Consider the following 120,870-nt stretch of genomic DNA (forward strand, 5'->3'; position numbering starts at 1 on the left):
AAGTTGGTCCAATAAAAGATATTACCTCACCCACCTTGACAATCTAATAAGAAACTCACATTACCAAGCTCTCGTCTTTTGTGATGCAAGCCAGGTTTCCGAACACATCATGTTAACTCTGAAAGTTCTGTCCCTCCTACCCAAACCTCCCAAAGTAAAATAGCATTATTTTTGAGGAACCATAGTATTTCAATCTCTGTCTTATCATGGTCAAACAAAATAACCACACATAACCCTCACATACCTACAAACACATACATATATGCTGCAACCCACAGGCTACTATAAGGGAGAGAAATGTATCGGTGAGAAGGAGAAGAAAGATCAGAGTTATTCACATTGCAAGAAAACAGATATGGGTCCCATTTGCTAGCGTGTTGGCTATGTTAGCATGCTGTAATATTAGTGTGTGTCAGAATAGTATATCATAATATTTTAAGAAAAACATCCATATTAGCAGCTTTTCCCTGGGGGTTGGGGGTGGAGGGATATTCACTTCAAGTGTTCCTGTGTCCAAACAAGCCCCAAGCAATTCCCCATTCATTTTGCTCTTCTGGCTTATCTTTTCACTGCTTTGGAGTGTATTCTTCCTTATCTTGGAAACAAATGGCCTCCATGGAGTGCTCCAAACAGCAAAGCTATTTATCTGTTTGACGTGTTTCCCTGTTTGGCTCCCCAGCCTTGAGACAACCAGCTCAAGTTCTGACAATCTTTAGCTGTGTCCATGGTGGAGAGCTATGTGCCCCACTCACTCCAGGGGTGTGAATCAATTTCTTTGCCACATTTATCATTTACTGCAGTAAATCAAGTCTAATCAATGCTTCCCTCACTTGGTATGGGATGAAGTCTATGTAGACTTTCAGAAAAACAGGCTGGAAAGTAAAAGGAAAATAAACCAACCCAACAATTAAAAAAATCAGTTATTTAATTTGAATAGTTTCAGACACCCTTTTTTGTTGGGAGCTGGGCAGGGGGCAACAGATAGGGTGAAATCTTGGTTGTATTGAAGTCAATAGAAAAACTCCCATTGACTTCAATGGGCCCAGGATTTCTCCCATTGTTGTTAATACTGAAGTGCAGTTCTACTCTAAAAAGCGAGTAGGTAAAAAGACACCATGCTCTGTAAGGCACGTGATCTCCCTATTCATTCAGCATCACATCGACTGACTTTAGAAACAAAACCAAATTTTCCCACTCCTCTTAGCCCTGGAGAGCCACCACAGGCAAGACTTGGAGAGCTGGACTGTATTCCCTCTAGACATCACCAGCAACAATTCCCAGTTACAGAGCAGTGGGCCTGGCACAGGTGTCACCAAGAGCATAATTTGACCTGCAGATTCCCTCTGTCTAGCTTTAGCAGGAAGCAGCACTCCAAGCAGTAGCAAAGCGGGCGGGAGGCCTCACTACGCTTTGAGCAAGAATGCTGGCAGTCAGGAACTGCCACCCGCACACCTAACCTCTGGAAACATGGGCCGTTAGTGGTGACAGCCTTTGGAAATGATGCAGGTTGTAACAATTGTGCCAAGAACTGGGGGCAGGAAGTGGGACCTAGCCGGGCTTTCCCCTGGAGCAACATAAGAATGGTGCCTCCAAGGGAACCAAACCCAAATGACCACGGGGTTTCCCTGACAGAGGAAGCAGCAGTAAGGAAGGGAAGGGGAAAGGGATGGCTCAGCTGGGGCCCCTTATCCCTAGGATAACCAGGGATCCCCTCTTGGACTCCAGGCCCCATCCAGCTGGATGGCTGCAAATAACCCTGAGTAGCCACTGGCAGCTGCGGATTGAGGTCAGCTTCCGCCATGCCCCCTGAGGCTGCAATCAGGAGACAGAGGTTGGGTAGAAATCATCACGCTGGCCCTATGCCTTCTGAAGAGCCTCCTGCACTGGTGTGATCTTCCCATGGTTGGCTACACTGGCTTTGCACCAGCAGCACAACACAAAGTGGCTGGAACATGAACCATAGTGTTTAAATACTCCAAATCATTCGTTATGTAAGTTAGCACAGACCGGCTTGCTCCACTGTCACCAGGCAAATTGCACCTAGTCTCTCTGAGTGCACCCCCTCTCTTGGGGTGAAATCAGGTGATTGCAACCCAGGGCCCGGTCTGAGAATCTCCCGTGTATCAACCATGACTTACCTCAGCAGGTCTGATTTAGGCCAGTCTCTGCAATTCTGTTCTCTTCAGGACAATGACAGTAATAATCAGTGAGCAGACAGCCTCAATAAAGCCAAGTATTATTTATTTAGAACACAAACATTTCAGAGAAAGCATACCTTAAAGGCAATAAATCAGACTCTCCGCATCTCTAACTTACCAGGTGATTAACCATCTTCCACATGGGATATCTGGAAGGACTAATTTCCTGTAGACTCTTTGGCAGACCCTTTCTCTGTGTCAGCCTGTTAGGGCTCATTGACAATGCCCCGGACAGCCCAGGCAACTCACTCCCCTTTGCAGGAATCAACTTCCTTTTTAACTGTTTATTGCTCTTTGATCTGAGGACTCCCAGCTCTGGCAAAATGGGTCTGCAACTCATGGGAGACGGGAGCCTTGAAGCTAACAGCTTGCCCCACTGTCTTTGCTCGGTCCTATCTGGGAAGCTATTGTGCCGCCTTCATGTACAGACCCCATGGAATTTGAGCATTCTAGGCATATAACAGACATTCCACTACCTCCAATATAAATTAGATCAAGATAGTCACATAGGAAATTGTAACATCTCAATATACAACTACTTCTCCCTGACCTGGTAACCCACAGTGCTCACAACATTGTTACATCTCTGCATTCCTAACATTACTACATAGCAGCACTATGGCTGTCCCACCAAGCTTGGCAAGGAGGCAGGAGTGGATGTCAGCAATGGACTGAAAAGGAGAGCATTCTGAGGAGGAATTTGGAGGGGGGAGGAGCGGGATGGCATGGTCCAAAGAATCAGAGAGGAGACTCCTGGCATGGAGAATGGTGCTGGGAGAGCGTGGGGTCGGGGTAAGAAGGCATGGAGGTGCGAGAGGCAATTTGGCAGAACATCGGGTGAGAGTCAGGGTACTGGGTTTTATGAGACGTAGACAGGGCAGAGCTATGCTCGGCCTTGACGTTGAGTGTGATGACCTCTTAATATGAAAGTGTGACCCTAAGAGCATCCCAGTGCCAGAGGGTAAGGGGCTCCCTGGTATCAAGCAGTGACAGCTGGCCTGACCAGCTCAGTGCACTCAACTCACTGCTGTCATAATTACAGGTTTCAGAGTAGCAGCCGTGTTAGTCTGTATTCGCAAAAAGAAAAGGAGGACTTGCGGCACCTCAGAGACTAACCAATTTATTTGAGCATAAGCTTTCGTGAAGTGAGCTGTAGCTCACGAAAGCTCATGCTCAAATAAATTGGTTAGTCTCTAAGGTGCCGCAAGTCCTCCTTTTCTTTTTGCTGTCATAATTTTAATCTAAAGGGGGTCATGTAAGGAATCATATCTGAACTGGTAATGTGCTGGTCATAAGCGTTATTGTGTGGTGTCTGTACAGGTGATATATGAAAAATTATAAACATGGGCTGGCAATATGTTCTTAACATGTGTTTGGCAGAGAGGGCTTAGGGCTCCCCCAGCCTCCCGCCCCAGGACAAAGAAATGTGGTTCTGCCAGCTTGAATGTCTCCAGTGTAAACTGAGCAAGGAGAGACCATGGAAGTGTGTTTACATAAAAGGTAAACAAAGCCATCAAACTAGCCAGCGGGGGAGATGGCCACTTAACTATCATGAGGAGACAGAGAGGGAGATAAATTATCATGAGGGGTGGGGAGAGGAGATAAATTAATGTGGTGTCAGCTCCCTACCTGCCACAGCAAGCTGAGTCACAAGGGAAGAGAAACTCAGAGAAAGCCATTTTGGCATTCTTCACCTGAGGAGACAAAGAAACAAAGCACTTGGGGCTCTGTGTGGGATCCTGGTTTAAGGACTCGCCAGCCATGCTGGAAGAATGACTGTGGTGAGAAAGCTATTCCAAACAAGAGACACTAGTTTGTTAAGATAGGTTTCAGTCTTCAAAGCATATGTTTCCTTTTGTTTGTAACCACTTCTATCCCAATTCCTTCTACTCGGAATCACTTACACATCTGTTCCTTGGTAATAAATTTAATAATCTCGTTTTACTACACAGCCACCTCAGTCCTGCTGTGTTTCAAACTAACCTGTAAAATCCTCAGCCACACTAACAGGTTGATGCTGTGTTCTGTCTCTTTAGAGAAGCAGCGAATGCGTTAAGGTTTTGAGAGGGAAACAGTGAGAGGGTCTGAGCACTCAAAGGAGAAGGTTTTTGGGGAAACTTGAACTGGACAGGTTGTTTCATCACCCTGCAGGGAGTAACCAGGCTAGTGGAAGCCAGGGTGAGGTCACTGAGCTGCAAACAGGGTGATGGTATCAGGGCTCTGAGCCAAAGCCGCACTGCACAGTAGCACCCAAGGTTAACAGGGAGGAAGTGACACAGCCCCTTACTGGTCTGGGTGAAACCCCAAAGTGTCCCAGAAAGTTACTATGTTCTATGTATTTCTATCCATACGGAATTTGCTACAATGTCACTTTGAGGAGACACTGCAGGTATTTCACTCCAGAAAGGTTCCCTGAGGAGTAGTGGGAAAAGGTCAAGCTCTCGTGTGCCTGGACAAAGGCAGATTGGTGTAATGTCCTTAGCCACCAGGAGGGTTAATCCTTTGGAACAAAGAGATTTATTTCACTATAAAAGAGGTAGCCAGGTCCGAGAGGGAAACAAACCGGTTTGGAGAACAGGCAAACCAGCTCTCCTTGGCAGCCTGCCACAAAATGAGGGAGAGAGAAAACAAAAAATGAAAGCAGCAGATATGGACTCTGACATGTCCCTTTAACTTTTGCAACCTGCATTTCCCAACCCATACTTAGTTCAGCTTTCTGCAGCTTGTTTCTAGCAAGTTTCAACATTCACCCTTTATTTCTACCTGTTTTCTCTCTGTCATTCTCGAATGCATCTTACTTATATCAGCTATAGTTTGGATTTAATTGTTAGTAGGGAGAGAAAGAAATGCTCACTTAATTGTAAGATGAGGAAGGTTCCACCCTCACAGGAAGAGGAGAAAACAAGTGGCGGTGAAGTGACTCCCAGGTACCTAGGATTATAAATTCAGTATCAGTAGCGTGAGGACTGCAGTTCCTACCAACAGAGGTGAAACAGGAGCATGTGCTGGCACAGAGCAAGCCTGCTGATTTTAGAGGTGCTGGGACAATAGCAACAAGGGTGAAGAATTTAATGTTTTTAAATTGTGATTTCCTATATGCTTTTGTAATTGTAAGGTCAAAAAGAAAGTGTGGGAAGACTAAATTTGAGATGTGCTGGAGTTTCACAGTTCCCATGAGAGCACATAAATCCTTGAGTTCCTCATCACAAATCTGTTACCCTGTTCCAATGACAGCACAGCACCATCCGCTATGCAATAACCATCCCTTTTCAAGAACTGTCACTTACCAATGACAAACTACCAGAAACTCTGCCACATTCAAATTTGTTTTTTCACTGCCAAAAAATTGGATTTTAATATTAGTAAGACACACCCACACCACACACATGAAAGCAAGAGACCATTCAAGCTAGCTTTCATCCTGAAGCAACCTTTTATGGGTAAATCATACCTGCCTGGAAATATGGCATTTCATTTGTAAGACATTAGACTTTTCACTATTACCATGAGCATATTAATTGATATTCTCACAACATCACTGTGAGATAGGCAAGTATTATTCATATTTTACTGATGGAGAAAATGAGGCGTAGGGAGGTTAAATGACTTTTTCAAAGACACAGTGGCAGAGCTGGGACTAGAAATTATGAGTTCCTGGCTTTCATTCTTGGGCTCAGAGCAGTAGACCACATTGTCTCGCCACCTCAGTGGGGCCAGCAACAGCCCTGGAATAGTAACACGAAGCAAGATTTTTTCATTTTTGAAAGGGAAACAACATCTACACCTAGAAACATTTCAAAAAATGGACGGCACAGTAAAGTAAACAAATGCTGAAAGTGGTAAAGAACAATTTATAACAGGACTGTAGACATAGAAGATTATACATAGCATTGCCTGGACCTCACAATAAAGAAACTCCCTTTATTTTGTACTAACAAAAAAGTGAGGAACACTTATTTGGATCTACAAACACAAACTGCCAGTGCTGCTTGGATTTTTATGACATTCATCATTCTTTTTAAAGTAGAAATTAGAAATAAAATATTCACAATCCAACAATGTAGTAAAATGTCATTATAAAAGTCACGAACGTACAGGTCTATTTATCAAGATGATGTCATCAGTTGAGTCAGTTAACTGATGGTACAACTATTTTCAGTTATATTTCATTCTCTCTCTTCACTCCATTACTAACCTTAATGAAAACCGTTCCTGAAAGTATTTACTGAAGTTATAGATTCCTGCATTTGGGGATCAAAATTTTACTTTCTGATGAATCACTGGTGTACAAAATATATCTAATTGTGAGGGTTTGAGAAAGTCTTGTTGATTCCCTTCAAAGGACTCTTGTGTTTAACAACTGTCAACAAGGTGAAAAAAAAAAGAGAGGAAAAATATGACCTCCTTTTTGCACACATTAGATGTAGGAACAATATTACATTATAGCAATGAGCTGTATTATGTAAAGGGTCAGAGTTTTTCCTAACACGCTTGTTTAGTCTTCATCTTCATTTGTTCTGCCAACAAACAGCAGTAGGTTTTCCTTTGGGGAAACCTCCAAGAAATTTTCTTTTCCACCTGGATCCTCTGAAAGTCTTTGGGGTTCAACTGCATAATTTGCTCCTTTCTCTTGCAAAACTGTGTAGCTTGCAGTAGCCAATCCTTCAGTCTGTTCTGAAAGCCTAATTGCAGTCTGCATTTTCTTTCCTAATTCCTCTATCAGTTTTCCAGAAACAGATGTAGATTGTAAAGAAGCCTTTGATTTTTCATTACTAACATCTAATGTCAAAGTGTCTGTGTCTCGTCCTAATCCACTGCAGTCAATAAGTGGGGCTGTCCTCTCCTCTTGGAGTGTCCCTTGTAGAGAATTTATTTTCCCATCTTCACTGGTTGAGGACTCTTGTTCATCTGAATCAGAGCTTTCTGTCTCAGATGATGAAGTACTGCTTGATTCTTCAGAGTCACTCGTCTCCAATTCAGAGGAACGCAGTTGTTGCTTGGAAACAGCACTGACAGCTTTTAACTCACTTTCTTCCTCTTGTACCAGACGTGCAGCTGATTCCAGCTCTTCTAGTTCAAACCCTAAATGGGCCTTAGTTAGCTTGGCTTTCTGTAAGGATTCAGCAAGTGCTGCCAACTTTTTTGACCTTTAAAAAAGAACAAAACACATTGTTAAATGCTAGAAACAAAATATTTCCCATTTGATAATAAGTAGCAGGGAGCTAAACATTTTTGTTATTCATTTTATTTGTAAACAACTTCTTTCTTCAGTTACAGAATGGTAACAGAAAAGGTACAGGAAACAGAGATAAAAATGATCCCTTATTCACTTGAACTTATTCACTCCCACAAGGCTAGAAAAGCAGCTACATAAATCATCACCTCAGCAAACTTACAGTGAATTTTTCAGAAGAAAGCACACACTTCTTTACAAGCTTTGGAGATACATTGTAATGAGAAACACCAACTGCAACTATGATGATGAAGCAACAGGAAATCTCTGCAGAGAGATTATCTATTTTTAATGTTGTAAAACTTCAGCATTTGGCTAGCCAAGGGGCTGTCATTAGCTGGTTTGAAGCAGCTTGGTAAGGCATGAATCCAGAGGGGACTAAGTCAGTTGGCTTTGTCGTACCCCAAATGTAAATAAGGTATGACAATTTTCTCTCAGTATTACCCAAAATACAGTATATTTACAGAATATATTTTATCAGGCTCTTCTCATTAGGCTACTTGCACTATTTTTAAACTCCTATTTTTCCCCTTTAATGCCCCTTAGTTATCTGATGCCTTCAGAATTATATTACATATTTACCAACCTCTTATTACCATTTCATTCTTATCCTAATGGATACAAATTACTGTTGACTAACATACTTCCCTAGTAAATGAGCACCTCCAAAACAGCAATGTTAACAAACCTGGGAAAGGTGGTACTGGACTTGGTTTTGTTCAACTGAATGATGTAATTTGTGAAGACAAAGTAATTGTATTAAATTTAATCCACTTAAATGCACAGAAAATGGGAAAAATAAAAAAAGAATGAAATCAGGACACAGGTTTTATGGCTAAGAGAAATCTCCTACATCTCCTCTGTGCAAGTCTCACCACTTTACTCTACACATTATTCACCCTAGGTTCATTCAGTCCTGAATACAAATAATTTCATATACTGCATTCTCAATGCTTCCTTTCTACCGTCATTCTTCTAATCCCTCCTTTCCCCTTCCCTCTCCAATTTCTTAAAACCCACCTCTTTAAGAAGACAAATCTTCCTGTCTTATCTTTAGTGAGTCCTACACCTTCCCTCAGCTGAACTGCTGATACATGCCAAATAAATATTTATGTTAGGAGTAAGAAAATATGTTGCATTAAAAAAACAAGGCTAACTGATATGAAATCCTAAAGTGGTAAGGTTTAGACCAGTTTTTTTTTTTTTTTAGATGGTAGGTTAAAAATACAATCTTTGGGGAAATATTTGCCTATTGGTCTATTTTGAGCCACACATTTAGCAAATAAATTTTCATTAAGCCAAAAATAATTCATTTTACTTTAAAAAAGCAACAATGCCAAAAATTTAGATTTAAGAACTGATCAACCGACAATTATCTCACACTAAGTTTTCCAAAAATTATCTTTCCTGTTATGTAAAGTTTAAAAGAAAAACATGCTGCAATCATGTAACTTCTTATGGGCCCTATTTCATATATGTGTTCTCTCTCCTACCACAGCAGCACATGTGCACCTGTTTTAGAACGTGTTGCAGAATAAATCAGTTCTAGATTTATTTTAAATTTATTTAGTATTGTACCTAAGAATGAACTAAACAAAGGTTTCAGAGCAGCAGCCATGTTAGTCCGTATCCGCAACAAAGAACAGGAGTACTTGTGGCACCTTAGAGACTAACAAATTTAGTTGAGCATAAGCTTTCATGGGCTACAGCCCACTTCATCGAATGCATAGAATGGAACACATAGTAAGAAGACATATATATATATATATATATACACACACACACACACACACACACACATATATACACATATACATACAGAGAACATGAAAAGGTGGAAGTAGCCATACCAACTGTAAGAGGCTAATTAAGATGAGCTATTATCAGCAGGAGAAAAAAAACTTCTGTAGTGAACAAAAGAACTGCTATACCCCTTTCTGTAAGGCCTACAATAGGGGACAACAGACATGGTAGGTCAACTTTCAGGCTTAGCAAGCTCATTTAGTACAGCTGTAGCCATAAAAATTTCTTCAAGTATTTGAAATTCAGCATATGCTTTAACAGAAAACTGTGCCATAAATTTATAAACAGAGAGAACAAAAAGCAAGAGAATGTCTTGAAATGTGGGAAAAAAGAAAACCAGGTATAAATAGCAAACATACATCCTGTTTCTTACTGTAGAGTTTTGCCTCAGACTATCAATCAACTTTTCACCACTTCCTGCAACAGCAGGTCTACTATAAATCCTGCAAGTAACTGACTGGGTTTCATTTCCTCTGCCAAAACCTGCTAACCTGCAAGGCATGACACACTGACACTGGAGCAAGCAGCTGATAATGTAATACATAACTCCTGCGAGGCAAAAGTTAAAGCGCTTGTTCTCTCAGTTGAATGACTTTAAAGATCTTTATATTCTGCTTCCCAGGGGGGATAATTACTCAGTATAACATAGACTGTGCAATTTTTTTCTCCTAAAGGAATTTTATTTAAAAGGTGGAGGAAGGGAAATTTAATGCAGCTTCTTACACTTTCTTACAAAGACAGTGTAGCATTTAAAAACAAATCTTGGATTGAAACAGATTATTTGTTAACTTTCTCCATTCAAACCAAAGAACTCAGAAATTCATGTTTATGAAGAGTAATCAAAACCACATAAAAGTTTAAAAACAATAAAAAGCACGTACAGAAGCTCACAGATAAGCCACACACTTCTCTATGTAATGCCTGATACACATCCAAAATTTTCATAAACTATTTAATATACTAATTTACTTCATTAAATAACCCCAGTGATGTTCAGTCATAACATTTCCCCCAAATCATCTTCAGCAACTTGCATTTTCCTTAAAAGTACAAAGTTACGCAGGATCATAGGAACTGCCAAAGTGGATCAGATCCAAGGTCCATCTATCCTGCAAAACCCCCTGCAAGTAGACTGTAATGGAATAACCTGCCCACTCAGTTTATTTCCTGACCCCACTATTGAGAGGTTGGTTTATGCCCTGAAGAATGAGGTTTTATATCCCTTCCAGATCTCCATTTTTTTTTAAACTCTACATATGCGTGGTAACCATATAAAAATGCAATCTTTTTTCGAATGTTACTAAACTCTTGGCTTCAAAGAGTGCACAGACTAAATGTATATTGTGCAAAAAGTCCCCTTTATAACTTTCAAATATGCTGTCTTTTGATTTCACAGTAAACCAAGACTGATGCGAAAAGGAGGAATGTTTTTCTCTCTGCTGACTGTTGTTCAACTCCAGGCACGACAGCCCCTCATTCCTCTCTTACTGCATAAAATTCAAGACAGCTGTTGTCACATGTAATCCCCTATATAATCTTATCCCCATATTTCTCTTCTCTCATTTCTTCAAGCTCTTCTTCCCAATACTCTTTGTACTTCCTCTCATCTTCCCTTTCTTCACTTTCTGGTTTCTATCATCCAAATTTTTCCCTATCAAGTGCACCTCCTCCACAGCCCCTTCAAATCACTCCTTAAACCCTCCTAGCCAAACAATCCTACCTCCCTCCTTCCTTTTAATATTCTCCACACCCTCCCTCTTCTCAACTCCCAAAACTGCTAGCTCTTTATGGATGAAATATGTCGTATTTCAGTTTGTAGAAGTCCACATAAATTTACAACACTCCATAAATTTTATTATTAATACATAATAATTATCTGTGCCCCAGAGTATCTAAAGCTTAGAGTTCAAGAAGAAAATATACGGTAATATGTTTTGGCTCCTTCATTTGCATTATGCTACTTAACAAAAATGTAATACTATGGCTATATAGAAAGAGCTTATCTCTTTGAAGCAGCAAATACTTGTCCCCGCCACTCTTTATGCAAGTACAAGTACATACTAAACAGTGAGTCCACTTATGAAAGAGTTGGTGTCTAACAGGGGCAAATCAGGAAGGAATAAATACTCTCCTGCCGGATAGGTACAAGACTGCAACAGAAAATATACTCAATCTCTGAAAGCTTTGGTTTACTTCCTATGATTTGATCTACTTCAATAGTAATTTAATGATCTTAACTGATTTCCATTGCACAGCTGTTGCTAAAAGATCCACACTAACCCTTCACATTGAAAGTTTTACCAAAGTTGCTGAGAGATGACGTATTCTCTACCTGTATCAAGTGCTACAGGGGAAAGGAGATAAAAATGACATAAGAGACCCCACTACTTTCTATAAAAATAAATAACGCAGTTATGAGTACTCTGACTTGATTAGTAAATGCTCTCCAAAGACCAACAATTCCCCTCCTGAACTCTGCAGTTGACTTTCTGTAACTCTTTATGTGCATGGTTCTGTGGAGCCGTTGGCATGCTTACAGCAGATAAACACAAGGGCTCAGTTCCTGAGCTGTGGTCAAGAAGTTCTTGGTGCAGCTCACAACAAGGTGGAAGCATGTGCAGACTTTAAGCTACTGTTGCACTCCCCTAATCCCGAGTCCATTTGCCGCAGCCTAGAGGCTGTTCTAAATTATGTTGACTGCCAGCAACCCCAAAGGACTCTTATGGCAGGCAGGGATCATGAGGGTGCAGGGACACCTTGGCTTCAGTAAGGGGATAGTAGCATCTGCACGATGGAGGCTCTTTGACACTTAGTGATCCCCATACATAGAGGGATCCTAGAGTGGCAGTAATGTTAGCATTGTTAGGACAGCTTTGTGCTGGTGGAGCACGGCAAAACTGCCCAGACGTACCTGAGGAATAGCCCAAGGAATAACATTTTGTTCTTGTTGGTCTACATCCATTTCAGAACCCCATATCTATTAATGTGCATGATGTATATATCACATAAAAGCAAGGAAATTCAGAATTCATATTGGCATCCTATTCTTATTCTGCTAAGTGCAACAGCCCACAAGATTAAACAACACTGGAGATGTTTAAGACAATCCAGGAAGTTTTTGGAAAGCGTAGGGGACAATTTCCTGGCGCAAGTGCTAGAGGAGCCAACTAGGGGGGCCGCTTTTCTTGACCTGCTGCTCACAAACCAGGTAGAATTAGTGGGGGAAGCAAAAGTGGATGGGAATCTGGGAGGCAGTGACCATGAGTTGGTTGAGTTCAGGATCCTGACGCAGGGAAGAAAGGTAAGCAGCAGGATACGGACCCTGGACTTCAGGAAAGCAGACTTCGACTCCCTCAGGGAACGGATGGCCAGGATCCCCTAGGGGACTAACTTGAAGGGGAAAGGAGTCCAGGAGAGCTGGCTGTATTTCAAGGAATCCCTGTTGAGGTTACAGGGACAAACCATCCTGATGAGTCGAAAGAATAGTAAATATGGCAGGTGACCAGCTTGGCTTAATAGTGAAATCCTAGCGGATCTTAAACATAAAAAAGAAGCTTACAAGAAGTGTAAGGTTGGACATATGACCAGAGAAGAGTATAAAAATATTGCTCGGGCATGTAGGAATGATATCAGGAGGGCCAAATCGCACCTGGAGCTGCAGCTAGCAAGAGATGTCAAGAGTAACAAGAAGGGTTTCTTCAGGTATGTTGGCAACATGAAGAAAGCCAAGGAAAGTGTGGGCCCCTTACTGAATGAGGGAGGCAACCTAGTGACAGAGGATGTGGAAAAAGCTAATGTACTCAATGCTTTTTTTGCCTCTGTCTTCACTAACAAGGTCAGCTCCCAGACTGCTGCGCTGGGCATCACAAAATGGGGAAGAGATGGCCAACCCTCTGTGGAGATAGAGGTGGTTAGGGACTATTTAGAAAAGCTGGACGTGCACAAGTCCATGGGGCCGGACGAGCTGCATCCGAGAGTGCTGAAGGAATTGGCGGCTGTGATTGCAGAGCCATTGGCCATTATCTTTGAAAACTCGTGGCGAACCGGGGAAGTCCCGGATGACTGGAAAAAGGCTAATGTAGTGCCAATCTTTAAAAAAGGGAAGAAGGAGGATCCTGGGAACTACAGGCCAGTCAGCCTCACCTCAGTCCCTGGAAAAATCATGGAGCAGGTCCTCAAAGAATCAATCCTGATGCACTTGCATGAGAGGAAAGTGATCAGGAACAGCCAGCATGGATTCACCAAGGGAAGGTCATGCCTGACTAATCTAATCGCCTTTTATGATGAGATTAGTGATTCTGTGGATGAAGGGAAAGCAGTGGATGTATTGTTTCTTGACTTTAGCAAAGCTTTTGACATGGTCTCCCACAGTATTCTTGTCAGCAAGTTAAGGAAGTATGGGCTGGATGAATGCACTGTAAGGTGGGTAGAAAGCTGGCTAGATTGTCGGGCTCAACGGGTAGTGATCAATGGCTCCATGTCTAGTTGGCAGCCGGTATCAAGTGGAGTGCCCCAAGGGTCGGTCCTGGGGCCGGTTTTGTTCAATATCTTCATAAATGATCTGGAGGATGGTGTGGATTGCACTCTCAGCAAATTTGCGGATGATACTAAACTGGGAGGAGTGGTAGATACGCTGGAGGGGAGGGATAGGATACAGAAGGACCTAGACAAATTGGAGGATTGGGCCAAAAGAAATCTGATGAGGTTCAATAAGGATAAATGCAGGGTCCTGCACTTAGGATGGAAGAATCCAATGCACCGCTACAGACTAGGGACCGAATGGCTAGGCAGCAGTTCTGCGGAAAAGGACCTAGGGGTGACAGTGGACGAGAAGCTGGATATGACTCAGCAGTGTGCCCTTGTTACCAAGAAGGCCAATGGCATTTTGGGATGTATAAGTAGGGGCATAGCGAGCAGATCGAGGGACGTGATTGTTCCCCTCTATTCGACATTGGTGAGGCCTCATCTGGAGTACTGTGTCCAGTTTTGGGCCCCACACTACAAGAAGGATGTGGATAAATTGGAGAGAGTCCAGCGAAGGGCAACAAAAATGATTAGGGGTCTAGAACACATGACTTATGAGGAGAGGCTGAGGGAGCTGGGATTGTTTAGCCTGCAGAAGAGAAGAATGAGGGGGGATTTGATAGCTGCTTTCAACTACCTGAAAGGGGGTTCCAAAGAGGATGGCTCTAGACTGTTCTCAATGGTAGCAGATGACAGAACGAGGAGTAATGATCTCAAGTTGCAGTGGGGGAGGTTTAGATTGGATATTAGGAAAAACTTTTTCACTAAGAGGGTGGTGAAACACTGGAATGCGTTACCTAGGGAGGTGGTAGAATCTCCTTCCTTGGAGGTTTTTAAGGTCAGGCTTGACAAAGCCCTGGCTGGGATGATTTAACTGGGAATTGGTCCTGCTTCAAGCAGGGGGTTGGACTAGATGACCTTCAGGGGTCCCTTCCAACCCTGATATTCTATGATTCTATGATTCTATGTATCTAAGAGCCCTGTAGTACAAATGTAAGTCGGATGACTGTATCAGCTTTGCCACAGCACAGCCTGCAAATGAAAAAATGGGTTTGTGCCTTTCCCTCCACTTCTTTATATAACGTACAAAGAAGGGCTTTTCCCCTGCTTGTCTTGTCTTCCCCTTTTTTCTGGAAGATGGCTTGAGAACTGGAATAGGAGTTTGTTTAGTCCTCACTTAAGGACTAAAAGAATATTTCTCAAAGATCTTTTCCTGCCAACTGTGTCAGATATTTGAGTTCAATAGATTTTCAACAGTCTGAAAAATCCCTCTTCCTTTCAGTTACTCAGATTTCATTTTTTTGGTGCATATAATATCTTACTCCTAGGAGTGGTCCAGTCATCCATAGTCTCTTTCAGGAAAACTGGAGTGTACAAAGCTGATGTTTCTAATTGTAAAAAACAAGCAGAAACCACTCCCCACTGTCAGGCCTTTTTATATCATAAAGCAGCATAAAAAAGCACAATGGCTATTTTTTCTGTGCCGGTTCAGTTTAAATCTTCCCTGCAATTGATTGATTATGCTGCAATGTTAGCATTATTTAAACTTGATTTTTTTGTATGCTATTCTCTTTGTTTTATGAATGCTAGATTAAAACAGAACAATGAACAGAAGCAGTACAGAAACACCTGATGACAATGCACCTGAATCAGGAATAGGCTAACTTCATCAGCTGCATGCTTGATATTTGAGATAGGTTGGAAAGGAGATATCAAGAAAAACAAGAACTTCCTATATTTTTAAGAAGCAGATTCTATAAATGTTATTTGGGGAGTTTCTCAGCTCTGTATTTTTTGAATTGTTGTATAAACTGCAAAAACGCTTTTGTCTATACTGTATTTAAGGACTCTAGGACATTTTTAACAAGCACACTTTCTTAGCTATTATCGCATAAAAACATGCTAACTTTCTGATAAAATGTTTGGGTTTTTTAAAATAATTTTCATCTTTTAAAGTCCTTTTGCTAAAGCAATTATGTAATCACTTTCCCTGATCTGAAGAATCCCAGGCTCAAAACATAAAGAACAATGTGAATAGAAGATTTTCTACAGCTGACAACTAGTTAGATTCTGGACTTGTGATAGAAAGGGTGCCTTTTGGGGGAAGAAGAGGAGAAAGAGAGAAAGAGAATGACTCCTGATAATATGGAAAGGAAATAATGTAACTCCTCGGCCAACAAAGACAAACCCAATCTACATGTAAAGTCTGTAAAATAAAGTAGGTCTCATCTATCTAAGAATACTTTCTTTTTTCTGGATATTCTGAGCATAGCTGAAGAATCCAGAAACAAATCACCTGCTAAAATAATATTGGATATACATTCTTTGAATTGTAGAAGAATGAAGGCAAGTAAAAATCTGATGGTCTGTTATGCAGCTGCCATCAGGGAAAAAAGTTTCTCTCCTCTATTTAAGAGATAAATAGAACTAAATAGTTGTTGGCACACACCTGCCAATTGGGAACTGCCAGTTCATTTTATTTTTAAGGAAACAATCCACTAGCAAGGAGAATTGAATCTCAGGAATCCAGCTAGAGAGAGAGTGTACCAGAAACCTGACTCAGTGGAAGACAGCTAAACCACACTGCAGAAATCACAGCATAGAACACTTTCCCAAGCGAGACTGTGGGTTTAGTTTGATAAATTGTACAGGTTAAAACAATAGTTCAGGGAACAGAAGTGACCCTATGTCATGAACAGAATGGGGGATATAGTGCAGCGTTTAGGGACCAGGTAAACATGCCCTGCTGTTTCCAAGACCTCTAGAATAGTATTTAAGATTAAAGTAACTCTTTCTAGTAAAGTTAATTCTTCAGTAATGATTAATGAAATCTCATGATTACTTGAAGATATGCTCATTCAGTATGCACATTTGTGGTAATATCATCTTATTATTATGGTAATAGTGATCCTACATAAACATGCATAATAGGTATTTAAAGCATTGCACATAGTAATTATTAGTTGTCAAGATGCCAATTGCACTGGGAAAATGCTTTTAACTGCAGGTTAAATTGATAATAGGCACGTTTTATTTAATGTACAGCTTTAATAAATAGACAGCAAAGACCTCACACGTCTTGTTCATACACCTGACGTAATTACTGGAAGACAATGCTGCAGTATTATCATCATTAGATTACAACAGATCTTTGGTGTGCTAGGTGCTTTCCAAATATGTATGAAGAGAGTGTCTCTGCCCCCCACAGCTTATCTGCTAAAAAGACAAAAACAGATGAGTGTGGGGGAAATTGAAACAGCACACAAGTAAAGAAGTAGGAAAAGGAAGAGAATGGTGAGAGGAGAGAGAGAAGGGTTTGGGGAGCAGGGTGAGTGAGGCCAACAGCAGAGGGCAATAATAGAGGGGGAAGAAGGAGCCTGAAGCAAAGCTCCAATCAGCAGACAGAAACAAAATGTCTCAATGTTCCAATTAAGGTCCTGTCTGCTGATATCACTGGAGTACAGGGGACTTAAAGATACCCTTTGCCTCTCCGCAGCTGATAGTGCTCCCAGAGCTTCTGTTCTGTCTCTTGCAGTCAATGTGGCTTGTGGAGTTAAAGGGCACTTGGAACCTGGTGCCCCATACAGTTGTCCTCTTTAGCCACATCCAGGGGAGTGAGCTGCCCAGGTCTCCTCCCCCAAAGCTGCTAGCAAAGCACCCTCCTGTTTTATGGAGATTATTTTTGTCATATTTTTGGAGGGGGAATGATCTGGAGAGTTATAGTTGCTGAAGAGGGGAGGGATAGCTCAATGGTTTGAGCATTGGCCTGCTAAACCCAGGGTTGTGAGTTAAATCTTGAGGGGGCCATTTAGGGATCTGGAGCAAAAATTGGGGATGGGTCCTGCTTTGAGCAGGGGGTTGGACTAGATGACCTCCTGAGGTCCCTTCCAACCCTGATATTCTATGATTCTAAGGTAAGTTCTGTAGGGAGCCAGGGAGAAGACAATTCTTACAAAGACAATTCTTACAAAGTGAATTCAATTCTTAAAAAGAATACATGCATAATTTGAGGCATCCATCCTGCCTTGGAATCCCTTGTTTGTAGTTTTTCCTAGATATTAATCTGTAGCAAAATAAAAGTAAAATGATGCACAACCTGCCTTTCTGAATAACATACCCATCAACCAGAAACAACACTACGTAAGAAAAACTAAAAACACAGGAACTACTGGAGCAGGCCTTTCAGTCCTTGTGGTAGATTGCCCTGTGTAGCAACACTCTTGGTTTAGGGATTTAGCCCAACTAGCAAAACTACCTGAAAGAGTTAAAAATCAGTTAGCAATAAATATTCTATATAACGCAAGAACATTTAACCATGCAACTTACATCATCACCGTGGGAGTTACCCAGCTAAATTACTGTGTGGAATATTTACACCTTTTTGTATAAACACAGCGGCCAGGTTGGTACATCAGGCTTTGAATGCATAGCTCAGTGACATTTTGCTACTAAAAGAAACAGAATAAAACTTCTTCATGTGCAGATAAAAGCGCCACCTTAATGGTTTAAAAAAACCCACAATAAAAAGATTATTCTAATGCATCATAAGTTCGGCACGACATTTTACAGATCTATAAAAAGAGTTCACTACCCTGAGAAGTTTACATTGTAAATTAGACATAACAGCATGGGATGGCACAATACATGCATAAAGCAACAGTGCTTTTTTTATAGCTATTAATTTATTGAGGTAGTTTTAACAGATTTACAAATCCATGTCATCCAAATATCAGGGACAAAACAGTAACCATTACAACAGTGAGTGTTTGTTAGAGAAACATTATACAGTAATACAATCTTCAGATCTCTCTATTTAACAGGGTGCTACCATATTACAGGTAAGCGCAACAGTGCATTCTTACTACCTATGCTTGCTAAGTCACACTGAGTTGCTGTGTGATGCGTGGATGCTGCCATGCTGGATCGCACAAATCACATAGCTAATCTGATTTTACATCTATGTTTCCTGATAGTCTGGACAAATTCTATAACATTTGTCCGATTCTGCTACCACTTCCCACTTTTTTCTGCTTTCATTGGAGAAAGAGCCTAACTACATTACAAAAACAACCAAGCCAGGGGATCGAGTTGCAACAATGTTATCCCCAATCCCGGGTGCAGCATAGTTCAAACCTGTTGTGTGGACAGGACCTGACTAGGCTTTAACAAAGGTTTAATAATCAGACTAAAGCCTTGGCTATATTTCATTATGTGGTACCGTTACAAATAATGCAGTCAGGTTGAATCTATACAACAGATTTTAATTGGGTTGTGCCTGGAGTAGGGGGACAACCTTGCTGGTAAACCCCTAACTCAGTTGGTTTTGTAGGGCAGACGAGCCCTATTTTAAATTAAACCCTAAATTTAAACCTGCATTTTAAATGTTTAAAGAAAAGGCAGGCAAGCCTCACAGATGTGGCAGACTGTCCCTGGATAGAGTCTTCTTCATATAGTTTCCGGAGGTTCTACCATATGGGAAAATGAGTTTGTTACATTGCTAAGCAGCTATCCCCCATGGGAAGCCTGCAATGCCTCAATGTGCATTCAAATAGAAAATGACATCACACTGTGCCAATCAGTATAGCTGACTGATTTACCAAGAGCAGTTATTTAACTTATCTCCACTCTACAGGGATCTGGACTCACGAGATTCACCTTAGTGTGAAGCAGCTGCATTATCAAGCTAAAGGCGTTGTGCATGCTGGATTGCAGGGCATTTCCAATCACGCAAGTTTTACATGATCATCGTACAAGTTACTGAGCTTTAGTGAAAAACGGGGTGAAGACAAATCGCTGCTCTTGGTAAAGGCCCGTTACAGTTCAGACTTCCATGCACTACGGCACTGAGCACACCATATATGCTTCAATATATAGATAAAAGAGTCCATGGCAGATTAGTGAGCTTGTCAGGGGAGTATACCCACCTGAAATCAGTTCAGAATCATACCAAGCTGCGTTGCTCACCACTGCCCCATTATTCCGTGACTAGATGCATCATACATCTTAAGCCTCCTCCAGTCTTAATATTGTTCTCCAAGTGGTTCCAGTCATGTTTTTAGTGATACGTTTGTCCCCATAACATAAGGAAGGTGAAATGAGTGTGTGTGAATTTAGTGTTTGGGAAAGATGATGAAATAGCAAATCAGCCTATAAAGGACAATGAAATTATTTGCTTAGCCACCACACAGGTAGAACATAGACAGCAGTAGGATTATTTATGTTTCTACATGAATCCTCAATGATGAACAGAAGTCATACAGATTTCAACGCATTTGGGAAGGGTCAGCCCCTTTGCACTATTATTTCCTGTTCCCAAGAACCTGGCTCTCTCAGGAGCCAGCCTGCCATTGTCTTCCAGCCCAAGCCACACTAGGTTTATACTCCTAGGGAGAATGAGATAATGTTGACATTAATTTCGCACAGGCACTTTGATGAAAATTAATTTGCAAATGGCAAGACGTCTAATAGCTGGGCTCCTTTGAAACAGAAGGCTCAAGCAAAGTTATAGTTGACCATGTTATCATGGGAGGAAAGAACCAGAAGGGAATTTGATCCTTGAATGAAACAGATGGCAAAATAGCCATAGGTATTTGAAAGGAAAATAAATTAGTTGTCAATCTAAAATTTGGATGACACCTTTCATCAAGTATGACATAGGTGCTTCAGCAGCCAAACCTGTGATTGGAAGATATCATACTGTTCTTCTGGGAACATCCCTTGAAGCTGATAATGAAAAGCTGGCCCCCTAAGGCAATACTATAAGTTACTACAATGGCATATTTTGACATCTAGAAAGTAGTACTCAAATCACTCCAACACTACTGAAAAAAGAGAGGGGACAATAGATTAACGATAGCATACTGTCCTTAGAAATTAAACTGAAACAGTAAAAGTTCCCTCCAAATCTTGAAAAACAGTTCCAAGCTGCTAGAAAGGAAAATCAACATTGATTTAATTACTGAGATACGGAATTGAAAGACAGCGAAAGAGCTCAATTAGATTTCAATAAAATACAGACATAAAAAAGATAGTAAAAAGAGCAGGCTTGATCAGGTACTATTAAAATGAAATAGAAGTGTTAATGATGATGACGTAGAATGCAAAAGTAGACCCTTTGTTAATATGGACTAAAAAGCATAAATAGCCCAACAATCGAGATTATTGTAGGGTAATTTTTCAGAAAAAGATCCTTACAAATGAACATTTAACTATAACAATAAACATCAACCTACAGACACCATCCATTTGCTGATCTCACTCTTTATAAAGCACTGGGTTACAAAAAATAAAAAACTTCAAAATATGGTTAGAGATAAATCTTTGACTCAGTTATACCTTTTGGCATATGCATTTTACATAAGAGGCCATATTTCCATGCTGCTATTTACAATTTCAAATTAGTCCTTCAAGAAAGGCTACGTCTACACTAGAAACTTCAAAGCGCTGCTGCAGGAGTGCTTTGAAATGTGAGTGTGGTCACGTGCGAGCGCTGGGAGACAGCTCTCCCAGCACTCCTGGTAATCCACCTCCACGAGGGGAATAGCTCTGAGCACTTGAAGCGTGGCTCCAAGCACTCGGAGCCTGTCTACACTAGCGCTTTAAAGTGCTCAAACTTGCTGCGCTCAGAGGGGTGATTTTTCACACCCCTGAGTCAGCAAGTTAGAGTGCTATAAAATGTAAGTGTAGACAAGCCCTTATAAGCTACTCACCCACTGGCACTCTAATCAAATGGTTTAAAAAGAGTAAGCAGAGCATTTAGCCAACAAATATGCCTTGTATTGCTTATTAGGACCTAAAAATTCTGTATATTTAGCTTGTTTGCTCTGAAATACAAAAGTCACGTTAGACAGCCTGTGGATTTGTAGTGGAAATGTTTATAGACAATCTGAATCAACCACATGGCTATACGTTATTGATATTGTGATCATATGATATGATCTTACATTTATACAGTTCTTTTCATCCCAAAGTATTCTACAAAACAAAATGATATAGCAGCACAAACTATACATAGGTTTCATTTTAATCCATTGCTGGGAATATAGCCACCTCTAGCGTGAAACTTGTCTACTATTTAACAGAGCACAACAGTACACAAATGGAGGCCGAAGAACCCCCAAAACAGCCAACTGAAACCGGAGTTGAAACTTTTAAGTAGGCAGAATGTAATCATTGAGTTGGAATGTTCCAAAGACACAATGATTATCACCACTAGCTTACAAAGAATAACAGTTCTTTAATGAACGCAGGGGGGCAGGATCTGTTTTCCGTCCTCCCTGAAACATAGGATCTGTTTTACGTCCTCCCTGAAATGCCATCTAGCACACCAAACAAATAGTGACAAAGAGAAAATGGTAGCATTTACTGAAACACCAACACTGCTTCCAGCAGTTCTTACTAAATCTGTTCCCTAGAGATTTCCCACCCAAGTAGAGACCTACTATGAGTCTACCTTAGCTTGTGAGATCTGACAGGCTCACAGAATGGGGTGATATGGCTAAAGGCTGATATTATAAACACAAATAATATATGTTTTACATATTTATTTTATTACACATTTTCACAATAAGTCAGTGAATAACTGTAAATTATATTACGATAAATATAATTTTTATTGACCATTAAAAAACATTAAATAATATTTGTATTGACCATTAAAAAAAAACCCAAACCAAAACATCCCACCCAAATGAAAAAACTCAAACCAAAACATCCTACTAAATCTGATCAGTGAGCTCCAGAGAAAAAGTAGGGTTTTTTAGGATTATAAAACTGTAGCTGAAATGAAAACTGAACTAAAGTTTACACTACTTACTACATTATCTGCAGTAGAAGAAAAAGACAGAAAAGTTTAAACATGACATAAATACTGCAATATTTGTTCATATGAACTAGGGTTAAACCACCTTTATGGGCAGGTAGTAATTCATTCCCAGTAATGGGAGTTTTGAGCTTCCTCTGGTAGTATCAGCTGTTAGAATAACATGGGCCTAGCCAATATAAATTTCCTGTGACTGCAGGGAGCAGAGACTGGTAAACTTTCATCCTTCCCATCATCTCCAATGAATGGGGCTTGTGTTTTTTAATTGTTTCCTTGAGAGTAGCCCTTAGAGATAGAGGAGAGTATGCTTCAACCCAACTCTTCTGCTATAAAACTAGGAGATCAAAAAGAGAAACAATATAAACTGGAGCATCGTGTTCAAGAAGACACCTTGAGGATTAAGTTCTCTCCCTGTACATGGAGGGCTGTGCTCCATAAGTTTAGATTAAGTTTAGATTAAAGGAGATTCCTTTTCAAAGCAAGAACCAATCATCTGGCTTTAGAAAATGGAAACTGAACTTGCCCCTTTTAATATGAAACACTGACTAAAGTGGAAGAATCCACAGACCCCGAGTGGCACAAGACCTGTCTTCCGTTTTGAAAGTTTAGTTTCCAAGGGAGCATACACTGGTTCTAAAATTAAGAGGGCGATGACAGGAAGGCAGAGAAAAGGAAGTGTACTTGTTACAGTCTAACTGGCAATACTGTAAACAAACTGGTGGCTCAGAGCACCGCACTTCAGGAAACAAAATCTGAAATGCTTCTATTTAGTAGCGCTGTTTCATGTTCAAGAGTTTGCCTGGTTGTCTCAAATGATTGTTTTCTCTCTCAACGGTAATTCTGAAATTCTACAGTGCTCCTTTCACACCGACTCTAAAGACTAATCTTTAGCCAATGCACGTTTATAAATATTAAGAAAGGATAAAGCTTTAAGATGTAACATCTTAGTTTCATTACTTGGATTTTCCCATAAGGGGAAATAAAATGTATTAGGTATAAGTACAGCAGGCAGCAACCCACAATCCCTTCTACATCTCTTGAGCCATCTTTATACAGGCTTTGGTCTCCATCTTGTGTCTCTGGTATTCTTTTTTATGACATAGCACTCCTAACACAGTATGGTATGCAATGTGGGTGCTGTACCAGGAGACCAAAGGCATCCAAAGGCAGTATACATTTTAGTCCCAGAAAAATGCTAGTGAAGTTATGACTAACAGATCTGCCAGATTGCTACTACTACCTTTAATCCTGACAAAGGAAAAAAGCCTCCATCCTTCCCAACCTGTTACCCTGGATTCTTCAGTAAAATGCACATCTAAAATGGAGGTGTGCCAAACTTGACCAGTTTACCAATCCCTGGCAGAAGGGAGGAGTCCATCCATTGCCATCTCAGAACAGCCTAAACAACATAGCTAGCTACAGTATTTTTGATCTGTATTTGTACAGCACCTAGGACAATGGTCCAAGACTAGGGCGCCTAGGTGCTACAGTAATACGAATAATCATCATCATACTCTTTTGCACCTAAAATGGTTGATGGTCTTGTTCCCTTGCTGGCTGACTCTAACAGGGGAATTTACTAGCCATTTCGTGTTTACACCTAGAGCTGCTGGCCCACACTTGATGCAGCTGACCTAGAGCAGTAATTGTTGAGAGAGGGAGTCCCCAGGGAATAGTGGCTAATAGGCGTTAGGCCACAAACTGTAAATCATCATCTCAGCACATTATTAATCGAGAACTTTCACCCTTTTCCTCCGCTCACTCCATCCTCGTTCACACTTGTGGTTTATGGTGGAATCACTGACAAGGGGAGAGACCAAGCCAGCTACTGACAAAGTTGAAAACAGAAGAGGAAGATGTTATCTGCCTGGAGAACAGCTTCCCCCTTTGATCACAGCTGCACACTCCACCTGCTTAAAAAGGCAACAACTACACAGGCTCATCATTCCTGTAGTCAAACAGGAGAGTCAGCAGAGATGTGCTGACTGAAAAGACACGACCCAAATCGCTGAGCCGTCTGAAGGCAAACAGGAACTGCCTCCTCGCAACTTCGGAAAATCAAAGCCCAAGCCTGAGGGGAGAGAAGTCGGCTTTTTTCTTCCCCTCTTTTACCCATAGCAAGGTGATTCCGACACTGCCTGGAGGAATACGAGCTAGAGAAAAGCGACGGAATAAAGAAAAAACAACAGAGATGAGAAAGGAAAAACATCAAAGGAAACTGCAGCCAGCAGCTGGGAAGAGAGATTAAATCCCTTATTAAAAAGCAATGTTTTACAGGGTTTGCTAAAACATGTATAAGAGGAGTTTCTGGTATTATATCCAACTATTTGTCACTTTTACAAGCCTGCAGGGCAAACAGGTTGTTACTTGAAGCCTCGACTCTAGTCAGTATTTTATATTACATGGGTAGTATTATTTATAAAGAGCCCTAGATGTACTTACTGTGACAGGTGTGGGTTTTAAAGAGGATACAATCTACATGAAAAGTATGGTATTTCAAGATTACATTAAAAAAGGGAAAACATATGAAAAGACAAGCATTGCAACAATAACAGATGAGACATAAGCTTATGGAAAAAGAAAAGGAGTACTTGTGGCACCTTAGAGACTAACCAATTTATTGGAGCATAAGCTTTCGTGAGCTACAGCTCACTTCATCGGATGCATACTGTGGAAAGTTTAGAAGATCTTATTATATGCACACAAAGCATGAAAAAATACCTCCTCCCACCCCACTCTCCTGCTGGTAATAGCTTATCTAAAGTGGGGTGGGAGGAGGTATTTTTTCATGCTTTGTGTGCATATAATAAGATCTTCTAAACTTTCCACAGTATGCATCCGATGAAGTGAGCTGTGGCTCACGAAAGCTTATGCTCAAATAAACTGGTTAGTCTCTAAGGTGCCACAAAGTCCTTTTCTTTTTGCGAATACAGACTAACACGGCTGTTACTCTGAAGCTTATGGAAGTGCACACAACTTGTTATCTACTGTTTTTAAATCAGGGACCCATGATCTAGTAGTTAAGTCATAGCAATTTGAGTCAAAAGACCAGGTCCTATTCCCAATATAGGCACTAGCTTTCAGTGGGACCTCTGACAAGTCACTTATCCGCTCTCTGTCTATGTTTTCTCCTCCGGAGAAAGTGATAACACTTTCAGAGGTTTTTAAGGCCAGAGGGGACCTAGGGATAAATGATTATCTAGTCTGACCTCCTGGATAACACAAGCCAAAGGACCTCACCCCAATAATTTCTACATCAAGCCCATAACCTCTGTTTGAGCTACAGCATATTTTTTAGAAAGATATTTGGTCTTGACTTATAGCCTACAAATGATGGAGAATTTACCATGTCCCTAGGTAGACTACTCCAGTAGTTGATTACCCTCACTGTCAGACCACTGGATCTTGTTGTGCCTTTTTCAACTATATTGAACTATATCTACTATCAGAAACCTCTTTTGATTGTAAGTACTTGCAGAACATGACCAAGTCACCTCTAACCTTCTCTTCCAGAAACAACTGAACCTTTTTAATTCACATATTTTCCAGACCTCTAATCATTCTTGTAGTTTTTTCCTGACTCTCTTCCAATTTTTTAACATCCTTTTTGAATTGTAGACACCAGGACTAGAACAGTATTTCAATCATGGTTTCAATAATGCTACATACAGATGTAATACCACCTTCCTATCCTTACCTGATGTTCCCCTGCTTACCTACCCAACTAGTGCATTCACCCTCTACAGCATCACAATAAGAGCGCCTGTTCAGCAGGTTATCTACCATGACCCCAAAGCCCTTTTTAGAGTCATGGTTTTCCAGGATATGGTCCCAAATCTTAAAATGTGACCTCACAGAAGGAGACAATACAACCATGAACCCACTTGGAGAGTTTTTGGATAGAAACAGAGACCCCCTTTAATTCTGCCTGTGGAAAAAAGGGGGCCTAAAGGGCTTAGTCCTGTCTAAGTAAAAAGCAACACCACCATGATTGATATGAAAGTCTTAGGTCACCTTCACAAAAACCATGAATTTGGCCAGAGACATATCTTTTCTTTATAGAAAACTGTGTAGGGGAGATCGGCCATTAAGGCTCCTAGCTCACCAGTTCTCCCAGAAGAAGTGATAGCGTCGAAAAATAAAATCTTTACAGAAAAGTGCAGAAAGCAATACTTAGCTAGTGGCTCAAAGGGAGGCTTCCACAGAAAATGGAGAACCAAATTCAAGTCCTATGAAGGAGTGGGTTTCCCGACTTTGGAAAAAAGGTTAACTAGCCCTTCGATGAAACTGGAAATGGTGGGGATAACAAACACTGAAAACCCTTCAACAGGGGAATGGAAAGCTGTGGTAGCTGCTAAATGAACTTTAAAAGAGCTCAGAGTGAGACCCAAAATTGTTAAACCAAATAGGTAATCTAAAATGTCCGAAAGGGAAGGATCGAATGGGGACAAGTGCCACTGGCTACATCAATGGTGGAATCTCTTCCATTTCTGCAGAGAGGTTTTTTCTAGTTAACGCTTTTCTGATATTAAACAAAACCTCTTGAATCTCTCTCCTACAGGAGACCTCTATGATGGTTCCTGGGAGTACCCAGGGTTGTGAGGCACCTCGCTACCACCTGCCCTTAACACAAGGCAGCCTTGTCTGCACCTGATGTGGGTCAGTTCCCCAACTTCACTGGCCACAGGCAACCCAAGCACTCCCCTCAAGGCTTCACAGGCCCCGCTGTCACTGTACAGCAGAGGTCCCCAAACCCCCCTGTGGAGGGCACAGAGGAACATTCAGGGTGGCACGGCCACCTAGCCCCACCTGCCCCCAGCTCTGCTCCAGCCCCGCCCCAACCCCATCCCTGCACCTGGCCCCATTCCCAGCCTCGGCGTGGTTCTGCATCTGTCTGCGGGCCCGACTGCAGCTCCGATCCTGTCCCCGTCCCCATCCCCATCCCCCTCCCCAGCCCCAGCTCCATTCCTGGCCCAGGGCCGAGTCTGGGGCAAGGGCCAGGAGCAGAGCCTCACCCAGCCACAAGCCAGGCTGCCAGCGGCTCCATTCCCAGCGCAGGGCCGAGGCTGGAGGCAGGGCCAGGAGCAGAGCTACCCCCAGCCCTGGGCCTGGCTTCTGGCGCCCACTGCAGCCCGGATGTGGCTCTGCTCCCACCCCGACCCCAGCCCCGGGCCATGGCTCTGTTCTCAGCCCTGGCCCCACTCTTGGCCTCAGACTCACCCCCAGCTGCAGCCCCCTTACTCCTGTCCGCGTCCGACCCCTCGCCCTGGGAGCCGCAGCCCCGCTCCTGGCTGGGCTGGGGGGAAATCATAGACTACCAGGGTTGGAAGGGACCTCAGGAGGTCATCTAGTCCAACCCCCTGCTCAAAGCAGGACCAATCCCCAACTAAATCATCCCAGCCAGGGCTTTGTCAAGCCTGACCTTAAAAACCTCCAAGGAAGGAGATTCTACCACCTCCCTAGGTAACACATTCCAATGCTTAACCACCCTCCTAGTGAACAAGTTTTTCCTAATATCCAGCCTAAACCTCCCCCACTGCAACTTGAGACCATTACTCCTTGTTCTGCCATCTGGTACCAGTGAGAACAGTCTAGATCCGTCCTCTTTGGAACCCCCTTTCAGGTAGTTGAAAGCAGCTATCAAATCCCCCCCCCCCCATTCTTCTCTTTTGCAGACTAAATAATCCCAGGTCCCTCAGCCTCTCCTCATAAATCATGTGCTCCAGCCCCCTAATCAGAAGACAGGGACTGGGGTGCAGACAGGGATAAGAGAGGTATGACCCTTAAAAGTTTGGGGACCACTGCTCTACAGGTTAGTGATAGGCACACTGGAACCCTCGAGCCGTCCGAGAATCTCCCTGAAACATCTAACCTCTGACCCACTGGACACTCTTAAGCATTCACCAATCTGCTGCTTTCAAAGAAGCAGTACACAGCAGCATACCAGTTTCACCCCAGATCACCCCTTCACTTAACTCACAGGACTTAAATTTGTGTATGGTGAAATCAAGTATAGGTTTTTTTAAGAAACCATAGAGATTCAAGTAGTAGCAAGTAAAACTATTGGAAACAAATGGTTACATATAAAATAAAATCATAACAAGCATTCTAGAGCCTAGACTTAATTAACAAGTTACTCTCATGTCTTGTATAGTATTCCTCACCCAAAATCCTTACAGCACTTTTCAACCAGGTTGTGACCTTCCTTTCATGAGACAAGCACATTGTCAGTTTCCCTCCTAGGTGAAGGATTCACTGTGTCTTTTTGCACTGAGCGATACCACACCAATCCTTTGTCTTTATTCATCAATGGGACATCCCCCTGCTGTTAGTTTTCTCCTGTATATTTCCTGTCTTGTCGATTTCGCAATCCCTCAATTCACACTTGGCTTAGTATGTAAATAGGTATACAGTACACAAATGAGCGATTCTAGAACCTGATGAGGATCAACACTCATTTGTTCAGACTGAATTTGCTGGAGGTGTAAACAGTTCTCAACCATCCTTAGAAGCAGCACAGTTGCAACCTGTGAAGTGCAACAAAGGTGCAGGATGCCATGTGACCTGGGAGCAGCAAACAAGTCCTGGCTATTGTCTGTGGGCTTATTTGAACCTGTGAAATCAGGTTAATTAGCATCATAAATCTGTCTATTGGTAGCTAAATTCTGGATGTTGTGGCACCTAATGTGGCTCCTATAAACTGTATTTGCTGAAGAAGGGTCAAAGTAAACTTTTCTCTGTTGAACTGAAGTCCTAGCTTGTAAATCAGCATCACAGCTTTCCCTACTGCAGAATGAACTTTGTTGTGGGAGCACAAGAGCAGACAATTACTCCCAACTGACGCAGTTGAGTGGCTACCACTGCCAGAACTTTCATAAAGACTCTGGGGGCAGAAGAGAGTATGAAGGGAAACACTTGACATTGACAGTGCTCCTGGCCAATCACAAAACACAGAAACCTCTTGGGAGATGGACACATCACAAAGATGAAAGATCTCTCTTGTAGGCCAAGGGCTGCAAACCAGTCCCCCAGATCCAGAGACGGTGTTATAGCTGTGAGCATCACCATCCTGAACTTCTGTGTTTTGGTGAAAGCATTCAACAACCTGAGGTCTAAGATCGGTCTCCACCCAACCTTCTTCTTGGGAACCAGAAAGTACTTGGAATAGAACCCCTTCCCTCTGTATTGGGCAGGTACTGATTCTATGACTCCTATGCGAAAAAAGGATAGGAATTCTTGTCTCAGCAGATGTTCATGAGATGTGCTCCGAAAAGGGGAAGGGAGAGGATATTGATGGAATAGCTCTGTGTTATAACCTCCAAAACTCAACTGCTGAAAGTAATCTGCTCCCATACAGTCAAAAATGGAAGAGACTATCTCCAAAGGGTGGGGGTAAGGGAGTGATGAGAGATGCAGCAGGATAATGCAGCTTTAGATCCAGAAGATGGGACAGTTCTTGCCTCTCAACCAAAGCATCAAAACTGACACGTAGATGACAAAGGTGGCTGAGGAGCTGTCATTGTGATGGCAGATGCTTTTTTCTTCTGGAACCCAGATCTCCTATGTGATTCCTAAGGTCTATGGTAGGCTGGAAATTGGGCTGGGCAGGAACTCTGTACCATCTGTTATCTGCTGAATCTCCTTTTATTCACATGCATGTAGATATCCATGGGAGTGGATAGTAGCCACCTTCAAACCATTGAGAATGAAAGGACTCATTGTGGGGACTCACTGAAGAGACTGAGCCTATCAAAAAAATAGTCCTCAACAGTATTCTGGACCTCTTTCAGCGTTCCTGATGATTGCAGCCAGGAGGCACGGGGTATGACAATCACTGTAGATCTAGAGTGAGCTGCAGTGACAGTCACATCCAGGGAGGCCTTAACAAAGTCCTTGCTAATAAATGACCCTCTGAGATGATCTCATGGAATTGTACTCCATGTTCTTGAAGCAGATAGTCAAAAGAAGAGTTACACTTCCTGTAGTTGGTATGGTTATAGTTTGTGATCAGAGCTTGATAGCTGGTGATTTTAATCAGCAATGGCACTGATGAGTAACTTTGGAGATCAAGGAGATCTTGGTGTTTTTGGTTTTTATCATGCAAGGTGGCCTTAGAATGGCATTGCCAACTATGCTCGTGCATAGCATTGACGACCAAGGAATTAGGTGCTGGGTGTGTGAACATAAATTCGGAATTTTAGCAGGAACATAATACTTTTTATCTGTTCTTTTACAAGTTGAAGGTCTGGTAGCTGGGGTTTACCAGATTCTTTGGCAGGTTCAAGTAAAGTCTCATTTATGGGCAAGGCTACCTGACCTGAAGTGGCAATATGGAGAATGCCCAAAAGTTTATGTTGGGTCTCATGGTTCTCCTCCTCCAAAGTGATCCTCTTCATAAGTTCCTGGAACTGCTTAAAACCATCCACATATGAGAGAGGAAGAGACATCACAATCTCACCAGGTGAGGAGATGTTAGTTTGTGGTGTAGCTTCCTCATCAGCCCTTTTCTACTGTTGCTCAGAAGATCACTCCTGAGGTGGAGACAGATGCGGAGGAACAGAAGGAGTAGGTGATTGCTGCCTCTGGCACTCTCCAGGGGTGTAGCTGGGTGCTCTGGAGAACTTTAGCTGATGAGCTGCCCACGGCTGCCAATATGGCCACTGGGTGGGGCCATAAGGAAAAGGAGGGGAGGCACCAAGATTGGTCATACCAGGAGGAATGCACAGTGACACAAGTCTGCTTGCATCTTGGACTCTCTTTCTCAGAAAAGATGTCAGGAGAGGTAACTCTTAAAGAAGTCCCCCGCAAACAAAAATTACAAAAACTACTATAACTAGTAGAAACTAAAAGGGCTAAATAAAACCTCAGCAACAAATGTTAAGTTAGAAAGCTATTCCCTAAGGGAAAACAGCTACAAAGTGGGCACCACAAGATGCTCCATCTCAGGTCAAGGCATTTGAGAAGGAATTGAGGGCGGTTTATCAGACATTGTGCCCTACAGGGCATGTCAGGGCATGAGGCTAGCTAGGGTGAATGTGCGGACTCAATGGACACTGCTACAAACAGTCTCTGATCACAGGCACATGTGCACCTGAAGTGGAGCACTCACAGTCAATCCTCACTGCTGAATCCAACAGGCTAATAGCTGTGAAAATCTGCACATTCATAAATAATTTGAGAATCCTAAAAAGAACAAATTAATTAAATTTTAAAAATAAATTAATAAATTATTTTATTTCACACATGTAGACACAGGCACAACCTGGTAACACTAAGAAATTATCAATGCAGAAAGCTTAAAAAAATTATGTTTCAGTAGCAATTTTACCTGTAAATCCTACTTCCTGAATTTCGCTTCTCTTTTCTAAAGTACTACAGAAGTATCCAGGCAAACAGGTTTTGCATTGTTCACTCTTCCCATTAAGTTATAGGGCTGGTCTGCGCTACAAAGGTAGGTCGGCTTAACTACATCTCTCAGAGCTGTGAAAAGTTTCCTGTGTGATGTAACCAAGCCGATCTAAGCTCTGGTCTGGACACTGCTAGGTCAACGGAAGAACTCCTTCTATCGCTGTGCCGCTGTAGGGTATGCCTATACTGGAAAAACTAAGGGCAGGTCTACTCTACAAATTTATAGCAGCACAGCTGCACCACTGTAGCACTTCTGGGGAAGACACTCTACGTCAATGGGAGAGAGCTCTCCTGTTGGCTTAATAACTGCACCTCCGTGAGAGAGAATAGCTATGTTGGTGGGAGAAGCTCTCCTGCTGACATAACGGTTTCTACACTGGTGCTTAGGTCGGTATAACCATGTCGCTCAGATTAGAACGGCTATTCACACCTCTGAGCGACACTTTCTACCACAGTAATTCTGTAGTGTAGCTCAGGGCTAAGTCTTGTGATTGAAACATTGCATTTTAGCCACTCTGGGAACTATTACAATGTCACAAACAGAGGATTAGAAATTTATGAGAGAAATAAATTATAAAAGTAGGTGAATTTAAAAAACAAAACAAAGATCTGGTTTTTATTCAAATATCCTGAAAGTAATCAAAAAACACATCAAGGAAAGAGAATTACAGAAATGTGACGTGATCAGGGTAGTTTCTAAATAAAACATTATTCAAAGTTTTCCAGGAAGTATCAGCAACTAGTAGTAAAAGATTTATTAAATATGTAAAATTTATAGATTCATGAATAGTTCCACAAAGATAACTTCTAAAATATTGTTAAAATCCAGTTTTAGAAATCTTTGAATATTCACAAAGAAGTCACAGTACTATACTTCACAAACTTAGAAAGCATTACGTTTTATGACACCCTGGCCCAGGTCTTGCAAATGCTTATGCTTGTGCTTCGCTATTTCAGGAAAGCAGTGTTCGCATAAGCTGCATTCAGGTTCCCTGTGTCATAAGAATGGTAAAGATAAATGGCTTAGGTTTTGTCTACACTGGCAACTAAATGACAAAACAAAACTTTTGACATTCAGATGTGTTAACACCTCCCCTCCCCCCCCCCCCCCCCCAGACACAAGTTTTTCCGACAAAAAGCACTGGTGTAACAGTGCTTTGCCGGCAGGAGTGCTCTCTCCTGCCAACAAACAGCGGCTACACTGCGCGTCTTTAAGCAGCACGGCTGAAGCCGCACAGCCGTGTTTCTAAAAGGTGCGTAGTGTAGACAAATTTCAGAGTAACAGCCGTGTTAGTCTGTATTCGCAAAAAGAAAAGGAGGACTTGTGGCACCTTAGAGACTAACCAATTTATTAGAGCATAAGCTTTCGTGAGCTACAGCTCACTTCATCAGATGTATATCGTGGAAACTGCAGCAGACTTTATATATACACAGAGAATATGAAACAATACCTCCTCCCACCCCACTGTCCTGCTGGTAATAGCTTATCTAAAGTGATCATCAGGTGGGCCATTTCCAGCACAAATCCAGGTTTTCTCACCCTCCACCCCCCCACACAAATTCACTCTCCTGCTGGTGATAGCCCATCCAAAGTGACAACTCTTTACACAATGTGCATGACAATCAAGTTGGGCTATTTCCTGCACAAATCCAGGTTTTCTCACATCCCCCCCACCCCCATACACACACAAACTCACTCTCCTGCTGGTAATAGCTCATCCAAACTGACCACTCTTCAAGTTTAAATCCAAGGTAAACCAGAACATCTGGGGGGGGGGTAGGAAAAAACAAGAGGAAACAGGCTACCTTGCATAATGACTTAGCCACTCCCAGTCTCTATTTAAGCCTAAATTAATAGTATCCAATTTGCAAATGAATTCCAATTCAGCAGTTTCTCGCTGGAGTCTGGATTTGAAATTTTTTTGTTTTAAGATAGCGACCTTCATGTCTGTGATTGCGTGACCAGAGAGATTGAAGTGTTCTCCGACTGGTTTATGAATGTTATAATTCTTGACATCTGATTTGTGTCCATTTATTCTTTTACGTAGAGACTGTCCAGTTTGACCAATGTACATGGCAGAGGGGCAGCTTTCCTAAAAGCTGGTAACAATGGCAAATAGGCCTAGTCTCTTAGGAACCTCAGTCCCATCTTCAAAAGTGACTTAGGGACCTAGGAAACTAAGTCCGATTTTGGGCTAAGTGCTTAAGTCCACTTTGAAAATGAGACTTGGGCTCCTAAGTCACTTATAGCCAGATTTTTAAAAGGTATTTAAGCACCCAAATATGCAGATAGGTGCCTAGTGGGACCCTCAGAAGTGCCTAGCTGTCCAGCTCCCTTTGATTTAAATGGGAATTATACACCCAGAAATCCCTGAAAAATCTCACTAGGCACCTATCCCTGTCTTTAGGTGCCTAAATACCTTTAAAAATCTAGCCTTTAGGCACTTTTGAAAATGTTGCCCTAGAGCTGCTATTGATAAACTCTGATACACAACATATTGGAAACTTTCCCCAGCTCTAAAGCCCAGAAAGAGAATGAGGCTATGTCTTCATTGACAAAGAAAGGTGTGCTTTGACCATGGAATAACACACACATACACATTAGTAATCCCACTGTAGAAACATAGTGGAGCCAAGCTACTGTAACGTTCACCACAAGGCTAGGACAGCCAGGGGAGAAGTATAGTGACAACCTCACCTAGCTACCTCTCAGTGAACGCTACAAATGTCTTGTCTCCACTTAGTTTTCTTGCTATACAATGCTATACAAAGACAAAGCCTTCGTGAGTGGAAAAGCAAAGCAAGATAGCAAGGAATGGGCATAGGGCAGTACTAGAGTGACCAGATAGCAAGTGTGAAAAATCAGGACCCTCCCACCCCACAAAAAGATAATTGCCTATATAAGACAAAGCCCCTAATATCGGGACCGACCTGATAATATTGAGAGGCAGCACTGGGGCTCAGAGAGCATCCCAGAAGTAGGAAAAAGAGAGAATAACAAAGTTAGAAAGAGAAGGTGGGTGAGGTAATATATTTTGTTGGACCAACTTCTGTTGGTGAGAGAGACAAGATTTCATGCCACACAGAGCTCTTCTTCAGGTATGGAAAAGGTACTCCCAGCATCACAGCAAAATGAAAGGTCAGTGGTTCTCAAACTTTTGTACTTGTGACCCCTTTCACACAGCAAGCCTTTGAGTGTGACCCTCCCTTATAAATTAAAAACTCTTTTTTGTGTATTTAACACTATTATAAATGCTGGAGGTGAAGCAGGGTTTGGGGTGGAGGCTGACAGCTCGTGACCCCCCATGTAATAACCTCGCGACCCCCAGTTTGAAAACCCCTGTGCAAGGTGGAACAGGTTGTTTAGCATAAGTAGTTATCATAAGTAGTAAGGGGCCATTCAAGGTAGAGTGGCCTATTAGCACCTCTGCAGTGAGTCACAGCACAAAAAGAGGGGGTTAATGGGTTACAGATTGTTGTAATAAACCATAAATCCAAGGTGTCTGTTCAGCCCATGATATTTAGTGTCTCAGAGAGGAATGAATTTAAGCTCCCAGGCTCCTCTTTTGAAAGTGTCCTGCAAGTTTCCTTGGAGGATGAGGGCTGATAAGTCAGATATAGAGTGATGGCTTTGTGAAAAGTGGTCACCCAGAGATAATGTGGTGTTTTTGTCTTTTATCATTTGCCTGTGAGAGTTCATTTGAAAGTGAATAGAACATGTGAAACTCTATTAATATTTGTTTAAAAAGAAACAAAAAGGGGCTTAAAAAGAAGTATAATACTTCACAATCTGTTTTGTTAGTCCTAGTGTTAAGTTTCCATTCAGGCAAATGTGATACAGAAACAAGTTGTCTGGCCAAACTGCCAACACTGCTATGATTTTCAAATGAATATTTCAGGGAGCAATTTTTTAGTGTACAGTTTTTATATGTTTGCTGGTTTTATGTGAAAGCTTAATGGTGCTGACCACTGAAATAATTAGGAGTAAGATAAGTACTCGAAACCAACTAAAACCAAACTAAAAACAAGCAGCTTAGGGAATATATAAACCTTCCTTCTACTAGACCCCAGGCAATGGAGTAAAGCTTTTACACCTAAGGTTGGGCTCTTTACTTCCAAGTATGCTCTCAGTTTCTACCAAACACCACTGTCTGTATTTGAAAACAGTAATTCACAAATCCTAGTGTCAGGAAAGTAGAAGAGTTGAGCGATCACAATCAATCAATCTCATCACCTCAATGACATGCTGTGAATGTAATTAATCCTCTGTTTATTTAGGGAACTTCACACCCTTCACATAAAGCAGCAACTCCCTGCTGGCTTCAGACAAGGTAATTATGTTGTAACAAGGATTGGGTTCCGATCATAATGAGAGGATGAAAAGGAAAATGCTGCAAAGAAGCATATCTTTTACATAAAGCCTACTTTTGACATAATTCAAATTGTGTTCTTGACACAGCCATCAACACATGGAATACTTTAGTTGCTAGCAACACATGTACTGTGCAAATGTGGGATTCACTCAGCTGTACACCTTTTCAGGTGTTCAACATGCCTCCAAACGGGTTAGCCATATGAATTAGAATCCACCACAAATTCTAGCAATCAGAATAGTACAGGACAGGAGATAATTACTTTGGCCATTTTTTCCAGTTACTTTTATCTATAATGCTCCCTAGGGCAACAGAGGCCAACACTGAAGAGAAACTTTATGGAAGGTGCAAGTCAAGAAAATCCCCAGAGTTTCACATTTATTATACAGGCTTCTTTTTCAACCAAAAGAACACAAAACCAAACTGGCCCTGTGTTACATTGTAAGCTGCTTATTTGCATAACTGACCAGCCAAACTCCGCCTCTTCCTTTCAAGCCTCTTTTTATGAGTTTGAACATACTTTGGCTCAGCAGAAAAGGATTGGTGCAGCTCAAGGAGGTCATCCAACCCGCAACTCTGAAAACCCTACAAAGATTTAACCTCAAAAGCACTATGCTGCCAACTAGCGGAGTGGAGCCTTCTCCTAGCAGCATAATGAGGATGGAATGAGACACGCTAAGACCCCAGCTGCAGGGAGCACCGAAAGCCCTGTACACCCATCACACTCCCGGTAGCGTTTTACCATGTGTAGGACACAGTTTCACTTTTCAACCTCAGCAGCTAGTCAAAGTTTGGGGCCCTTGGGATGTTCCAGCTGGAAGCAGAAATTGACAGAGTTTGGTATTTTGTTTGACACAATCTTGTTTATTTATAGGGAATGTACAAAGTCTACACAGGAGAGAGCTCTCACGTCAAAATAATTAAACCACCTTCAACGAATGGCAGTAGCTATGTCGGTGGGAGAGTGTCTCCTGCCGACATAGCATAGTCCACACTGGCGCTTCTGTCGGTGTAACTTATGTTGCTCGGGGTGTGTGTGTGTTTTTCATATGCCTGAGCAACATAAGTTATATTGACAAAAGTGCTAATGCAGACAGCCTACGTCTGAAGGACAAAATGCTCCTCTCTGATTCATACAGGGCTCTTGACTTGACTCTCATATTGTTTTCCTTGTACACAGGGAACACCACAAAGTTACTTATGCGAGTCATGACTAGAGAGGACCGTGTGTAACTTCAGAGAGAACTCAGAGCTGGGTAAATGCATAACACGATGGTACATTAAATTTAATATCGATAACTGCAAAGTAAAGCACACTGGAGGGAAAAATTTAAACTACTCTTATGCCTTATAAGGTTCTAATTTAATTCTATCAACCCAAGAAAGGGACCTGGGCATCACCATACACAGCTCACTGAAAACATGTGCTCAATGCACAGCAGCAGTCAAGAAAAGTTAACCAGTTGTGAGGAAGTATAAGGAATGGGATGGAGAATACTGAAAACATTAGAATGCCTTTATATAAATCAATAGTGTGGTCACACCTGGAATACTCCACATAGCACTGGTTACCTCATCTCAAAAAAGATATTGCAAAACTGGAGGAGGTTCAGAGAAGAGCAAGGTGAATGAACAAAGGTCTGGAAAAACTCTCATACGAAGAAAAAGTGAAAAGATTAGGAGGACTGTTTGTCTTAGAAAAGAAATGAAGAAGAGGTGACATGATAAAAGAAAATAAATTAATGATATACAGAAGGGAGATCCATAGCTTCTGTTTTCCCTGGCTCATCAGACAAGGACAAGGGGAACATTCAAATTAAATTAAAAGGTAGGAAATTCAAAACGGATAGAAGAAAACATTCTTTCCTTAGAAAATGTAACTGAGCTGTGGAATTCATTACCAGAGGAAGTTGCTGAGGCCAAGAACTTAACAAAATTCAAAAAGGAATTAGATATTTATATGGATATAAAAATATCCAAGTTTATCATAATTAATGACAAACATTTTAGAAAGGACTGTGATTCAGGGCTTAAACCAACCTTTATCAGAGATCAGGATGAGATCTATGTGGAAAGCAGACTATTCCACATACGCCTACTGCAGGGTTCTTACAGAATTCTCTGAAGCATATGATTTTGGCACTGCCAGAGAGACATGACACTGGACTAGATGGAGCGTGGGTATGATCCAGTAAGGCGAACCATGTGTTCCTATAGAATTCCTAGTGGTTAATATTTCTAAAGTTTGGATGCTTATGTAATGTAGGGCAACCTGGGTATTCTCATCTCCAAGGCACAAGCAACCTTAATTGTGGCATTTCCTAACTTTCTAATGTTTGAAACCTTAATGTTCTTTTAACATTTTTTTTTAAAAACCTTGAAACTTACATATGAAAAACTATCTCCATCATATTGACATACATAAGGTTCCTCAGCAAAGTTGAAACCTTCAAATTCAACAGACAGACCTCTGCCACTTGAGCTAACAGGGTAACTGATAGTAGTAGTAGGCTGTCAATCTCTATTTTGGCCAGCATTAGCAGGAGATGAGACACACACTTTGCAAGTGGGTTTCAGATATTTGCTGACAGCAAAGGAATGTTAAGAATCTTAGGTTCCATTCCAACCTCTGGAATAGAGTGCGCTCTAGTGGTAACAGACCCTTCTGCCTGTTCCACCAGGCTTGATCTTTCTACCCCATCCCTCCAACCTGTTCCCTATCCCAGTCCTGTCGTTTTCCCATCCCTGTCTCCTCATCCCAGGCCCAGTCTCGCCTACCCTGGGCTAGTCTCCACTCTTCAGACTTCTCATCCCAGTCTCCTTGCCCAGCCAGCCCTAATGGGTCACAGTAGGCTTCATCTTTCTCACACGCCCTCTCTGCCCCATAGTCCCAGTCTCCTTGCCCAGCCAGTCCCAGTTTCTCACCACCCCAGCTCCTTATCTCCAGTGTCCTTGCCCAGTCAGTTCCGGTTTCTCTCTTCTGGTTCCGCATCCAATCTCTCTCTCCTTTCTCCCTGGCCTCCAGTCATCCCTCTGACTGTTAACACTCGCCCATCCCAGGTCCCAGTGTCCATCCCTAGGCTCTTAATGCAACTCAGAATCTCCCTCCATCAAGCCACCCAATTACTCTGGGAATTGTGAGCTCCGCCCCGCCAAAGCCTAGGAGCTGGGTATGTGAAAGTGTAGGTAATGGGGGAGACTGTGGACAGGGAGCGATCTTTTGGCAAGGGGAACACCAGGGCCTAGAGGAGCAGAAAGAGCCAGATGGGAGACCATAGAGTAGATCAAGGCTGCAGGAGCAGTGGGAAAAACCACTAGTGCTTCCCTGGCTTCAACAGCTGACAAAACTCCTGTGGGTCACAGCAGTAGGAGTCTCTTCTCATGATGCACAGGGTGTTCTCTCAGCCTCAGTGCTTCCTGCTCCCTTCTTCTCCTACATCATCCGCACTTGGACTCCTTTGCTCTGAGCACCCCCGTCCCCCAGATAAACAATTGTTACCTCACAGCTCTTCTGCTCTCTGCATCCCCTGATGTCCTTCGCATCAGAGACCCAATGATTTTATTTGTGGGGGAAAGGGAGACAAAATTGGTCTTTTAATCAGCTTTGGACAGGCAGCCATCATTCCCTAATCTGCATCATAGCAGTTTGTAAAAGCACTGACCAAACCCCTCCCCCCCACCTGCTCCCCCCCCCAAAAAACCCAAGCACACCAGACAAATTAAATGTAATTTTATTATGGAAATGAAAGTAGTAACAAGAATGACAGCAGGGCGGATGATAAGCTCACTTAGCAGGGAGATCAAATGAAGTGGTGACATGCCATTCTGACCTCAGGGGTTAAAGATGCAATTTTCCATCTGGCTGCATCTGGCTTTTCAACGTAAATGTTGACACCACCTGCCGAGGTTTACTATGAGTTGCTTCCACTATTCTCTATGTAGTTTTTCAAGCCTAGGTTAACATTTATTTCTCCCTCTGTTTTGTTGTACAATATGCTCCCTCCCCAGTAAACAAATGGAAAGTTAAAAACCAAAAGTTACATTGAGTACACTACATTGTAAGGTTTCAGAGTAACAGCCGTGTTAGTCTGTATTCACAAAAAGAAAAGGAGTACTTGTGGCACCTTAGAGACTAACTAATTTATTTGAGCATAAGCTTTCGTGAGCTACAGCTCACTTCATCGGATGCACTGTAAGTACCAGAGGGGTAGCCGTGTTAATCTACATCCACAAAAACAACAAGGAGTCTGGTGGCACCTTAAAGACTAACAGATTTATTTGGGCATAAATGTTGCCCAAATAAATCTGTTAGTATTTAAGGTGCCACCAGACTCCTCGCTGTTTTTGTATTCAATGTAATAATTGCATTAAGTACTAATTTAACAAGGAACCTGAAGACATTCATTAGAAAACTACTAGGCAGGGAAAACTTGCTTTAAAATTATGAATGGCGTAATCTGTCAGGCTGCATCTGCTAATGCCTTACACCGTTCTCCTATAAAGTTTAAGGACAATCTAATGAGAGAAAAGTAACATGCTTAACAGCCACATGCTTCTGAAATGGGAGTGTCTGAAAAGAGACGTTACCTATCTCATGGCAACTGGAGTCCTTTGAGATGTATGGTCCCTATCTGTATTTCATTGTGGGTGCACATGCACTCCATGCATCTGAGTCTGGAAGATTTTTCCTAGCAGTGACCATTGGTCCGTGCCTTCCTTCCTCTCCACGTGCTGTGGACTGAGGGTGTACGGGGCATCAGGAACTGACCACCTCTTCGACTCCTTCTCTACTGCGAATCATGAGTGAAGGATCAGGTAGTGAAATATAGATAGGGACCAACACTTGAAGGAGGAGAGTTTACTTATCTTATCGGAACTGGGGTTCTTCAAGATACTGGTCCCTAAGTATATTCTACGGTGTGTGACTGACCAGCAGTGCTCATTGCAGGAGAAGGGTGCAAGGCTCTCGGTCACACTGGCAACTGGAGGGCTGACAAGCCAAAAGACGCATCAGCTGTGGATGCCTGTACCAATTCATATCTTGTAAAGGTATTGATGAATTCAATGAGTGGAACATCTCGAAGAAACACCACCAAGGATGCCTGGACTCTGGCAAATTGAGCCCTCAGATCTTGTGGAGGAGGGGTATCTGCCAACTTTCAACATCGTAGAATACAGCCTGAGATCCATTTGGAAAATTGCTGCGAAGAAAATCACTTCTCCTTTCATCCATCCTGCCAGGGACATAAACAGTCTAGGCAATTTCCTAAACAGTCTTGTTCTCTGTAGTTACAGTGCCAAAGCCCAGCATACATCCTGAGAATGAAGTCTCTTGTTGTCATTGCTGACATGTGGCTTCAGGAAAAGGGCAGATATCGCTTGTATCACTTGGCTCAAATGAGTCTGAGATCAGCTTGGTGGTAAATCTGGGGTGCCGTCTCCTAGAAACATTATCCTTAGAGAAAACTGTGTACAGTGATCACCCATAAGCAGCAGCGTCGCTAGGGGGGGAGCGGGGCAGTGGCTGCTCTCCCACCGAGCAGAAGTGGCGCCTTTTTAATTTTTACTCACCCAGCGGTACTCCGGGTCTTCGGCTGCATTTTGGCGTCGGGTCCTTTACTCTCTCCGGGTCTTCGGCGGGACTTTGGCGTCGGGTCCTTCACTTGCTCCGATCTTCGGCGGCATTTCAGTGGCAGGGGGTCCTTCAGAAACCATGCAGTTGCTGAATGTGTGAAAATTAAGTGGTTGTCAATTGGGCGGGTGACTGCTAATGGTTGCTAGGTGTACCCAAATAGAAGTGATGGACGGACCTGATGTCTTTAAGGAGAGTAAATAGTCTTGGGTGCTAGGGATGTCAGAGTCTTTTGGAGCGGATAGAGGATGTTGCCATCAGATGGAGAATCTTTTCCACTTGGCAGTGCAGCACTTTCTAGTGGACTTCTTCCTACTACTATTGAGAATGTTCTGGACAACTTCTGAACATGTCCTTCTCCAGTTTTGATGCCCATACAAATATCATGTTGTGAGATGGAGGAAATATGGATTGGGATGCCTGACTTTGCCTTTGGCCTGGATCAGAAAGACAGGGAAGGACTGCATTGTGATCGGCGGACATGCTGACAACTGTATGGGACTGGGAGACCAAATCAATCGGGGCACAATTAGAATCACCAATGCTCCATCCTGCTGGATTCTTCCTCAGAACCGGACGTTAAAGGGGAATGGGTGGGAATGCATACACTAAGGGTCCTGACCACAGGATTAGGAGTGCCTCTCCCACAGAGACCTGACCTCCAGCTGACCTGGAGCAGTACATTATCCATTTTTTGCTCCCTGGGGATGCAAACAGGGTGCAAGATAGAATCCCCCATAGTTGGAAAACGCTCTGGACCACCAAGTCATGTAGATCCCACACATGATCTGTGACAAAATACCTGCTGAGGCTATCTGCTACTGTACTGTGATCTCTTGTGAAGTGCACTGCTAAGGGAGTAATCTGGTGGTGAATACATCAGTTCCACAGGTTAACGGCTTCTATGTAAAGGGGGGGATTCTAAACCCCATTGTTTCCTAATGTAGAACACTGCTGTCACATAGTTCATCACCTGAACATGATTTTGTATTAGTGGTAGAAAATGTTTGCAGGCTTCTCACACTGTTTTCAGCTCTAAGAGGTTTCTGTGTATCCTGAATTTCTGGGAAGTCTATGTTTCTTGTATGGTCTGCTCATCCAAATGGGCACCCCATCCCAACAAAGAGATGTTTATGAGCAGGGCCCTCGCGGGTGGAGGGGGAGAAAATGGGACTCCAACACATATATGGTCTCTATCTGTTCACTGAGGTCATCGCTACACTGTACGCCACTGGCAGAGGCGTGTAGGGTATGCGTAGCTTTTCACTGTGGCATGTAGCTAACTGCTTCCACACTGCAGTGTGTAGCTACATGCATCAGTGAAAGGCTCTGGCAGTGGGAGGCAGCAGGGACAAGCTCTGGTAGCAGAGAGCTGCCAGGAGCCTTTCCCCACTGCTTCTCTGCTGCCAGAATTTTTCCTTGCATCAGGGAAAGGCTCTAGCAGCACGGAGCTACCAGAGCCTTTCCCCACAGTGTGGAAAGATTCCAGCAGTGGGGAGGCAGAGGAACAAACAGCAATGTCGACAGGGGAGGCAATTTTTGGGTGTTCAGAGAACCGTGTAAGGTACCTACACTAAAGCATTCAGGCATGTCTTTATTTGCCTAAGCACTGTATGCATTGCTATTTATACTCATGCTAGGAGACTGTGCAGTGTATGCCATCATAAGGAGTGTGCAGTGAAGATGTATCACAAAACCCAATCTCGAAAATGGAAGACAGCTTTGGAAGGAGAAGGGAGGTGAATTCTATGAGACAGCTGGAGTGACTGATGTCAAGTACCCATTTTACCACTGTTATTGTCCACCACATGGGTGAGAAGTGGGTTAGACAGCCACCAAATTGAGTACCTGAGTTCTCAGATGAAGGATGTGACATCTGGATGGATTCACAGCTCTCTAAGATACTATCAAAAGAACTTTTTAGCAGGATGCTGTGGTTGGAAGGAAGGAGGAAGCAGAGTGTTATGCTTGGTTCTCTGTGTTCTTTGTCTTTTTTGTGGTGATTTGTATCTCTCTGATTATTAAAGAGTTGAGGTGGCAGCCTGGGTTTTTATGTTTGTAGCCTATGGAATTTCCTTTAGGGAACTGGGGTGTATATCTCCAGGTGTGGAGGATAATCCTTGAGTCCTTCAAAGTCCTCTGCTATGGCCTGACTGGACTCTCTATGCGTGACGATTATCGTAGCCACTGAACAGGAGGCTGTGTCAGCTGTATTGGCTGTAGCCTGGAGGGAGGATCTGGCAATTAGCTTCACCTTCCCCAATAAGAGTTTGGAACTGTTCGCTGTTCTCTTGTGGGAATCTGTCTGCAAATTCAGTGAATTTTAAGTAATTAATAGTCATATTTAAAAAGCAACACTTGGCAATTTGATATTGTCTACTTCGCTCTGTAGCAGCATGCAAACCTGAAGAGTTCAGAACAGGACATGTAAATAAATATTCAGCTCCCTTGGCTGGTATGGAGTATTTTTTTTCTGCCCCTTAGACGTGGGGGCACATGCTGCTTGTGTGCGCCTGACAGCTTTGGCAGGCTCCAGAATAGCATCACTGATGAGGTGCGGTATTTTATTAGGCACAGCACTCTGTAGGATGTCCAGGAGCCCTGAGGTGTCTCTTGGACCTCCCCTGGGGGGAAATGGAATGCATCTGCCACCCTCCTAGGTATATCTTGAAACTGCCTGTTGTCATCAGATACAGGAGAGGCTGGAGCAACCTCCTTGTCATGAGAAAACAAAAACGTTCTTTGTGGGAGAGCCGGTACCATTGGTTCTGGTTCTTTTTCCTTCTTTCCTTCTGCATAGCCTCTTGAGGAAGTTTGGGTTCCTCTCTGGGAGGGGAATGACACAATGATGCTTGAGGGGACTTACAGATTCTTCATGGTTTCTACTAGGCCCCAAAGTCACCAATAAGGCCAGTGTGAGGGATCAAATACTGGGTGGGGAAGTCCTCATGGCAGTCCCACATGAACTCAGCCTTGTAGAATTGCAAAGGCACTCAAGAAATTCTGGACACCTCTGTGTGAGCTTAGATCTTGTCCCTAAGGAGGTGAGGGCAGTTCAATAACATCCAAGTCTCCTAAAAAGAAGAATGTCGGCTCCACTTCTAGGGGATCATGTATGATGAACTCCTACAGGACAGCAGTTTCTGGCTTGGTGCCATCCTGGGACAGATGTGTACCCACAGTGAAATACATAAGGATCAGCACTCAAAGAACCACCTCTAATATAAGCAAAATAACAGATGGTATTCACCAAATCAGACTTATCAACTATCTATGTATCATCATTTTGTTCAACAGCTTATTTGCTTTTAGCCAAGACCACATCACTATGTTTAAAATCATACCCCATCAATCCATCTCCACACACTCAACAGCATCATACAGTTTAGGCTATGTCCAAATTATAACCTTTAACCAATTGTAACCAGTTATTGGCACTAGCTGTAAATGTGCTTTGTTCCCATACTACATAGTTAAAATTTGGTGAGTAACCATGGCAGCTAAGAGTGTTAATCCTGCGTTAGAGGCCTATCCTGGCATGCGGTTTTCTTTCTTTTAACCAATTTGACACACTGTTGTGTGTTTTTGTTTGCTTTCTACAGTGCTGATAGGAAGCCTTTACCTAATTATGCTTGTGCACCTAATAAGGCTAGTCCTCCTTCCCATAGTATCATGCGGGTGGTGTCATGTGTGCACTTCTTGTGATCCAAAAACCTCTCCGTGCCAATTGGCAGGGAGGTTACAAGAATGTCCTAATCCTGGTACATACATTCTGGTTCACCAAAGAATGTCATGTGAGGTCCTAAATGAAAGCGAGGGCCACAATGGTCATCACTGTAGTTGTGAAATATATGTACAGATACTATGTAAGGAGTTATGGATGTGTACTGAAAACATGTTTTAAAGTCTGTATCAAGGCAGACAAACATGTTTTCTGTCAGACAAAAGATGTTTATTCATCTTTCTCTGTCAGCATGGAAATTAAGCATTGTAAGCTAATGCAATGGCTACCCATCTACATACAAAGTCAACAGGGGAATGTGAAATCAACAGGACAGCAGCACACAGGAAAATTAGCTATGGGGAAGTTATTCTGCCTCAGAGTACAAACAATGTTCCACCCCCTTTTCCTGCACCTCGGACGAAAATGGATCATGCTTCATGAAAACAGGATCTCTGTCTACCTTGATGGAAGACACTGCAAAAGACTTTAGGTGAGATAAGACTTATTTATACAGGAGGTTAGCCTGTTAACTATAATCTCTAGGAAGCATTTTATTATTTTGCATTATATTGCATTAAAGGATTATATGTAATCCTTTTTTTTCCATTATCCTTATATACTATCTCTTGAATCTTTGATAATAAACTTGGTCTTCACAGAGCCGTATATTTCAGTGCTGAGGTATTAGTAATTTGTGCTGATCCGAAGTTGAATCATACAAGCTAGTGTGTACGCCAGTGGTCACCAACAGGTCGATAATGATTGACTGGTCATTATGGGAGACTCTCCCAGTCGATCGTGATCTCCGTTGGTGCAGCGGGGCTGGCTAAGGCAGGCTCTCAGCCTGCTCCAGCCCCACGCCGTTCCCGAAAGCGGACAGCACGGCCCCACGGCCCCGGGAGGGGTGGGGGCATGGGTCTCTGTGCGCTGCTCCTGCCTGCAAGCACCGCCCCTGCAGCTCCCATTGGCTAGGAACAGGGAACTGTGGCCAATGGGAACTGCAGGGGAGGTGCCTGCAGAGAGCGGTAGCGCGTGGAGCCGCATTGGTCCCTTCCGTGAGTGGTGTGGGGCCGGGGCCGCCCAAGGTAATTGCCACCCCCTTCAATAGGCAGGTTCTGAACGGCTCTGCAGCATTAAGACCAGAAGTAGCATGAATACAGCAGGCCAAGCTATGCTGGACCAGCATATCTCTTTTTCCACCCAACCTGCAGCCTCCCGGAGCCAGCCCCCCATACCCACTCCTGCATCCCAAAACCCTGCCCCAGCCCTGACCCCCCCCTCCCAGAGCCAGCACCTCATGCCCCCTCCTGTACCCCAACACTCTGTCCCAGTCCAGAACCCCCTCCTGCACCCAAACTCCCTCCCAGAGCACGCAACCCCTCCTGTACCCCAACCCCCTGCTCCAGGCTCAGCCCAGAGCGCCCTCCCGCACTGCAGACCCCTCGTCCCCATCCCAGAGCTGGTACCCCCTCTCAAACCCCAATCCCCAGCTCCAGCCTGGTGAAAGTGAGTGAGGGTGGGGGAGAGTGAATGACGGAGAAAGGGAGGAATGGTGTGGGCGGGGCTTTGGGGAAGGGGTGGGACCTCGGGGAGGGGCAGGGTAGATCCTGAGTTGCCCTTAAATTCAAAGAGTGATCTTGGGCGTAAAAAGGTTGGAGACCATTCATGTACACCGTTCCCCTAGGGACAGCAGATCTGGTATTTCTATGACTCTTGGTGCAGAAGAGTCTGGACACTACAATGGAATGCTTCAAAGGGGCTCAGGGTCTGTGGTGCACCTATTGTTAATCTGCAAGGCAAAATAAGGGCTGGCATAGCCCAGAGAAGATTGCGTAGGTGGCAAACAGGCTGATGGTGTTAAGGAGCTGACATTCAGTTAAGCACAAGAAAGTCTCCCTCTTGCTGGAGGCAGGGTGGGTAACAAAGTGACTTTCAGTCCTATATACCCTAAGAATCCTCACAGCATCTTCTGGGAGTGTTCTCCCCTGCCGAAGCAACATAGGATAACTGCCCAAGTTTTCCCAGAAATCACTGTTGCAAACATAAGCAGAGTGCCTGGTAGGCAGAGATGTGAAGCACATTTATCTCCAGCTCTGAATCAGAAAAGCTGCATTGTGGACTCATTCAAACTGTTTGTTCTGACTGGGTCATATAAGTCTGTTAATAACTGGTTACAAATACTAAGCTATACTGTGGAGAAGGCCTTAAACTGGAAGCCTTGTGTAATCAGCATTCCAGTACACTCTTCTTGTCTAGGATTTGAAAGTGCACTAATATATAAAATTGTCCTAAACCAGGGGCTCCCAGACGGCTGTCTGCTGGTGCAGACCCATGGAGAACTAATGGAGGTGCCTCTGCTTTCACAAGTATTCAAGTGTTTCACGGCAAAAAGGAGCCAGGACACCTATAAAAGCAGAGGGAAACAAAAAGGGCTCAGCCTCTATTACGAGTTGTGTACAAATCTGAGGCAGGAAAACAGGACCTGCCTTCAGAGACTTTGAACCCTCAGTGCAGCTGATGCTGCCAGCCACAAGAGCAGAGGAACACCCAGGGAAGAAGGAGACCATGCATTTTAGTCACGTGTTCAGGGGAGCAAAGAACAGGTATGACAAAACAATAAAATGAAGACCAAAAGTAGATAGTATCATCAACTGATTTCAAAAAGAATGAAACTTTTCATTAAAGATAGCTATAAATACCAAAATATCCCCACCACAACCTGCACATATCCCCTTACAATGTAAGCAATTGCAGCAGCTGCCACAGGGTTGTTACATGATCATGCATGAGAGTAGAGTGGGCTCATGTGATCATTCTATTAGGATGTGCAGCCCCCCCATTGTTAGCAGACCAGCCAATGCCTATTTTTGATTCCCCTATATATTATTTGAAATCATATGTGAACCTAACAATTTCCTGCAACATTTATTAGCGGAAAACATTAAGGCTCTGATTCAAGAAAAGATCTCTGTTCAGGCCAGCACTTAAGCATGTGCTTAATTTCAAGCATACGGTTCAGTGTTATCCTGAATAGAAAAGGACATAAGCACATGATTAAATGCTTTCCTGACTTGGGGCCTAAAAATAGGAGATTGATTCTGCAGTTCCTCTGTCTCTTGCTCTCCTAATGACAGGCAACTATTGTGCCATATCATGATGACAGTAAGATAGCTTAATTGCCTCTTTCCAGAGGATGTCAGTTCTGCTTAACTGGTACCTAATGTATGTGTCTTGCAGTAAATGTATTAATCTATCAGTCCCTTATATCTACCCTACATTTTCCTCCACTGCATTTGAAAAAGGCTAAGTTCGATGACTGGCTTGCTCGATGTTATATTTACTGACGTGGACAGCAGCAATGCTTCTCTCCTAGGACTCATTTCTTCGTGAAAGATGCATGAAAAGACCTCTGTCTTCATTTACTGTACTTTCTCTACTAAAGCTTCAGTCTGCTTCTGAATTCTCCAATGGCTCTCTTTAGGCTACTGGCCTAAACTGGCCTAATCAAAGAAGTGAAAACTGATTGAATTGGCAGTATTTTGATATACTGGGATTAAACGGTCTTTTATACCGTAATAGATTTTTTTCCCACTCTTCATAGTGGTAGCAAAATTAATAATTTAAAAATATACTAAAGAGCAAATGAATAAACAATCAAATAATACACAGCATTTAGTAACAGGCAGTTGTGAATTGTAGGGCTATTATTCATTGAGACATTCTGATGATATCAAACCACATCTGTTTTAATAAAAAATAAAAAAAAAAACACACCCTCAGAACTCAGAGATGTGCCATTACTTAATATTAGCCTATTTAAGTTGGATCCATATTTTATATAAAATAAAAAATTCTTTCATATTTCCCTTCCTGCCCCAATACTTGCTCTGAAATTTTCTTGGCCATGTCACCCAAAATAATCTGTTTTTTGTGATTGGTTGATTTACAGGATTCACAATTTCTTGTGAACCTCTCTGTTAAATTATAGACTAAGATTTAGAGGCTGCTTACAGACCATCAAGCCATATCAGGGTGATATTATATTATACTGTATATCAATTACCATGCCTTCAGCAGCAAGATATTCACAGAGCAGTTTTAACACATCCACATACAGTACATTTTACAACCATGACTGTACTAAGGCATTCTGGAGCTACTGAGGCACCTGTACCCTACATTGCTGCTTGGAGTAGGGGCTTTTGGTAGCAAAGCACTGCACTGACAGGTGGAGGACCAGGTGAACCAGGGCAGCTTTGTCCATCACTGCTTCCTCTCTACCCCAGGAAGAAACCTGTGGAAACTGCACTTATTCAGCTGGATCTGTGCTACAATCCTCTTTCTAGGTGCTGAAACCAATTAGTACAAGCAGTAAATGTAAAATGCCTAAGTCAGTCAGTTGTTCTGTGCAGATGAAATATTGTATGCGTGTTGTTAGCTCAAGACATCCAATTCAGGATTTGTGAGTTGCCATAAACTTTTTTCAAATATTACATGAATGTTTTTTAATCATTTTAATTCCTTGGAAAAGCTTCTTGATTTCTGTGCAGTTACATGATCACTCCCATGAAGCTGCATCTCCCTTATGTATTAGCAGTCTGCAACCAAACAGAATTTATATTTTTCTTTAAAAGCAAACCTTCCATCCTTCTACTACTATCAACATTATTAAAAAAATAAAAAGCCTTCTTTTGTCTTGCATGAATAGCATGTTAGGTAAGTTTAATAAGTGAAAGATTGAACAGATTTCCATTTATGATTTTAAGGAAGGATTTTTTTTCCATTTTGAGGAGTTTACAAATTATCAACACTTGTTCCTGGATACAATATGCTAAAAACTCCCTCAGAATAGCAACTGATTTAAAACTTACTTTGTTTTTTGAATCCAAATACAATAGTCCGTAATGTACAGATCATTAAGGATGTAGGCAGGGTCATTTTCTCGAAAAATCTTGTGAATGTCCAACAGACACTTCAAAACAGCACTTTTACCTGGAAAAAACATTGATGCTTTTTGAAAAATAAATAAATGTAAACTAAAATGTTACAGTCTTACACTTGACACCTTAATAAACATTTCATTGCAACAACTTATATCTATGGCAGGTTTGGAGCAATCTTACTACCTTTTTATGTTGAGTTAGTGCCTCAATCATTTGATTGGAATTCTCCCATTTCCCCTCATTTAAAAAACAAAATAAAGGGAGGAGAGATTTAGGTCCCAATTGCACAAGTTCTCTTCCATTGGGCTCCTTTGCATACACGGAGCCTTACTGAAGTCAATGGAAGTGTGCCCATTTACAGTTAATGGCAGGATCGGAGTCTTAGAATTCATTACTGTTTCCTGCTGCTGTTAGTGACAAACTGGTTGGCAGCTCAAATGTCTGAGATAAAAAAGAACTCATCATACATTCCTAATAACTAAAAAAAAATCCCATTTTTAAAAACATGGGATAAATCTCTGAAAGATGTACATTTGGCAGCAGAAATACATTTTCTTATTTCACAAGCAGAAGAGACCTGTTCTGCTTCATTTTTCTTTCCTATGTCACCATTTCTGCAAAGCAGATGTTTAGCTACAAACATTTCCTAATTACTTAGCACTTCCTTGCACCCTTTTTTCAAAAGCCTCAAAATCACTGAGGCTTAAGTGTAAGTGAGAACACTTTTAAAATATAGTTTTATTAGCCAGTGAAAACAAGTATGGCTAATAAAAAAATAAAGTGTGCAGAGGGAGTCTACCAGCCCCTCTGCTAGGGTGAGCGCCTCCTAGATTATTTAATCTTAACTTGGCGAGGTTACACGCTTAATAAATAAAATAAAAAAAAATAAATAAAATGTATAAAATAAATTTAAATAAATATAAATAAAATTTATACAATAAAAATAAAATAAATTAAATAAAATAAAATTAAATAAATAAAAAATTAAGATCTGTACGAGATCAACTCAGAACTCTCCCTGCTGTCCAACCACAAGATTTTAACAGAGAAGTACCTCTGCACAGAAGAGCCTGAGTGTGCCTACGGAGAGGGGAGGGGAACAAGGAAGGAGAAGTTGTACAATAGGGTGTAAGTGGCAGGTGTGGAGTAGCTGGAGATATGCTGCACTGGAAGGGAATTAGTCAAACAGAACACTAGAGAGAGAATCAGATAAAAATTAAGATGCACAAGCATGGGGCTGAACTATAACTTCTAAACTTTATCATCCTTAATATCTGTCAAGACAGACTATTCTGACTTGCAAAGAAGCAGACCCATTTTCTTAAAAAAATGACAATGTAAGTGAAAACCTTGTTTAGCTGTCAAACTGCCAACCAGACCAGTTTGCAGTTAACAACAACAACAAAAAAGAGTATAAAACAGGTTTTAAAAGTTCTCACAACACATAAAAGAGGGGGGACAAACTGGGTTTGAGATTCTCTCTCTAATGCCCCCATAGCCCTTGATTCTACTTCACAGATATTCATGGGGGTTTGGTTGCTTTTCTAAGTGGTCCCCAGCTGCAGCAAACAGCACATCAAGTTAATGATTCCATAGCATTGTCTAGTGTTCTTGTACACGAGATAGAAAGGGAACTTTCATTTCATACCCACTTTATACATTGCTGCAATGATTTCACAAAGTCAGGATCCGTCCAGTACACTAAGGGATGAGAAAGGGGAAATATGGTTTGTTACAGTTCTACTCTGTTTAGTTAAGGCACAATGGATGTGGTCACGGATTTCATTTTCATCAAACTGTCTTTCAAGTCGCATACTGTTTACATTGGCAAAAAGAAAAAGGAGGAATACACTGTGTGACTGCACATGAGTGACAGTTCAGGGCTGGCAGTGGCATAAGCAAGACATTGAGGCATCTGCAATCTACTGTATTTTCTCCTTGTCTGGGGTCTATAGATACCCAAAGATTGTAGTGTTGCCTGGGAGCATAAGAATATGAAGAGTCACTGTATAATGTGGGCCCCTCAAAGAGAAGGTCCTTGATAGTACTTTGTACCTCATAGGGGAGGCCAGAGGCAGCCAAGAAGCTTGGGGCATGATTACTGCCATACCCATGGAATGTGCAGCTGTATCAGCGGCACTGAGAGAGGCCTGAAGAGATATCTTGGCAATTGTTTGCCCTTCTCTTATGGGGGCATGAAATTGTTCCCTCTGATTCTGAGGCAAGTGTTCAATGAAAGATGAAAACATTGAATAGTTTGTAAAATCATTTCAGGTCCTTCCAGGATTCAAAGATCATCACTGAATAGCAGCTTGGATGGTACCGGGGACTCTCAATAGGAAGCCTCAAGAGTTCTTATGTTGAGCGGTACTGGAGTGGGTACTGAAGGACAAGTGGTGTGCCCTTCTCATCTGGTTACAGAATATGGCACTGACAATGATTTTGGCCTGGCTCTAGAGACCTTGTGGCTTTGATGCTAGTGCTGTTTTAAGTTGTTTACCTGATCGCTTTTCAGTATGAAGCATGGTTTTCTTAGCCGGTGCTCTGGTTTCAGTACCAGAAATGATGGGAGCCTCGGCAGAACCAGGATGCAAGGTCTCCTGAGATCCAAAACAAGGGGTAACTTTCCCCTTCTCTTAGCCTGTCCTGAAGAATGTAGCCTTTTCTTCTTTGAGGGCCTGGATGGTTCTGAAGGGCCCTTAGGGTCTCTGCTTACCATTGCAAAAGACATGGTCACCAGGGGTCTGTAAGCAACTGGGTCCAAGGTACAGGGGGGTGAACTGTACCCTATGGGTCTCAGACACCACTCACTCAACCAATAGGCATTTAAGTCTGTCCTCCCTCAATTTCTTAGAGCTGCTTTTAAACACTGAACAGATCTAAAGTCTTGTCTACACTGGCAAGTTTCTGCGCAGTAAAGCAGCTTTTTGCGCTCAAACTGCAGACATGTACACACTGCCAAGCCACTCTGTGTGCAGAAACTCCTCAGTTGCATCACTGCAAAAGAACCACCATGATGAGAGTCGTCAGGCTATTTGCGCAGAGGCTCCAGCGCTCTATTGCCAGTGTAGACACTTGATTGCTCTCTGTGCTGTAATTGGCCTCTGGAGCTGTCCCATAATGCCTCAAGTGATTGCTCTGCTCATTGTTTTGAACTCAGTTGCCCTGGAGACATGCGTCCCTCCCCTTTCAAAGCACGGTTTCTGACAGCCATTGCGTGCTGTGCTGATCTGCTTCGGGACACAAAGCAAATCATTAATGTGGAATGTTCGTGCCCTTGAACACAGAGGCAGGCATGTGTGTGTGTGTGCATTGCAAACCCTTCCCAAAGCATCCTGCGGCCAGTTGCACAGTGGGATAGCTACCATAACGCACTGCTGTCTTTGTGTTGCAAGAGCTGCTAATGTAGATGCGCTCCAGTCTCACAAGGAGCAGAGTGTGGACACGCAACAGCGGTTTAATTCCAGCATTTTAATAAAAGTGGTATAACTTGTGGCGCAGAAACTTGCCAGTGTAGACATACCTTTACATTTGAAAGGGATGTAAGTCCTCCCAGGCAGCCGAGGCAGCTTGACTATCTGACACAGATAAAGGCCCAAGACAGAAAAAAACCCAAAGGCTCAGATCAGGCAAATGACAAAGGGAAGAAAGAAATCCCATCCCAAAAAAGCACCAACTCTAAAAAAACCCATAAAATAAAGAAAATACCAAGCAAATAAAAGTTTAAGGGGAAGAGGTAGCAAGCTGTGTAGCTAGCTAACTGACACCGCATTGCTCTGTTTCCAGCTGCAGATGGTTGAAAAGGAACTGGAGTGTGATAGCAAGTCCCACCCTGCCTATATATTCTTGTACCAAAACATGAGAATTTGCAAGGCGCAAAGGCAGACCCCACAGACATGGCTGGCAAAAATCGCCAATCAAGCGTGAACAAGCAGATGCACATCATGATGTAGTGTACCTATGGGTTCTCCACTCAAAGAAGAAACTCAATTAAAATATCTCACCTTAAATTAACCTATTAATATTTTTTCCCACTGGTGGGTGTTTGTGTCTGTTCTCCTTCCTTGGATGTTTTGCTTTTAGTTGCACTCCAGACTTCAACAGAGTTTCCTCCAGTTTGAAAGAAAAAAAATTGCTTTGTATGTTCATTTCTTGCCTGTCACCTCCAATATACTTTATTTCTAACAGCTTTCTTGTCCCACAAACCCACTTTGCTTTTGCATTTTTGGGGAGAGAAAAGGGGACTTGTTGGAGCCTGTTCTCCTATCCATACCCAAGTCCATTCATTACCGCAACCCGCCAGGTAAATACAACTCCCTCCAGAGCGTGTTAATTAAGGTCTTTCAGTCTATTCTTTCCTCAGAGAATGAGTGCCCTAAGTAGGTTCCTGAACTCTGATCTGTGCTCTCTATCATAGACTGCAAAGTAGTGTCTGCAGACCCACGGGTGTGCAGAACAGTGCCTCATGCTCTGACAAGGACATATAAGGAGTCTCTCTCAATTCCTTCTTGACCTTGAAGCCTACCTCTGCAGTAGAGCAAAAGGAGGGTGGGAGGTGGAACATCCACAGGTAAAAAACGTCTCAAAGAACTCAAGTTACTATGAGGTAAGTAATCTCTCCTCCTTTTTCAAGTATATGTCCCTGTGGGTACTCCACCATAGGAGACTCCCAATGAGTAACCCATCGAAGAGGTGGGTAAATCCAGGATAGTTCAAAAGCCTGCATCACCAAAGGTGGTGGTATCTCTACAAACAGGTAAGATGGCAAAATGTTTGTCAAAGGTATAGAGAGAAGACCAAGTAGCAGTCCTGCCAATTTCTGCTACGGGAATGTCCTTGGGTAGCCCTGGCGATGTGGACTGAGTTTTAGAATACACTGTTGCTCTGTGTGGTGGGATGCATGTTGGCATTTTAATAGCAGGTGATGATGCAACCCGAAACCCACTTAGTCTGTGCGGAAATCAGCTGGCCCTTCAACCTATCTGCAATTGATACAAATAGTCTTGGAGAGGCCTGAATGATTTAGTCCTATCCACATAGAAAGCAAGGGCCCTCCTAACACTCAGTGAATGAAGGTCTGATTCTCCTCAAAAGGCATGAGGTTTTGAATAGAAAAATGATAGCGAATCTCCTGGTTAATGTTATGTTCCAAGGAGACCTTTGGAAGGAAGCAAGGATAGAGATGTAATATAACCTTGTCTTTGTAGAAGGTGATACATCATGGACTCACCATGAGCACTGCCAGCTCCCCCTTCACCTCACTGAGATGATGGCAATCTTTCCATGGGGACTGACGTTCAGGATACCGACGAGGGAATGCTTAGACTTTCGCACTTCCCCCAGCAGGATCTGAAGCGAGTCTGCTTGCCTTTTCCTGTGGTCCTGGAAGGTCTTAAAATCATCAGCGTGGGAGGGCAGTGGTAGCATTACTACCTTAACCAGAGATGGAGAGTATTACACAGACGGGAGTAAAATCTCTTCCACCTGAGATTTTTGTTCCTCCTTTACATCATCCAAACCAGAGAAGTGTGTGGTACCGAAGTGTGACATAGCACAGGACAGTCTAGAGATGCCGGTAGGGGACATGGTACCAATGGGTGCTGGTGCTTTCTCTTAGGCCCCCAATAGAGTTGGTTACTGTAGGGCCCCATAAGTTCCAATAACTCCACTGAGGAAGGGGATAAGGGAAGGGAACTCAGTGATAGTCAATCTTTGGGCCTACAATGTACATTCCCTAGGATGTTCTTCATGAAAGGGACCCATGGGAGTAGGGAATTCACAAGTTAAGGCGAATATAGCAGACAGCAGAACTCTGTCCTGAGCTGCAGGCAACTGAGAAGGAACTGAGTGGTGGTGTGCTCACACCTCCTGATGTGCCCTCATTCAGAGCACGAGGCAGTGTTCTGTGCAGGTGGATATTACTTTACACTCTCCGATCAAGAGTGCACAGAGGCACGCACATCTATAGGGACTATACTCAAAGAAGAAATAAGAGGTACATAAAAATAATATTCAAACCTTAACGTAGCTATTCTAGAAAGTGTAACTCATTTACTAGCCCATCACCATGAAATTCACAATGCTAAGTTCTATCCAAGGACATTTGTTTTTGGCCTTTACTAACATCAGTTCTTTACTCAAGTCTAAGATTTCATGGCCTATGAAGGCCATGCCACTGTTTTTGCCCAAAATTCCTTTTCTTCAAGTCATTTACTGCAGTTAACTTTATTCTCTAGTTTGGAAACACAGGACTGAATATCAACTTGATTACCAAGTACCAAGCATGGGGAATTTCAATTGTTTTGTACAGTGCAAAGACTCAAATCAAGGTTGAAGAAAGAAACAATCTATTCAGAAAGTAATGATAAGTGTTTAAGAATGTGCACAAGATTAGTGTAAACATTTGTGAACTAAAGATTTTCTTTGCTTCATCATAGGTATTTGCTGAACCAAAATTTTTCCAAGTCATACAATGATCACAGAAACAAGTCTAAGCATGGTAAATGGAATTCACTTTAAGGTGTCTTAAATAAATGAAAATATTAACCTGTAACAATTTAGTTTATTTGTAAAGTTAACGGTATTACACTATACTGAGCAGTTAATAAACTGCTTTTATTGAAGAGATGTTTTCTGATTGCTTAAAAGTTAGTGGGACAGATTTTAAAATAAATATATAAAAAGATCCCACATCTGTAAGACAATTGAAAACAATGATCTTATAAATATTTATGAGATTTCATTATATTAAACACAATAAGTGCCATAAGAGCTGTCAAGGTTCCTCCCCCACTCTGAACTCTAGGGTACAGATGTGGGGACCTGCATGAAAAAACCTCCTAAGCTTATCTTTACCAGCTTAGGTCAAAACTTCCCCAAGGTACAAAATATTACACCCGTTGTCCTTGGACTGGCCGCTACCACCACCAAACTAATACTGGTTACTGGGGAAGAGCTGTTTGGACGCGTCCTTCCCCCCAAAATACTTCCCAAAACCTTGCACCCCACTTCCTGGACAAGGTTTGGTAAAAAGCCTCACCAATTTGCCTAGGTGACTACAGACCCAGACCCTTGGATCTTAAGAACAATGAACAATCCTCCCAACACTTGCACCCCCCCTTTCCTGGGAAATGTTGGATAAAAAGCCTCACCAATTTGCATAGGTGACCACAGACCCAAACCCTTGGATCTGAGAACAATGAAAAAGCATTCAGTTTTTTACAAGAAGACTTTTAATAAAAAATAGAAGTAAATAGAAATAAAGAAATCCCCCCTGTAAAATCAGGATGGTAGATGTCTTACAGGGTAATTAGATTCAAAAACATACAGAACTCCTCTAGGCAAAACCTTAAGTTACAAAAAAGATACACAGACAGAAATAGTTATTCTATTCAGCACAATTCTTTTCTCAGCCATTTAAAGATATCATAATCTAACACATACCTAGCTAGATTACTTACTAAAAGTTCTAAGACTCCATTCCTGGTCTATCCCTGGCAGAAACCAGCATACAGACAGACACAGACCCTTTGTTTCTCTCCCTCCTCCCAGCTTTTGAAAGTATCTTGTCTCCTCATTGGTCATTTTGGTCAGGTGCCAGCGAGGTTACCTTTAGCTTCTTAACCCTTTACAGGTGAGAGGAGCTTTCCCCTGGCCAGGAGGGATTTCAAAGGGGTTTACCCTTCCCTTTATATTTATGACACGCCCCCCAAATCTCAGCTAGGGCGAAACACTGGCTGGGATTTCTTCCTGGAGCTCTAGGAAAAACAGAGTTAATAAGACACATGCATCTCTAAATATACTATCAAGTACATAAAGACTAACAATATTTTCCACATCTCAAGGACGATTTTAACCAGTTGATTCTGGGAAACTTTCACGGGAGAGTGCATCAGCCACTTTGTTAGAAGCTCCTGAGATGTGTTGGATGTCGAAATCAAAATCTTGGAGAGCTAAACTCCACCGAAGAAGTTTTTTGTTAGTTTCCTTGACGGTGTGAAGCCACTTCAGTGCAGCATGGTCGGTTTGCAGGTGGAAACGCCGTCCCCAAACATATGGGCGTAGCTTTTCCAGAGCATAGACAATGGCGTAACATTCTTTTTCAGTGACTGACCAGTTGCTTTCCCTCTCAGACAGTTTTTTGCTGAGAAACACTACAGGGTGGAATTCTTGATCAGGTCCTTTCTGCATTAAAACTGCTCCCACACCACGCTCGGACGCATCTGTGGTTACTAGGAACGGTTTGTCAAAGTCTGGGGCCCTTAGTACAGGGTCAGACATGAGTGTCGCTTTAAGCTTGTTAAAGGCCTTCTGACACTTTCCGGTCCACTGAACAGCATTTGGCTGTTTCTTTTTGGTTAGGTCTGTCAGTGGGGCAGCGATTTGGCTGTAGTGCGGTACAAATCGTCTGTAATAACCGGCCAAGCCTAAGAAGGATTGAACCTGTTTCTTTGACTTTGGGACAGGCCACTTTTGGATAGCATCCACTTTGGCCTGTAGGGGGCTGATAGTTCCTTGACCCACCTGGTGTCCAAGGTAAGTCACTCTGTTTAGGCCGATTTGAGACTTCTTAGCCTTAACAGTTAGTCCTGCCTCCCTTATGCGCTCAAGGACTTTTTGTAGATGTTCCAGGTGGTCTGCCCAGGAATCCGAAAATATGGCCACATCGTCAAGGTAGGCGACTGCATATTCTCCTAATCCTGCTAGGAGACCATCTACAAGTCTTTGGAAAGTGGTGGGTGCATTTCGCAGCCCGAAAGGGAGTACATTAAATTCATACAGCCCGAGATGTGTGATGAAAGCTGACCTTTCCTTGGCAGATTCATCTAGCGGTACCTGCCAGTACCCCTTGGTTAAGTCCAAGGTAGAGATGAACTGGGCCTGTCCCAGTTTCTCTAATAGTTCATCTGTGCGTGGCATTGGATAGTTGTCTGGGCAAGTTACAGCATTTAGCTTATGGTAGTCCACGCAAAAACGTATTTCCCCATCTGGTTTGGGAACTAGAACCACTGGAGATGCCCATGCACTTTCAGAAGGGCAGATTACACCCATCTGTAACATATCCTGGATCTCCCGTTCTATAGCAGTTTTAGCTTGAGGAGACACCCGGTAAGGTTGGACCCTAATTGGGTGAGCATTACCTGTGTCAATGGAGTGGTATGCCCGTTCAGTCAGTCCTGGGGTGGCTGAGAACGTTGGCGCGTAGCTAGTGCACAGCTCCTGGATCTGCTGTCGCTGCATACGCCCAAGGGTCATGGAGAGGTTCACCTCTTCCACACCACCAGCACATTTCCCTTCCTAGTAGACACCTTTGGGCCACTCAGCGTCATCTCCTCCCTGGGCTGTAAACTGACAAACCTTTAATTCTCTGGAATAAAAGGGCTTTAGAGAATTAATATGGTACACCTTAGGCTTTCGGTTGGAGGTGGGGAATGCTATGAGATAATTAACAGCTCCCAGGCGCTCCTGGACCACGAATGGCCCTTCCCACGATGCTTCCATTTTATGGGCCTGGAGCGCCCTTAAGACCATGACCTGGTCTCCTACTTTGAAGGAACGCTCTCTGGCATGTTTATCATACCAGGCTTTTTGCTCTTTTTGAGCATCCTGTAAGTTTTCTCTAGCAAGGGCTAAAGAGGTTCGGAGGGTGTTTTGTAGGTTGGTTACAAAGTCCAGAATGTTAGTTCCTGGAGAAGGTGTAAATCCCTCCCACTGCTGCTTCACCAACTGCAATGGCCCCTTAACCTCACGGCCATATACAAGTTCAAATGGGGAAAACCCTAAACTGGGATGTGGTACAGCTCTGTAGGCAAAGAGCAACTGCTGCAACACTAGGTCCCAATCATTGGAGTGCTCATTTACGAATTTACGTATCATGGCCCCCAAAGTTCCATTAAACTTCTCCACCATGCCATTTGTTTGATGGTGGTAAGGAGTGGCAACCAAGTGATTTATCCCATGAGCTTCCCAAAGGTTTTCCATCGTTCCTGCCAGGAAATTAGTCCCTGCATCTGTGAGGATGTCGGAGGGCCAACCTACCCTGGCAAAAATGTCTGCTAGTGCCTGGCACACACTTTTAGCCCTGGTGTTGCTTAGAGCTACTGCTTCCGGCCATCGGGTGGCAAAATCCATGAAAGTCAGTATGTACTGCTTTCCTCTGGGTGTCTTTTTCGGAAATGGACCCAGAATATCCACAGCTACTCGCTGAAATGGAACTTCAATGATGGGGAGTGGCTGGAGAGGGGCTTTGACCTGGTCTTGGGGTTTTCCCACTCTTTGGCACACCTCACAAGACTGGACATAGGTAGAAACATCCTTGCCCATTCCCTCCCAGTGGAATGACCCCCCCAAATGGTCTTTGGTCCTGTTCACCCCAGCATGGCCACTAGGGTGATCATGGGCTAAGCTCAAGAGCTTGGCCCGGTATTTAGTTGGAACTACCAACTGTCTCTGAGGATGCCAGTCTTCCTGGTGTCCACCAGAAAGAGTTTCCTTGTATAAAAGTCCTCTTTCTACAACAAACCTGGATCGATTAGAAGAGCTGAGAGGTGGTGGGTTGCTCCGTGCCGCCGTCCACGCTCTCTGGAGGCTTTCATCTGCTTCCTATTCGGTCTGGAACTGTTCCCTTGATGCTGGAGACATCAGTTCCTCATGGGATTGTGGACCTAGGCTTGGTCCCTCTGGAAGCGATATAGGGGATGGAGCTGGTTCTGTTGACTGTGAACCGCTCTCCGCTGGTGCACTATGTTGGGATTCAGGCTCCAGCTGAGCCTCTTGTGTAGGGTTATCGGCTGCTGCCAGTTCAGGTTCAGTGGGGCCCTCTGGCGTTGAGGTTGCAAGTACTGGACTCAGTGCTGGCACGGGGTCTGGTGTTGGTTGTTTGGCTGGTTCCGGTTCTGGGACTGGTTCTGTCTGGGTCTCTGGGACTGGATCCACTACTGCTGTTGCAGACATTGGCCTGGGGTCCGGGTCCATCACCTCTGACTGGGTCCTGATAAAAGTTTCCGGAACAGAGCTAGGCCTCACGGCTTGTTTAGCCTGGCTGCCGTTCCCACCCTCTTGGCCTGCTTCACATGCTTGGCCAAGTCTTCCCCCAACAGCATGGGGATGGGATAATCATCATAGACTGCAAAAGTCCACATTCCTGACCAGCCCTTGTACTGGACAGGCAACTTGGCTGTAGGCAAATTGAAAGAGTTGGACTTGAAGGGTTGAACCGTCACTTGGATCTCTGGGTTGATTAAATTGGGGTCCACTAAGGAAGCATGGATAGCTGACACTTGTGCTCCGGTGTCCCTCCACGCGGTGACCTTCTTCCCGCCCACACTCACAGTTTCCCTCCGCTCCAAGGGTATCTGGGAGGTATCTGGGCCTGTGGACCTCTGGTGTGATTCCGGTGCAATGAACTGTAATCTGTTGGGGTTCTTGGGGCAGTTGGCCTTTACATGCCCCAGCTCGTTACATTTAAAACATCGTCCAGCTGACGGGTCACTGGGGCGAGGAGGGTTGCTGGAGAACGGGATGGTGGGACGATAAGGTGTCTGGAGGGTTCTTTGGGAGGTAGGTGGGGCTTTGGGCGGCCCCCGGTAATAGGGTGTGGTCTGGGGTGGTCCCTTCTGGTCTCCGCTCCAACTGCAACCAGTTTTCTTCTTCTCTGCCACCTCCACCCATCTGGCTCCAATCTCTCCTGCTTCAATTACAGTTTTGGGTTTCCCATCTAGGATGTATCTTTCTATTTCCTCAGGAACACCCTCTAAGAATTGTTCCATTTGCATTAGGAAGGGCAAATTTACTGGAGATTCAACACTTGCTCCTGATATCCAGGCATCCCAACGTTTCACAATGTGGTAGGCATGTCGGGTAAATGAAATGTCTGGTTTCCACCTTAGGGCTCGGAACCTCCGACGAGACTGCTCGGGTGTTATCCCCATTCTGACTCTCGCCTTGGATTTAAACAGTTCATACTTGTTCATGTGTTCTTTAGGCATTTCAGCTGCCACCTCAGCTAAGGGTCCACTGAGCTGCGGCCTCAGCTCTACCATGTATTGGTCAGTAGAGATGTTGTACCCAAGGCAGGCCCTTTCGAAGTTTTCTAAGAAGGCCTCAGTATCATCACCTGCCTTGTAGGTGGGGAACTTTCTGGGATGGGAAGTGGTACCTGGAGAAGGATTGCTAGGGTTTGTTGGTATATTCTGCTGGGCCTTTATCCTCTCCACCTCCTCCACATGCTTCCTTGCCTCCATTTCCCTCTTGTGGGCAGCCTCCTGTACCTCCTTCTCCAGCCGCATGAGTTCTATCTGTCTTTCATGTTCCCTTTGTTTTTCCTCAGCCTGAAATTTGGCTAATTCCAGCTGTAGTTGAGCTGAGGATTTGGTCATTCTAACCTCTCTGTTTTTAACTAACTTTACACCCGAGGTTTAGAAATAAACAAACAAAACGTGGCTGTAAAATTTTGCTGTGCTGGAATAGAATACCTATTCTCTGATAGTGACTGTCAGCCTACAGAAAAAGACAATTCCCTTGTCTCTGCTCTGGGCCCAAATTAAAGCAAAAAACCTCCAACTACTTGGAAACCTGCTTACCCAGCCCAAAGAAAAAGCAAATGGGTAGAACACACACCCCCTATTTACTTTTCGGAAGAAAAGAAAAAAAAACCTCTGGGTTGGAAGACTGTGAATTTCCCTGCAGGAGTTAAGTACCCTGCCTCCAAGCAAAGAAAACCTGCAATTCACAAGATAATCCCCTTTTGTCTCTGCTTGGCCACAAAGCAGAGAAAAAACAATCTGCTTTCAGTTTCAACTGCTTTCTGGTCTTTCTTTCCAAAGGAAAAAAAATTTTCTTTTTAAAATCTGTATTTCTAGTTCAAAAAATCTCAACTGGATCTCAAAATGATTTCAGGTTAATCCCACCACTATGCCACCATGTCAAGGTTCCTCCCCCACTCTGAACTCTAGGGTACAGATGTGGGGACCTGCATGAAAAAACCTCCTAAGCTTATCTTTACCAGCTTAGGTCAAAACTTCCCCAAGGTACAAAATATTACACCCGTTGTCCTTGGACTGGCCGCTACCACCACCAAACTAATACTGGTTACTGGGGAAGAGCTGTTTGGACGCGTCCTTCCCCCCAAAATACTTCCCAAAACCTTGCACCCCACTTCCTGGACAAGGTTTGGTAAAAAGCCTCACCAATTTGCCTAGGTGACTACAGACCCAGACCCTTGGATCTTAAGAACAATGAACAATCCTCCCAACACTTGCACCCCCCCTTTCCTGGGAAATGTTGGATAAAAAGCCTCACCAATTTGCATAGGTGACCACAGACCCAAACCCTTGGATCTGAGAACAATGAAAAAGCATTCAGTTTTCTTACAAGAAGACTTTTAATAAAAAATAGAAGTAAATAGAAATAAAGAAATCCCCCCTGTAAAATCAGGATGGTAGATGTCTTACAGGGTAATTAGATTCAAAAACATAGAGAACCCCTCTAGGCAAAACCTTAAGTTACAAAAAAGATACACAGACAGAAATAGTTATTCTATTCAGCACAATTCTTTTCTCAGCCATTTAAAGAAATCATAATCTAACACATACCTAGCTAGACTACTTACTAAAAGTTCTAAGACTCCATTCCTGGTCTATCCCTGGCAGAAACCAGCATACAGACAGACACAGACCCTTTGTTTCTCTCCCTCCTCCCAGCTTTTGAAAGTATCTTGTCTCCTCATTGGTCATTTTGGTCAGGTGCCAGCGAGGTTACCTTTAGCTTCTTAACCCTTTACAGGTGAGAGGAGCTTTCCCCTGGCCAGGAGGGATTTCAAAGGGGTTTACCCTTCCCTTTATATTTATGACAAGAGCCATCGCATTTGCTCAGATTGTTGGACTCTGCAGGAGTTCACTGCTATGACTGCCTGCAGCAGAAATCCCACAATTTTAAACTCAGAGTTTCAGAAGGACTTTTTCCTCTCCTATGAGGTTGTGTGTAGGAGGGTATAATTCGGGCCTAAATCTACATCAATCATTTGATGTAACAGAAATAAAGTCACTGTAATCTAACTTTTTCACAGGCTCAGTGGCTCATGCATTGAAAATAAAACATTTATAAAGTAACAGGAGACTATACAATTCATTCAGCTAGTTTTTATTTCCTCAATCTGATTTTTTTCCACTCTACGGCATCAAATCAAGTAAATTAAGCTCTTTCCCCAAGGACAATTCTGTATATTTTTTCCACATACCTGCAAGCAGCAAAATGAGTTTGCATCTAAAGAAATAAACTGAACTTTATTGTCTCCCTCTTAAAGGATAGCATGAAACTGAATATATGAGGACAATAAAAGATGTCACCAACCCCTTGTGTTTGCACCAATACAGTCATCAAATTCTAAGAGACAAAATCTCAAGAATATTTAAGCAGAGAGAAGTATACTAAAAAACTCAGTGTATCTCTATGTCAAACATATATATGTTAACATGAATTAATGCAAATGAACATTTGAACAAAATTCAATACTGTGAATGTTGAGAGTGAACTATACACATTTAAAACAAATTCACTCACAGTTTTCCTTCATGAGCTGCCTGTCCAGCTGTTTTCCTGGCAGTTCTTCTCTTTTTACATACATTTTTCTATTACATCAATTGAATAATATTTTGGAAAAGCAATAATTTCTGAAAAACTGGTTAACAATTCATTTAATGACTGAATAATTGTTTGTGGCAAATCTGACAAACTATTTTTAATGAGTAGAAAGGACTGGTTTCCTAGGAGCTGTTCCTTAACATTCACTGGGTTATGCTCTGTTAAGTGCCTTTGGAAAGTGTACATCAGGGGTTCTCAAAGTGGTGGTCAGGACCCCTCAGGGGGTCGCGAGGTTATTACATGGGGGGTCGCGAGCTGCCAGCCTCCACCCCAAACCCCGCTTCACCTCCAGCATTTATAATAGTGTTAAATATATTAAAAAGTGTTTTTAATTTATAAGGGGGGTCACACTCAGACACTTGCTATGTGAAAGGGGTCACCAGTACATTGAGAACCACTGGTGTACATCTAGTACACAGAGTCTCAGACCTTGGGCGATGCATTTTGTGTGTTATCAATAAACTGCTCACGAAAGCTCATGCTCAAATAAATTGGTTAGTCTCTAAGGTGCCACAAGTACTCCTTTTCTTTTTACATCAGACACTATCACAGCTGCAATGAAATTCCTTGCCAAAATATTTTATTCAACTTTAAATTCCAAATATATTATTATACTATGCTATATACTATATATTATAGCTTTGTCTATCATCATTTAGGAAAAGGCCACAATTGAGCATGAAGTAAATCAGACTGCTCACTTGTCAAAAGTTAACACGTGCTTAAGTGTTTTACTGGATTCGGGTCAAAAGGAATGGTTTTGTCCATATGGCATCCCACTACTATATGTTTTGTTTACACAGCACTATTTGGTTATTTAACACTGTCTGATTTTGTGTAGGTAAAGGCAGAGGCAGTGCACTAAAAGACAAGCTTATAGATGTCTTCCTTTCCCCCTAATATATAATTATGACTTTGAAAGTGATAAAAAAACATTTTATGATGCATACTGCATTATTTTGATGCTTTCCACATCATGAAGCTGTTATTTCAGCCCTTTCTGGGTGACTGATAAAACAATACATTAGTACAACATGCATTAAGGAACTTTTAGTGCGTGTCAGCAAGATCCACACGGACAGCTAGTGCATGACATGTTGGTGTACACTAGAATTTACACCCTGGCTGGTGTGTACTAATGCTCTGGGTAGACAAGACCCCTTCATCCCCCATATAAATAAATATATAGTACGTCAAACTTCACTGTATATGGCTAATTAACACATATAGTAAAAAATTAAGTATCTCACCTAGTTGCAGTATCATGACTGTATCACTGAAGGCTCGTGTCACTAATCTGAAATGTCTGTAGAGTGGATAACATAAAACTCTTCTTCCAAAGGATACCAGGACCTCAGGAATACTAGTGAAACTCTGAGTGAATCAATGAAATTGTATAATTAATTTACTTGAATAAAAAAAGCACATAGTAATTTATTTTTTTTAAAAGACATTATAGCTACACACACAAAAAGGTCTATAGTTTTAACAGTTATGGAAACAATAGGTTAATTTTAAACAGAAACAAGACCCAGCACTTTCAACTTGCATGGTACAATTATAAAAGTCTGACAAATTTATTGGCTTTTAATTGAAAAATATTGAATTCAGAGCACATTACAATAAAACATTTAACTGAAGTCTTTGTCATTCTTTACATTACGGCAATGTCTGTCCCTTAACATTATGTATATTAAAGAGAGCTATAAAAAGCCTTTTAAGAATAAATAAAAATTAAAAACATATGATAACAGAATCCACGTGTACACACACAAGAACTCTAAAAATGACATATGCCTTTGCCTTTTAGCAAAGTTATGAATACGGAAGATAGAGATAAATATATCTCCCCTGGGAAGGCAGCTCATTGTCCTCCTTTATGAGGGAAGAAGACCTCTAATTTACTTAGGCCAGAGGCATTAGTGAGTTATTAAAGATTCTCTCAAGAGTGATTTCCTTTCCATCTTTCACTCTTCAAAGATAAAACTTTCCATTTATGAATTTAAAAAAAAACCACCCTTTTTCATCCTGAATTTGCAATTGATTAAAATTAATAAAAACCACTATTGCTAACCACTCAGCACTTGGTTCATATTATATGAACATAGCAAACTTTTTTCATTTTAAGTTTATTGATACATATTTTAATTATTTATATATTGTTAGTCATTAACGTTACAGTCATAAATTGTGCATATTTCATGCACAGCAAAATGACAGTCCATTCAAACAAACTATATCTCGGGCAATATTGTTTACAGATTGATGAAAACACGCTGCTTCTACATGGTTTGCATAACAGATTAGCACTGTACATGAAGACAAGCCCTTACAGCTCCTCCATCGGCATAGTTAACCGATGAAGCTTTGATGGCAGGATGCAGGATGGATTTTTCACACCCCTGAGCAATGTAGTTATACCAATGTAAGTCTGTAGTATAGACCTGGCCACTGTTATTAACAGCTTGGTGCCAGATGACTGAATTTCCTGGGTGTAAAGTCTACTGCTGACTGCGGCTGAGGCAAGAATTGCTACGTTGTACGATAAATGCACACCCATAAGAAAACCTCTTCATTACAATAAGCTATGATTGTGAAAAAGTCAAGAGTTAAGACTGCCACTGCATTTACAACTTCATCAGTTGCGCCTAACTACAGTGTTACACAGTAACACACATGGCATTGAAATGTTAAAAACTACAAAACTAAATGTCCAAACCCTGCAAACTCTTACTACTGAATAGTGTTTGCTATCATGAGTAGTGCACCACTGGAAGTGTTTGCAAGATTAGGCCCTATTTTTTTTTTTAATTGCCAACCCTACAAACAGAGTCTTGGCTCAGACAGTTAAGCTGGGTTCTTTCTATCCTTTTTATCTTCACCAGAAATAAAGGTTCCACAGGCCAGATAAGCCCCTCAGTCACACCTGGCCAACCCTACTGCTTTATACAAGTGTAACAGAAACTCAGGGAACAATTCTACTGAAAGATGCACAAAATGGAATAGAATTCAGTTCACTCAGTCTTGGCTGTACTAGCTATGTAAGGTACACAGGAGTTAAAAAAAAGCATGGTTGAAAACATGAACCAAGGATAAATCACTGTAAGCATCCACTGCTCACGTCTGCAGACACTCTGAAACAATAGCTCTGAAAGATGTAAACTCAATGAGGGGCATGTGAATTCTGCAACTATGGAATTTGGGATATTTTTCAAGATGCCATGAAATTCACTATTTCGGTCATGAAATTTGCTGTTTTGCTGCAGCCAAGAGCCTAACATTTTGTCTTCTGTCTGCAACCAGGCTGCAGTTGCTGCTTGCTTCCCATCCTTCCTCACAACGAGAAGTTAAATGGATTACAGTGCATACTCCCTGCACTGTTGTTTGATGCCTGGTGGAAGAAGACTGGGGAGCCAGAATTACAGTCCAATTACAGCCCAAAGAGGAAGCCAAAAGTGCAGACTGGTGTAAGCTATGAAGCCTGGAAAACAGTGCAACAGTCAAGACCGATTGAGCTGCAGAGATGAGCAGCTGAAGCAGGCTACAAGTGTCTGACTTCCCTGATACAAATTATTATTATTATATAACATTTATATTGCCATAGTGCCTAAAAGGCACAGCCAGATTAGACCTCCCCATTGTGCTAGGCACTGTACAAACACCTAATAAATGACAGTCCCTGCCCACACATGGCAAAGATAGCTGGGCTATCAAGAAAACACTGCTCGAGCAGAATTTAACCATCGGTGCAGTTTGGTCCCATTGTGCCGTGTAGTACACGGGACTCTGATTATAAAAATACATTATGAATTATTCACACTTCAAAATGTGAAGAACGTACTAATTTAACAACATCAAAAATATTACAAAAGCAAATTAAATTCACAGGGCATTGTCAGAGCTAGTAGGCCCAGATGTGTTTTGACAGTCTCTTCATTCTGCTTTTCTCATTTTTGTGTTTAGGCAGATTATTAAAATTTACAAGATTCCCCCACACAAGAGTGGAATGGACACACAGCATCAGTTTTATGCCCTTACAATTGTGGAGAAACTCCTTACTATGGGTTTTTTATTATAATATCACCCAGAAGAACAGTTTCAGTTTAAAATGTGCTACAATCCTTGTTTGCTGGTATAAACCAGTTTTTAGGAATCACAGAAGCAGGATGAAGTAAAATATGAATATTTTAAATAGATATAACTTGGCCTGTCAATTCTGACAGTACCCTTTTATAGTGCATCGCCTTACATAATACACTAGCTTCTATCATGTCTTTCTTTAAAGAGTATACATTTATTTGATTTAATATTTAAATGTTTTTGTTATATATAAAAACTTTATAAAGACATATGTGTGTTGTCATAAAGTAAAGTTATTAATCCGCCCCTTAGTAATTTGCAAACCCAGTGATCCATAATGATTTTGTACTTGAGTATCACAACAACATTTGACATTCATATCTTGTGTTTTCTGTCAGCTGGTGCTCAGGATGAGAGAATTTTCTAGCAAAACAAATGCATTTCATCCATATGTTTTTATCTTGATTGTCCATCAGTCATTCATTAAAAAGGGACTTCTAGTCATTAAAGCAAATTTGCATGATACTGCAATTTGTGTGTACTCTTTATTATATTTGTTCTTACTTCCATTTTCCCATGCCATGATTACCTTCTTTGACAGAAATAAAGTTTAATGCCTTAAAACCATTTTAAATCAAAAAATTTAATCAGAGAAACATGAAGATAGAACTACACAACTATTTTAAAGTAATACATGGTCAGTATCCCTTCAAACAGGTAATATGCTTGTGTGTGAGAGAGCTCAGTGTGAAAAAGATAACAATTAGAATAATCCTTTCTAAAACTAATTGCCCAGTAAAATAAAGCCACTTGCCAGTTTTTGTAGTTAATTTTTAAGATACTTTTTAAACATTCTGATTGACAGCAGCTGTCTTACCATCCAATGCTGCTCTCAGCCAGTGAAATAGGAAGATTATCTCTGGCTTTTGTTCAAACAGCTGGAGTTTTATACTATTATTTTCTAGTGCTACAAATTTGGTTGCATTTAATATGCCTACTTGACAAATATTTTACTATATTACAGTATCAAGCTGGTAAAGAAACTACTATTTTTTCATAACAGCAGGAAAAATCCTAGTTTAGTCAGACCATAGCTTTACTATAATATCCTTACTGACATACCACAAACCACATCCAACCAGATAAGTAAACTTTATTAATTTAAGGAAAAAAGTTTATGTGGTAAGAATGATATATTTAATGCTTCTTCAGAGTGTCAGTCCACTCCATGTGAGCAAGAGAAAGCACCTGATTTTGTTCCGGCTTACTTATCAGATGCAGACACCTTGCCAAAGTATTTGTTTTACTTTTTCTATACTGCTCGTCTTTATATACATCAGTGTTCCACCTAATGGATATTACAGTTTGCTCCACGGTGGTGACAATGATATCAAAACTTTACCAGATATCTGTGTAGTCCAAAAATATCTCACTTACAATAAGCTTAGCCTGGAAACGTCTACTGCACTTCCTAAAAGATCCACTTTAAATAATTCTGTAGTCAGTTTTGGAAGTTACAACATGTAATTAATTAAAATAACTACATACAGCAAAAGGAAATTTAAAACATTCAATACATCTATAGTTATGAATGAGCAGAACATAACATACAGTAATAATGGTATTTTAACCACCAACACGAAAGTTCTTGAAATTCACCTTACCTCGAGCCAGCACAAAGTTGCACTCAGTTTCCTGATATTCCATGACGACTCTACCTGATTTTTTTTTGGGTGCGGGGGGAAATAGAATAAAGCAAATATTATTTAATTCAACATTCAAAATTGCAGGCAAACTATTTTCAAATAATATTCTGCCAGTAGTCATTTAAATGTTTAAAATTGCAAAGGTTAAGAATACTTATGACATGTGTATTTAAATAACTGGGAATATCTAGTTTATGCATAAAGCCTTTCACACACAACAGCAATCACCGAAAAACTGCATTTTAGAGGAATTCTCTCTCTTAATAAATACACTTTCCTCCGAGCAACAGCACCTTGAATGTCTGCCGAGTGAATCAACACAGCTCAAACTGAAATGCCTCTTTTTCCTAAAAATTGTTCAATGTTTTTGGCTTCCAAATCGGGACCTAAATCCAGCAGTGCATGTACAGTGTGGTTCTTTTTAAACTGTGGCAGATTCATGGGATTTGTAAGGTAGTATGCTCTAGCGGAATGAGAAGGGCTAGGAGCCAGGAATTCCTGAATTATAATCCTGGCTCTGATTTTACTTTGATTTGTGACCTTGGACAAATCATTTAACTTCTGCATGTCTCCGTTTCCCCATTAAAAAATTAGCATAACAATATTTATTACCTTACCTAACAGGGCTATTGTAAGGATAAAGTTGTGTGTTTGTACAGCACACTGAAAATAGAAGTGCTATATTAGTAATAAGTATTATTATTATACCATTGAACTGTACAGACCTGCAAAGTTCTGTACACAATTCTAACGTCTATTCTTAAGGATTCACTCCAATCAGGAGAGCAGGATTGTTTAAAAAGGGGAAGTAACAGCTCTCAGAGAATATCAACACTGGTTTGCAGGGCACCTTCCTGGCCAAAGTACAGCTCTATGCTGCCCCCTCTCCCAGTCTGTGGCGGGGAGCCGGGGGGGGGGGGGAGAGAGAGTGTGCTAAGGCTGTTTTGGGGAAGGGAAGAGAACATAGCTGAAGAACACGGTGCTCTGGCTGTTCTGTTTCCTATGGCCCATCAGAGGCTATGGGAAACAGAATGTAAGTAAGGGGAGACTTATGGTTACTCTTTCACAGGGGAAGGGCAAGCCCCACAACCTGTGGTGAGCTAGGGGAAAGGGAGTACTCAGAATTGGGACCAAAGTTTTCTGTGGCTACTTTGAAGGTTTCAAAAGTTTTGCTTTAGTTTACTGACTGTTTCCCATAACTAATACCTGTGCTCTAAGAGACATTTTAAAACAAAAAACAGTTGTTTTAAAGCTTCAGAGCTATGGAATTCCCTGAACAGAAGCAATTCAAAATAGCAGCTTCTGTGGAACTCCAGAACCCTGTCCTTCATCCTACACGCCCACCAATGACATTTTACATAACCAAACACACACTGTTGTGACAAACAAACAATTTGAACTATTATAAAACTACCCAGAAAAAAAAATAAAAAAACCAGTATTAAACAGCTGTCCTTTCATGTAGTCCCTATCTAGATAATCAAGTCATAGCATAGCAATGATCCAAGAAATAACCTGAAGTGATTCATTTGTTTTTATATCTCCTGCACCACACCCTCTTTCCCTTTCGCTACCACAGCTAAGTGATGCTTCAGACCTGTCGCACCAGCATAAAAATCATTTGGAATGATACCAATTCTAAGCTGCTGTCCATTAGGCTACTCTAGAAATTTAACAATCAGTCCTCACTTTTTAAATTCTGGAACAAAGTGCACTTTAAAAGCTATGCCTTGTGGGAGACAATGCAATGTCTTGTAGACTGGCTGCTGAGCCACTTCTGAAGTTTCATGAAGGAAAAAAAAACTTACATTTTTGTCTCCTTCAGTAATACAAATTTCATAGCAGTATGCCAGAAGGATATCAATTAAACTGAAATACACTTGATGACGGGTTCTTTTATCTAGCAGGTAAGATTTATTTGTGAATTTTCTCAGCTGCTCTCTCTCTTCTTCTGACCAGGAGACTAAAAAAAGTAAAACAGGTTACAAATTAAAAACCAAAATGTTCCTTTTACAAAGAGATATACTTCTTCCACAATCCCATGAAAGCAAATTGGTTAACAATCACATATTTAAAGCAAAAACAACAAGGAGTCCTCATAGCACCTTAGAGACTAACAAATTTATTTGGGCATAAGCTTTTGTGGGCTAGAACCCACTTCATTGGATGCATGGAGTGAAAATACAGGAGCAGGTATAAATACATGAAAGGATGGGGGGTTGCTTTACCAAGTGTGAGGTCAGACTAACGAGTTTAAACAGCAGGATACCAAGGGCGGAAAAATAACTTTTGAAGTGGTAAGGGAGTTGCCCATTACAACATTACATATCTCTGAGACAAAAAGCCTAAGTCATTCTTACTTTGATTATTATCAATCTTTTACTGAACACGTATTAACTCGACTTAGGGTTTAACTACACAGGGAAGTTTAATGTGCAGTAAGCCAGGGTGTGAATTTAAAGTACAATAGTAGCTACTCCGCACTAACTCCCTCTGTGGACACTCTTACTGTGCACTAAGAGTGCCCTCAGGTGGTTTAGCTTAATACTCTTCCAAAGTGCATTAAGCTAGTGAGCACAAAGGCTCTGTCAGTGGACACTGAAGTGCCCACACAGGGAGTTAGTGTGGAGTAACTAGTGCACACCTGTTACTGTGAGCTTTCTCCCCATGTAGACAAGTGCATAGGCTTTTAGGATTGCCAGTGCCCTGATAATGCAAGTTACTCTGCTTAGGCAGACCCATGTACCCATGTTAGAACCATTCTGAAAATGCCAGGGCTCAGTGAGGTTGCAGGGGTATCCTGTACAGAGCTTTATGCAAAATCAGGGCCAAAGACAGTGACTGAACATTTCTGAAGTTCTTACCAAGGAACCTAGATATTAGCATTCCCAGAGCAGTGGCAGGATAAAGAAATGATAAGAGAAAGAATGAAAACAAGAGTAATTCTGTCTCTCTGAACTCCGTCAAGTTTGATTTTTAGACTTGGATAAGGTTTAGAAGCTGTGCTGGTTGTATTGGCTGACAATCGCCTCCCAGTGCTGAATGAAGATCAAGAGTGAAATCCTGTCCCCACTGAAGTCCATTTCGCCATTCATTCAGCCTGTCACCCCCCAGTGTTCATGCTAATTTTTTTCTGTTGGTTGCTTTTGATACTGATGCTCTGAATGTCTCAAACCTTCACAGGAACAGACTGGGATTGGCTCTAGAACAGCTATTCTCCTTTCTTTTTTACATTACCCAGAAAAGAGGACTGGGCAATTGCCCTTCTGAGCCAAGGATTTTCTGACACAGGGTTCTATTTTCTCTCTTCCTGTTCCCTATGGGGGCCGTGAGGAGGGTTTAATGGGAAGGCATGGTATACCTGCCTTCCGCATGCTGTCAACACCTTGCTCTCTCTTCAAATCACTGGAGACATCTGATACAACTGAAAAATTAACCCAGATCCAGAGCCCACGGAGACTGGAATTAGATAAGGGCTAGGTGGTAGAGACTGAGTTATTGGAGTTAATTAATAGTAAGCATGCAGGAAAACTGAAGTTATTACGTACTACAAGAAGTACCCCAAAACTGACCACAGTTGTATTAGCGCCTTTAAACGAGGGAGCAAGCCTGCCATCTGCGACTCAGGTTCACAATTTGAGTGCCTTTTTGGTTCCCCAGCTGCTTTCAGATGTCACGTAGTAGCAACTACCAAGCTCTCTTTCCATCACTTGTACTTGTCAAGGAGGTCACGGCCTTTTCTTTCGTATACAGACATCACCAGGGCCAACTGTCTCTTTACAGTTTAAGGCTGGATTACACCAATGTGCTTCACATGAGGCTGTACTGTAAATCCATTTAGAATTTGTAGCTGGTAGAGAATGAGTCTGCCTACTTTCTAAGCATACTAAGAGGCTGCCTGCTTACTATATTATCAGTAGGGAATACATTACACTCATGCGTCCTGATTTGCATGGTCTGCCATTTTAGCTGTTGATTTTGAGTTCTAAAGAACTAAATTGTTTCAGTCTCAGCTATTTGAGGAGTCACGTTATTCCTTATGCATTAATGTTGCAGTTGCAACTTTCTGAGATGCTCAAGCTTACAGCCATTAAGTTTAAACAAAAAATGTTCTGGTGGCAAGGTGCTGTCTGGAATGTTGGAACCAACTTCCGCCTTTGCTCTGACACCACTCAGATTTGATTATCTTCAGTAATATGCTATTTTCCCATACTTTTCCACAATGCAGGAAGAGAAGCCAATCTGTGTTGCAAGGACCAGGAGAAGCCTATTTCAATGGGTTGGGAGGTCCTTTTATGACCATTTTAACTGAGTTTTGACTGTATATAGAATTATTGTTCTGCAACTAGTGCACTGTTACAGGCACTTTTATAAATATGAATAAATACAACATATCCTCTGTTCAGGTTTATTCCAAGAACAGATATGAATAACCGCATTTACTGCCCTACTGGCATTCTTAAAGTGTCAAGTAAAAATCATGTGTTTTGATTAGCTGTCGGGAGCAGAACACTAAGAACACATCTGGGTCCTGCAGATAGATGAATCCCTAGATAATGTAGTACTTGATATATTATGTTAGCCATTCAACACATCAGTAAAAGATTTTTGCTGTTAGATTTTCCAGGGAAAAATTTCTATCTGAATCCAAAATTGACTGTAGTGGCACAATCTCTAGTGTACACGTAGAAAATTAGTCCCACATATAAAATAATACAAGTCAAAATTTTCTGCTCATTTCTGCTCTCTCACAAGACTTGTTTTTTAAAGGAACCCAAAGGTAATGTTTCTGATCACTGCTTAAATGCAATGCAAAAGGACCCTGGAATTATCCTTAAACTACAGAAGAGATAGGATGACTGACCAGAAATGATCCTTGTGCAAACCTCAGGCTACGTCAACAAGAAATCTCTTTTAAGTCAAATTAAGAAGCCAAGGAACCTGATCTAAAAATTTTCATTAAGACTATCAAGAAACTTTATGTCAGTGTTTGAGTGGTGGTGTTGCTCGTGGTGTGGCAGTGTGTTGTTTAGCACACTGTCTTTTCTTCAGTTACCTTACGTAGAAAATATTAAGTACATTTCCTTAGAATTATTAGAGTATTTCTCATAGTTATATCACGTAAACAAATTTCTCTTTTATGCATAAACCCTTCTCTTTAACACAACCATGTCACATTCTTCCAACAATTCCAGTAAATCCAGGAAATGTGTGTTTACACTGGAATATTGCTCACAGTTTTTATACAATCCACATCCTCATGGTTACAATCTTCTCCATAAGAAGTGCAGTCTTCTTTATCCCAGGATCTTGGCACAAGAGTTGATCCAAACATACCATAAAATGTTACAAACATAATGGACACCAAAGGCTCCAGCACATACATACACACACACTCTCTTAAAGCATCAGACTACAAATGGAAAAAAAATTGTACATGCTTCTTTTTGAAAATCTTCAATGTCTCATCTACTTCATAAGCATTACATGCTTTGATTTTAGCTCTTTGCAAACTTCTTTGTGAACTAAACATTTCTGAGGAATGAAGCCAACTTAGTTCCAAATTCCCAGAAATTCAAGCTTTTGTTATGTCTTGAAAAAGTTGATCTCTTTCTGTTGCCATGGTTTAGTGAGAAATGATAATTTAGCAAGAATGATGGTAATTCAACCCTTATTCTCCATCAGTACAGAATGATTTAGCATCTATTCCTTATATTTAGATTCCAAAACTTACAAAGAGATCTTTTGTAAGTTTTGGAATCTCTTATTGACTTTTTCAGTGAATTATCTGGTTCATTTACACTAACTTATCTATAAGCCGCCATGTGCAACGTTTTAATACATTTGAAATAAATTGATTTCTGAAAGAACATACCATGAAAACATTTGCATTTTGCTATGCTAGGGTGGGCTCTACTGTGATATCCGAAGCTGTCGCATCAGGGTGTCCGCACTTACAGTAATATCAAATTGGAAAACAAGTCACTTTTAAATTTCAACTAGCTTCCAATAGAGAAACCTCAGTAAGAGGCTATTCTGAGATCTATTGCAGAATCATGTATAAATGGAAATTCCACCCTATCGAGGCCAACATAAAAGAGCACAAACTATGTCAAAATGGAAGACAGAAAAGCTGAAAGTGTAACAGGGAATCTAAGGATATGTCTACATGGCCTGCAGCAGCAAGTCTCAGAGCCTTGGTCAACAGACTCGAGCTACTACACTTACAACAGCTATGAAGACGTGGGAGTACAAGCTCCAGCCCAAGCTGCAAACCCACCCCCTCCTTAGGATTCAGAGCCTGAGCTGTAACATCTAGCTATTGTTAGCGTGGTAACCCAAGTCCGAGTCTATGATCCTGGACTCGGACACTTGTTGCTGCAGTCTGCTACAAACTGTGTAGATATATCCTAAAGGCAAACAACAAATCTTACCTTTTCAAGTCTTTGGTTAAGTATATCTGTGACAATCAGGGTCCAGACACACGGGGGAGACCATAGGGTCTCAACCCCAAAGAATAAGCAACTGAATCAACTGATTATATACAATAGTATTGTACTACAAAAGTGTATCGAATAAGGTCTTTTATGAAAGCTGGTGACACATTGGTCATGAATATTATTGCGTGATTAATGTATGGGTTGTGCATAAAGAGTTATGTATATGTGTTGGAAATATGTTCTTAAAATGTGTTTTGGAGACAGGGCATAAGTCAAGCCTGCCCTAGACAACGCAATGTGGATTTACCTGTCTGACTGGCTTGATTACAGGCAGAGGACAATGAAAGTACATTTACATAAAAGGTAAACAAAGTATTCAAGCAGATAAGTGTCAGTGGAAACAGCTCTGTGGGCATACTGGGGGACAGAGTACACACTCTCCAGGAAGTCTTCCTGGCTCTGTAGGCAGAGACAACGGACTTTGGGAAATATAAGGGGAGAAAAAAAGACATTCTAGTTATCTGTCACTTACGGAACAAAAGGGACGGCACCCTCTGATTCTGTGAACATTGGATCCTCTGGCCTGGAGGGTTAGAGATGCTAGTAATTTAATGCAAGAAAGAAAATCACTTTGGCAAAAATTGTAACTTCATAAAATTAAGTTTTAGTCTCTAAAAAGTGAGAGAGATTGGACACTTACAGAGAGATATCTCTGGGGAACTCAGGAACTGGTTCACCGAGTACTACCTGCAAGTCAAGGTTAAGACTGGCAAAGTCTCGAGATGTTTGCTGATGAAGCGGACAGACTGGTGTGGGAGGAAGCTGATACAGTCTAATCTTCAGCAAAGCTCATTCTTCCTAAGGCGGAAGGGTAAGAGATGGCTTATGGTTCTGGACTCTCCTGAGGAGCATATCAGTGACACAGTCAATTGTAGGATTTACATGCTGCTTGCTGGTTGACTGAAGTTCACACTTCAAGCACTGGTAAATTAAATTTTTAAGTGATTCAGAGTGAGAAGGCTGGGAACAATAAGATAAGGTTACAGTTTGTTGTTTTCTGTTTATTTTGGATAAATGAAATAGAACAAAGGAAAGCATTAGGTAAACAGAACAGCAGCAAGGGCAGTATGAACAAAGAAACGTATGCCAAATACACAAGAAATAAATTAGAAGAGTTCTGTGCAGACCTCTGCATCTTCTCTGCAGGTAAAAGGTTGGACGGCTCCATGGAGTGCTTCTGACAGGCTCCATGGAGTGCACCCGGCTCTCCAAAGCATATCTGCAGTTCCACAGCCTACAGTGATGGGAGGAAACAGACCCTCCAGCTTATAATGGAGCCCAGGATGGATATAGCTGGAGAGAGAAAAATTGCAACTGGAAACCTTTCAGATCAAACTACAGCAAGAAGAGAAAGGGAAGCAATGCCAACATGAACTCAGTATATGGGAACTAAAAACATAAAATCCTCAAGCAGTAATCGATCTTCCCCAAAAAACACCCATTTGGGACGCACTGAGCCCTGTACACAAACAGATACATTGTATTAAAGAATATTTCACTACTTTGAAGAGACTGTGTGAATTACATAAAATTCCAGAAGACACAGAAGTCTCCCTGCTAGCAGCAAAGCTCTTCGGTAAAGCATTAAGTGTATTTAATTAAATGGAAACTAAACAAGCTTCGATATAGAGTGAATTGTAAAGGGCTGTATTGCAAATATTTCAATTTGCCCAAAAATGTATACAGTAAGGTTTAGAATGATGAGTCACAGAGAATATGAATATAAGATATGTGATTCCATGAGAAAATGGGCAAAGGGACTGAGAATTATGACCATTTATTTGACCTTTTGAACAAGACGATTTCCTGAGTATATGCCCTAAGGAGATCAGAGAAGCCATTTGGGATAAATTCCTGGGTTCTGAACAGGAAGCAGCAGATCTGGTTGATTCCTATGCACAATCAGAGCATCACAATATCAGAGTCTGAAAATCTACAGAAGATTGCTACCTGGCAATAAGAGAGCTATTAAGGAGAATGATGTGTCAGAGAAGCTAAATAATCCCTCAGAAGCATCTGGCACTGCCCACTGTCATACAGAGGTAACTGGATTAGATGGACCACAGGTTGGCTCTGGTCTACCCCGGTAATTCCTATACTCCTATAGTTGCACAGCTGTACACACACCATGGTCAGCCATCAAATGTAACACACACACTATGGAGAATACTAGCTCGAACCTCCTTCTCCAAAAATCATAGGTCTCCACTAATTGAACAAACAAAGGATGCCCCCTTACGTGTCAGTAGCAATAGCTATTATATCCTCGTTACAGGCCAGTTGTAGAGTGAGGAATCACAAATTACAAGCAAACTCAGGTTTGTTTCCCTAGTAGTGGAAAATAATTCACATGCTTACTGGCCACAAGGTTAGACATGATCAGGGACAAGAAATAATCCAAACCTCGTGTTCCTAGCTATCTCAGTGGAAAAAGTAACAAACAAATGGCAAATGTTAACTGACTTTTTAAAAAGTTTGCCACTAATAAAAATTAATTGGAGTCTATATCTGAAATCTGGATTTTAGGAGGGAAGTGTGCGTGTGCAACGAATACTACATCTCTTACTGTTAATGTGAAAAGCAACATAAACCATGCAAAAAGGTGATCAAGCTCCCCAAGCCATAACAGTGAGAGGGCATGAATGACAGAAATATATGAAGAGGTATATGTTTTGAAGAGGACAAGAGTGTATCTTATAACATATATTCAACTGGAACTAATATATACAGAGAAAATTTAAGCTCACTAGAGGTTGGCAAAGAAGATTTGCAACAATTCCCCAAGGATAAAGTGGTGAGACATTCATTAATTTAGCTGATACAAAGTGCCAGGTGTCCTTAATAAAATCTCTCCCCAGAGGAAATATATTTCTTCTAGTTGACAAATAAAGATCTTTCCATTTATCAAGGACTTTGAATTATAAATTACCCAAGCCTGAGACTGCTCATTAACATACGAAAACACCTATCTAGTTATTCATATTATTTTTCTACTTTTTAAAAAATTCTGCATAGTTTAGCAGAATAAATGCATAACTACATCTTCTGCCTCTTTAAATGTGTGCTACGCACGCTTCTGTGTTATCAATGTGTTTTGTCAAACAATATTTTCATAGTATTTAAGGTTAATCTCCTGCAAAGTAGCATCAGCTATCACCTACTGTGTTCTACATACACAAATTCTTAAACTTGATTTAAAATATTTTATACATTAGTCAATGCCCAGATGATGTCTTATCGCCACAGTTTAACTACATGAGCATTTTTCACAAGCTCAAAATGTAAGAGACAGAACAAAAATAAAGGTTATCATGGCAAACTCAGAACAAGACACATATTACAAGAGATTATCAGGCACCTATTATAGAGCAACTTGATCATTTCCTTAAAAAAGAGCTGTTTAAATTAAACTAATTTTTTTAAAAAAAATATATATATACCGTTTCTTCAATGGTAACATGTAGTGGAACCAGCAATGACATAGGTCTGCACAGATAAGGTTTGGTTTTGGGGTTGGTTTTTTTTTTTTGGAGTGGCTGCACATTGTCAGGAACATATATGACTGTGTTTCAAATTGCTTCTTAATATTAGAGTCAGTATGGTTTAACATCCTTTAAAGGGAGCGAATAACTATCAAACAGTCAGAGTGTTTCACTGTAAATTCTACTTCCAGTGTTGCCAATGACTTTATGACACTGAGCAAACTCCTTAACCTTCTTGGTGTCAGTCTACACAGTTGTAAAATGGGTCTACTTCTGTGATATTATACAGCAATATGTATTATTATTATTGTGATTTCAACTGTGCTCAGACACTCCACTCAGGATCCAAAAGAGCTAGATGCTGTACAACAGACAATAAGAAAGAGTCTCTGCCCTCCGAATATTCAACAATATACCGTATTGGAAACCTAAAAAATACAAAGTGCATTGAGTTAAACATCTTTGCTGCTGTCAAACTCACCTGCCTTGTCCATCGCTCCAAACACATCACCCTCTTTACAGTCCCTTGAATGCCTCCACATCCATTTCAAACTCCATGTTCTCAATTTCAAGTTTCTGCTAATGCCTACCTCTCATTCCTGAATATTCATCACTCTCCTGTTTCCTACCAATTCCATCTCTCTCCCTACTTCCTTTGTCCTCTCTCCCACAAGCATTTCTACACCTTCTCCCATGCAGCCATTACATGGGAGAGTCCTCCATGAATCTCAACTTCTCTCTTCCACAAGCCCTCCCCAAAACTATTTTTCCACGGTCCATGAAAAACAAACCTGTAATTCTCTATAAGATGTATCAAAAAAGATATAATCCTTTCTTCTCCTTTATGTTTGTGTCACCTTTTTAGACTGTAATATTTCAGGAGAAGGAGCTTGCTTTTCAAATATATTAGCAAAGAGCCTAGCAAATTTTTGGTGGTACATAAATCATAATTTTTCACCATATGAAAAGTATTTGCTGAAGGGCAAATCAGTGCCACTAATGTCACCTATGCAGTGAATCCAAGGAAGACTTCAGAAGGCAGTAAGATAGCCACAACATTGTCAACCTGTGAAACTCCAAGTAACTGTATTTATTTGGAGCCCTTGTGGCACCTTAGAGACTAACAAATTTATTTGGGCATAAGCTTTCGTGGGCTATAACCCACTTCACCAGATGCATGGAGTGGAAAATACAGTAAGCAGGTATAAATATACAGCACATGAAAAGATGGTAGTTGCCTTACCAAGTGGGGGGTCAGTGTTAACGAGGCCTATTCAGTTAGGGTGGATGTAGCCCATTCCCAACAGCTGACAAGAAGGTGTGAATATCAACAGAAGGAAAATTATTTTTTGTCGTGCTAACGAGGCCAATTCAATCAAGGTGGATGTGCCCCATTCCCAGCAGTTGACAAGAAGATGAGAGTATCAACAGAGGGAAAATTATTTTTCTGTAGTGACCCAGCCACTCCCAGTCTTCATTCTGGCCTAATTTGATGGTGTCCAGTTTGCAAATTAATTCCAGTTCTGCAGTTTCTTGTTGGAGTCTGTTTTTTAATTTTTTTTTTTGTTGAAGAACGGTGACTTTGAAGTCTGTAATTGAGTGTCCAGGGAGATTGAAGTGCTCTCCTACTGGTTTTTGAATGTTATGATTCTTGATATCTGGTTTCTGTCCACTTATTCTTTTGCGTAGAGACTGTCCGGTTTGGCCAATGTACATGGCAGAGGGGCATTGCTGGCACATGCTAGTATATATCACATTGGTAGATGTGCAGGTGAACAAGCTATATTTTTTTGGAAATTTACAGGCTTATGGAAAGGTTCAGTCTTTAAAAAGAAAAATTGTTGCTGTTCTTTAAAAAAATCAGACAGACTGGTCACTGGTAAGCATGATGGATTACTGTAAATAAAACAAGTGACCCCTGGAGCATGTAAATGCTATATTAAATATATGTGTCAGCCTGAGTCTTTGAAGACTTTTGTATTGCCTAAAAAGGAGTTTTACTGTTGAGCATTTTGAAATAAAGTAAAAATGAACTTTTAACTAAGCTGAATGTGACTGTTACAAAATGTAAAGCCTTTCATCTGGATTCTATAGAAGCAAGACTCTAATGTGAACCTTAGCAGCAAGAAAGGGAGCCTTTCAAAAGTTTCCCCGTCATGGGAATGGCTATGTAATTAGGTAGGCTTTTTTTTTTTTTAAGGATTATTTGACTTGCCTTAGACATTGTAAGCATGAACAAAAATCTGAGACTGTCAGTTTAAGAAAAAGGTGCCGATCCCTGAAATGATACTTTTGACACAAACACAATGAAGATGAAGTCTAGTCTCTAATGTAGGGGTGCCAACCTGAGCCTGAGAAGGAGCCAGAATTTACCAACGTACATTGCCAAAGAGCCACAGTAATACGTCAGCAGCCCCACATTAGCTCCCCCGCCCCCGCTTCAAGCGCCTCCCACCCAATAGCAGCCCCACCAACCAGTGCCTCTCCATCCCTCTCAATTAGCTGTTTCATGGTGTGCAGGAGGCTCGGGGAGGGTGGGAGAGGCAGCAAGGCCATGGCAGGCTCAGGGGAGGGGGCAATAAGGAGTGGAGTGGGGACAGAGCCAGGGTTTGAGCAGTGAGCACCCCCCAGCACATTGGAAAGTCGGTGCCTGTACAAGGAGCCACATATTAACTTCTGAAGAGCCGTATGTGGCTCCGGAGCCACAGGCTGGCCACCCCTGCTCTAATGTTTCCACTGGCATCCCAAGCATTGTGCAGCAAAAGCAGTTTTTCAGTGATCTTAATAGCCTGATGACTGCCATTCAAGCTGAGAAGAAAAATCAGGAAGAAAACAATGAACTGGAGATGCAATGATTGCAATAAACAATAAAAATATAAGGGACAAAAAAGAAAAAAACCACTTAGGACAAATGAAACAGCAAATTAGAGGAAGACAAAATATACAGTGTACATAAAAGCTGAAGGAAGAGACAGAAAAGGTTAATTAAAAGTAGATTCAAGGTAAGAATAGAAAACAGCTAACGGCATTAAATGCTAATGAGACTAGCAGATCCAAAAAAAACTGATAATGAGATATTAAGAGAACTGAAGAGGTAAAAAACAAAACAAGGGAAAGTAAGCAAGGAGGAAAGTAAGAGCAATAAACAAATAAAATCTTCAGTTAATTATAATACCATGCAAAAAGATATCTGCATTTGTACTTACTCCTCCCAGTCAAAAACAAAAGTAATCAAATGTTTATTCTAAGAAACTATTTATCATTAAAAAAAATTCTCGACAAATTAGTAAAAGCAGTAGTAACAACAAAAATTCAGCTGCTTTTTAGTTCAACATTTTCAATAGGAAAGTAAATTAAATATCATACTGACTTATATCATCTTCCCATGAACTTCTACTAGCTTACACAGCATTTTACAAACCTTTGTTCATTAAAAGATCTTCTTTTTTACAAACGCAATATACTTTTCAATTATGTCCGTTTTCATCCATTCTCCCAGCAATGTCCTGCCATTGGCCAACCAGCTGCCAAGTTCCTTCCAGTACTGCCGAACCCTTGAGAGCACAGGTTATCCACAAACACAGGTGGGAGGGGGGCTGAGCAAGGGGAGTAGTGATGAGATATAGGACAAGTCTATACTAGAAAATTAAGTCAGCCTAAGTTACATCGACATACAGCGGCCGCAGTCATTAAATTGCTTTTGCATGTCCACATTATGCTCCTTGTTTCAGCAGTGCGCATCTCCAACTAGCAGTGCTTGCATCAATGCAAAGAGCAGTGCAGTGTGGGTAGCTATCCCACTGTGCACCTCACTACTATCTAGCACAGGCTGTTTTGGGAAGGTTTTGGAATGCCTCACGGGAGCAAACGAGTTGCACGGGGTAACTGGGAATATGGTTTCAATGTCCCATGATGCAGTTTTCTCCATCCCATAATTTTATCTGCATCCCAGAATGTTGAACACCTCTTTTGAAAAGCTCTACAATCCCTTGTGTCCGCCATCTCTGCAAGAAGCATGGATCCTACACAGCTCTGCACTACTGTGATGAGTGTTGTGAACAAAGAGTACCTGATCCTGCAGCATTTCCAGAGCCACAAGGAATATGAAAATTCTTTGCAGGCTGGCTTGCTGTGCACCATGAAAAGAAACAATTCAAGGTTGTTGTTGGCCATCAAAGAGCAGCTGCAAACAATGAAGCGCCAGTTCTGGGCCCAAGAAACAAGCACTGACTGGTGGGACCGCATCATTATGCGGGTATGGAATGACAAACAGTGGCTACAGAACTTTCGGATGCACAAGGCCACATTCCTGGAACTGTGTCTGGAGCTCGCCCCAGCCCTCCGGCACAGCAACATCAAAATGAGAACTGAACTGGCTGTGGAGGGCAAGTGGAGATTTCTGTGTGGAAGCTGGCAACACCAGATTGCTAACGATCAGTCAGGAAAACAATTTGGAGTTGGGAAATCCACTGGGGGGGGCGGAGTTGCTGTGATGCAAACGTGCAGGGCCATTACTCATGTCCTGCTACGAAGGAGTTTGACTCTGGGCAATATGCAGGACACAGCGGGTGGTTTTGCAGCAACGGGGTTCAGGAACTGCAGTGGGACAATAGATGGCATGCATATCCCTATTCTAGCACAGGACCTCCTTGCCACAAGTACATCAACAGAAAGGGCTACTTTTCTATGGTATTGCAAGTGCTGGTGGCTCACCGGGCACATTTTACCGACATCAACTTGGGATGGTCAGGGAAGATGCATGACGCATGCATCTTTAAAAACACAGGCCTGTTCAGAAAGCTGTAAACAGGCACTTTCTTTCCAGACCAGATGATTACCACTGGGGATATTGAAATGCCTATAGTGATGCTGGGAGACCCAGCCTACCCCTTATTCCCATGGCTCATGAAGCCATACACTGGCCACCTCAACAGCAGCTAGGAGCACTTCAACCACAGCAGGTACAGAATGACAGTTGAACGTGGCTTTGGCTGCCTGAAAAGCCTCTGGTTCTGTCTACTCACAAGATTAGACCTCAGTGAAAAAAATATCCCCATGGTTATAGCCAGGGCCATCCCTAGGGAATGGGGGGCCCAGGACATAGGTGCCAAGTTTCTATCTAGCCACGGGTGCTCCCCCCGGCTCCGCCCAGACCTGTCCCCACCCCACCTATCCCTCCCCTGAGTGCACTGCACCCTTGCTCCAGATGCGGCAAAACAGCTAATTGGCGGTAGGTGCTGGGATGGAGATGGAGACACTGATTTGCGGGGCCCGCCAGCAGGCAGGAGGCCCTTGGGGGAGGAGGAGGTTGCTAGGGGGGCTCCTCCTTGCTCCCCCCGCCCTCCCATGCCTCACTTCCCCGCCCACCTCCTCAGGAAGCACGGGGCCTCCCAAAGCACAGGGCCCAGGGCAGTTGCCCCAATTTGCCATACCCTAGGAATGGCTCTGGTTATAGCTGTCTGCTGTGCGCTTTATAATATCTGTAAAGCAAAGGGGTAGAAGTTCCTGCCAGAGTGGAGGGTGCAGGTGAAACAGCTGTGTGCTGATTTTTAACAGCCAGATACCAGAGCTATAAGAAGAGTTCGACCTAATTACGACAATCTAAGCGCTCCACCTCTCACAGAGGTGGAGTTATTATGTCAGCGTCGCGGGCGAGTTACATCGGCAGGAGCAATATTTTAGTGTACACGCTTACACTGTTAGGTCGCTGTAAGCTGCCTTGCGTTGCCCTAACCCTGTAGTTTAGACCAGGCCATACACTGGTGCTACTTCAGCAAATTTGCCCTAGTGATTGTGTCAGAAATGTGACAGAAGAGGGCAGGCTACAGAGAGCATAAAGAAGTGGAGAATAGGGGTTTTCAAAATTGCTCTCTGAAGCTCTGCTATGGAGTTCTTGCTTCTACAGCCTTGAACCAAGAAAGAATTTTTGCTTAGGTATGGGCCAATTCAGCAAGGTATTCAAGCACATGCTTAATTTTAAGCATGGGAATAATCCCATTGATTTCAATTGGACTATTCTCATGCCTAAAGTTAGGCACATCTTTAACTATCTGGCAGAACTGAGATCTACTTGTCTTGATAAGAAGTAAGAAAGAGTGAGTCTAGGCTACCCTCAGTTCTGTGAAGAAACAAAGAACTTCTGGTGGGAGCCTAGAGGGGGTGAGATCTTTCCTATTTTGATACATCTAGAATATCCTGTTAGGTTTGCAAAGGGAGAAAAACACACAAGTAATGTATCAGTGGAGGAATCATTAAGAAAATTTTCTAACTAGAGTCATTATTCTCCTATACTTATTTTATTCTGACACCACTACTTTGCCAGTAATGTACAGCTGTATAATCATTACTGGGGTTATACATATACATTATATATATATTTATTTTAAGGGTTATACATTAATTAAGCATGGCGAGCCCATTCAAACACTCTTGTCCCATAGTTGAACAGTGATAGTTCTTCACCTGCTTCAACACGTTGAAGGTGCATTCACCTGAAGCCACTGATGCAGGAAAACTGACAAAAATATGCAATGCAATTGTGATATTAGGAAACACCCCACAGAGTCCAAGTTCAAATATTTCTTGAAGCAATTCCTTTGGCTTGCAATCCAATTTAAAGTTTGTGGAATATATTTGTTTGAGGAAGATGACCTCGTCACTGAGATCTTTTGAGATTTCTTTGTTGTACTGTTGCTGAAATTGTTCAGCTACAGAAAGCAGATCTTCATTACTCAGTCTATTGAACTTCCAAAGAAACCCAAAAAGGGTACAAATTAGTTGCAGTGACTCAAATCAACGTGTAAGACCTAAGTGAATAGAGTCAATGATGACAAGGAAGACATTGACCCTATAATGCTGCTCGGCATCGAATTCAGGAGGTAAGTTGCGATTGGTGGAGAACTCAGATGAAATGCCAGTACTCTGTGCTACTAATTTGGACTCAGTCAGGATCGCATCCCATCGATAAGACTTTCAATGTTATCCCTCTCAAAATCAAGTGTAGCATTGTGTGCTTCAATTACCAGGTTAGTTTGGTGGATCATTGTAAGTAGCTTCATCCACAAAGATGACATCAGAATGTATTCAAATTTAGATGTGCTTTTGAATAGACTGAAGTTCAGTTCGAGCCTGTGCAGTGAGATTGAGAGATTCAAGCTCATTTAAAGACTCTCTCATTGAATTCAAATGCTGCACAACTGGTTGAACACCATCAATCCGTGCAGACCATCTAGTTTTGGACATCCCATGCAGTGAAACAGGAAGATACTGCTTCAGAATTTACCACCTTTGTGGACTGCTACTGAAGAGATTGTACATTTGTTGAATAGTTCCAAAGTAATTGCCTCCTTGCATGATTCAGCACAGTCAACACCTACAAGGCTAAGTCTGTGGTTTCCACAGCTGAGGAAAATACAGTTTGAATTATGCTCAAGCAGAACTGCTTGTACGCCTTTGTACTTCCCAGCCATATTAGATCCATTGTCATCGGCTTGACCAATTCAGACTTGAAAATCTAACTTAAAACCTTCTAGAACTGCTAGTACTCGAGCAGCAATTTCTCTTCCAGTTTTTCTCATGAAATTATCAAATAAATCTTTCTTCAATTGAAAATTTTGAGCTGTCTACAATCCTAACCTATCAAATAACCATAGTAGTCTGTTCTTTGTGAGAACAATCTGGAGTGGCATCAACAATGATTGAAAAATACTTGACATTTCGAATCTCATCAAGAATGGCTGTTTGTATGAATGACCCACATAGCTCATTAAACTCGTTTTGTATGCATGTGGAGAGATAATGGACTTGCATGTGCTTTTGACTCTCTTGCGATTCTCAAACACGTTTAACATGCTCTGATAAAACTGGGTCATATTTGCTGAGGAGCTCAACTATGCCCAGAAAGCTTCCATTTGCACGATCACCAATATGTTGACTGGAACCAAAGAAAGACAATTCCCACTCAGAAAGAAAAAGGATGACATTCAGGATCCGCTCAAGAAGTTTTTTCCAGTTATTAGTTTCTGTAGAGAGTTCACTCAAAAGTAAATTCTCAACGTAACTTTCAGCTAATGCTGCCCTACTGGCTGATTTCCATGCAACATAGTTTTCTTTGTGTGACATTGAACTCTCATGTGATGGTATCTGGTCTTTCAACTTCCTCCAGCCTCTGTTGAGGCTCCATCCTGATTGATCAGAGAGAACTGATGCATTTGTAGCACTTTTGTTCAAAATGAAGCACGGTGCACAGTACAGAGACTGTTTTTCCGTACTCCAGCATAACCACTCTCTTGTGCAGGTCTCACTATTTGGAAGAGTTTTTGTCACAACATGAGTAGGGAAAGTATGATTATCAGCATCTTGTGGAATGTTACTTGGAATTTCAAAACAACTAATTTGAAGAAAAGATTGCATTTGGGCAGCATCGCTTTTGTCAATAATTCCAATGTCAGTCACAGTCAAACCTGTCAAGTACAGTACTCATGAATTGCTCTTGCTGCGTAAGATCGACACCTTCCTGTTGCTCTTGAGTTTCTTGATCGTACACAGGATCTTCTGCTGCAGCTGTTACTGTTGGCACGTCTCCTTGACTACTGTCCTCATGTTCATGTATTGGCATTGAAATATCACCTGTTGCAGTTGCGGAGTTTTCATTATCTGTAGCATTGTTTGTTGGGTAAGGTGTGTTTTCCAGTGGTTTGAGAAATGAAGTTATTCGCTTTGAGCTCTTAGCTGCTGCTTCACTCAGTTGTTTTCGCCATCTCTTGCTTGCACCACTTTCAAATCTCCTCTTCATAGTGATCTATCTGGTCAATACGTAGCCTACCCACCCTTAAAATATTCTGCTGTAAATAAGTAGCTTATCTACACTTGAAATCTCCTACTGTAAATATGTACACAAATGATGAATGGTACACAAATGCTGTAAAGACTTAAAAGGAAGGAATACTAATTAAGAACACAAAATGAAACAGACAGACAGGTTATTATCCTTATTGCTGAATCAAAACTCAAGCACAAAAGATATAATATAACATGCTGAGCTGAAGACAAAGGGATGACATATATATAGTAAACACAGACACGGATACAGACAGAGGGATAATGTCCAAAAATTTCAAACATGTGTCCTCACGAAACTCACTCTACAAGATTGTCCTCACAAATCTTCACCTTGAATCTGGGCCTATAGACTATGAAAGCCTATGATGATGGCCAAGTTACCAAGCTAGGTCTCAACCAACCAACCAGTCACCTCTTTTAGCTACCATATGAAGATAACAATGAGGAACTCTCACACATAAATAATTCCTTAGTCAACTAGACGTAAAACTATAAAGACACTAAAATGTAACAATTCTCTACCTTTCAACACGCACTTGATCCAGCACCAGCCACTAGTAATGGTTTGTTTACATAATCAGCTTATCTGAGAGGACATGTTCATCACGGTCTAATCTTGTGCCATCAGAACAGATGTATTTTAATATTTATGAATACTTTGAACTCTTTAATATGACAAAATCTATATCAGTTAACAAAAAAATGTCTGTTACCAAATCACATCTCTTATTTGCTTAAATTTACAGCTCTAAGCTGAGAGTGTGTATCACATTTTGGTCTGATAGGGATGCGCATAAAAACAAGTTGTGAAACTTATTAAATGCCAAAAAATTAACAAGTGTCTAAATTTGAGGCCCCCTTTGAGCTTAAGGCCCAGGCCAAATGGCCCTGCTGACCCCCGTCGAGTACAGGCTCCCATCCTGTACTCGACAACAGCTTGCCACTATCTCGCAAACCAGAATTCTCTAACCAGCCTCTGGCACAACATCTGCTTTTACACCGTTGATAGTTACAACAAAAAAGGCATAACACATTGACTACCATCTTTGAAACAACAGTTCATCCAGCTGATATAAGAAAAAACAAGTGAAGGAGACTGATATTTTACTGGGTGTGATATATGGCCAGAAAGGGTTAAGCATCCTACAGGATACATGATCCAAATTCAACCTTTAGGGACACATTGGTAGATAATGTTTGTGGTTTTGTATGTTTACATAAATACTGTTAGCAGTTAACAATGTAATCAAACAGTCCCTGTCTATGCTGTATTCTCTTAATTCAGAGATCAAAAGGAGAACATTTAAATGAACTGTAAATATATTGATATCATTGTATTGATTTCTCTTTGACGTATATAGCAAATCACCTTCAAATGGCAGAAAACAGGCAATTGCCTTATGTTAATCTATGTAGCTAATTACCAGTGATGCTTAGGAAATAGGTCTACTTCAGAGTTGGGATGATTCCCTATTGTTCAGCTAAGAACTCTGAGCTGTCAAGAGAAGGCCGGGAACTATCTACAAAAGTCTTGGGTCCTGATCCTTTTTATCTCAGATCTGCTTGATGCTTTATGCAGAGAAAGCTTCAGTCGTTAAGACCCCACCTGGATCACTCTGGATATAAACACTGGACTGAATCCATGGACTAATTCTGAAAGAACTCTTTGCAACTACAAAGCTCACAATCTCTATGAAATTGATCTCAGAACTGTACTCATGTTTGTGGGTATACTGATCTTTTAATCAATATTCTCTCTCTCTTTTCTTTTTTAATAAATTTTAATTCAGTTAATAAGAATTGGTAAGATCTGAAATATTCTTTAACTTGACAGGTGATTTGTCCGATCCTTTGGGATTGACAGAACTTTCTTATACAATGAATAAGGTTTTCAGTAATCCTCATCATATTTGACTTGAGAGTCTGCATAGAAGCCCAAGGCTAGGTTGCTATAAGGGAACTAAGTTTCTCGCTTCTGTGTAACCAGTAAGGTATTGTAGAAGCTGTTTTGTGCTGGCTTGGTAAATCTAAGGATTGGAATATCCACCAGTTAGGGGGATTGTCTGCCCCATTCTTTGAAATTTGCCCTAACTGAGTAACCTCAATGTGCCACCGCCCTCCCACCCCCATCCTGGGATCCCAGTCACACTGGGTTGGCCAGATAAGGAGCAAGAACTTTGAACACAGATATAAGCCCTTGTTTTAGAGGACTTATAGAGAAAAGGCTAAACTTAAAAAAATATTTTACAGAGAATGGAGATGCGGGTCCATTTTTAAACCACTTTAGGCTGAAAAAAAGTGATTATTTTGGGCTTCTATTACCTCTATAGGTATTTAGTATGTATAGGTATAAGTATCATCAGGCTAGCTCAAATTTACATTCAGTCACCCATTCAAAGTAAAAAAGACAGTAAAGTTGATGAAGGTGGGCTAATTACAAAAAAATAAATTTTTGCTTTTCAGTTTAAATTTTCACTGAATTCTGCAAATAAGTGCTCTCTAACGCCAAAATAGAATCGTTCTGACTATACAGCCACTCCATAATGGACTGAGTCATATACCCATTATAAATCACTTACATTTTGCAACATTAATTGGTTTACAAATATAATACAAGTAATAGTGCTTTTTAAAATTTTCTTACAAGTGGCACAAATAGAAATGGATTCCTTTTTCAATAAATTTCTGTCAGGAATAATGAGTATCTCCGCAGTTAGAAAGAAATGTCCCTTAAAGCTGAAAGTCATAAAATGGAACTTAACACAGTATTACTATATACATATTATCTGATTATATAAGATAACATGGTAAGAGTAAATGTGTATCGTCTTGTTTTCTGCAAAACTACACAGCATACAAACTATACATACATGAAAGCTTAACACATGTACTACACAAGCATTGCTTTTCAAGCCATGGAAAGACAGGCTGATAAAGGACAAAAGAAGTTACCCACTCTACAGTAACTGTGGTTCTTTGAGATGTTGTCAACACGGAACCCACTGTAGGTGTGCCTGCATCTGATGAGCATGAGATCAGATTTTTTTTTTTTTTTAACACAACAGTGTCCCTCAGGGTTGCAAATGCACCCTGTGCCTCCTCATGCTTCTATGCAAGAGCAGAGTGACCACAGCCCTCCTTCAGTTCCCTGGCAATTCAAAGCCCTTGGTAGCTGAGGACTCTGAAAAGCAGGGATAGAGAACATGTTGGGGGATGCACACTGACAACATCAACTTGAAGAACCAAAGAAACCATAAGGCAAGTAACTGTCCTTTCTTCTTCAAGTATGCATGAGAGTGAATCCCACTTCAGGTGACTGGCAAGCATTACCCCTCAGGATGGGAGGAATGAGGAGTTTCAGCTGCATCAGTAAAACCTTGATTGTAATACTGCTCTCCTAAACTTAGTCCTGACCCAGCTGCTAAGTCCACAGTGTTTGACAAAAGTCAGGGAGTTACTCCATGTCATTGCCTTGTACATCTCTGATATTGGCAAATGTCTGAAGAATGCAAATGTCACTCTGTAATGAGTCTTGATGTTCAGTGGGAGAGATTCACCAGCCAACTGTTAACACAAGGAGATACATTGTTGTAGCCAACTGTGATATTCTCTGAGATGAGATGGCTTAACCTTCACAAAACCCATCTACAGCCATAAATAGAGAGGGTGAGTCTCAATGGTTTTATCCTATCAATATAACAAAGCAAAGTCTTGGAAACATCTAGTGTGCAATTTATTTTCTCCCAGTGCATAATGTGGTTTTTTGATGGATTGATTCAGATAAAGTTTCAGACCACTCTGAGGATGAATTTTGGGTAAGGCCTTAATACTACCTTGTCCCTATATAATAAAAAAGGAACATTCAAGAAATATTCTTCAAATAGTTTGAAAAGGAATAAGTCTGAAGCTTAGCCGGGGTAGCAGGACAGATACTCGCTGGGTTCTGTCTCACTGAAGGCAGTAGGAGGGCAGTAAGAAGGAACCAAGGGAGGATAGTGGCAACTCCACACCTTATGCCCTTGCATGGGAGGGCACAGGGCAGCCCCCATGGGCACTGCTGTAAATTCAGTCTGGCACACAACAAACACTTTCAGTGGTATACAAACTGACATGCCCAACAAACTACAGGTTTATCATACAATGGGCATCATCTAAATCAATCTCAAAGGATATTATGATAAACGCAATATTAGTTTGTGCCACTAGAGTGCCTGTACTTTTAAACTCTCTGACATTTTGCAGCTGGGCATTGGCCCTAGCCTCCTGAGACTTTTTAATATTGGCATGATCCAAAGCTCTTTGAAATCATCAAAAGCCTTCCCATTGACTTCAGTGAGCTCTGGTTCAGGCACACACGGCACCCTTGCCTTCTGCAAGCAGATGTCTGCCCAGTCCTACTGGATAACACAGCCACTCACAACCAGAAAGAGAAATCCTTCCCTTTCCACAATATACAGTCTCAATTCATACATGTGCTCTTTCAATATCATTTCCACTTCGGCAATACCCTGACGCATCAGTTCTTTTCCAGAATATATCACTAATACAGATCTGGAGACAGTCAACTTGCATTTTCTTTGGAAGTACTGAGTAAAATATTTTTGTGACATCCCTGTTCTAACTCTGTATAAAGAGAAATTCCTTGAATCTTCATTATAACTCAAATTGGCTGCACTGTCTTTGATTTTATTGCTTTAATACTTTCTTCAAACATAGAGAACTCATCAGATTGCTCACTGATTGCTCCTCCACAGCATGTACGTACTTTCTGTACCCTTGAGGCTTCCTGCTCCCTTATGAATCTGCATTAATGACAGATCTCCAAGTGGAACCTGCACTCCCTCTCATGGTGATTTCTTCTATCACATCTAAATCAGGGTTCAACAGCCTCCACTGGTTTCAGACTCTCACTCGATTCCCTGTCATCTCTTGCTAAAGTTTCCACTGACAAGATAGCAGCTTCTTTCTCAAATCTCCTTCAGTCAACAATTTCTTTTGGCTGCTGTCATTACATAACCCAAACACCACACAGTCCTTTAATGAGTCATTTAAATTTACAAGAGTGCTCACAAAATGCCATGAGTTTCTTAAATTCAGCCAACAGACTGAGGGGTTTTGATCACGTTTGTGACATCAAAACTAAACTTCTCCCCTATAATGAGCCATCTGGGAAAGAGATGGTCCCTTAGGACTGTCCCAATCGCTGCATAACTTTTCCCAGTTGGATCACTAAGGCTTGTTGAGTTTTTGAGTAATTTCTGAGTCATTTCCTATAAACCCCATGTTTTTCTTCAGGAACATCATTTACCAAAAAAAAACAAAAAAAAACAAAACTATTTATTCTATCAATATAATCTGCCCACTGTTCTTCATTTTTGTTGTATTCTGTAACATGGCCAAATGAGGTAACAACTTTATTAAATGAGAAGTCAACAGTGAGAGTAAACAAAAGAAATAAACCTCGCTACCTTTTTGTTTCCATGTCTCTCACACTTTTGTCCAATGTCTTTAATCTACTGTGTCTCCAATTTATGTGATGTGTGTGTTAACAATGCCTCATTGCAATGGCTGGATGGAGACCAATGAGAGAATGCACCAGAGCTGTTGCAACACACACTGTTTACCCAGATTCCCTTCTATTTCCTGTGTAAAAGGTCAGAGTACAAGGAACTAGAGCCTAGAAACACAAAGTAATATTTGTACATATGGATCCCATGTTTGATGTATTAGCAATTATCATTTAGTATGGCAAATCCTGTGTTCCTAAATTATCTAGCAGATGATATGACAATCAGAGAACATATATAAAAGTTACAGTCAACTCTAAAACCACTTTATGTAAAAGTAGTAATCTCACAGAGACCCATTAACAGTACTGTCACAAGTTCATCCTCTAAAGATGAAACACATCTTGTAGGCCATAAAAGAAGGAATGGAAAGAAGCCCATAGGATACATAAAAAATATATGTGGAATATTATAATATACAAGTTTCTAAAGATGATCCATATATTGTATAGAAATATTGGCTGATATTAGGACAGTTTTATGCAAATGATTCTGAACAATGAGACGTACAGTACAGTGTCTGCATCATATTCACAAGTAGATACAAAAATTAATTACTACTGTGTTTTCAAAAAAAGGAAATATCTGGTACCAAGAGAACAATGACTTACGAAAATCTGAAAAAAGGAGATATACTAATAACACATGGGGAACTCCCACATTCCAGCTAATATAATGTCCAAACAAAGACAGTTTTAATTTGATATTACATTTCATGACTGTCAACTCTTGAGTGGTTTCCAAGAGGTCCTTAAAATCTATAGCAAAGTCTTAAAAGGGAACTGAGTCTTCACAGATCACTGGTGTGTCTAATATAATCCTTGAGAACAGATGACAAAGAACTAAAACAATAGTTTCTTCTGAAGATACAAGGTTGCATAATAATGAATTGCACAAAACTCTAGTAGTTTATATATAAATGCTGCAGGAGAGATGACCAATATCTCCTATCCAAACAGACACTCAACTCTTCAAAACAACCTCATTATAATCATCCTTGAAATACATAATGACAAAGGGTGGTATTAATATTACAGATTGGAAATTGCTAGCTAGAACCATAACTTTTCATCTCGAAGACAGCTTTCTGGCAAGTAATGTGGAACAGAAGCAATAAAAATTAAATGAAATGTATACACTCTTACCGAACGTTGTTTGACTAACATGTTCCTGATGACGCCTTCCCTGGGAAGCCACCTTTTTTGCACAAGCATCAACCCACCAGGGCTTGTACTTCAAAACATGCTGAATGACTTCATCTTCAAAAAAGTCAGCACTGGAGAAAAGAGTCGCTTGTTATTTATTTCAGTGTATAGTACACATACAAAAAAACACCAATCCCAGATTCTCTAGAGGCATTTGCCATACACTAAAAATTAGGGGTTTCAATCAATTAAAAATTAATTACAATTAATTGGGCAATTTAAAAAAAATAATTGATTAATCACACTATTAATCGCACTGTTAAACAATAACAGAATACCATTTATTAAAAGTTTAAACGGTTAACTGATTAAAGGGCCAGCCAGCACAGCCAGGGGGCTGCTCTGGCCGGGTGGCACTGCTCCGGGCTCACTAACAAGGGGATGGGATCTGAGCAACAAATAAAGGGTGACTTAAGCAAAAGTCAAATGATCACAGAACTCAGAGAAACATTGTAGAATCCATCTAAAAAGAGAATGTTTATCTGCTCATGGTTAAGATGGGTTGACTGCCATTGTTACTAAGGAGAAAACAGAACTACGATGTCTACAACCTAAAATGCTGGCAAGGATTGGTTACCCTGATGCTTGAGAGGTCAACTATGAAATAATATTCTGCAGTTCGCAGCAGCAGCAGCTCTGCTTGCGTACAGACTGGCCTTTGAGTTTAACTGACCAGCAAAGGAAGCTGGAAGTGGATGAGCAATGTCTTGTGTCACTGTCACACTTATGAACACCCTCTAAAGTCTAGTGTTATGAGACATGAAGAGTCAGGCAAATAAGAAGTAAACCCATTTTTTTCAAGAGATTTTAAAATCCATCATCTATTAAATGGCAAAATACATTTATTTTAGCTGATGTAAATTCACTTCATCAGGAGGAATAAAGTAGTACTTACAGATAATGATCAAGATCAAACTTAGCAGCCTCAGTCTCCAGTCGTTTCTGTCTGCGTCCATCTGCAGGGGTTAAGTCTGGATCCTTAACGTCAATAACATCACTGAGTTCATCCTGGAAAGGCAACAAGAACAAAAAGAATAAATGAGAGTTTAGAAGCAATGCTGAACAGCCTTATACTAAGGTGAGCTATTAGAATGATAGGTACCACTACCAAGTCTCCCTTACTGAAAAGCTATGCATTATGGGTAAGACTGTGATTTAGTCACAGAGATCATGGAAGTCATGGAATCAGTAACTTCCAAAGACCTCCATGACTTCAGCCAGTGCCAGCTGGGATCTGCAGGGTCCCCTGCAGCCTGTGGAGGCAGGGAGCTGTGGGGTTCCCCCAACTCTGCTGTGGCAGGGTGACCAGGGAGCGCCAAGCCCACATGGATGGTGTAGACCCCTGGAGCTCCCAGTCCACTGGCAGATGCCCAGGCTCCCCATTTTGTCATGGATATTTTTAGTAAAACTCAGGGAACAGGCCATGGGCTTCCATGAATTTTTTATTATTGCCCGTGACCTGTCTGTGACTTTCCCAAAAATATCCATGACAAAATCTTAGCCTTAATTATGGGTCATAATGCTATGCCTTTCATTGCATACTTTGTTTTTATGCACAATTAATATAATTACATTTATTTTGTTTTTAAGACATTAGCTTAAAGTAGAAACAGTAAACGATGAAACAAAAAAAGCTCTGACCTGGATCCAGTATTTCCCCTATATTTTACAATTCTACTGCTTTTTGATTCATAATGTATCTGCTGTTGATTCCATGTTGATTGTAATAATGAAAATTGGGTGCTATCTTTGTTAAATCTACTTCAATCAGTTCTGCTCACCTGCACCACACCTTTTAGACACAGACTTTTTAAATAAAAAATGCCAAATGCCTTGGGTGTTTCAAACACTATACATTCTGTTTGGGCTTTTCTCTTGGTTACAAAGAAAAAGATGCACTATTTTTCATTAATGCCTCAAATCTGCAATACTTAATGAAAGCTATTGCAATAAAGATACAGACAGAAACCAGGCATTATTGTTCTTGCAATTCTAGGGCCCAGTCCTACAACATGTTGCGTATCCCCAAATCCCCACTGACTTCTACATTCTGCACCTGAGATCGCAGGACTGTTTATGCACAAATTGACACTCTTAATATTGAAGTGGGCAATCATTAGTAATTTGGAATTTCACTGTAATAATCAAACTAATGGGGCATTAATATTGGTGTAATATGTACTTCTGCAGGAATTCCATGGCAACAGACCAATTAATATACGTGCTATTAGAACATGAAAGCTTTCCCCCGACATTACTTCACTTTTCCACCTTAAGACATAATAATTCATGCAGTAACCAAGTTATATTGTCTTGACATTACAGTTAGAGTTGATAGAAACAGCTAGTACTTCTACCTCTTGGTATTATTTACAGAAACAAAACATTAGTTAGTAAATTGTCTATAATCTACTAACATAATAAATGCTGTACATATTTGTGATATCTTTATGTAATCCTTATTCTCTCCAGGTTGGAATAAATTGGAGATGAACTACGAACAGTCAATAAACAAAGAAATTGTTTAGTGTATATTAGCAATGCAGATTTAAGCCTACAGTTTAAGATTTTGATCCAGCAAATTGTTCCACACACGTAGATTCCTGTGTCTGAGCAGTGCCCCACTGACTTTACGGAGTCTACCCAAGGAGAACAACTTGGAGGATTGGGGTCAAAGTTAGTAACGGTTTCTTCTAAGCAAATAATACATACACCAATCTTATTTCAATTGTTTTTAATAACTGTATCACCAGTATGAATAATTGAAGTGTCCTTTTTAGTTCATTTTACTCTGAGATAACTCCAAAACCATAAGCAGTTTTACTATCTAGTTAATAATTTTATTATTGTGAATATCTGGCATAAACATATATAGTCAGACAAGAATGCAGTAATTAGTCCAGACTGATGCATTTCTTTTGCAAGTTAGCTAGAACTTTCTCCCTAGACTACACACATACAACAAACTATAAAGTATATCCTTCAAAATCCACTTCTAAGTTTGGGATATAAAGTCAAGATTTTGTTTACAATTATATTAAACAATATGTATTCATTTAGCACTAACTCTGAAAACAAAACCACAGTTTATCAACAAGCAACCTACGTATCTATCTTGTGACTGACTTCACTAATATATTGCCATGGATCCACAAGATATGTGCTACACCTCAACTTTTAAACAGTTCACTGAAGGTACCCTTCAGCATTCCAGATCCCTAAGAGGTCCCACTCTTCCTCAAGGGTAGGCCACACAGCCTCATCGCTTCCAAGACCAAGTGTCTGGGCTCCAGCACTCCTGTTTCTCTCCATGAACTCTGCCCAGAATATCCAACTGAGATGGTCTCTGAACAGGAGTCTTTTACCCTATACAAGGATCAGTGCACCTTAGCAAATAATTGCAGTAACGTGAGGCAGCTATGTGACAAAACACCTATGTCTCCTGCTCTTTACACCCAGCACATAGCAGTACAAAGCACAGAGGGAAACGGAGGTGCACACTGGATTCATAAGTACTAAAAAAATTCCCACATCTGTAACATATATATGTATTTTACATCGTTATATGGCATTATAATCTTTAACATATTTATCCTCATACCACTTTCATGTAGAGAAGTACTATTTTCCTTATTTTACAGCTGGGCAATTCAGACACGAGAACAGAACTGACTATAAAATAATTTAATTTTGCATTAGATAAAATCTTTGCATTTCCAAGTTGATAGTTCAAAGCATTGTTTGTCCTCATTTTTAGACCCATCTTTTCAATGACATAGAATCATAAAAATGTAGGACCTTGAAGGGTCCTCAAGAGGTCATCTAGTCCACTCTCCCTGTACTAAGGCAGAACCAAGTAAGCTAGACCATCGATGGCAGGCATTTGTCTAACCTGTTCTTAAAAACCTGCAATGAAGAAGACTCCAACCTATTCCAGAATTTAACTACGTTTATAGTTAGAAAGATTTTCCTAATATCTAACTCAAATCTCCCTGGTTTCAGATTAAAACATTTACTTCCGGCTCTGCTTTAGTGGACGTACTAATCACCATCTTCTTTATAACAGCCTTTAACATATTTGAAGACTTATCAGGTCCCACCGTTAGTCTTCTTTGCTCAAGACTACACAGGGAAAGGTCTTTTAACCTTTCCTCACAAGTCAGGTTTTCTAAACCTTTTATCACTTTTGTTGCTCTGCACTCCCTCCAATTTGTCCACAACTCTCTTAAACTGAGACACCCAAAACTGGACACAAGACTTTAGCTGAGGTGTCACCAATGCCGAGTAGAATGAAACAGTGACTTCCCAGGTCTTACATACAACATTCTGATGGGTATTAACAGGAATATTAACCATTTTTGCAACTGCATCATGTTGTTGGCTCACATCCAATTTGCAATCCACTATAACTCCCAGATCCTTTTCAGCAGTACTACTGCCTAGCCAATTATTCCCCATTTTGTAGTTGTGAATTGGATTTGTTCTTCTTAAGTGCAGTACTTTGCTCATCTTTACTGAATTTCATCATGTTGCTTTCAGATCAACTCTACAATTGATCCTGGTCATTTTGAATTCTAACCTTGTCCTCTAAAGGGCTTGCAACCCCTCCCAGCTTGGTGTCACCCGCAAATTTTATAAGCATATGCTCTATTCCATTAACCAAGCCATTAGTGAAAACACTGAGTAGTATCAGAACCAGGACTGACACTTGTGGGAATCCACCAGATACATCCTGCCAGTTTTACCACAAACCATTGGGAACCACACTTTTGAGTATGGTCTTTCAACCAGTTATGCACCCACCTTACAATAATCTCATCTAGACCACATTTCACTAGTTTGCTTATGAGAATGTAATTTGGGACTGTGTCAAACGCCTTACAAAAAATCAAGATATATCATATTTACTGCTTCCTACTATCCACTAGGCCAGTAAACCTGTCAAAAGAGGAAATGAGGTTGATTTGGCATGATTTGTCCTGGACAAATACATGTTGCTAAATTGAACACATCTGAAACATTATTGCACTGACTTTAAGTCCAACTGAAATCAGCATGCTAGATCATAGTAAACACTATAAACTTTATAGGGTTCGCTTTTAAAGAAAAATCACACACCTGCAATCGCTGAAAAACTCCTGATTTCAAATTTCCAAACCCATAGCAGCACTGTAAATGTAAAGTGCTTTCTGCAATTTCATGATAAGGGGTCTGTTCAATTTCCCAGTCAAATTCTTCCTCTTCCTCCTCCTCCTCCTCCTCAGCTAGCTCAGCAGAGGTACCTAGAAATGTTTTGCATCATAACAAAAGAAAAGGATCTCAAAGTTGATACTTTAGTCGAAGTGTAGCTAATGAAAAGATTACTAGTTAATCTATGAATCAGGCTTTTTTGTTTTACTAATTTTTTAAACTATTAGAAAAACTTTTCTAGTATCAGATGACCCTATTGTTTCCAGAGAAAGAAAGGAAAATGGAAGATCGACAAAGGATTTTGTACCATTAACTGATTTCAGCAATAACAAAGTCTGCATTAATTTATCTACTGCTGTTTAGATTTTTTCTTCTTTAAAATGACACTATCTGGCTTGGTGAAAAATATAAACTATAGTTACAAAGTTCAATGCTAAGCCATGAAAACTATATGGGGGATAATTTAGTAGTTGTACATATAAATGTCATTTAAGTACCAAATGCATAAGTATATATTCACTGTGTGCATATGTGTGGCCCACATACCAGTATACAAATTAGATCCATGTCCTTCTTAGCTCATGAAAGCCTGTGGGTAAATTCTGGAGTTGTTTTTGAATGTCAACACCTCTATTCAGGAGTGCAAAACATCAGGTGCTGCTGACAAATCTGTTACTTCTGGGGGAATTCTGCACCATTGTGCACGTGCAGAATTCATGTCCCCCATAGAATTTTTTTGTCCGCAGAAAATACATTCTGCTAGAGGCACTAGTTATGTCTTTCACCCACCAGGAGCTACTATGGCGCCAGAACGGATGGGTGGGTGGGAGCAGCCAGCTGCAGATAGAGAGGAGAAGATGCTGCGTTCCTCACAGTGCCCTGCTCACAAGGCCAAGTGAGGAGGTACAGGGCATGGGGGGGTGACAGAAATCATAGGGCACATGGGACTACTGCGGGGGAGGCACATATCAGGGTTCAGAAGGGCTAGTTGGGGGGACAGAGGCAGATGTGCCTGACTGAATGAGAGAGGCTAGGGATCAGCCAGGGTCTGCATGGGAGAGGCTCCACAACAATTCCTTACCCCCCACCAGAAAAGAAACAACTGTTCAATACTTCTCCCGTCCACACCCAACAACCGTCTAGGTTCACTCCCACGCTCCTTCCAAACAATTACTTCCCTCTCCCTCAGCTCCTCCATTACCTGAATCCCCCAAGCCTTTGCACTGCTTCTGAAGAGTGCGGAAAATACACCTCTGTATTGTAGTTTAAATGAATTATTACTCAAAGTTCTGTATTAATATGCCTAGTAAGAAATCTATTTGTCAAAAAATATTTCCTGAATCTTTTTTGTTGTTTGTATTGTTACAGACATACTTGCTGACAGGTGGTATGAAATACATTACCAAAATAATTGAAAGTGGCATTATATTGTTATTTTGACATATAAAATATGCAGTATTTTTCAGAATTCTAAAATATTGCGTGCAAAACTTTTAATTTTTGGTGCAAAATTCTCCCAGGAGTAATCTGTGCTCAAATGGCTCCACTATTTTCTTTAAGAGCTCCCAAAGAATGGTTATGGGTCACTGTTCACCTGCACCCACAACTCTCTTTAGCAGGGTTCCACAGGATTCTACACGACCCACCTTGTTTGACATGTCTCTGGATCCATCAGGAGGATCAGAGAGGATTGTATTTGTATGACACCAACATGTGCATGTGATTGTATGACACCTACATCTAAAACTTCATTTTATCTTAGTCAGCATGACTGAGAACCCTTCCCAGTGCCTAACAGAGAGCAAAGCTTGGATGAGAGCTAGCCTGAAGAGACTCGATCCACAGAAGACTAAGATAACGAGCAGAGACTGGAGGAGGCAACTGGAAGGAATGTCAGGTTATATCAGCTTTTTGACTGAAGGTTGTATTCCCCAGCATTTGTAACTCAAGTTTAGAATTTGACGGTTCATGATAATTCATTCTTGCCTCTCGATAGCCAAATGGCATTTGTTCTAACAGCCGTTTTTACACATACTTGGCAAAAAGACAATGACTTTATTTTGGATACAAGCCTCATCAGTTACGCTTGCTTCTATTACCCTGATGATGGGTACTGCATTGTGCTCTACCCTCAATTACACCTTAAGACCACTCAGAATGCTCAGATAATCAGTGAGCCACATTCTGTACTATTAAGTTATGTTTCATACAGAGAGACCCTCATGTTAATGCTCCATGCACGATCAGGGCCCCACATTCCTACATATGATAACGGAGGCTCAGAGACAAACCAGATATATAGCAAGAGCAAAACTGCGGCCCCACTGAAGTCAATAGCAAACTTCACATTGACTTCAATAAGGCTAGGATTTCACCCCCAAGATCACAACTCCATATATTTAAAAAACCATCACACACACACACACACAAGGAAAGAGATATTGCTAATTATTTGGTAAGAAGACAATCACACAATTAACCACATTTATTCAAGCCTTCTTCTATATGTAACAGCATTCTTAAGTCTTTTGCAGGGGTTGAACCTGAGACCACGAGATCTAATGAGCTACTATTACTTGAGCTAAAAGACCAGATACCTTAGCACAAAGGCAGCAGCAGAATCTCATACCTCTATGGATCATACAAACACTACAGGTGAACAAAGGATTAGTGTTATATATTTTGAGATGCAAATATAACTCTTACAAAACACTTTCTCAAACCATGTAAACGTGTAATGCACTTCACACAAGGGAAGTTTTCTTGCTTACAAATTCACCTTACAAACTCAAACAAAAAATCAACTATACAAGTTAAACTTTTAAAATATGTTGTATTTACCAGTGTCAGTAATCATACCTATCTCTTCCACTAATGGTTTAGCTGATCTAGATTTCTTCTGTGCTAACAGAGCTGTCAGCATGTCCAACCCATCAAAATACTGACCAGGAGTCTCCTTAGGCAGTCGAACTGTAAAAATGCCTTGAAAGAGAAATTAAAATTTGGTTCAGATGTATAACAATTTAAAAGATAAACTGTAAAAAAAATGTACAATCATTTCTTCTTATTGAAGTTAAATGTTTGGGAAGCTCTTTGGATGTATTTCATGCATGCAACTAAAATTTTCCTGTGTGTTCATCTCTATGCATTTTTTAGAGTTAACCTGACTGTATGAATTTCACAGAAATCGGAAAATTAAATTATTTTTCAAAAGGTACACAAAAATGCAACACTATCATTTATGGTGATGTCCTGACACAGCTCATATAACAAAGATAGAATAAGTACATTTTTATTTTTAAAACTTTTTTCCCCTCAAATAATCAACCATAAGATTAAAGAAAGACACATTTAATATTCTGATGCATATTTTATTTCAGGTGTATAAACTTGCCTTTGGAGGCCGCAGACTGTATCTTAATAAGCCAAGGTCTTGGTTACAAAACATATTCTTGTGGGGCTTTATTTTTTAATTGAATAAATTTTTGAACCAGATACTTTAATTGTACCAGATACAATTTTAAGCCCCAATGCTGCAGACACTTTCCCACACGCAGATATTGTACTTACATCTGCACTAAGTCCCACGGCAATCAACAGGCAATGCACAGAGCTCAGCAAAGATCTGATTACAAGATCCAGGCATTAAATTTCGTAAATCTTGAGCAATTTGTGTATATATTATTTACCATTAGGCCTGAAAATGTGTGTCTACTTCCATGTTTTGACATCACCATATGAAAGATAATGCAGATGTCATAGCAAATATGAATATTGTATGGTATTTCTACTATTGCTGCTTCAACATAAATTAGAATTTCTTTTTGGAGCTCAACGAAAACTTTACTAGTCCTGTCTCTACAGCAATACATTACTTTTGGTGGGCTGATGTGTGTATTTCCATTGATTTCTTTCATAAGACTAGCCAGAAGTCCGTCTTGAGATTTGTTCTCTTACTAGTTACTGAAACTTATTCATTCTTATTTCTTGCAGGCTGAATGGGCTAGTGATCTTGGTTCAGTGACTTATATCGTTCATGTCACATTGGAAGAAATAATATACATAGATCTTTCTTTAACAGGAACGTTATGATCTGTATCCATGAAGAATTCAGCTTTCAATACAGAAAGTTCTATTATGAAAGCCACTCTCACTTGTGGTTGGTCACTTAGGGCTTGGCTACACTACCCGCTGGATCGGCTGGCAGAGATCAATCTAGTGGGGGTCGATTTATCGACTCTGGTACTTCACCAGAACGAGGAATGCAAGCGGAGTTGACAGGAGAGCGTCAGCTGTCAACCTACCCCAGTGAAGACGCCGCAGTAAGTGGTTCTAAGTACATCAACTTCAGCTATGCTATTCACGTAGCTGAAGTTGCGTATCTTAGATCGATCCCACACAGTAGTGTAGACAAGCCCTCAATGTCCTTTCAGTAGATGAACACCAGGGGCTAGCTCTTCATGCCAGATAAGAACAGAACATGGAAATGTCATTACCTTCCTTCTTTTTAGCTAGCATAACCCATTTGTGTTTATATAGTAAATGTATATAAAATAAACCACTGTGAACTACAGATTTTAAAACACAACCAAAACCATGAGGATTCCCAGTTAAACATACTTTGCTGCAAGTAAATTAAAAGTTCTGTGTAATTACAATGCAGCAGAAGGTACATTAGTAGAGCTCATGTGTTGTGTTTTTAATAATAAAAAATATCAATGTTATTAACTAATACCTTTGTCCACATTATAAGATGCTTCTTCTCTTCCATCTTCCACAATTCTTCCAGGAAGAGTTAGCCTGTGAACAAAAATGACATGTCTTATCGAACGCCTGATTTATCATCCAGACTAATGGCTCAACCAGTAAAACTATATGGCACATTCCATAAGCAGTACAGGAGATTTAACTACATGACTCTCATAGATGTTAATGGAAGTCATGCAGCTAAATCCCTGTGTACTACTTTGAAAGTTTACCCCCCATGTAGAAATGAAAGAGATCAGCATTTGAGACAGAATTTGATATTCCTGTTTTCCCAGCCAGGATAGGATCAGCATCATTACAAAGACATCATCGGCACTATGTGGAACAGGTAAAGGATTTTGCCATTTCAAGGAATGAAGAGAGTTGACCCAGAATGACAAGATAGGAAAATCCTTCTGTTATTTTAGACTAACTGATATACTATTGTCCACCCACCTACTCAACCCCACTTATGGTAAATGAACATGTACAAGAGATGAGAGCTGGTGCCTTGATGCTTGAAGTTCCCATAACAAGAGAAAGAAGAGTGTTAAAAATACAAGATACTATAGGCAAAGAGTTGTCAAACTTTTTAAGTGCGGATGACCTCTTAATATTGAAATTGTTTCATGGATCTTCTATACCATTCATGATTGCATTACTTATCCAACATGACAAAGTAATATCACGAGCGTATTTAACATATTTTAGCTTCTTTTAATGTGATTTGGCAGCTGGAAACAAGAAGAGAACCAGCACCATGTAACCAGCCAGTTCTCTGCAGACCACAGTATAGGAACTGCAGCAGTAGAATGTTCTGTAAGACTCAGAAATAAAGTTCATTCTCTTTTCAATATTTTTATTTTATGAAGCTCAAGGTTTTAAAATCCCTACATTACTTGCCTGAGAAAGTAAGGCTTAGCATAAAATTTAAAATCCTTTCCTTCAAAATATACATCAAACTCAGAAACTTTGGCATAAGGTACATTGATTATTATAGTAAGAAAATCTGGATCCTGGCTCAGTTCAAATGCTGGAGTTATCATGATGAATGCAGCTGAACAGGCAACCACACTCCCTGTAAAATCCTATTGAAAAAAGGAAAAAAGAAAAAAGATTATGTTCATAAAAGAAGAGAACTACAAAAATAAATACACTCTCTGCAACAGGATTTAAGATTGGAGGAGAATGTGATTATCTTCTATATACCCGTGACCAGAACATCTCTGAACAAAAGAACTGTTTACATTTTCGTTGTCAAGAATTGTAAAACAATCTCTTTGGTTCCTAATTATAGCTCTTTAATCAAACCAACTAAATGAAGATAAACTCCTGAAGTATTTTAAAGTGCCAAGCATATTCAGTATGTAAAGCACAGAGCTGATAGTGCTAAATTTTGGTTAATTAACTACCTCTAATAATCATGTCAATGGAGAAACAAAAGAGTTTTTAATTTCAGCAAGAAAAAACATTCCAGTTATTTGTTACTGTTGGTTTGGGGTTTTTTTACACTTATACAATGCAAAGAAATCCTGAGTCCTAACAACATCATAATTAAAACCTGATAAACCTGGTAGAAGTATAATCCATTACATGAGAAGATGGTGGTACATGACCAATTTACTGATGCCTACGACTAGTCATCGTAATCAGAATTGGATAGAATTCAATACACAATATTTGAAAATTGATTCCTATAGGGAGGATATTGATCATAGTGTGTCCAATTTAATCCATTATTATTCAATTCCCTTCTCCCATGCACATACTTTTTCCCCCAGAAGAATCTTTATAAAATATTTAGGAATATGGTAGGAAAAGTGAAAGAGACAGACGATGGAACTGATATGGTTCATGGGACTGCCTTGCCGTTGCACATATGAGTGAGTGTTAGCTTGCCCTGTTTGATTTCAGAGTTCCTAAAACCTGAGCTCTGCTATAGCAGTTGAAAAAAAGATCAGTCTAGTAACCTGATGTGTTTTGGCTCCATTGCATTAGCACATCACAGTAATGGACTCCTAACAATGATTAAAATCATAAAGGCAGGAAAAGTCTCAGTAAGTGTAACCTCTATACAGAATAATTTAGATAGTCATGAATTTAATACATGGCTTTTACGTAAATATGGTCACAACAAATAATGAAAAGTTTGACAGGGAGCAACTAAACACATATCAACCAATTTTTTGGCTTCCTGCAACACTAACAATACTCCTGACGTTCAAACACTGCATTCGTTCCTGTTGTTAAAAAGCAGATTATAATTTCCCAGTTGCTAAATGTTAGATTTGTAAAGTTCATTAACTGAATTAAATAAAATTTGGAAGAGAATTGTCCATATGACGGAAAGTATACTAAAGCAAAAAAAGAAATTATTTTAAAAAATCAGTTAAAAGTATGCTTTGAATATGACAAAGAATCACAGTATCAAATTACTCACAATTTCACAACCTAAAATTCTGCTGAGCAATGAAGATATTAACACCTCATTGCACATGTAGAGGACAGTAGACTCTGAAGTGTTGAAATCCAATAAATATTACAGAAAACAGGCTGAAAAATATGAGCCAGATTTATGATATATTAAAGTACAACCCTCAAGAACAGGGATGGGCAAACTTTTTTGGCCCGAGGGCCACATCTGGCTGGGGAAATTGCATGCAGGGCCATGAATGTAGGGCTGGGGCAGGGGATTGGGGTGTGGGAGGGAGTGCAGGGTGCGGGAGGGAGTGTTGGGTGCAGAAAGAGGCTCAGGGCAAGGGGTTGGGGCGCAGGAGGGGTGCAGAGTGTACAAGGGGGCTCAGGGCAGGGAGCTGGGGTGCAGGAGGGGGTGCAGATTGTGGGAGGGAGCTCAGGGAAGGGGTGCAGGAGAGGTGTGTGGTACGGCAGGGGGCTCAGGGCATTGGGTTGGGGGCTCAGGGCAGGGGGTTAAGGTACAGGAGGGGTTCGGGGTCTGGCAGGGGGCTCAGGGCAGGGCGCTAGAGTGCGGGGTGCAGGAGGGGCTCAGGGTAAGGGCTCCGGCCCGGCGCCGCTTACCTTGAGTGGCTTCGGGGTGGCAGCAGCGTGCAGCAGGGCTAAGGCAGGCTCCCTGCCTACCCTGGCCCCGTACCGCTCCCAGAAGTGGCCGGCACCACATCCCTGCCCTCGCCTGCGGGTACCTCCCCCAAAGCTCCCATTGGCCGCAGTTCCCTGTTCCTGGCCAATGGGAGCTGCAGGGGCAGAGCCTGCAGACAAGGGCAGCACGCAGAGCCCTCTGACTCCTCATCCCCCAGGGGCTGCAGGGATGTGATGCCAGCCGCTTCTGCGAGTGGTGCAGGGCAAGGGCAGGCAGGGAGCCTGCCTTAGCCCCACAGCGCCACGGGGGTGGCAATCCCACAGGCCAGATCCAAAGCCCTGACAGGCCGCAGTTTGCCCACCCCTGCTCAAGAAAGACAAAATAAGGTCCTTTATCCTATCTTTTGTTTTTTGCACGAATATATTTTGCATCTATAGGTCTGTCAATCCATAAATGGCAGATTTACATTTATTGTGACATTGCAGTCACAGGGCACCACCACTATGTTTAATCAAAAGTATAATACACTATGCTGTATCAGAAATTCATTTTAGTTGAGTATTTCCTATTAATGTCTTTTTTCTATTATAACAGATATGGGAAGTTGGTTAATACCCCACAGACAAATGTCTATCTTCCCCAAACTTCCCTGTGTCCATTTTTCATTTTATGAATACATTGTTTAAGAGACCATAAATTATAAAACAAAAAAAAAGTATTGTTTCTAAAGCACACATTCATTCATAGAACACTAAGAACTTTTCTTAAAAAAATTCTGAAACACTCATTTCATATCATGCATTACAAGTGCTCTTTTCATACATTAATCATATGATGTATTTCAGCATGCTCTCAAAGTAAAAATGTAATTATGTTCAAATCATAGTTTGTGGTCCGAGTACATTGATGTCACTTCTGAATTTCTTGAAACTCAGTCCTGCAAAGATTTATGTCCGCAAGCAGTTTCACTGAGCTCAATGTCTGCAAAGTGTTAGCAGGATCAGGGCCTATATAGTTTTAGTTGACCAGTAATGTTTAACTGGTCAACATCTACTTAAAAAAAAAAAATCACATCTTGGGGGCAAAAAAGGAACTGCAACCTCCCGGGAAGAATTCCCCTCAATGCTTGACTGCCATATGCAGTGTTATGCTGCTTCCCAAACAGTGCTAGGCATATGGAGCATTCTTATGGTGTCAGAAGAGAATCCATAGTACTGAGCAAGAATCTGGGCTGCAGCAGAACCCAGCCTGCATAAGGCTGCTGTAAATTAGCGTCCCACAGCTGGCCCAGAATCAATGTGACCAAAGAGCAATTTAAAATTACCTTTGCCTCTCTTTCCCTAATCTGTGCCTTCTGTGAATTACAGCTATAGATCTTATTACTACAGATGCATCACTATTCCCTTTATAAACCCAGTTTTTCAGGGGATATTTTAATTCATTAACAAAAATTAATTCCATCCTACCAGGCAAAAAATTGGTTTGGCTATTAGAGGGCTCCACAAATATTCTTTTGATCAGCTAGAGATAATTTTCTTTTGGAGAAAAAAAAAAACCCTAAGAACTGGTTTGTTTTTTAAAAGGAAATTTATATACTATCCTGGATGCCTTTTTGGTGGATTTAAAAATAAATCCTTTAAAAACAAAAGAATTATAATTTGGAAAAGAGCTATTCTGCATGGAAAATAATATTTTCACAATAGTCTTTATTAAACATACTCATGTTCTTATCACAATACTGTCTTCTTTAAGGCCATAATGCACTGCATTAACACAACGCTACCTAATCTACTTAATAGATCACACAGCTAACGGGGCCATCGGGTGGGAATGGAAGCACAGGCTTTGTCTACACTGCCACTTTACAGGGCTGCAACTTGCTTGCTCAGGGGTATGAAACCCCCCACCCCCACGCCTACCCCTACCCCCCTGAGCACTACAAGTTTCGGTGCTGTAAAGTGGCAGTGTAGACAGTGCACCAGTGCTGGGGGCCATGCTCCCAGCCCTGGTAGCTACTCCCCTTGTGGGGGTGGGTTTTTTATAGCGCTGGGAGGTGCTGCGACTACACAACCATGTTAAACTGCTGCTGTTGCTAGTAAAGGCATGCCCACAGATACTACTGCTTTTGACATTAAGAAAATACCATGGATCTGAATACTTGCTAGATATTTCACTTTTTCTCTTTGCAACACTTTAAACACCATATAGTATGATTCTGAAGAGAACATTAGCTAAGGGAGAGATAAAGATCCATTAGGTCATCTAGTTCATTCCCCACCAATTCAGGATTGTCCTCTACAGTGGATCTGCAAAAAGAAAAGGAGTACTTGTGGCACCTTAGAAACTAACAAATTTATTTGCGCATAAGCTTTCGTGAGCTACAGCTCACTTCACTACAGCTGTAGCTCATGAAGCTTATGTGCAAATAAATTTGTTAGTTTCTAAGGTGCCACAAGTACTCCTTTTCTTTTTGCAGATACAGACTAACACAGCTGCTACCATGAAACCTTACAGTGGATTTATTATCCTATGCTTTGTCCAATCAAGCTTCAATTGTCCCAAAGTGATTCAACTTCCTTTGTGCCACACCACTGCCTTTCTAGTGTAATATGGTGAAATACCTGACCATTATGTGGGGTTTAGACACAGAAAAGGCGTTTTTTTTATTTCATGCCCTTAATATTATGACATGGTTATTCAGTTTCCTGACTATTAATTCAAAGAGCCAGTTTAACCAGGGGCATGGCTATACTGGAAACTTCAAAGCACTGTTGTGGGAACGCTCACGCAACAGCGCTTTGAAGTGCGAGTATGGTCGCACGCGAGCGCTGGGAGAGAGCTCTCCCAGTGCTCCTGGTAATCCACCTCCACAAGAGGATTAGCTCCCAGCACTCGAAGCCTGTCTACACTAGCGCTTTAAAGCGCTATTGTGGGGTGATTTTTCACACCCCTGAGCCAGCAAGTTAGAGCGCTATAAAATGTAAGTGTAGACAAGCCTTGAGATTTTGTGTAAATGTGCTTTCAAAATAAAACTTAGGGCTTGTCTACACTGAGAAGCTGGACTGCTTCAACGATACCCCACAGTTGAAACAGTACAACCCACCCTTCTGTGGATGTAAAAATCACACTGCCAACCAAACCAGCGGGACCCACACAAGCAGGGGGTAGGTAGCACCCCCCCCAACCCTTCAAGGACACCTAGCCCACGCTTCCAGGGTCCCTCTCCGCGGTGTAGAAGGGGCCAGCTCTGGCTGCAGGGGCCGCCATGGGGGGGGAAGACGTTGGAGGGGAGGGGTCTGGGCACTGGGGGGGGGGTGCTGAGCGGGTCTAACCTGCTCGCAGGAGGGGAGGGGTGGCGGGAGTCAGTCCATCTGTCTGAAGGGGGGGAATGAGGGTCTGTCTGTCGGTTGCTCTGCCTGTGGTGGGGGGCTCTCTGTCGGTGTGTCTCCCCGCGGGGAGGGGGGGATGAGGGTCTGTCTCTCTGTCGCTCTGCCGGGGGGGGGGGCTGTCTGTCTGCCACTGTCTCCCCGCGGGGGGGGGCGATGAGGATCTGTGGGTCGGTCGCTCCGCCTGTGAGGGGGAGGGGTCTGTCTGTCTGTCTCCCCGGGGGGGGGCGGATGAGGGTCTGTCGGTCTGTCGCTCTGCTGGGGGGGGTGTCTGTCTGTCGCTCTGTCTCCCCTGGGGGGGGGGCGGATGAGGGTCTGTCGGTCGGTCGCTCTGCCTGGGAGGGGGAGGGGTCTGTCTGTCGGTCGGTCGGTCGGTCTCCCCGCGGGGGTGGGGGGGCGATGAGGGTCTGTCGGTCGGTCGCTCTGCCTGGGAGGGGGAGGGGTCTGTCTGTCGGTCGGTCTGTCTCCCCGTGGGGGTGGGGGGGCGATGAGGGTCTGTCGGTCGGTCGCTCTGCCTGGGAGGGGGAGGGGTCTGTCTGTCGGTCGGTCTGTCTCCCCGCGGGGGTGGGGGGGCGATGAGGGTCTGTCGGTCGGTCGCTCTGCCGGGGAGGGGGAGGGGGAGGGGTCGGTCGGTCTGTCTCCCCGCGGGGGTGGGGATGAGGGTCTGTCGCTCTGCCGGGGAGGGGGAGGGGTCTGTGCAGGGGGAGCGAGGTCCGGCAAGTCCGCGCGCCCAGGCAGTAACGGCAGCGGCGGACGCGCGCTGCGGACCCCCGCCGCCCTCCCAGCGCCGCCACTTACTGCGGCGCCGCCTCCTCACTCGCACGCGGACCAAGCTGCGCGCGGCCCGCGCGTGACCCGGACACACATGGCGTTGGGCGGGGGCGGGGACACAGGCCCCAGAGCGCGGGAAGGGGCGGGGCACGTGGAGACTCCACCCGCGGAGGGGCTGGGCAGCCCCGCCTCCGAGGGTGCCACGCCCCTCGCTTACTGTGCTGCTGCTCGGCGCCGCCCGTGCTGAAAGCACGGCCCGCCCACGTGGGCCTTGCTAGGGCCGCCCAGCTCATCTGTCCTCAGGCTTCACGGTGTCCCTGCTGAGGGGAAGGCCGCCCCCCCCACATACAGCCCGGACACCTGGGTTCTCTTCCTGCCCCAGCCCCAGGGGGCCGCAGTGACCTCGCTGGCTTGGTGGTTCTGACGAAGGATGTCCCACAACCGGGGATTTCTCTGGTCCCATTCTCAAAGGCTGTCCTCTGCGCTGAGGCCCTTGTGTCCTAGCCCAGCATAAGGACTTGGCCTGTTGCAGCCCCAGGGGTGGCTCCTTAAGGGAAGAAGTGGAAGCCATAAATACAAATCCTGGGACCCACTTTCCCCTGAAACCAACCTTCCTTCCCTCCCTCCCATGGGTGCCTTGGAGCTGTCTGCAATGTTCTTTGGGCATCAGGTGGGCATGAATAGTACCATCATTAGTCCATTACAAATAAACTACATTAAAAAAAATGTGGTTACAAAGTGAAGCACTCAAAAGTCAGGAGATGGGAAAGTTAAAGTTGCCTGTGTAACCTTAACTCTGCCCTCTTTTGTGTATGCATTATGTTCTTCAATTTTTTTTCTAACCTTAGATACACCTTTGTGACATCCTGAAGTAATAGGTACTGGGATGCCCATTGTAGATATGGCCACATACTATTTATAATTATACTGCAGGGTCAGGCCCTGGGAAGTAGATGCCACATAAGAGCTAGAGATATGAGTAGGGCTTGTAAGGAAATAAAAGCAAACATACAGCAAGAAAAAGCAACTGTGGGGAAAAGAGAATGAAATAATACAGAGTGAGGGTCAAGCAAATAGAATGTGAGATTAAGATTTAAATTAATTTAAAAGGTGATTGGGATTTTTTGAGAACTGAAATTTTTATTCAGAGGTGAAAAACCTTCAGAAAATGGATAAACAGAGTATCATTCACATAAGGAACTTCCACTCACTTAAGTAGTCCCACTGAAGTCAACAGGTGAAGGTGAATAAGATTATATATGTGAATGGCTCTTTGCAAGGATGGGTCCTAACTAATCAATCCATAGATTAGAAATGCAAAGTTTAAAGAGAAAATAGACAAAGAACCTCAAAGAGAACATTAAAAGTAGAAAAGCTGAGGCTAAAAAGCAAAGATATTTAACAACATTTTTTTTAAAATAGCATAGAGTGTAAAAGCCCTAGCTATTGTGAAGGGGAGACACTGTCTTGGTTTTCAGTTCAAAATAATTATCCGCATCTTTAAATGTTGGTGTATGAAGACCCCCATTGAAATGCATCATGAATCTCTTTCCTAAAGGGGGGGAAAAGAGGCTTATTTAACCTCTGCTGGTAGTGGCTTTAAAAAGAAAGAAACACATTCTTCTACAGAGAAATGCCCTTTTTCTTAAAAATATTATAAATACTCCACCTGCTGGAAAGCCAGAGCATATGAGCAAATAACATCACTGCATTACAAAACACCTCTGCAACTGGAAAGGAGATGGACCTGTAGTTAAATTGCTGTAATCTAGATAAAATATTGGATTCCTGAAATAGTCACTCAGATTCACATGATCATCTTCAGGCTTCTGGTTTGCAGAATCTCTCAGTCTATAAGAATGATGTAAGTGCTGTTTGGGTGTTTTTTCTGAGATCAGAATAGAAGGTGCCACAGTGCATTATAGAGGAAAATCACAATTGTTCATTCCTAGTACCTTCAGAAACCAGTTAGAAACACAAGATTTTGACTTCTCCTATCTTAATGCGCTTGGTGGCCCCTATTAATTAAACATTCCTTAATCTGAGTTTGTTTCCAAGTCATTGATTTAGTTTCTCTGGACTTTATAGTCCTTAGTAGTTTCAATTATAAAAGCATTTTGACCATCAATGGATATTTTAGTAGCTTTATTTCTTCTTGCAGTCTTTATCTGTTTTATTTCCCCAGAGAAGATATGGAACCCTGAATCACACTGATCTTCTGTCACTTTTTTAGATTTTTTTAAAAAGAACTCTAATATAACGTATTAAATATGTTTTAGCACTAGACACAGGAAAGTATGGATCATGTCCTTTATTGGTTTTGGGATCATGTTTTCAAACTTCAAATTACTTTTTAAAGTGGAATTTAAACAAAATCAAGGATGTATGTGTATTGTACTTCCTAGTGTGTCTAGGTAGATAGAATGACAGACTTGTTCAAGAGTGTGTGTGCGCGTGTGTGCATGTGAGCACGTGGGTTGAATGCATGAGAGAGAGAGAGATCATGTTCTGTTTTAGCTGTTACCTGCTCAAGGACATAAGCCTTAATACTACTATACATAACACAAAGACCCTGGTCATGACCTCATCTGTGAACTCCAAGTGCCGGTTCTGTGTCAGGGAGATTTCCTGCTGGCGTGGGGCTAATGGAAAAGTGGAGAGGCATGTCAGGGTGTGGCAAGGAGTTATAGGGGGCAGTTGGCTTTGCATTCTGGCTGTGACCAGCTCCACAGGAAGCTATGGCAGCACAGTGTAAGTTAGAGCTGCCCCTGGAGCTGCTCTAACTGACAACTCCAGAAATTCAGACACAAAGGTAGCATACATCAGCCTTTGCATCCCTATGACCTCCTGTCCATTTTTACTGCAATCCAGAATCAGGGTCAAATTCACTTTTTAACCCAAGTGATAGGGTCCTATTTTTTGAAGCAGGAGGCCCTGAGTTATTTTCCTGCTTAAAACTGTAACCCACTCGCCAGATACATTACATGTCCCCTTCTATGCCCAGTCCAAAGAGAATGTGAGTCTGTTTCAGAGCCTGGCTCCTTAGCTCAAGCTTCAGCAACTCATGCAGTTAGCTGTTTCAGTGCCCAGCATCCGCCAAGATGGTAGCTGTAATGCAACCTTGAAGTCTGTGTGCCAGAAAACAAAATTGACTAGAAGGTGTCATTCTTACCATTATTTCAGAGTAAAATCAAGATTTAATTAATTCTAGTTCAGCAATAAAAAGCCCCAGTGTTAGCCCTTTACAAACATTTGGATACTCTCTTTTTCAGTGTGCAGGATCACCACACGTTTCTCCAAGCTCTCCCTCTATGGTGTGATACCTTGAACAGGTACACCTATTATCCAAGACTAAAGTAGTTATAGGAATAAATTTAGCAAAATGCATGTCCAGTTTCCACAGTACATAATTCGGCATCATTTACAGGATTGCATAATGAGAAGCCAGCTGGATCTTATGGCTAATGTTAGAATATAACTTTCTCACTAATACAGAACATTTCATTTTATTATGCTTAAACTGGGAGGAAATGTAAACTAAAACATTACAGAGAGAACAATTTTTGGCTTTTAAATGTTTTTCTGATGTAGAGAACAAATCTCTCATTGCTTAAAAGCCACATCTTAATGGAAATATGAAGAAATCATCTTGTATGTCATCAGATTCCTCTAAACTGGCAGACTCATGTGAATGTGATTATAGGGTAGATTTTTCTTTATGGTTATAATCTATCGTAATGCAGTTCAAACTGGTCAGATTCCCATGCTAAAACAATTCAGTGTATGAAGGCTTCTTGATCCTCAATATTTTCAATAATAATAGAATCATTGCTGATATTTAATGACTATTTTACATGTCCATGACTCTTTTCTAACTTTGATTGTCTTCCATGCCTTTTGCAGTCCTAATCCAAAGCCTTCAAGAAATTTTTTAAATCTCAATTTTCATAAGTGGGCAATGATATTACAGACATTGGGCCAAACTAAACCCTGATGAATGTAAAGCACTTGTCTACATGGGAAGGTACCACGTGGCAAACCAGGATATGAATCTACAGTGCACTAGCTTGCCATGTGGTAATATCCTGTGTGGACACTGCTACAATGGACTATAAATTCTGTAGTGCGCTTTGACTAACTGCCAGGGCTGGCTCTAGGTTTTTTGCCGCCCTAAGCTCTGCGAGCACAATTGCCCAAGCAAAAAAAATAAAAAAACAAACCAGGATGGCCGGAACGCCGCCCAAACCAAAAAAGAAAGGATGGCCAGAATGCCGCACCTGGAATTGTTCCGCTCCAAGCACATGCTTGCTTTGCAGGTGCCTAGAGCCGGTCCTGCTAACCCCCATTTCAAACAGCAGTATGTCAAAGTACACTACAAAACTTTTAGTGCACTGTAGCAGTGTCCCCATGTGATGTTACTGCCCGGCAAGCTAGTGCACTGTAAATTCATACTCTGGCTTCACTCTGTAAACAATTCCTTAGAAGTCAATGGAGCTGCACTTTGAATGAATTTAATTTATTAAATCCTTATTGTCCCTCCTCACATTTCTTATTTTTATTAGCTGTCCCAAGCCAAGTGGTTAAACCATTGATACTGTTCCCTACCAGTGTCTACGTGTTTAGGGAATTTAAACAGATGTTAGCATGATATGTACATGATTCATAGACAATTAATTATATTCAATTATATATCCCCACCATCTCAAACTGGGATTGTAATCATGGCAAAGTATATGTATGTGGGGAAGATGCTGGGATTATAGATGTGGCAATTCGGGAGAGGAATGTTGGGATTGTGAGGATGAAAATAAAGAAGTATTTCATGATTAAGGCAGTGGATTGGGACTCAGGAAATCTGTGTTTAATTCCAGATTCAGCCATGGACTTCCTATGTGATGTTGGATAAGTCACTGTGGGCCAGATTTTCAGAGGTTCTGAGCACTCACAACTCCAGTCAAAGTCCAGGGGCACTTGAGATACTTTAGCACCTCTAAAAATTAGGGATGAAATCTTGGCTTAATTGAAGTTAATGAGGCTTGAATTTCACACTCTGTGCCTCAATTCCCTATCTGTAAAATACTACTAATGAACACAAATCTGCCATCAGGAATCATAACATTCAAAAACCGGTAGGAGAACACTTCAACCTCTCTGGCCACTCAGTAAAAGACTTAAGGGTGGCAATTTTGCAACAGAAAAGCTTCAAAAACAGACTCCAAGGAGAAACTGCTGAGCTTGAATTAATATGCAAACTAGATACCATTAACCTGGGTTTGAATAGAGACTGGGAGTGGCTAGGTCATTACACATATTTATCTATTTCCCCATGTTAAGTATCCTCACACCTTCTTGTCAACTGTCTAAATGGGCCATCTTGATTATCACTACAAAGGCTTTTTTCTCCTGCTGATAATAGCTCATCTTAATTAATTAGCCTCTTACAGTTTGTATGGCAACTTCCACCTTCTCTGTATGTATATATATGTATCTTCTTACTATATGTTCCATTCTATGCATCCGATGAAGTGGGCTGTAGCCCACGAAAGCTTATGCTCTAATAAATGTGTTAGTCTCTAAGGTGCCACAAGTACTCCTGTTCTTTTTACGGATACAGACTAACCCGGCTGCTACTCTGAAACCTACTTCACAGGGGCTCTGATTGCAGGGCACTAGTCAGATACTAAGATAAGAGGAGCCATAAATATTCCTACATAGATAGTGGCACGGGAAAAGGGGAATGCTGGGGTGGTGTGTGGGTGTAGCCACTGGACAATACTGAAACATGCATATGGAAAATGAGGTTGGAGAGCATAGTACCACCATTTCCTCCCAGGTAGGACCAGTAAGCAGATGAAGTAGGTTTGCATTTTACCCCCGGTGTTCACAGGCATGTGCAGGTTACCATCTAAACAACTGTTTAATCATCAGATGGGGAAGCAAAGAGTTTCCAGAACATGAGACATATTTACAATACCAAAAGTGTGTAACAAGATAATTTTTAAGTAATAATATATTTGTCAAAACAGTCCAGTTAAAGCTACCGTGTAAGAAGTTTCACTTATCTGAGCTGGCTCCCACCACAGATATAGATCTAAACTATCTGTCTGAGTGTCCCTGTCTCTGTAACTGCTGCAATATATTATCAGGACTTGACATGAATGCCAATTCAAAACACAGCCAAAAAAAAAAAAAAAAGAAGAAGGAAAGGAGCTGCATGCAATGGTGAACTATGGGCAGAGTATAATGGATTTAAAGGCAGAGTGATGTAATTCTGCCTAAAATCCCTAGCTACTGCTTTCGTGAGCTGATTTTGCTTATGTGTATCATCTTATGGTACTTTAATGAGTTAATATCCCTACAATGGCTTGATTTAAACTAAGCGAGAGTGAGCAGATAGGTGAGTGGCACATCACAAGGTATTGCAAAAGTGAAGGGGATAAATATCCCTGTAAAAATCCCCTACGTTTTGCAAACTGCATAATTTGCAATGGCCCATAGCTCTCCTACGTACAAGTTAGACGTAAACAACAGATGGTGTAAAATTGAGCAAGGCAAATGTCTGAGCTTTTGTTATTGATACCTCTTCCTGTTAGAGAGAATGAGTGTGTAATTCTTTTACAGGACAGTATGTAAGTGCTGAAAAAAGCACACATATGTTTGTGCTTGTGGTTTTTCTGTGCTTTTTCATTTACTATTGCTATTTTCTCCTGCTATGAAGTCATTTATACTTTGGCATCTGCTCTGAACCTAAGTTAAATTAAGTTTTCAGTAGTAAATGTAGGTAGATTTTATCATACAGTTCTAATAAAAGAAGTGCCGTGCCATTCTTTTCAGTTCAGTAAATTCTGTCCAGGAATATTAGACTTAAGTACATTGTGGGATACTGACAATCTCAAAGAAGATAACTTAAATCATAAAGGGGCTGATCCTGCAGAATCACCCATGAGTCCCATAAGGTGTTTGGATACCAAGGTAAGAAGCATGGCACATAAGTCTAGCTGGCTAATTTCATGGAAATGAAACAGGACCAAGTTCCTTAATG

General features: G+C 41.5%; 1 protein-coding gene across 4 annotated transcripts; it reads right to left on the reverse strand.

Annotated features, from left to right (window-relative positions):
* Nucleotides 1-6,042: 6,042 nt before the first annotated feature.
* Nucleotides 6,043-113,935, reverse strand: SHQ1 (SHQ1, H/ACA ribonucleoprotein assembly factor). Of its 4 annotated transcripts, none has more exons than XM_073351123.2 (12): nucleotides 113,856-113,935; nucleotides 107,520-107,704; nucleotides 106,606-106,670; nucleotides 104,730-104,852; nucleotides 101,799-101,962; nucleotides 97,576-97,688; nucleotides 96,621-96,751; nucleotides 72,894-73,048; nucleotides 71,044-71,097; nucleotides 66,550-66,673; nucleotides 50,588-50,708; nucleotides 6,043-7,345 (listed from the first exon to the last, which is right to left on the reverse strand). In XM_073351123.2, the coding sequence occupies exons 2-12, from the start codon at nucleotides 107,660-107,662 to the stop codon at nucleotides 6,694-6,696; spliced, it is 1,845 nt and encodes a 614-aa protein (XP_073207224.1). In that variant the 5' UTR covers nucleotides 107,663-107,704; nucleotides 113,856-113,935; the 3' UTR covers nucleotides 6,043-6,693. The 4 variants fall into 4 exon arrangements, with proteins under 4 accessions (XP_073207224.1, XP_073207221.1, XP_073207222.1 ...); XM_073351120.2 differs by having other exon boundaries at nucleotides 104,712-104,852; XM_073351121.2 differs by lacking the exon at nucleotides 113,856-113,935 and adding an exon at nucleotides 112,870-113,088 and having other exon boundaries at nucleotides 104,712-104,852.
* Nucleotides 113,936-120,870: the final 6,935 nt, after the last annotated feature.

This window comes from Lepidochelys kempii, chromosome 7 (genome assembly GCF_965140285.1).
Source record: "Lepidochelys kempii isolate rLepKem1 chromosome 7, rLepKem1.hap1, whole genome shotgun sequence".
Lineage (NCBI taxonomy): Eukaryota > Metazoa > Chordata > Testudines > Cheloniidae > Lepidochelys > Lepidochelys kempii.

What these genes read in the sequence shown, in the direction of transcription:
- SHQ1 (XM_073351120.2), bottom strand. Translation starts at nt 107,662, where the DNA reads ATGATAACTCCAGCATTTGAACTGAGCCAGGATCCAGATTTTCTTACT. An exon ending in GCTAAGCCTTACTTTCTCAG is followed by an intron (nt 106,671 to 107,519) that starts GCAAGTAATGTA and finishes TTTTGTTCACAG; the next exon opens with GCTAACTCTTCCTGGAAGAA. An exon ending in GAGTTTTTCAGCGATTGCAG is followed by an intron (nt 97,689 to 101,798) that starts GTGTGTGATTTT and finishes TTGCCTTTCCAG; the next exon opens with GATGAACTCAGTGATGTTAT.